This window comes from Colias croceus, chromosome 28, assembly GCF_905220415.1.
Source record: "Colias croceus chromosome 28, ilColCroc2.1".
NCBI lineage: Eukaryota > Metazoa > Arthropoda > Insecta > Lepidoptera > Pieridae > Colias > Colias croceus.
The window spans coordinates 3,620,164-3,764,342 of record NC_059564.1 but is presented as its reverse complement, the minus strand read 5'-3'; the positions used below and the strand labels follow the sequence as shown (position 1 = coordinate 3,764,342).

The following is a 144,179-nucleotide window of genomic DNA, read 5'->3' as shown; positions in this document are numbered from 1 at the left end:
AAGAGATATATCGTAAAAACCATTTCAACCACTATTTTCAAGATGACGGCCGTGAGACAAGGGTGGCGACCCCACAAACTTGGTTTTAGCTTCACACTGAACACTGAAATACACATCAAAAAAATAAAATTGCGTCCTCTAAAAAACGCAAGGTTAGGCTTAAAAAATGTAACATTTCAATGGACTATAAAGAGACAAGTATTTGTATGACGATGTTTATTTATTGATAAGCATACAATGCAATACATACTATAAAAAGATTTAGCTATAATTTGGTGCGCAAATCTATACTAATATTATAAAGCTGAAAAGTTTGTTTGTTTGTTTGTTTGAACGCGCTAATCTCGGGAACTACTGGTTCGATTTGAAAAATTCTTTCGGTTATAGCCTATGATATATAAAAGAGCTAGATACGTTACCCGCTCTCTATTTTGGCAAGAAAAAACTCAGGTAAGTGCCCGAGTTTCACTTAGACACGCACCATTCAGCGTCGTGGCTGGACGTTCTTTTTGTATTTTAATCGGCAGTTGTTATTACGAAGTACATGAGTGAGACATGTATTATGTCTCGTGCGTGAGAGTGAAAGAGAGAACAACTGTATTGGTGATAATGCGTTAGTAAGTAGGTATGTATTAATTACGCTGTTTTTTAGTGCAATGATGTTGGCGTATGCCGCGTCTATTAGTATAATAGGTCATTGGTTATAGCTCTTTTATCGAGGAAGGCTATTGGGTATATATCATCACTGTACGTCTAACAGAAGTGGAGCCACGGGGGTGAAACCGCGCGGAGCAGCTAGTAGATTATAAATCTAGCGGTTCAGCTACTGACAAAAATAATTTAAAATATTATGATGATGTATACAAACAAGTAACAAATCGAGACCACGGATATCATAGTTAATGGAATATAAGGATTGACCCTTTAACTTTTCAAGTCAATAAAATCTTCGTATTTTGTGTCATAGATAGGTACATACGCGTATTTCAACTTAATTTTTTTATAGTAGGTATAAGACATGATGGCTACAATTTCCCATTAAAATGTAGAATGTAGAGCAAACAAACTAATTTTGGATAAGTTGATAGAATTCATAGTGTAGGTACATATTTATTAGTAATGTATTGAATAAATAAATATTATAGTAGTTGTAAGTTGTTATTACGTTACAGACAAACAAGTAGCATGGTTGAATTAATCGAAAAGAAGAAAATTGAAAGATATACACATTACTCTTCAAACATTGAAATTTCAAATATTGCTATAAATATTACCATTGAAACTTCATACATATTTTACAACAATATTATAATTATTGCAATTGCTATTTTCAACTGAAGTTTTCATCTTTCAAACGACGCATCTGAAGTCTAAACGTCTCTCCACATCATCTACAAACCGGCAGCGTCACCAATCCACGTCACCAACTTATTACCCTGTGGTCCAACCGTTTCCTGAACAGACCAGAGACAACATAGAACACTCCCATGCCATAGAGATCGTTAGTGCACCTCCCTTATGCGTAATAATTAAAACAACACCACTTAATGCAATCAATAAAAAACCTATCACCACACATCTACACACCAATCTCACTCTAATCACGTGTACAGAAAGTCGTAATTCCCATGCACAAGAATGAATATAAGTCATTATGAAATACGCACAAATATTTGCATGCCACGTAACATCAGAGTATAGGGTTACCAATGAAACTCGATCGCACCTCACTCCCGAGTCACGCGATGCGAGTTCGCGCGATTAACTCATCACCACTCACCTGTGTTATTGCTTTTGACGTGAGTATTTTTGCGGCGTATTTAATTAATAATGAGGATGTTTTCTTTGTACTCGTCCGCGTGGTTCTTGTATTCTAGTAATTCTAGACTATTTACTGCACTGCACGCAATAGGCGATAGATCTTTTTTTTTTTTTCTTTAGAGCAATGTAATATGATACCGTTTTGTAACTTGGTAAGATATCTTTTTTCAAGGAAGAGGGTTGGACACAGTTACCTACGTGGTGGTGGAAAATTACTTTACCGCCTTGACTAGTTGTATGCCCCTGCGTTGTTTGAATCCAGATAGAATTAGGAACTTATAAATTGTAATGTGTAAGCTCAAATAATAAGGCTAAAAAGTCGTAAAATGATAATATGTTGGGTACAAATCCTAATTAATTAACATATTATTTTAACTTGTTGCTGACTGATATTGTATCATTTGATTGGTATTTTTAATAGAAACATATTTATTTATTTTATTTATTTTACACTTTATTGTACAAATGGGAAACCTTGGGATTTAGTAAGTCAATTGGTCAAATTAGACTTGCAATGTATTTGGCCATTAATTGATCTTTAATTAATGTATTTGGCCCATTAATGAAAGACTACTTTTCCTTTATTCTTTAAAATACACTCTGGATTGAGAACTTTCCATCGTTTTGGAATCGAAGCTTAATGACTTAAAAATATTCAGTACAGCACACCTTCATGAAGCTTCAACTTGCAGCAGCATTAAAATACTTATGAAAACCAATTCAGCTTTTCAAACATTAATAATATTGTTATGGTTAGGTTAGGTTAGTAACAAAATAATTTAAACTCGTAACAACGTACTACGAGTATCGTGTTTCTACTAATATTATATTTTTACATAATTTTAATGAAGAATATCTATTCGAATTTAAAATTGATGAACAATACGTAATAACAATACGTTCATCAATTTCAAATTAAAATAACCGTAATTAATATTCATGTTCCGAAATTGGAAATTTACTTTTCCCGCTATTCCAAACACACAAGCGTAAACACAAACACACATGTTACTCCTAATATTATTTCAATACGTTATTGTTTGAAATCCAATCTAATTTGATCTCCTACGAGTTATCAAAACAGACTTGTAATAGGAAGCGACAGAGGCGTTGATTTGTATACACGGCGCTACGTGACCAGCCTTCTGTGTTAAGTGTACTACCATCGGTTCTCACACGTAATGCGATCGAGATATTTGTAAGTTTGTGAATGAAATCGAGAATATTGTGAGGAAATTACATGATTGAAAATACTGTGAATTTGTGTATTTTGATTGAGCTTCGATGCAATATTGCAATGACTACGCTCAAGCTGTTAAGCAATGTTTGACTTGTTAACTTTAGATTTGATGTTTTATTTTAAATTATATTAACTGTCATATAATTTATTTCTGCAAATTAAAGTAGCTTTTTACAATCCATTCATCCAGACTCTCTATTCTCTATTCTAAATTTCATCTACATAGTTTCGTACGGCGATTTTTGCGTTAAAAGTAAATAGGATGCATTAATCGTCCTTAAATTTTACAATCATTACTAAGGTAGGGTAACTTTAACACTAATGTTCAGTACCTACTTATAATCATAATTATAGAAAAAAAAACAAGTTTAATTCTTTATCACGAAACATTTGTAGTCTTATGTACGATCGTTTTACTTTTCTGTTTTACCATCTTGTGCACTATAACCATTGTATCGAGAACTCATAGTTATAGTCCATAACCCACTCATGCATGCCTTACAAATCGGTTACACGTACTAGGTGTCGAAATATACATAAAATGTACGTATCAAATAACACACGACTAGTGGCATGTCAAAATGTCAAAATCCCATGATCCAGCATGGGAATTAGTTATTAATATGGAAATAAATTAAAATGTAGAGTCTAATAAAATTAATGTCTACACAAATATAAAGCTGACGAGTCTGTTTGTTTGTTTGAACGCGCTAATCTCAGGAACTACTGGTCCGATTTGAAACATTATTTCGTTTATCCAATTAGACTCGATTTTGATCCACTTTAAACGGAGAGATTTAATTCAAACTTTTTACAATTATCAAGGATCGGTGACAATATATAATAATTTCATGAGTTTAAGTGTGTTGTTTCAGATATTTTTAACTTTGGGCTGATTTTTCAATCCTGGTTAATCTGGTTAAAACTTATTCGTTGAATAATGTATAAAACTACCATTTTAAAAAACGTATTCTAATTGCCCGTATTTGATAGTTTACGTGACGTTACGTACATTTTAGTATTATCGTGTAATACTTTATTAGACGGATAAGTTTTAACCAAGCATGAAAAATCGGCCCAAATATTTTTTTTATCTAACAGCTAGTGCCTATTAAAATTTTCTCCAGTTCTGGTCATTTATAGGCGGTTTAATTTTAAATTATTTTTTTTATCTGTATAACTTCTACCATGACGGTGTTTATTACCTCAAATTATAGGGCTTCGCAAAAAGACCTATAAACAAGTAAACAGCCTAGGCGGTCTATCAATCAGGTACGTCAAACGGGAAACCAGTCAAGCGTGAGTTGTGCATCTCAATACTGCGCTTGCGTGTACGCGTATCATGTTACATACCTACACTATGCGATACAAATTGCATATGTATTTATTAAAATAAAATACATAACTTCTATAATTCTTGAAGTGAAACTTCTTTAGGCGCGTTTAGTGTAAAATGACAGGTTCGTCTCATGGCAATACCGTCACGTCATGGCGGATGGCGACGATTTTGCGAGAAGTTTCAATTCTGTTAAACAATTGGATAAAACTAGAAAACCTTTGTATGAATTTTTTCTAATTGCTCTCTTTAAAATACTTATGAGTTATGAAGCATAACATTTACGAGGTCTTAAAATTAGGTTACAAACTATCTATTTGACTGTATCACATAGGTACTATAACAATAATAAATTATTGGCCTTATATATTTCTTCAATATACATATACACACACAAACAATCTTATATACAAACACAAAGCTTCCACTTCAACACACACACGCACACAACATCTAATAATTTCTAACACCACTCACCGTGTGTAAATAATACGGGCCAGGTCATGGACCTCCAACGGAAAGGGGTGGAGCCCCCTATATATAAAAACAACCCATTTGCTTCCTATATACTGTAGTGCTATATAGGACTAGGTTCCTATATATAATGGGCCCTCTTCACAATGGGCAGCGTTGGGCGATAGTGTAGACTGTAGACTATAGAGGACCTAAATGTCGATGATCGGCCGACATTAGCCGACATTACATGTTTATGCAAAATCGCCGTAATGGCGGCCAACATCGACGATCATTTGTTGGGCCAACGCTGCCCATTGTGAAAAGCAGCGAACCATTAGCTTCCTATATACTGTAGTGCTTTAATACCAGGTGTTATATATTTCTTGAGTGGTTGTACACACGCTATGCTTGTGCGATTTGCTTAACATGCAGCTTGATCATGCAACGGACGTTAAACTTACAAAAAGTTTACATCATATTATTCTGTAGGTACAATTCTGTGTAATTTTTGAAAAAAACTTAATCTTTTTTGGTCCCCGAGTCTTAATCTATTTTAGTACCTACTAATTTCATAAAAATCGGTATTGAGATTTGTGATCTACCTATTAGATATCGAATCCAGATTTTAATACAACTGTTTAATTTGAAATAATGCACCAAACTTAGAAATTATTTGACTACTAGAAAACATTGTACTTAGGTATTATTATTGCTTATTGAAATCTCCATATAATAAATCAGACCTAAATCTATCTATGTAGATAGGTCTACATTAACCTCCTGAGACCCAGGATTTTTTTTCTTTCTTTTTTAATAAAAATTAGCTGTATCTGTTCTAATGCAATTATAGATATTCAAAAAAATAGTAAAAAAAATCTTTCGTGGAAAACTTGGATTTTCTTTATGTCATATATTATATATTACAAGGGGTCCCAGTTCCAAGTGTAATGAGTTTATGAAAATGAAGAAAAACTACATGTGTTTTTAGTTATTATATATTTTTAAACTTGAATCTAAATATTTATGATTCTATCCATTGTTCTGTGTCTATTTTTTGTACCTTGGTTCAAAGATAGGTATTTTTAAGGGTGAGAAATAACCAGTTCAAGTATTTTGCACCGGCGCGGCGGTGTATTTATATTGTCACGTCCACCCCTAGGTCTTATTTCTTATCCATCCTCTCGGTCAGCCTCCTCTAATGCTTGCTCCACGTCATGTGCGTCCCCAAGATGGTCTGCCAACAACTGAAGACGACATACATAGTAACGATTCTGTCTGACATGACTCATACTCAGTGAACGAATGGAAGAAGAATCATTTTCTGGTATTTGGGCGGCTTCATCGGTATCATTTGGGGGATTATCTTCATCTCAAACATTTATTTATTCAATTAGACTTCTTCTAAAAGCACTTTTAAATCGTCATAACAGTATTAACATTTACCACCCTTTCGGAAAGCAGTATCTATGGAGAAGAACCGGCAAGAAACTCCATAGGTCTATCATATAGGTCAATATTTGACTCATCCAGGTGTTGGTAGATCTCAGTATCTTATAATCCTTGAAAATTATAATAAAATCTGTAACATAAACTAAAGAATGTCATATAGGTAATACATGGGGCCCTATACCCGGCGCGGCCTAAGATGATCCCTATGACAGTTCGTCTTAGTGATTGCTCGTATGATGGATCTTGTCGATACTTTACTATTTTATAGGCAAAGGCGTGGTTTGCATTCAGCCACCTCGGTAAACATGTTTTTACAAATATTATAAAATGAATTTTTAACGTCTATTATGTAAACGAAACGGTAAGTAAAACGAAAGTTTTCAAAAACATAAAAATACACCTTATCATTTTCTCGTAATTTTTAACCCGTTTAACACAGTGTATATTAATTTATCATGAAAATGGAATCCCCCATTTAATTTTTCTAAAAAACTTATATTATCATAGGTAAGTAAATTAACGCGAACGGTAATTATTAATTAAGTATGCTGCGATCTTCTGTTCCATTCAATAGTGAATGAACTATAGCTTAAGCATGGAAAGAATGTGAACTCGTTTCCATTATCGAAATTTGTTTATCGATACTTTCCGCACTAGTCGATAAATGCCAACGATGTAAGTTTTGAAGGACGTAAACGTAAAGTCAGATTGATATAATTTCTCGTAAATGATAAGAATTGTTATAATTCCAACGGAATATCATTATAATAGGATAAAGCTACGTAAAAATTAATAAATGCCATTTTTAGACGCCTCCAATACGTTTCTAATTTAATGGTGACGCCATTACAAGTTTGTCTCTTGAGAATAACTGTCAGTGTCATAGGGATCATCTTAGGCCGCGCCGGGTATAGTAACCAATGCCAATTTGGCAAGAATTGAGACCAAATGTCTTACCAGTATGACATAAAAGAAAACATTTATATTTTTCACAAGTTTTAGATTTATCTTACAAAATAATTATTGCGGTTGCAGAAATAATATCTATTATCATTAGATATACAAAGATATACTGAAATATACTAATGGTTTCACTAGAAATGTAAGATTACTGACCACGTGTTTGCCGTCGCACAGCCACCGTCAACTTCCAAATGAGAATACTTCAAATCAGTGTCACATAAAAAACCAAAAACCGTTTAGTATAGCGGATGACATACCACTACATCGATTTGAGGTATTATTCTCGCATATACGCAAAAGATGGCGTTGAAATATTTTTTTATTGTTTATGTAATATATATATGACCGTAGCCTCCAGGAGGTTAAAATATATTTCGTGTTTCAGGTGTGAAGAAGAGACAGACAGACAGACACCATTATTATCCTATTACTAATAATATGCATCATATTAAATAGCCCTACTATTTATAAATTAGGATAGGATTATTCATATGGCTTTATCTCGATTCACGGATCAAAGGCGAGCCGGCGACAAACTTTATCAGTTAGTGAAAGTTATGTCCTTCAATTTAATCGTATCATTGCGTATTGTTATGTGCACAGAGTAGTGTTGTACTGTTGTACAGAGATATTTTCGGCTACTTAATACAAAATGAACGTAATGATTAGGTTGTGTCTATTCAGTTCGAGTGAGAAGACATTGTGGCCTTACATATTCTATTGAAAATTTCGTTTTATTAAGTGCTACATCCTCCCTATAAATAGTTATTTTATAGATTGGAGCAAAATACCTTTTTTTCTTTAAATGCTACAAGCTAAAATATCGTATCTACCAATTTAACTTTTAAGCTTTTATTAAAACTTTACATAAATTCACACTCAGTTCCTTATGTTTTTCATTTTATTAACTTTACAAACTTTTTTAAATTTTACATCAATTATAAGGACGCGGATTCATCTAACATAATCTACTTCAAAAGAATAACCTTCGTCATATTGTGATATCATTAACATCTAACCTAATAACAATAAAAAAATATGTAATACCTTATTCCAAGCCGTTACGAAACGCACCAAATATTCTATTTAAAAAAAACCCCACAAATACAGTTCGCTCTGTAAATTTATTATCTGTGGCAAATGAGTAACAGCTGATAATGTTATTAACAAATGAACAGACACCGTGACCTATGTTTGTTGTTGCATAATCTCATTGTTAAGCCATTGTTTTCAGAGCCATTATGCCCTATTTATTTGTTTCATAATAGATTGTTCTATACAAAATTTATAATAACAGTAATTAAAATATGTATCTATACTGTAAAGCTGAACATATTACTAGCTGCGCTTCGCGGTTTCACCCGCGTTGCTCCGTTCCTGTTGGTCTAAGCGTAATGATATATACGTATAAATGTAGTACTTAATAAAAAAGTATAACATTAATCTATAGTTTGTTTTACCATAAAACTTCATCGATAGCTTGTCCGTATCCACATTATCAATCCGTCCAAAAAATGACCAATTACCAATAGTATGCCGCGTATTCGCTCTCCGGAATCCCGCCTCCCGCCGCCCAGGCCGACGTCTAGACAACGTCTAGGTACCGTCCACAAAACGTCGCCAAATATCCCGCGAACGCAATACTTTGCATTCGGACAGAGATAATTAGCTGAGCTAACCGACAGCTCGTCTTTTGTTAGTTTTGGTACGCTATGCGTGCGATAGGGCTGTCGGCGTGTGAATATTCTAGCAAATACAAACTAAAAATAAATTGTTCAAGTAAACTTTTATGGTATTTTTTTTTTCTGATACCACTAAACGGATTTTGATCTACCAGAATAACACTCAGGTATAAGTATTATCATCCATGACGTGTGACAGGAACGTTATAGAAATGCCTGCTTTGCCCGAGTTCTCATCCGCTAATGAAAAATAAATACGAATAAATACGACATTACATAATTTTATTCCTATACAAATGAAAATACTATCTACATTTAACATTACAAATTAAACAATATTCAAAAGGTTTATTTCTTTAATTTTTTCACTTCGCAACAGCAATATTATGGCATGCTATGTTAGACAGTTAGGAAGCTAGATAGACATATTAGCAGCTAATTTTTACCATACTGAAAAACAATTGATTCATTCCCATAAAAATTTCCTTATAACAGTTAGTATGTTATGTATGTATGTTATTTCCGTATAACAGTTAGTTATAAATTTATAATATTCAATCGTAAAATAAAAATGTGTGCGACGTGCGTGTACTAGTGTTCACACAAGAAGTGAAACTTCTTTATGACCTTATTTTTCAAAAAGAAATTTACCATATTCAACTTTACAGAAATACGTCGAATCACGCGTGGTAGGTATAAGAAAAAGATGGCGCGTAACGGAAAAATGTCACGCGTAACGAAAATATGTTACAATAATTTTTTTTCCAAACCCGATAAAGAAGTTTCACTTAAAAAATTCAAAATCCATCTCGTGACAACCTTACCACCGTAGTAACTGCGTTGGCCGGGCGCCAAGGAGCGTAGCCACGCGTAGCTGTAGTACGCAGACGTAACGTCACACCACATTTCGACATACCGCCGTGTTAATATGCGATCATTTGCTTATTGTGTTTAATTAGAGATCGATATATTGGGGTTATAACAGAGACAAATTGATGATGTAAATCTTATAAACTGTAAAAAATGACGAAAAGTTTTTAATTTGAAATAAATTTAATAGTTGCTCATGCGCAATAATTATGACATTTACGCAACTTGTGGATATTTTCTGTTTAACTTTTAGAGCTAGCGCGCAAGAGCAACTTTTGTCTCCGCAACTATTTTGTCTCTCCCATCAACTAGTAAGAAAGTGCGCGCACGTAGCGACGCAACTCTCCATAGAGTTGATGGGAGAGACAAAATAGTTGCGGAAACAAAAGTTGCTCTTGCGCGCTAGCTCTTATGTCAGATAAATGATAATGTGTGAAGTTGTTAAACCTAGCTATCAGTAAGTTTAACAGTAAGTGTCAAACGGGCTCTAAAACCTACTAGATTTTGTTCATATTTGCAATATTTTGTAGTAGTAATTTATAATTTTAAAAATTGAATAGTGTTGTATTATGTTATTTGTATTTTGCAACACTTTACTAAAAGCCTTATGAAATTATAACTAAGGGATATAATAACACCTATGATATATAAAAAAGATAGATACGTTACCCGCTCTCTATTTTGGCAAGAAAAAACTCAGCTAAGTGCCCGAGTTTCACTTAGTCACGCACCATTCAGCGTCGTGGCTGGACGTTCTTTTTATATTTTAATCGGCAGTTGTTATTACGAAGTACATGAGTGAGACATGTATTATGTCTCGTGCGTGAGAGTGAAAGAGAGAACAACTGTATTGGTGATAATGCGTTAGTAAGTAGGTATGTATTAATTACGCTGTTTTTTTAGTGCAATGATGTTGGCGTATGCCGCGTCTACTAGTATAATAGGTCATTGAATAACACCAGAAGTTTTTGTAATAATTATTTATTGTAAGTACAGCTTTATGTAAATGTTACCTTTGTACAACGGCCAAAGTCATTGGAAACAAATTATCGTGCGTACAATTTTATAAAATTATCAAAAAAAAATCAATCTCCATAATAGTTTTGATATTGTAAAGAAATACATAGTCCATTTCAGTCACTGAAACTGTTTTATATACACGTAAAATTGGATAAATATTATTGAGTTCGGTAAATATGTACCTAGTGATGGAATTAGGAGTAGAAACATTTTTTATAGTTGCATTTATGCTAAGGAAATTATTATCATTCTATGCGAAATCTACCTATTGGATTAGAAACAAAGCCGTTTTTCAAAGTTAGTTTTATTTTATGAATTAATGAAAACACCGACCGTGATATGAACTAGCCCTAGCTGGCATTTGCGGACACCAGCTTTCCAAACTGATGTACGACTCTGAAGAACAAGTACACATCTTCTTAGGAGATTGAGGTTGCTTCATCATCTCCAAATTCCTCACATCATACCGATCTGATCTGCGCGTGGACGTCTCTGCGTTTTTAGTCTTTGGTCCGCATATACCACAATCTTGAGATGGTATTGTTCGCACGCTGACTTTTGAGTTTTTCTGGCGCGTTTTTGATATATCTTTCGAAGGGCAACAACAGCACGATTTTATGCGTTCCACTTTTTGTTTATTCTCTTTTTGTGAGCCACACTTTGGGCATGGTTTGATCTTTTGCGTGGAAGGGCAGCATGGTGGACATGGATCGCTCTTCTTGGTCAGGTTAGAGTCTGATTTCTCTTTGCAATTGCATTTCGATTTGTTTTTCGCACATACAGGACATTGTTCAGGTGTGTCTTCTTTTTTATCAATACTCGTTGCTTTTGTTTTATCTTTAGTAGCAGAATCAGGTTTGGTTACATTAGATTTAGATGTACAAGTACATTTATTCTCTGGTTCACTTTTAGGTTGTGGAGGTGCGTTTATGGATGAACAGGTACAAGTCTTTTGCGATTGTTTTTCTTTCTCCTTGTTGCAGCAAGGCTTATTTTCGTTTTGTTGTTGACAGCACGGTTTTGACGTTTCTGGTTTCTTAGTATTTTCTGCACATGAACAAGATGGTTTAGGTTGTATTTCAGAACCACAAGATGAACATCGTTTTGGCTGTTTGTTTTTTGAGCTGCAAATTGGACAAGATTCGTCTTTACTCTTCTCTGGTTCTTTACAACACTCTTTAGATTTGTCTGTATCTTTTTTACAAATACACGATGGAGGCTTTGTCTTCAATTCTGAACCACATTTGGAACAGCTGTTCTCTTGTTTTGTTTTAGATTTATTGCCGCATTTACAGGAAGGTTCTTCTGCTTGTTTTTTATCACTACAAATCTGGCAGCTATTAGAATTTTCTTGAGGACAACATTCGCTTTTTGGCTCTTTACAGCAAGGATCTGGAGTAGCAGTTTTTGCTGAGTTGCAAGAGCATTTATTATTATCTGGTTTTGATTCTTTTGGAGCTTCTTTATTGAGATTTGAAGTTTTATTAGCGCAGGTACAGGACGGTGGTTTTGGTTTTGAACATATAGGACAATTTGATTTAAAGCTATTATCCTTCTCTGTTTTATCACAACAGGACTTAATATTTTTCTCTTTCTTATCATCTGGTGTTTTACAGCACTCTTGACTTTGTTCCTGTTGCTTTACACCACAACATACGGCTGTCGTTGTAATATTTTTATTTAAATTAGATTCTTCTTTATCTTTGCTTTTACAAGTGCAAGAAGACTCATTCGCTTTCACTCGAGAACTACAAATTGGACAATTAAACTTACTTTGCATAGGACAAGTATCATTTTCAGGCTTTTTACAGCAGGATATAACAGGTTCTTTAGCTGAAGAACAACATTTCTGTGTATTATTTGCTAATTTTTTACAACACTGCCCAGCTTTCTCGTTAGCATTATCACTATGACAACCGGATTTGGTAATAGATGCAGTTTTTATACCAACTATTTTATTTTGCCCAATATTCGATTTATTACTTTTACAACTACAAGATGATTGTTTTAGTTGAGGCTTGGAACTATTAGCAGTTTGATTACAACAAGATTTTTGTGAGGGAGCCAATGCACAACATTCTTGTTCAATTTTCGGTTGACTGCAACATTTTTGTTCTAATTCTTTTTTCTTTTGACAGTTACAAGGAGGTTTAGATGGTATCGGAGAAACACGTTTAGAAGCGTCTGATTTATCTTTACTACAACTGCAAGTTTTAGATTTTTGTATACACGTAGATGTAGCAGAAGATACTGTTTGTGGCTGCTTGGTGCAACAAGGAGACGCTTTTATTTTGGATTTGCATAATGGGCAGTATGATATCTCTTTCCTAGAACAACATTGATTAATATCGGTTTGATTACAACAAGATTTTAATGAAGGAGACGATTCAGAACATTCTACTTTAATCTTATCTTTTGAAGGCTTTGGTGTAGTACATGATCCAGTGAACTGACTTTTACTTTTATTATTATCCCGTTCGACATTACCATTACAACATAACTTGGTGGTATTCGGCTTAGAACCGCAGGAAGGACAAAATGCTATTGTTTGTGGCTTTTTATAGAAAGGTATTGAAGACGAAGATGCGATACAACAGTTCTGTTCAGATTTAAATATTTGGAAAGTTATTTGTGATTCTCTTGATAATTCACTCATTGAAAGTACTTTATTGTCAAAATAATACGAGTTATTCGAGCTCCGGCTGAATTCAGGCGTGTCATTACATTGTGACTGAAGACTGCACATTGAATATTTCGATAATTGTTCATCATTTTTATCTATAGGTGGCTGATAGTGCGGAGTAGGTATAGAGGTTGAGAAATACCATGCTTGATGAACATTTCCTGATTGGTGATTACATTTTCTAGTAGATTCTTTAGATTTAGAACTACAAGACGGACAGGAGGGTGTGATTTTGTTGGGACAACATTCAGTTTCAGATGAATAATTGGATATATTATTTGATTCATTAGCTAGTAAACAAGAGCACGAAGATTTTGGAGTTTTGGTGTTCATTTTAGATCTGCACATTGAACAAACAGATGGCATAGCTTTCGGGCTTTCACTTGTTTTGCAGCTACAAGGTGGTTTGAACGAGATAGGTGGGTTATCTTTTTTAGACAATTTGGATGATTGTTTACAAATACATTTATTTTTATTCTGATTTTCTTCTTCCTTTCTACAAGTACACGATGATTCTTGAGGTGATTTAATTTCCCTATTAGAATTTGGAGCCTTACAACAATTGTTTTTATTTAACGTCGAATTAGAAGCTGAAGGAGACATTAATGAAGATTGCTGAGTTAGATTTCCTTTACAACTGCACTGGTTTTCACTACTTATTCTTTTTGGATTAGAAACAGCATGGCAACAATCTTTGGATTTGTCAACTTCTTTTTTGTTGCAACATGGTTTGTCGTTTTTAGTTTCAATTTTATTTTTACTAGAACAGCGGCTACATACATTCGTACTTTGAACAGTAGATTTCGCGCTCTTTTGTAAATTGCAGGAACATGAATCAGATTCAGTCTTTGCAGAAGGAGACACGCTAGTTGGATCGGATTCCAAAAGAATCTTCTTTAGTAGTTCTAAACAGTTATTGGCTAATTCAACTTTTTTGTCCAAATTGGCTTTATTTTTTGGAACAATTTTTATGGTACAGCAACTCTTTGACGCACTTGGATCATTATGATGTGTGCAACATTTGTTTGAAGGTTTTGTATTTATAGAACAAGTTTCGGAAACAGATCTGGTGGCGGGTGATTCGGGTGATTTGCTCTTGCATTGACATTTATCTGATTCCTGGCTTGGCTCTCGCTGTCCCAAATTACTGCATTCAATTTGTTCAGATGATTTGGTTTCCATGCTTCGATTGTCAGTCATATTACAAGACGTATACGAATTTATTGATACATCTGTAGAAAACACTGTTGTGTTGCTTGCCTTTTGTTTTGGTGGTAAAGTTATTTTCAATACTTTTCCTGACGGTGTCGAACTAGTTGAAACTTTCTGCTTAATACTGCTCGTGGCGGGTGATACAGAAGCCTGCTTTTTGGTTTTACGATCATCTAAAATGGCATTAGTACTAGGATTTTTCGATTGAGTAGTTACAGTCACGACTCTTTTTTCTTCTTTAATAGTTCCATCGTCGTTTTGATATCTTTTAACGGTAACAATTTTCTGAAACTTTGTAACATATACTCCTAGATCCTCAGAATCATCCGCAACGGACGTTTTCACATCTTTTTCTTGCAAATTTTTACATGAACATTTAGAACCTACGTTAGACTTTGATTTCTTAAGCGATAATTCATCAATTTTAGATTTAACCTCTTTGCACGCGCCTACCAACTTTTCAACACTATTTGAAGATTTATACTTAGATGTAATAGAAATTACTTCATTAATATGAGAGGATGCTTTCAGCAAATCATCATTCATTTGAGAATATAATGTAGAGTTACTATCTAATTCATTATTTGACGGATTTGTACTGTACGGAGTCGTGCGATTTTGTGTATCACATTCCTTTTTACACGTTTCGCAAATATTTTCACTAGCCTTTCCAATGTTCTGATTAGTCCAAATTTTATCATTTTTGCTTTCACAAGTTGAACAAACTGCGCGCAGGTCTTGTTTGTTTATAGTTGCTGGCTTAATTCCCTCTTTTTGACATTGGTTGCAAACTTGACGATTTGTTTTAACACCAGGATCTGATTTACTGCATTTTAGATCAACCGCTTCTTTCCTACAGTTTGAGCATAAAGAATTCTTCGATGATTTTCCTGAAACGTTTGTAAGGCAAGCTAAGCTATGATTGCATACACATTGTTTTTTCTTTTTCAGATCTTTTTCACATATTGAACATGTATCCTTAGATACATCTTTTTGTTTTTTATTCAAACACTCCTTACATATATTATCTTGGTTTATTTGAGTATTTTTACCGCAGCTACACTCTTCTTTTTGGTTTTTACTGAGGTAAATGTCTTTTAATTTATTAATTTTTTCCCAATCGATTTCTTTACATAAATCTGTCATATTTATTTTTTTTAAACTAGCGCCAACGTCTTCAGTAGCTTTATCAGGGTTTTCACATAAACATACTTTCTCCAACACAAGTTTATTTATGAAAATTTTTTGCTGTTGTTCATTCGCACTAATTTTTTCACAGGAACATTCTTTTTTAATTGAAATTGCCCGTGACGGAGACTGTTTAATATCTCCCATATTCATTGTTTCACAGGAACAAACATTTTGCGGTTGCTTTTGACATTTATTTCCTACAGTTCCTCGTGAGCGTTCATCTTGAATTACAATTTCTGATCGTTGAATATCACAAGAACAATCCTTCTGGGTTGACACATGACGTTGCGTTTTCTTTTTTACAGAGTCATCTTGTTTCATTATTTCAGGTATTTCCGCATTATCTTTCCTTTGCATTTGATCACAGGAGCATACGTTTTGCACTAAGGTGGCTTGTCCCTGACACGGATCTTTCTCTTCTAATTTTTTATTGGGACATTCATCTTGGATTTTAATTTCGGAGCGTTGCTGCTCATTTTCATCTTCAGTTTCTACATCTGGACAGGAACATACTTTTACAATTGGCATTTCCTCTTCTTCTTTTTTTAAGCAAGAGCATTCATTTTGCATTAATATCCTCTTCTGACAGCTAGCACATAATAGCTGAAGAACATCACCTTCTGCATTTTTGAGACAGCTACACTCTTCATCTGTGGCAGTTACAGGCTCTTGCTTTGGTGGAACATCTTCTGGTTTACTGACCTCTTTTTCAGATACCTTCTTTGGTAGAGCAATTTCTTGTTTACTGGCTTCTTTCTTGGGTATTTTCGCTTTCGGTGGCTTATCTTTATCACCCTTTTCACATAAAGGACATACAGTTGGCTTTGGCTCTTTGGGTTTAGCGCATTTTTTACATAAACCACAAATATCGCTTGGTTCAATTTGTGATTTGCATATAGAACAGACTGGAACTTTTTGTTTATCATCACCCCCGGCCTTCTTTATCTTTAGTTCTTTAAAACGCTTTAAGCGAAAGTTGTCCTCTCTCTCCATTTCCTCTAATTCAGACGTGATGTACTTCTCACTTAGTCTTACTCGGGGTATTACCAATTTTGATAATACGTTATACTTCCTGTGGGTGAAAATATTTTATTTAAATTCATATCTACTATTATAATACCCATCCTTCCGTCTTCATCATAATATGTATTATTTTCCGTACATTTTCCAAAGTCAAGCATTGTTTTATTTTTAAGCTGCAACACAAAATACTAAACGAACTCTAAAGCAATGACGGCGGTAAATAAGTAAGGCATATTATATTGCGATTCAATAATTTAACAATTTTATGTACCTATGTTATATTGATTATTTGATAATTTTTACAGTACCTGCTGTGATCGAAAAATTTGATAATTTTATAAATGTACGCCATTTTGCAAATGTATGTAATGCCAACAGAAACAAATTTGAACTTTCAGGAAAAAATTATAATAATTCAAAAGGAACTGAGTCATGGCTGATAATAGCCTGTGAATTAAGATATTCACCATTGATACAAATACTGCCGACAGAAATACAACTCCTTAACCCTGCTAAAACTAATGGAGAAGGTCGGAGACCAGCTTCTGATTTAGTTTTTCGACTACCTATAAAACCTCGCTGATTTTGATTTCTTATCGTGCACAAAGCAACTTGTTTTTCATCGTTAAATGAATCTGATGATGTATCATTATAGTCATCATCATCATCTTCTTCGTTATCATCTAACGAAGTTTCAGTTGGATCACGTTTAATCTTTTTGATAGAAATTGTTTCTTTTTCTTCTGTTATTGTACCGTCGTTGTTCTGTGTTCTTGTTACTTTTGTAATTTTCCGTATTTTCTTCTCGTAATAACCTAAAGAGGCGTTGTCTTGTTCAGGAACAGTTTCGCTATGAGTATGGCTGCCTGTTACAAAGTTTTTACATATGTCACAATAACTTTCCCCCTGTGGGGTTACTTGACTTTCCATTGAATTATTACCATCAGGAACGTCATTTATATCAGAGCATGTATTACATAAATCGAATTCTGATGGTGGCTTAACTTCCTGGAGTTCATCTTGACATGAATCACATGGCATTTGAGATCTTAATTCACTCACATCTTCCGTTTCTTTCTCAGATGCTAATATAGCGGTTGCTGATGGTTCATCACAAATTAAACATCGACCTGAACATGGTGCTTCAAGAATTTCGCTTTTAACTGGCTCAAAAGATTGAACTTCATATCGCTCAATTTTATTTTTAGTCATTTCACAAGTTCTTATGAAATCTTCTACGCTTTCTGTTATTAATCCCTGGTTCTTATAATCTTCAATTATTCCCATAACATGACTTATGTTACATTTAAGTTGACTAAGAACATTTGGTTTAGAATCTTTTTTAGGTACAATTTGTTTTTTAAGTTTCTCAGATGATTTAACAAAATCCTCTATACTGTCGCCAATGAGACCTACATCTTTTGCCTTAATGCTTAAACCGATTGTTTCATCGATTTGTTCTAATAAAGTATTTAATGCTATGTTCCTTTCTTCTGTTTTATGATCATCTTTATTATCTAATTTCCCTTTAAATTGCTTGCAAGCTTTCGAAAAATTGTCTATTTCTTTCGTTTCTAAACCTCCTTTCCTAACTTCCTCTGTAAGTTTATTTAAATCGGTTATGTGTTCTTTTAGATTATTCAGTTTATCAGATTTAGCTTCTTGCTGAGAATATTCTTTTATTTTTCTTTTTAAAATATCACACGAATTTAAAAAGGCTTCCGCACTCGAAGAAAGTAAGCCTTGTTTTTTATATTCTTTAGTTATTTGGACTACGTGATCGATTTGACTACTTAATTCCTCTAATCGAGATCTACCCGCTGCAGTTTTTTCTTCTATTGGGTTTAGTTGAGTATCTAGTTCTTTACAAACTCGTATAACACTTTCAACATTAGGTTCTAAAGGAATTTGGTTTTTTATGTCACTCCCGATTATAACTATTTCGCGTACATGTTCCTTGAATTTATCGAATCTATTTTCAATGTCACGTTTTTCATCTGTGTCCTCGAAAAGTTGCTCAATATTTGTTTTAGCTTTCTCACAAAGTTTTATAAATTCTTCAACATCTATAATATCTATCCCAGTCTGAATAAAGGTCTCCCCTAATGCTATCAATTCGTTGATGTGATTTTTAAGAAACTCCAGTTTCAAATTTACTGTGTCCACTTTTTCTCCATCAGTCAAAGTTCCTGGTGGAACTTCAGATAGCAAAGAAATTTCACTTATATCCGGCTCCTTTAAAATTTCTTTTAATTTTGGTGGAGCTGGTACAACCATAGGTTTAATTTCCTTTTTCTTTTCTATTCTTAAACAACACTCCTTTATCTGGTCGATTTTTTCTTCAATTTGCTCTGGCTGTGCAGCTTTTCCTTTCTTTTTTTCTTTAACTTTTTTCAACCTATGAAATTCTTCTCTATCCATTTCTTCGAGTTCAGAAAGAATATATCCAACAGTCACATTAGTTCTTGGAATGACAATTTTCTTCAATACGTTCAATCTCCTGCCGACAAACATTGATATTTAATTTTGAGCCGTTATTTGTATTCAATTTCATCTTTAAAGCTGCCATTATAATTCACCCTTGACCTTCTTCTAAGGACTTCCATAACGGAGTTCCGTAAGGAGTAAAAACACGATTTTATTTTCTTGGTAATATTTGTGATGGTTTAAAAAGTTAAAATTTGTTTCTAATGTCAGTATCTACTACGTCAATACTTTTTTTTGTTTTTAATACAAGTTTTGAGCTATTCTTTCTAGTAATACAAGTCTTATTGGTTTATTTATATTGATGTATTACTTTTGATTTCTTTAGGAGCAAAAGAAACACTTTCCTTAATTTTATTCTTTTTAGCTTTTGTTTTGGTCAATTCATCGTTTGATCGTGATTTATTTACTGATTTGGACGATACTGATGACTTTTTGTTGGAGACTTCGTTCTCTGAGACTTTCAAATTGAAACTTACGCAAGATTGCGTGTTTCCAGTACGTACATATTGACATTTTGGACAACCAGGCATAGCTGGATGGGAGTTATTTAGAGATATTGATATGTATTCATCACTTGAACTGATAAATTCCATATCTAAATCTGTCGATAATAAAGTAACGGATGACATACAGAATCGCTCCACTGGCTCTGACATTTGCGATACAGGAGTAATAGGCAACGATTTGACTTGTCTTTGAGAAACTTCATTAAAATAGCTTTTGTCATTACTATTTATACTAATAACACCGACAGTTCTTGATCCAGAATATGGATTAGACTTATCAGATGTTTGTGAAGGTTGATTTGTGGTACTGATATTCGTAGATGCCGCCGATTTTCCTCTAACTGGTGTTTTAACTTCTCGTTTAATCTTTATTACTTTCTTCTGTTCTGAAATGGTGCCATCTTCATTTTTAGTTCGAGTTATTTTTATAATTTCCTTTTCTTCAGTTTCAAATGTACCCAACTCGATGTCGGACTGAATTTGACTGTATACTTCAGATGTTCCAGGTTCTTGTATTCTAGTTGATTTAAAAGTATCCTTGGATGGTTCTTTCATAGTAACATCAGTTTGACTAATTGCAGGGCTAATATTAGGCGGTTTATTTAATGGTTCTGCTGCTTCGTCAGCTTTTGCTGTTTGCCGTTGGCGCTCTTCCAGATATTTCATTCTACATTCACAACACAATGTATCAATGTCAATTTCCAATTCAGCATCTTCGAAATCCATTTCATCTGGGTACCGTATTTGCTCTCTTAGTTCTTCTGCTGTACGTAAGAAATCATTTATATTTGTAGCAAGTACACCTTCTTCATTCAGTCCCTTCGTAATTTGCATAATCTCGTTTATCTGAGCTTTCAAATCTTCTAATTTTTGTTCTTGTAGAGCCTTTTCATCTTCTTCAAGAGGAATGTCTTTAATAACATTGCCACAAATGGAACACCTGTTTGTATCATCTTCAACCGGAGGTAGGGGTGTTATTTTTCTTTTCACTTTAGGCTTTTTAGTTTCTTCAATTTTCGGTTTCTCTGTCTTATCCTCTTTCGCAGCGCGTATTTTTCTTTTAATATCGAGAACTTTTTTGAGCCTGAAGAATTCTTCTCTGGCTAGCTCTTCCAATTCATTATTTATATATCCCATCGTTACATTCGTTTTGGGTATGACGATCTTACCCAGCACGTTTTGTTTCCTGCAGACAATGTATTTTGTTCGATATCGGATTCATTAACTGCCGATGACTCTCTTCCAAATAAGGACTGTACGTCTTTTTATTTGCAAAAAACTTCCTCTTGGTTGAATAAACCTATCAGTTGAACTGAGTTGTGACATTGAATAACGAGTGTATATTTTTTGTTTGCAATATAGCCATTCTGACGATGAACTCTTTTGTAAATGTAGTTAATTTTTCAATAACATCGTCTAGTACTTGTGTTTACTTTAAATTGCTCTGATAATCAAATAAAATATGTTGTAAATCTTTTGTTGCTGTTTAAAGAGAAATGTAAACTAAAGTTATAAATCATTAACGTATTGAGTGAACCCGATTAAAATGTCTCTATAGGTACTTCTATAGGATAAATACCTGATAATATATGTATATAAATCTCGTGTCACAATGTTTGTCCTCAATGGACTCCTAAACCACTTAACCGATTATAATAAAATTCGCACACCATGTGCAGTTCGATCCAACTTGAGAGATAGGATAGTTTAAATCTCAAATCCTTTTAGAGAAAGCGGGCGAAGCCGCGGGCGGTAAGCTAGTACCTGATTAAAAAGACAAAGATAATATAATAAAATACTAGATCTGATAGAATTATTTAAAAAAGGTGTAAGATGCATTTACCACATACCAACAAGGACATCATAATATATACTTAGGACAGATTTTTGACTAATGTGAGATATCAAAACAAGTATCTAATGCTGAGGGATTTTTTTAAATGTGAAGTACTAATATTTCGTAAAATGAACCATAATATTATATTTAAAGCTTATTAATAATGCCGACCCGTTCATAGAAGTTAGTGTAAACTTACAATTTATAAGTGTTGTTGTTAATGTTAATCAAATCCCGTCTAATTGTAAAGAGATTACTGCAGCTATAGGATAGGTTTAATACCTAAGTACGAAAATATAAGCCAAGGAATAGCATGAAACTTATGATCACTACGATAAGGTACATTATAAAAATAATACCTAATGTCCAATCCAACGATGACGCAATCACGATAAAAAATGTTAATAACTAAACACCAACACATTGTCTGACAGACAAAAATAATTGGCATGAAATTCACCGCAATGCCCGTAAATGTGTGAAAAATAATATTTAGATAACTTGAGCAAAGGAAACATAATATTATGTAGATAAATCTTAATTTAATTCAGTATTGTCTTCTAAACATACTGTTTATCTGCTCTGTGTCAAAATGTCAAAACATTATATTTATTCTTCATCACATTACGCAAATAATTAGGTTCATTATATTTTATATTATTTAATTAAGGGCCGATTTTTCAATCCTTGGTTAAAATTTATCCGTCCAATAAAGTATTACTTACACGAACATTAAAATGTCACCTGTAAACTGTCAAAAACGGACAATTAGAATACATTTTTGAAATGGTAGTTTAATACGTTATTCGATGAACAAGTTTTAACCAACGATTGAAAAATCAGCCCTTAGTTTATATAATTTTATTTTCATACTTTTACAACACTGTCACTGAATTCCTTATTCCGAACAAGAAATTAATTATTATTCTAGTTTAATTAGAGCAGCCTTGTTTTCACCAAAAAAAAAATATTTCAAGGATCTTCGGGTTAAGGAAAAGCGGAACCTCCTGACAGGAGCATTTTATTTGCTTACTAGGATTGTTCTAATCACAAATTAGTTTAAGACCTAATGTAAAAGAAAGAAAGAAATAATTTTAATTTGCATACTTCGTATACTATGTATTCGAAAATTTTGAATCAAAAACTAATTTATCAATAAAAAACGTAGGTATCACGATCGAATGCAATCAAAGCCATGCACAGAATAGCATTTTCAACAAGCACAGATAAAAAAGTATCCGAGCATAGACAACGTTAAACATAATTTGAATTTGAATAAAAAAATCGTTGCACAGATAAGGTAAAAAGAACTCGTTGGATTCATAAGAAAATAGATTAAAAAAAGAATATCCGTAGATTGATAAGAAATAGACATAAAAAAGAAAATTCGTAGATTTCATTAAAAAAAATGGCCGTCCAGTCCTTAGAGAGACGGAAGGGTGAGTTCATCGGCAGCTTGGCCCATCGGGCATAACTAACTACACTAAACTATGTATAATACAATTAATAACATCTAACGAAGACGGATTTTGGTAGAGCCTTTGATAAAGTAACCTTTTTAAAATAAACTTGTATGTACTGATAGATTTTTCTTTATATTTCAGCCATATAAAACCTACATTTATTTTTGTTTATTTTTTCTATGTGTGTGCCAAATTTAATTGTAATCAGTTCAGATGTATTTACGAGAAAGTGTAACAAACATCTTTACATACATACTGACAAAATTTCGCATTTATAATATTAGTAGGATTAGTAGGATTGAAAACATTATTATGTAAAACATTTTACTCTTTCTTTTGTCTATAAATTCTGATTTTGTTTATGGGTGATGTTGTGTACCAGCAGTACTTAACATGTTTTGTTTCATGTTAAATCATACATTGAAGCTAATGTTAAGAATTGTCTAAGAGCTAGCGCGCAAGAGCAACTTTTGTCTCCGCAACTATTTTGTCTCTCCCATCAACTCTATGGGCTAGTAAGAAAGTGCGCGCACGTAGCGACGCAACTCCCCATAGAGTTGATGGGAGAAACTAAATAGTTGCGGAGACAAAAGTTGCTCTTGCGCGCTAGCTCTAACTATTCACTGAAATAAACAAAACTATTAACTAATCAATATACGTATGAGGTAATGCTTTATTTGCTCACAAATATCCGTCTTCGCAAGATGATAAAATAAAACATTCCAATACGAGATCACAATAATACAAGTGAAATGATAAATGAAACACGCGTCTTACAAAACTTTTCATAAATACGAGAAAACTTTTTAAATATTGCTCACATTTTTAAGTCTGTTGATATACCTATAATTGTAGATGAAAATTAAATACATAGTATCAACCGATATTGACATGAAATTAGCATTTATTTATAAAACTTATGTTTAGCGATTGCATAGGAAGCTGACAATAATAATTCTTCAATATAGAGTTTTCGTACCGATCAGAAACATGATCCGATACCGATGATAATATATAGTTACATATTTTGTAAAATTAAATTGTCATACTGAAATGATTTAAAAGAGCAACTATGGAGTTTCTTGCCGATTCTTCTCCATAGATACTGCTTTCCGAATCGGTGGTAAATGTTAAAAATATGTATTGACGTTTCAAAAGTGCTTCTCGAAGAAGCCTTATTGAATAAATAAATGTTTGAGTTTGAGTTTGATCATAACAACTACTTATGTTCCAGAAGATTTAGATGACGAAGATTACGTTAATCTCATCAAAGAAGATATAGATTTAGAAGTACATATTGATGGAGTAAGAAATGAACAAAAATAAACAGATCTCGTATTAAAATATTCGGTAGCTAATAATTATACACTTCTATTTGAACTTTTGAGGGCTATTTATGGATAGCATAATTCACTAGAATCGCTAGAAATAATTCTGCACATCTCTTGATACAACATCGATACAAGGATGTAACTTATAAATTTTAACATCTACATAATAATATATATTAATTAACAATATAAAAAGATATTATCTTAGATACAAAAGAGATGATAGTTTATAGCATTATTTCCTTATGCTTTTTGTAGATATCCTAAATCAAACAAACGCCAAATTTCTCTATATTATGATGTAGTTGATAGATTGAGACCAGTAGACCAATCTAATAACCATTATCATGAATACTGTCAAAATAATTAGTGCAATTTAATCTTTTCAGAATTTCATTAACAGAGATAAAGAAATCAAAAGTAACTAGATTGATAACAGTAACTGACATAAAAATAAACAAGCAACCAGCCTTCAAAAGTTCAATTCAAAAGTATCAAACTACATTTCCAAACAGCATACAACACGTAATTCCAATCCCATAAACCAACGACACAAAATCGAAAACATCATCCATTGCCTGTTTCCCTACACGTTTAAATAAGAAGTATCAAACAAATTACGCAGTGTATGCAAATTGACAACACCTACTTGGTAGCAGCCTTGTTCGACAGTTCCACCATGATGAAGTTGGATCGTACTGACATCATCATAATGAGTCGCTTAAGCAGTTCCAGCCAGGCTTTCTTCGTCTCCAGTATCGTTTGACCACCCTTTTCTATCCCCAAGTGAACGTATGGTTTCGCTTCCGTCTGTATACGAAATGGTATCGTCATTTTGATGATCTTTTCATTTACTTAATAACCCGGCGATGCTTACTGCTTTACCACAAAAAACTTAAGACAGGGTTTATCTTTAAGCGCGGGTTCTCTTTAATTTGGTTTTGTCGTATTTCACATAGACAACTATTAAAGTGACAGATCCCTGATTTAAAGTTAGATTGTGTTTAAATGTTTTATATTTTAACCAAGAAGCTTATATCTAATACACTGGAGATTGCACTATGACCATTGACTTGTCACAAGAAAATATAACCTTGAATGACGTCAGTGTTGTTTTTTGTCTCTTTCTGTGGGTGACCACACTGGTTTGTATATTCAGGATTTTTCGAAATAGAAAAAACTAAAAATCATGGTCTATAAATAATAACGACATATATTTTTAACAGTATTAATTATATTATAATATTACTGGCCATACTTTATAGGTACATACAATTTCAATTGGTATAGAATGATAGTTTTAAATAACTCTTGGCTACAAAGCCTGGATATGAACCGATATATAGCATTAACATCCTTTGTAAATAGAGGAAAGTTGTGTTTTGCATCAGATGCTGTTTACCAAATTGTAAGCTACTCAGATCTTTCTTTTTAAACGCGTTGCTTCGACGGGTCAATTTCAAGCCAAAATCATCAAAGAAAAACTGTTTATAATAAACGCCTTGCACAACTAAGTTTATTTTTCAAAAGGTATTTTTTTCGGGGTCGTAATCCTCAGTAATTTTACCCTTGATGGGCACGTATATATTTCTTTTTATTTTCCTTTTTGGAAAGCTGAAATACCTAAAACAAAAAATATGAGGTAAGTTAAAAAAGTATAAATTTCAATGTAAAAACGAACAATCTTAGAATTACATATTATGAGTGCAATACCGATGTCGAGTGTTGTTTCATTACTAGTAAAAATCTTGAAAATGGTGTTCTAAATTTCATCATAATATTGTTATTACAATATATTCTCTTCACTATCCATAAAAACTCGTCATCATGGTTACCTTACTTGTTAATTTTGTTTATTGAAAACTTGTTGAAAAATGATAAAGTATTAGGAAAATAACAAATTTAACATGACTGCTTTCTAAAATGATGCAAAATTTTACAATTTTTGCCATTGAAATGATTCTTAACAGATAAATGCAGCAGTATTGAGGAATATTGTAAATAACGTAAATATACACTTGCCTGTGAAATTCTATGCCAGAATTTAGTGTCCAAACACTTCTGCAATTTTTCACAATGCAATACATTATTTATATTCGGAAAATATTTATTAAATACGCAACAATATTAACTTAAATATTCGAAGCGACGCAATTTTTTTGACACTTATGCCATATTGTCAAAGTGAGAGTTGCTACAATTTTATTATGGTAACTACCCATAATCAGGGAGTATCGCTTTTTAATAATTGGTCCGATACTTATTTTATTTAGCAGAAATAATAATTGTCTCATCCAACAATGCTTCTGAATGACGTTGTTGGCAATTTATCAACAAACTCATGTACAAAAACTAACCTTTTGCACAGAATATTACGGCATACATAGTAGCCTTGGGAAAACTTCGTATTAACAGTGGCAATACCAAGTTAGGTGTGAAAGTGATAAAACACAACAATTTTCTTGTTACACGTCAAATGTTCATACCGAAATCTCCAGTGTATAAGATATAAGCTTCTTGATTTTAACCATTAATATTTAATCTTTGTCTATGACAATTCTTTAAGTGCTTCTAGGAGAAGTCTAATGAATAAAATATACATGTTTCATTTTGAATTAGAAACTTCAATGACCATTATATTTTCTCTAAATCTGTATGAAAATTAAGAAATCCTTTTTGCATTACACTCACGAATTTATTTTACTCTTACAATAAATAAGTTGCTGCTTATTAAAATTGGCAACTATGACGTCATAATAATATGGAGTCCGAATCGATAATATTTTTCCTACTAGATGTAACAGTATCTTGCGTACATGCGCAAGCGCATCGCGAATAATCTTCTTTATTTCAGTTTAGTTACAAACTTGTACAATTTAAATTATTATAATAAATATTGATTACCTCCATTATATCGTGAAGAACAACTTTTACACCAGACACAGCCTTCGTAGACGGTATGACTATCACTCCGGCCTGAAGAAATATTATAGAATTAAAAACCATATTAGCTCAGCCGTTTTGTCGTAAGAACACAACGAACAAACTTACACATATATCGAATTTACAAAATGAGAATTGTGCGTGATTCGACAGGATATTTTACAATTATATTTATTATCATGAAAAAATTATTTCTAAATTATTGTCTTTCCTTTTCCGCGATATATTTGGAGTGCACCCACCCATCATGCACTCAATTTGTTAAATAAATTTTTACATGCTAAATCTGAAGTTGACCTACTTATTTAATGTTAATATTGTATCGTTTGTCTCTAATTATTGTACCTTATTTTTAAGTCAGACTTTGTAATAATTGTTATCTTTGTGCGTTTTGGTATGTTCTGTACTGTAAGTCAAAGATGTATAAATGAATGAATAAATAAATAAATATAATAAAAGTTCTCAACGTAAGTAACTAAGTCCATTTAAATATTTCTCTTAAAATTAAATTCCCATGTAGGAATGGAATGTTAAATAATCCTATCTTATTGAACGTTTAATAATAAAATTAAACCAGTGCCGGATTAGCCACGTAGCAAGAGTAGCAAATGCTACGGGCCCCGCGCCTCGGGGGGCCCCGCGGTCTAATACCTGTCTGACCGTAAAAAAATATCAATTTATAATACACGTACCGTAAAAAAATACACGGATCTACCACGATAAACGTTGGTATCAAAATCTACAACAATAATTTAAAATTTTACCACGTTTCTACAATTGAGCGCTGGCTACACCAAAAGTTGTGTTTTACTGCTTGCACTGCGCTACACGCAAGTTGGTAGCACGGCAAAACTAACAGGGGAATCCCCTGATATTGTCATCGAACGAGCTAGTCGTAACAACCCGCTGCCTTATTACGGATCTTGCAGACGATAAGCAACAACCAAAAATTGCACAATAGCTGTTGTCAATCGTCTATTTCATATTACGTATAAGCAGACAACAAGCAGATAATCTGCCGTTAACAGTGCTGCCTCTGTCGAGCAACTGAAAAACTAAAAATGCAGTTGTCGCTAATGTAAAGTCAAAGGTTGCTTTGCAAACGGTATTATCTATGACTTGTGACAGCAACACGACAGCAACAACTTAGCAATTCATCTGTTAAATATGCGACAGGTCTAATACTTGTTGTTGACTTGTTGCTGCTTGTGTTATCGTCACTAAAGTGTATAAAAACGCGAAATTACTCACAAATATAGTGTTTTTTATTGATTGTTAACTAAGATCATCAAATATTTATAAATATAATTAAAATATATTGCGGTAAGTGTGCAAAATGTTTTAGGTTAAAAATTTCGATAAGTTTTCGAACATAAGTGTAGCATTGTACCAATAAGGAAGTATTAAATTTTGTCGTCGCATACATTAATAATATCTTAATTTACGGTTTTATAAACAATGGCAAGAACATGTTTATTAATTAATAAATGTTAGAGGGAGAACTACGAGTGTCTGTGCTTGTTTATAAACATACGTAGTACCAACAGTTGCCACTTGATTGTGAGTGTCGCTGCTTTCCATACAAAATCAAGTGCATCGGTCGAAGAAAGCAGATGTTGTGCGACAGCGACGCAACTGCTTACATAATACGAATTTTTTTGACGTTTTGCGACCAGTCACGAACCTGTCGCGCTGCTGTTGCGCGGTGGTCGTTATCTGCTGATTTTTAGCTAATAAGGCCGCCGATCAAATAAAATAGGATTCTATCGACTATCAAACCTTAGATTACAAAATAAAAGGCAGATGGAGCATGACAATCATCCATCGCTTTTGTCAAAGAAAATACGAAATCAAAAACGAATACGAACCTCCGCCAGTGCTATAGCGATTATAGTGTCATGCAATACGTCAAAAGGGGTTTGCTATTTTAGTAAAAAATATGCTGTCTTGTGATATTAAAACGCTGTAAAATTTGTTCCCGAAAACAAACAAAAAGATAAAACATCGTTTTACAGGTTCTCTGTAGATTATTTGGCTTATTTAATTTTGTATACAAATAATAATTTTACATATACGAATAACGAAGGAATACAAAACTTCAACGTATGCTGCCAGTATTTTGAAAATGAATTTGCCATTTTTATGGGTAAAACGGTAAAATGGTTAAAAGATCTTCGAGGTAGTGCTGTTGGATTTTTCGATCGTGAATGTGATTATTTGTATAGTGCAATAAAGGTCATTATAATGTCATTATAATGTCAATCATTATAAGATAATTTTAATAAGCATAATATTTTTTTTTTGTTACTTTTATATAGCTTAAAAACGTCAGAGTCGTTTTCGTTGTCGTTTTTTAATTCATTTGAACTCCGTGATGGACATGACAATCCATACTATTCCATACTTCCATACTAATATTGTAAATGCGAAAGTAACTCTGTCTGTCTGTCTGTCTGTTACTCAATCACGCCTAAAGTACTGAACCAATTTTCATGAAATTTGGTATGGAGATATTTTGATACCCGAGAAAGGACATAGGCTACTTTTTATCCCGGGAAATTGACGCAATCCCGAAAATCCCACGGGAACGGGAACTAATGCGGATTTTTCTTTGACTACGCGGGCGAAGCCGCGGGCGGAAACCTAGATAAAGTTATTATTATTCAGGAATTATATTTATTTATTATCCAGTAAAGCAGCTGACAATGTGGATGTCGTAAGGTGTCACTGAAAATCAGTGTTAAGGTATTATGCCTCAGGTATCCTGAGTGGCTTCCTTTTTTAGCGCAAGCAACCATACATAAAGGGGTTTGAAACTTTTTGTATGGACGCTGGCATATCGACCCGCCGCTATTTTGATTTTTTTTCAAAATCGCGGCGCACGATTAAAGTGGTATGTATGGAATATGGATAGAGGACACATAGACGAACAAAAAATGTCTTATAACATAGTACCCTAAAGCGTCACATTACCGAGATATTTAGAGGTAAATATTCACTTATGAGTACGACAAACACTAAAAATAGACTTATTACGTGTCTATATTATGCAAGATATTATCTCTAAATAATCACTCCCTGATAGATTATTATTATTACAGGAAGAAAGTAGGTATTCATTACATTACTTACATTTTTATGTAATGTATGTATGTTTTTATGTAATGAATCTACCTACTTTCTTCCAATAAACTGTTATTTACCTCCAAATATCTCGATAATGTGACGCTTTAGGGTACTATGTTATTAGACATTTTTTGTTCGTCTATGTGTCCTCTATCCATACATACCACTTTAATCGTGCGCCGCAATTTTGAAAAAAAATCAAAATGGCGGCGGGTTTGATATGACAGAAAGTTTCAATGCCCTTTATATTTTATATTACCTATTATTCATAATTTACAATGCTATTGTTGTGTGTTTGTGTGTATTGGAATAAATGGTTTCTTCCTTCTTTCTTTCTAAAAATAAAATGTCCCGTGTTCTAGACTAAAAACTACCGCTATCCGCATTCATATATTTTGAAAATAAAAAATAATATAGGTAATCATTGTAATTTTGAAACATTTTTTTATGTAATTTATTTAATTAAAAATTTATCGTTTATGTAACAAAAGAATTTTTACAATATTATAAAAAATTATCATATACAAATATTTATATTAAAATTAAAATTAAACCCTGACAGCTAATTAATGTTGAACGTCACTAACACCACTACCATAATAATTCAGATGATTGCAATGTCACCTCATAAATCAAAATCGGTTCAGCGGTTTATACTGCAGGGCGTGCCAAAGAAATATTATACATAGATACACTCGAAAAACATAACCCTCTTTCTTCCGTAGTCGGGGAAAAATTTGGGAAAATTTTCAATATCTGGTAACATAACACCCACACAGAAGCACCGTGTACGTACAGTTTTATTTAATACCCTTTAACTTGAGAAACTATAGCAAACGAAGGGCCTCTTGACAGAATTTGCTACAGGCCCCGCGCTGGCTTAATCCGGCACTGAATTAAACCATCCAAATTCCAAGACTTAGGTACTCGGATCGGTTGTGAACTGATACAATTTTGTCTTTAAAATGAAAAAATATGAAGAACCAATAATAATTCACTCAGAATAATATATCTTTTATATCATATTTTATAATACAGTATTTCTTTAGTAAAACAGCACTTATATTAATAAAAAAAATATCGCCCCCGGGTGGGCTCGAACCACCAACCTTTCGGTTAACAGCCGAACGCGCTAGCCGATTGCGCCACGGAGGCGTTGTGAAGTCATGCGAAATTATCGATATATTTCTACTGATACTTTTTATCGTATTCACCTCTTAGCAAATGTATTGTTTGATAAGATTATGTCATAAAATCGTTTAAACAAGTGTTACTAATTAAAATGACATCATTTACGTAAATAATAACAATATTCTTGTATAAAATAATTTCATAATTTTATTAAATTAATAGGAGTGATTGTAAAATAGTAAACTGTATTTGAATTTTAAGTATAGTACGAAATAATAATAAGATTAGCACGTCACATGTTATTTCAATAATTAATTACATACATTTTGCATGCATAATTAATATCTAATTATAAGGATGACATGTTATCAATGTATGTATTAAATACTGTTCATATCTATCCTACTAATATTATAAAATATACGAAAGTTTGTATGTTTGTTACTACTTCACGCAAAAACTGCTCAACCAATTTTATCGCGAACGGAAGCTATGCGGGTTGTCCTTTGATTACGCGGCCGCGGGCGAAAAGCTTGTACAATGTACATAGTACATAATATTACGTAAAAGATGAATTGTATGAAATAAAAAAGAAATACTTATTTATTTTTAAATAAATTAACCCTATGCCATACTACGCAATATTAAGTATTTCAATTTAATTTAATTTTAATTAATTTGAATAAATTACCTTTTTAGGAACATCCTCTATCACCATTTGGTTTAGATGCGGGTAGAAATATCGACAACGGGCTAGCAGTATGAACGCATTGCTGAGGTCGTCAGCAAAACCCTTGTACAGACTGCAAAAAATAATTTATTATAAAACTGTACCAAAATATAGAAGAAGCATGTTCGTTTAAAGTAAATCAAATCAAATCAATTATGTTTATTTGGTCGTATGAGGTAGTAGAAGAGAAACTTAATAGTAGTTAACTTAATAGTTATTAAAAACTTTTTGCGATGGCAAATTAGATTTAATCCTTACTTCCTAACTAAGTCAAGAGGGGAAAATATGTTTGTTTGACCATCATTATCTTCACTATGATTTTTGTGTCAAGAGACAGGACTAGATAGCAATACATACGCTCCTTTTTAAATCTAGGCGCCGCTCTATCCATTACCTGTAGCCTGTAGCAAGCATGATCCATTCCATCAGTTTTCTGCGAAGGAACGCCAGGTGAAGACGGTCTCCGATCTACTACACAACATATGGAAGGAACTTACCCATCCAATTCGCCAGCGAGCCGTCTCAGTTCCCTGCCCGAAGCCAGCATGGTCCATTTCATCAGTTTTCTGCCAAGGAACGCCAGGTGGAGACGGTTTCTCATCTGCTGTAGCGCGACTAGAGATGGCATGCAAGGGTAACGCGTCACACCGAAGGTGTTTTCTTCCTCCTCTGTAAGAAATAAATGTTTTACAACCATAAAATTTGTAAAGAGCTAAGTACTAGCTTTCTGCCCGCGGTTTATTAATAATAAATTATACCTATACCACAGAATACATAATAGTAGCTAAACGCTATCTATACTAAGACCTTCCTCTTGTATTACTCTATTTAAAAAGCCCCACAAAAATCGGTAGCGTTATTTTTAGATTCAGATATCGACGGCGGAACGCCACTTGTTTTATACTATGTAGTGATTAGCTGTTCCCCGCGATTATACCCGCATTGCTCCGATCCTATTGGTCTTAGCGTGATAATATAATATTATAAGCTTAGAGCCTTCGTCGATAAATAGACTACCTAAAAGTAAACTGTAAAAGAATTCAAATCGGCTTAGTTGTTCTGGAGATCGCGTTCAAGCAGGCAAATAAACAAACACAGCTTTATAATTTTGCAGATTTCTTTTGGTTTTACTCCCCAATTGTTTTAGCAATAATTTAAGTATTTTTTTTGTATCTGTTTATATTTTGGTCGCTATTAGTTATCTTTAAAACTCAATTTACAATAATTCTCAGTAGTCTTCTAACAATTTTATAAGAAACTATACAGCAAACAGGCATTATTATTTTTTATAAACTGTTTTTTGAAAATAATAATATAATGATTTAACTTACCATCGTCGTCCTTCATTTTGGAAGTTGGTTAAATGCGGTGAAAATATAAATTAATTAATTAATAACTATGTCGGGTGTTGCTTCTAATTTGGCGGTAGAAAAATATATTTTGCAACATTTTTCATGGTTTTTTATGCATTTTTACTATTTAAAATTACTTGGGCAATTTTGTGTGAAACATTTTTTTGACATTTTTGTTTTTCTGATAGAATATTTGTTGACAGCGTGAAGAAATAAAAATAAATGGGAATGTGCAAAGAGTTTATGCAACATAAACTATTAATAATCTGTATAAGTAATATAAAAAAGAATCGCAAAATGTGTTGGTAAGCGCCTTGGTAAGCGCACTGCGCAAAACTCGAGTACGGCTGAACCGATTTTGTTAATTCTTATGGAGAGAATACGTAAACATATATCACGGGCGAAGACGGGGCGGACCGCTAGTCTAATCAATCTGAGAAAGAACATAGGCTACCTTCTATTGCGGTTCTTTATATTTTTTACTAGATGCGCTTCGCGGTTTCACCCGAGTGGCTCCGCTCCTGTTGGTCTTAGCCTGATGAGAAGCCTTCCTTCCTCCATAAATGGGCTATCTAACACCGAAAGAATTTTGCAAATCGGACCAGTAGTTCCTGAGATTAGCGTATTCAAACAAACAAACAAACTCTACAGCTTTATAATATTAGTATACATTTTATAAAGATAGTAAGAGATAAATTACATTTTTATTACGATTTACTTACCATGCAATTATTGCCAAACTATGTGAATGAATTAAAAATGTTTTATCAACACATAAATTAATTTAAAAATTATAAGGAACACATTCTATGACACATAAATGACTTAGTACATAAACCACCCCTAGAACCTAGGTTTACCTAGGACCTACGAGGGTGCAACCCTAATGTACCTAGTTCTTTGATCTATCTCAATGGATGTATGTCAAGCAGACGCCATTTTCTCTAAGACTTTCCAAGACGTTATGAGTACAATTTACGTGTTTTTGATTACGTAATTTGCCATTATATGTTGAGTTTATACTTTTCTATACTAATATTATAAAGAGGAAAGGTTTGTATGTATGTATGGTTTTCACGCATAAACTACTGAACCGATTATAATGAAATTTAGCACACATATAGAGGGTAACTTGGATTAACACATAGGATAGGTTTTAGCCCGGAAATCCTGCGGGAACGGGAACTATGCGGGTTTTCCTTTGAAAACGCGGGCGAAGACGCGGGCGAAAAGCTAGTAGATCAAATAATTTAAACGTTACAAGGTTTATGCGTTCGTGTATAAATATGTAATTTTATATAAAAAATTAAAATGATATTTGAGTGGTTTTATAACTATGTAAATGCTTAAAATAATCTATACTAATATTATAAAGCTGAAGAGTTTGTTTGTTTGTTTGAACGCGCTAATCTTGGGAACTACTGGTCTGATTTGAAAAATTCTTTCGGTGTTAGACAGCCCATTTATCGAGGAAGGCTATAGGTATAGGCTATAATCATCACGCTCAGGCCAACAGGACCGGAGCAATGCGGGTGAAACCGCGGGGAACAGCTAGTCTTTTAATAAACATATACGGTCTATGTAATAAACAAGTTTATCAGCTATTAATCTATATATGTTTTCTGTTTTACAAGCCTAATTTCTAGGACAGCTGGACAAGTTTTAATTACGAATTTTTGCTACTGTTTCTTTCGAATATAATTTACACCATGAAGCGATAATAATATAAACAATTAATGTAATGGAGCTGCAGCGAAGTACACACGTAAAAGAGGTGCTAAAAATCCTTAATTTTTATAACTTTTACTTAAACCAACAAAAATTCTATTAAATGCTTTTATAAGCAGAAACCACGACATAATTTAAAATGAATTAACACTATAAATCAACATCGTTTCACACATAATTTCAAAACCATAACCTAGCCAACAAAAAACTTGAAACCCTATAAAACCACGCACAATACGACCATAGATCCGCCATACAAAATCAACACCCCTTACAAAGAGGGCTCTTACAACCGTACAGTATAAAAAATACTTATAAATGTACTATACATATATAAACCAGTTAGGAAGACCCCCCGCGCTGTCGACTTTATGAACAAATTGTACAGCATGGTTCGGTGATCAGGGGTCTTGTAAACTGGTCTGTGACGTGTCAAACCTTTACAATGCCTATTATTTAGAATAAAGATGCAGGGAAGCTCCTTTCACACCTCCCTCCTTGTGCTGTATTGCTGTAGAGAGTTTATCAGTCGATTTTTAATTAATTGGCGATTATTTTAATTACTATGTGATTCAAATAAGAATTAGATGCGCCATGTTGTGACGTCATAAGCTAGTGAATTATTGGCGATGATAACTTTAATTACTATTATAAGGGCTGATTTTTCAATCGTTGTTTAAAATTTATTCATCGAATAACGTATTAAACATACATTTCAAAAATGTATTCTAATTGTTCGTATCCGTTCGTGTACCTAATAATTTTTTGGACGGATAAATTTTAATCAAGGATTGAAAAATCGGCCCCAACGAAGAATAGAATCGATTCTGCGCCATGTTGTGACGTCATAGGTGTTTTAAATGAAATTATTTAGAAGAAATAGGTTGTACCTATTGCCAGACTATGTCCATACTGAATGTAAAATATATATATATCATAAAAAGACGGTCCTGCCGGTTCAGGGGATTTTCGTTAGAAACTGTGTCACGAAGTTTTATACAGACAGTATAATATATAGATCATAATAATTAAAGGTTATGTTTATTAAATTTATTAGCATAAGTTAGTAGCTCTATAAAATAGTGTTTAAAATCAACGGTGTTAGATAATATGACTATTAACAACTGCCATGTTGTAATTAATAATTTTCTATCCAATCATAAACATTAAACAGTCAAAAAGACGATTAACAAATTGGGGTTAGTTACGTTGAACATCGAATAAACAACGTCCAAAGCATGACATTTTTATGGGATTCAACCTTGATTCAACTGCTTTCCGATAATTAAAGTAATTAAAAATATTAAACCTCAAGTTACACGTCACAATTGTAGTAAAATTATTTACTTGTAAACTGTATTGTTTTGTAATCAGACTAATATATAAATAACTAGCGGTCCGCCCCGGCTTCGCCCGTGGTACATATTCACGTTTTCTCTACATAAGAACCATCCTCGAACTTCAAGGAATATTATAAAAAAAGAATTAACGAAATCGGTTTGGCCGTTCTCAAGTTATGCGCTTACCAACACATTTTGGGATTCATTTTTATATTATAGATATTGTAATACTGTGTATAAACGTCTATAAGTATGGATGTATGGAGGTTTGTCACGCTTTCACGATTTTAACTGTACGGATTTGAATGAAACTTTACAAGACATCTGAATATCACATGAGCTATAGAACTACGTAATAATAAAAAAACAACAATTATATAGGTTATGCATAATGCACATGTAATGTATAAAACTACCTAATTTTGTCCGCGGGTGAAACTGCGCGACACAGCTAGTTAAGATTAAATAAAAAGAACACTCTACAATCCCCTACTCTGTAATGAAATCCACATTCACACCTATCTGTGGCTATTTGAGACCTGTGGGATATAATTAATCCAAAAAGCACCATTCAGAGCGCTTTATAATTAATTGTCGGGAGGAATTTTATGTTTTTTTTTTTTAAGTGAAACTTCTTTATCGGGGTTGGAAAAAAATTTAGTGTAACATTTTTTCGTTACGCGTGACATTTTTCCGTAACGAGTCGCCCGTTACGCATCTTTTTCTTATCCCTACCACGCGTGATTCGACGTATTTCTGTAAAGTCGTTTAATAAATTATTTTTTTGAAAAATAAGGTCATAAGGAAGTTTCACTTCTTACATGTGTACAACTGTACACTAGTACACGCTCACATTTTGCTTTCCCTGTTTTTTGCGTAAAGTATCATTGTTTGGTGTTAGCTTATGAATGTGTGACTGCGTGATATAGATTAGATTAAATAATAATTATTATTAAAATATTTTTCTATTTTTATATTTACGTGAAATCTATACTTACTAATATTATAAAGCTGAAGTTTGTTTGTTTTAACGTGCTCATCTCAGGAACTGCTGGTCCGATTCGAAAAATTATTTCAGTGTTAGATAGCCCATTTATCGAGGAAGGCTATAAGGCTATAATATATCATCACGCTAATACTTACTGGAGTGGAGCACTGCGGGTAAAACCGCAGGGTACAGCTACTATTAAATATGTATGTGTAGGTAATTTATAAATATTGGAAAAAATTTAAGTACAAAGAAACAATTTTATAATTTTAATTAATAAAAATTTGATTAATTCATGTACCTATGTTAAATAGTTTTAATTTGGTAATAATAATAAAAAAATGTAATAAAATATAAATTTGACGTAGTGTTTTCCCCAGAAAACTTAAAAAAATCGATTAGACCCACAAATAAAGACGTGTTTTCACCAGCGAAGTTAAGGGCCGTCGGATCGAGTGCTGTCAAGTGTGCTTGGCACACGCAACGCGTCACTTACTGATGTACTGGATATTTTTTTTTATAATTAATCTTGGGTAACTATGAAAAGACAATTTCTAGAAATTTGAGATAAATAATTGTTTAGAATTGAAACAGACAAAAAATGACGTGTTTAAACTTTAAAGCATTGTTTAAAGCTAGGTGTTCCATATTTAAAAAAACGACGTGTGGCACTCGGGGACTGCCGCGGTAGATAAAGCTATTGCATGCTATGCCTTCAAGCCACACCTCCGCCCGTCGGAGTGGGGAGCGTGAGGTTTTTTCGTTACGGAATTTCTCGATTCGGTCCCCGCGCTCAAGGCCCACGATAGAAGCTATGCAATAGCTTAAAAATCAATACGTCAATTTTCCCGCCACACACACAAAAGTGAGGTTATGTAGGTACCAAAAGTGAGGTTATGTGAAAGTGAAATTGTGGCCCATTCCTAAAAGCTAGGTGAAGTCAGGTAACACAATTAGCCTTTCAATTTCATACCATTAGACTGCCTTAAGGTCTCACCACAAACTGAATTACCTTCCGAAAAGTGTTATTTGGGACGTTTGATCAGGCTTTCAGAGAAATTTTCTCTGTATTGTTTTAAAAGTAATCTCGTAGCAATTATAGGTTTACCTATTCATTTATTTGTTTTAAAAGTTTCGTTATTATATTAGGAGACAGGAATATAATTCTAACCTTAGCAGTGGACTGTGGATTTATTTTACAAAGAGAATATAATATTATTGTTGTTAATAGAACTTACCTACTTCAACAAATTACAGATAGATATATAATATACCGATTACGGACTATCTTTAAAACGATTATAATAATTCGAAAACTTTAATATCGTCTCGTAGTGATCTACTGGCTGGGCCACGCTGTTTCATTAGCAGACGAACCCGCAGGGCAAAAGCAAGTATTTTTAAAGCTTTTGTGTTATTCTGGTACATGCTAAATACTTATACCTACTCACAAACTTTCTCGTATATAATATTAGTAGGTAAGATTAATTAATTTTGATATTTAGTTTTATAGCATTCAAATAGTTAGTTACTTACTTTATAAATAAACATTTTTTTTTAGAAGAATAAACGACCACGAGGCGGGATTTGAATAATAGATAAGGCGAAAGACGCAGGTAAAATTAGATTGTATTAAAATACTTATTCTTATTAGTTATTACCTACCATTTTTGACTAGTTAAAACATCCATAACAAGTCGAACTCTGTAAACAAAATCAAAAACCGAATATAACAGTAAATAGACAATATGGTCGCTGCCACTATTTTTTATCTATGGTTCTGTTGTAAACACAGATAATGCACAATGCACACGTCACGTCACTTAGCGCGTCTCTTCGGCATACATCGATTGAACGGGGTTCTTCCCTAGAATCACATTAATGCACCATGTGGTCTAATTTGACTAGAAAAGTGTGTGCCTAGGCCGCCCCTAGTGAGATCAAAGACGTTCATAGAGTTAGGGAGGTATAGACATGCTTCGTCATAAAAATATCAAAATTTTGTGAAAGCAGAAATGTGTTTATCAATTAAATCTGAAAAGTCTTTGAGGAATTACAAAAATAAGAATGTAATGATAAATGCACTGAAGTTTTGATTTATATATTTAAGTCACTGTAATAAAAGTCACTTTACATGTATTTATTCTGTTAAATTTAAATATAATCGTGTAAATGTAAATTTTAAACAAAGTATCTACTATCTATGATCTTATTCCATGCCAGAATCGATGAAAATTTTCAGTTAAATTATTAGTGACTAAAGACAACTTATTAGTGACTGTGCTAAATTTCATTGTAATCGGTTCAGTAGTTTTTACGTGAAAGAGAAACAAACATCCATACATCCATATTCCATACAAACTTTCGCCTTTATAATATATATTAGATATTAGATTTTAAAATAATCCCAAATAAAATATATTTACAAAGAAACTATAAGATGGATAAGCACGAAGAGCACCGGGCTAATTAATTTCATAACTTCGTACCAATTATATAAAGTATCCTGTACAAAGTATAACTTATTAAAACTTGAGAATCATATCAAACTAGTTTAACTTCAACGTAGCATCTTTCATTAACTAAGCCACAAAGTCTTTTCTTCATAATCTTCATTATTCTGTTATATTTTTGTATGTTTGTTTCCCTTTCTTTTGAAGTGTTAATAAAACATATTATCTAGAGTATTATTGGCGATAGCTAAACAATTACGACTCAATATTACAATACAGTCCAACAAAACTACATAATAATTTATAGGAAACTTTCTACGTTTCAGCTAATAGTGTTTTTTCAGGAGACTATATTGACTATTAAGCTGGAGCGCATAATAAAAATTGTAAGGACTGATTAAATCCAACTTTGTACACTTATAAAAGATACAATAATTGAGTTTATCTTATTATCCCGGAACTACCACGAAACGAAATAGAAAAGAGCATGTTTGTTAGTCTTTTTTATACTGTATTTACTTCATAATTATTATTAAAACTTTGCCAACTAATATTTTCACTTACAAGCATATTTTAATAGACTTCCAAATACTAAAACTAGGGCATTGTGGACCGTCTATTTCTTCCTATATCTATCTTCAACAGGGTCTACGTCCTAGTGAGAGCGTGCGTGCGTCTGTAATAGGTGTTTAGCGTAGCTGCATAATGCGTATCCCAGATTGTCCTAGATGCCCTAGTCTTATTGTTCTACTATACCTAGACTTCTTTAGTTTAGCGTTTTACCTTCTAGATTCATTTCTCTTGTTTAGTGAATTAAATGCGAATAATAAAGTGAATTCCCATGTTCCCTAGTGGGGTAAGGGGCAGATGTATTATACATCTGTTTCACTAATCGATTTTCTTTAGGGACAAGTAGGTGATCAGCCTTCTGTGTCCTAACAGACCAAGACATTTTTTTTTCTTCGTCTCCACCGGGAATCGAATCCAGGATCCCTCAGTGCTACGCTCACGCGACATCCACTGTACCAAGGAGGCGATCAAATGCGAATTATACTGTAGCATAAAAGATGTAGATAGGTTACCACTACATTAAAAAAACGGCACACGAACACACGCTATAGATGTTAAAGTGAGATGGCATGATTCAATTATCGTGAACAAAAAAAAGACAAAATAAAATGTGGTTAATTCGCCAGATTTTGACATGCTACAGTTTACGGAGCGGTATTAACTTAACTACACCTTTTTACTTATAATATCGCTGTATAGTATGAATGTAATTGAGTATTATTATGAATGAAATTGAAATAGATGTTTAGCGTAGCTGCATAATGCGTATCCAGCTTGTCCTAGATACCCTAGTCTTATTTCTATATATGTATAAATGTACGTAGAATATATCAATTAATATTATATACTAGCGGTCCGCCCCGGCTTCGCCCGTGGTACATATTAACGTTTTCTCTACATAAGAACCATCCTCGTACTTCAAGGAATATAATAAAAAAAGAATTATCGAAATCGGTTCAGCCGTTCTCGAGTTATGGAATTACAACGAAAAGTGGCATTGATTTTTATATATTAGATTGTATACCTACGTAGATTTATTTCTTTAGTTTATCGCTTTACCTTCTGTATGTTATTTATACTGTGGTATAATTACTATGAAATATTATTTTATACTCGCTGTGTAGTGTATTTGCACGCCGGCTTCGCCTTTTGTGGCCTTACGGCCTACCAACTCAGAAACCTTCGTGGGCTTAGCACAACACTAAACATTACAAAAAGTCTACATAAAATACTTACAAATCTAAAAAAACTTTTAAAATAAGCACTTTCTAAAATCCTAAAACAGCTACGAATTTACTAATAATATAGCACGAACCTACTTTTAGAAATGGGTCACCAAAGTTGCTTAAAAAATAGTCTACGAAAACTTTATACGAAAAACCCTCCTTAATTGCAAATTTAATAGCACCCTATACAGGATGTGATACATTTTAATTATAACCGCGTCAAAAACATGCTTGAAAAACATTGATGTAAATTAAAAAACATTTTTCCATTTTATTTTGCATATTTCGAATACCATATAAAAGCTTTTTGACGCTTCTATTTTTTATCTGTTGAATCATGTTATTTCCCGCGCTTCCATTGAAGTGTCATTAAAATCGCGCCTTATTGCCGTAAAAATAGAAAAAAAATGCGCCTCTTGTTTAAAAATCAATGGGTAGTTACGTTACTATTTTAGATACGTATCACGTTGGATAGGAATAAAAATTTCCGAGTGATATTTTTAAACGAGAAATCACGTTACAAATTAATTTAATACGTGAACATTTTCACACATCAAAATTTATGTAGAGGGAAGTTTAATTCATAATTAGAGTTAATCCCTCGCACTTCTAGCCCAAAGCAACCAGAGACAAGATTTTTTTCGCATTATACTGCAAAGGCACCCTTCATAAAGGCATGTAAAATAATATGGAAAGCACTCGTAGCGAGAGTACTTGTAATATAAGTCGTTCAAGGCAAGAAAAAAGGCAAGAGAAAATGAATAAAAACATTTCAGCGTGAACCCACAAGATGTAAAATGTTGCCAATGGAAAAATTCTTTTTTTATCGTAGTGCTACGTTTATAAGCGGCAGTATTAAGTGCCTCATTTCAGTCTATATCGAGGCATTCACACTTTTTTGCTGTATAAAAATGTTTGTAGCTTTAATACGGGGATGGCATGCGATGTTTAGCAGTTTTTAACCGATTTAAAAAAAAGGAGGTTAACTAATTCGGCCGGTATTTTTTTTATCATTTCGCTATGCTATTCCTTGAAAAGTAACTTACAGTATCAATACCATTAAAACCTTTGTCGTATAAAATCAATCATTACAAGCTCAAATTAGCTCGTTTGTCAATCGTCCCCCAACTATCATAATGGTCAAGCATTGGCTCGCTAAATTATTCCTTTATTCTTTCTTTACTAAACTATAAAGGTTGTACATAACACTAGTTGTGCAAACTAACTTCAACTCTATATCTAAGTAGATAAGACAATTTTTACCGTAACAATGCAGCCGTGGAATTTAAAATGACCCATTGCAACCCCATGCAATCGAGCATAGACAATGGACAATTATTTTTTTCTAGAGCAAGCGCTGGCCGCCGTCCGAGTATAAATATGCAAAATGGGAATAAAAATTAATGTTTAATTTGTCGCTTGTTATTTTTATATTAAATTAGTGAAACAATTTATGATTTACAAACGATGTTGTATGTACAAATTGATAAATTATACGTTTGGAAAAGTATAAATGTCAATCCATTTTTAGGTTATAATTTTCATTTAAATAAACGAATATAATCTGTCCTTAGAATCTGTCATTACATGTTGGCATTTATTATAAATTCATAATGTTGTACTGAAGCCAATTCTTCGTTCTAGTAATAGGCCTTCTGGTTAATAACAACACAAATTACAAGAATCATATTCAAATTGTACCTTCCTCGAGTTTGAATTTATTATTATTTCATACGTGCACAAGAATACCATGAATTTAATTGATTTTATAAAATAACAATACAAAACTTCAGTTTGGTTAAGTCAGTTACCTATAAATTTAAATAATAAACATAATTCGCTGAAATCTCCTCGCTGAATTAATAAGATTTTAGGCATAAAATATTTTTGCATGCATAATCTTTGGCACTAGACTTTAAACAAACGTTAGGGGTAAACAAATTAATAATTAAAATACCCATTCACCAAGTTTTGCCTATGTAAGGGTACTTTATGATGGTATTCACTGGCCGCAGCTGCTTGCTGAGCTAAAACAACATGATAAATAGCCTAGGGAAATATTATTATGGTCTAGGATCTTTCTAAATTTTTTTTCATCATATAAACTATTCAACTACGTAGAGAAAAGCGTTTTGATATAAAACTAGGCTGTATGAATAAGAGTCCTTTGCCTGAGTCAAATATTTAAAAAGAAAAAAGGCGTGTGACATTCTGTGACCCTGTTCCATAGACACGCATTATTATTTTTTCTTTACCTGCGATTCGAATTCTTTTTTCAAATTTGCGCGGCACGTACATTATGTTGAACATTGTCATTGTTTTGTTTTTGTTAATTTTATAATAAAATCTAGGAAAACAACATCTCTAATATATAAAAATCAATGCCACTTTTCGTTGTAATTCCATAACTCGAGAACGGCTGAACCGATTTCGATAATTCTTTTTTTATTATATTCCTTGAAGTACGAGGATGGTTCTTATGTAGAGAAAACGTTAATATGTACCACGGGCGAAGCCGGGGCGGACCGCTAGTATTGTCATAAAATAAACAGTACTAATAGTATTATTAAACATTTTTATAGTGTGTTTGTATAAATATTCACTTTTACGTTCACTGGAATGTAGCAGAGTATCTTTATTGGCTGGAGCGTGGAACCTAATGGTGGAACAATTTACGAAAACTTGAAGAAGAAATTGTTACAATAATATTATAAGTAAAAAGGTGGTTAAAGGTATGTTTGTGACCATATTATATTATTCTAAAGTAATTAGTTTTCTTTAATTTAATTTGGTAGGTGCCTATAAATAATTAAAAATGTCAATTTCCTATTTATTTTCAAATTCGATCCGATCACATCTTAGTGTCATCTACAAATCTGTATAAGAACTATAAAACTATATTTACCTACCTTATATCGTTAATGCAGCTGAAAAACAGTAATTTTTAGTTGGTATTGGTCACATAACATAATATATATAAAGTTATATGTTCTATGGTATTGGTATTTCCCGTCCGACTAGGGCCCTTCCGGCCTTCTCCTCTCAAGCGACAGCCCAAGCCGAGATTCGAGATCCCCGTCTAGGGACGCCCGCTATCAGGGTGAACTTTCAGTTCACCCACGCGTCCGCGTTAAAATGTAGAAGCCCTTCTGGCTAACATTGAGAGACACCACAAAAAAAAGAAAAATAGTTGGTATATTTTATTTTAAGCATATCTATGTTTTGTTATTAGTAACTTATATAACTACTAGCTTACCGCCCGCGGCTTCGCCCGCTTTCTCTAAAACGATTTGAGATTTGAACTATCCTATCTCTCAAGTTGGATCGAACTGCATATGGTGTGCGAATTTTATTATAATCGGTTAAGTGGTTTAGGAGTCCATTGAGGACAAACATTGTGACACGAGATTTATATAAATTAAGATGAGTTTTTTATACGTAGGTAGTAGAAAAATGTCATTTAACCCGCATTTAAAAACATATTTCTATATCTTATAATATGTGTTATTTTGGTGCAAAAGCTACTCATCTGATATTCTGATCACTGCTATCATGAAAATTGATATTTCTCATAGTTTATTTGCATCCCTCCTGTTTAATATTATAAATGCGAAAGTTTGTGAGGATGGATGAATGTGTATGTATCTATACAAATATTATAAAGAGGAAAGGTTTGATTTTTTGTTTGTTTGTTTGTTTGTATGAATTGAATAGGCTCCGAAACTACTTGGCAGATTTGAAAAATTCTTTCACCATTCGAAAGCTACATTATCCACGAGTAACATAGGCTAGGTTTTATCCCTGAAATCCCACGGGAACGGGAACTATGCGGGTTTTTCTTTGAAAACGCGGGCGAAGCCGCGGGCGGACAGCTAGTCTATAATATGTATGTTAGGTACTCTTTCAAGCTAATACCTACTACTGAACCGATTTAAAGGAAATTTAGCACACATATATGTGTTACTCTCTATAGAGAGTAACTTGGATTAACACGGAGGATAGGTTTTATACCGAAAACACAGGAACGTAAGCTACGATGGCGAAGCCACGATAGATGGGCTATCTAACACCGAAATATTTTTTCAAATCGGACCAGTAGTTCCTGAGATTAGCGTTTTTTTTTTAAATCGCACCCGTCGTTCCTGAAATTACGTTCAAACAACCAAACAATATCTTCCGCTTTATATCTTATATATAAAATTCTCGTGTCACAATGTTAGTCTGCATACTCCTCCGAAACGGCTGGACCGATTCTCATGAAATTTTCTGTGCATATCGGGTAAGTCTGAGAATCGGCCAACATCTATTTTTCATATGTACCACGGGCGAAGCCGGGGCGGACCGCTAGTATATATATATATATATTTATCTTATATATAAAATTCTCGTGTCACAATGTTAGTCTGCATACTCCTCCGAAACGGCTGGACCGATTCTCATGAAATTTTCTGTGCATATCGGGTAAGTCTGAGAATCGGCCAACATATATTTTTCATATGTACCACGGGCGAAGCCGGGGCGGACCGCTAGTATATATATATATTTATAATAGTACCTATAGATTATTACATTGTAAAAACCCCCATTATAAGACGTTATTTCTACTAAAATGGTAGACTTTTTCTATACATCAGAGCTGTCAGCCACTCGGCGAAGTATAGAATGGTAATTAATTAGTTGAAACCGCTTCCAAAGTGGGAAGGAGATAAAATATAGATCAAGTGAGAGGCGGAAGCGAATAAAAAGTCTCTATTTAAATCACATTTAAATAATGACAAATTCGTATATTTTACGATGATTTTACGTTACCAACCGCTCGAGCAGTTGATTTTCTGACAAAGTCAATGATTTTCAGGGGGAGGGAGTTGTCGACCGGCTCTTCAAGTCGTCAAGTCACTTCTTTGTTACTCTTTCACGCAAATACTACTGAACCGATTGCGATGGAATTTAACACACATATACAGGGTAACTTGGATTAACACATAGGATAGGATTTATCCCGGAAATCCCACGGGAACGGGAACAACGCGGGTTTTTCTTTGAAAACGCGGGCGAAGCCGCAGGTGGAAAGCTAGGAATTTGTATATTTCGTATTTCATTGTGTGTACAGAGTTTGTTTCCAGACTGGCTGCGCTCCGCAGTTTCACCCGCGTGGCTCCGGTCCTGTTGGTCTCGTAATGATATAATTTTATGTCACATCATGGAGTAAGGCGACAATTTTGGTAGGTATTTCCAATGTTACCAAAGAAGTTTCACTTCTGACGTGTTCGGCAAATATGATCTTTTTTACATACTTCTTATATATTCTAAGGAGTTTTAAAGTTAAGCATCATCGGTTGTTTACTGCAGGTAAAGTCTTTAAATTCCGTAAAAATAAGTTTGAAATTTCATAATTTACATTATTAAAATACTCATATAATTATTATAGTGTGCCAAACTAGCTGTACCCCGCGGTTTTACCCGCAGTGCTCCGCTCCTGTTGGCACAGTACATATCTGTCAACTGTGCTGTTGGCCTTAGCGTGATGATAGCATATAGCCTTCCTCAATAAATGGGCTATCTAACACCGAAATTACGACCAATAAAGTACCTGAGTTATGCGCATTCAAACAAACAAACTCTTCAGATTTATAATATGAGAATAGATTTTATTTCACACAAGAAATGCAGATAACAAATAATTCGTTTAGACCACACAAAGTATATCAAGTGCCGATATATTAAGCGCTATGTGGGCCGAACTAAATGGAGTATGGAAAAAATTCCCTTTTTCTCGGCAAAGCCGGAAAATGTGGCAATTACGACCATTAATACCCAATTAAATGGAATCGAGGGCTTTTTGATAATTTTCGACAAGCAATACCAAGATCTTTATAGGTTTAAAAGAGTATATTTTAGTTTTTTACTAGTTGCGATAGCCACGACTTTTTGGTAGTGATTTATTGGGTATCTCTGAGTGCTTGATTACCCACACCATATTATGGATAATGGAACTAAATAAAAAATCGGGAAATAAATCCTACTAATATATTGAATGCGAAAGTTGTTGATTTGTGTATGTATGTTTGTTACTCTTTCACGCAAATACTACTGAACCGATTACAATGAAATTTAGCACACATATAGAGGGTAACTTGGATTAACACATAGGATAGGTTTTATCCCGGAAATCCCACGGGAACGGGAACTATGCGGGTTTTTTTTGAAAACGCGTGCGAAGCCGCGGGCAAAGATCTAGTCTCAAATAAGCTTACTTTTAATTTTCAAATGTTAACTTGAAAATGATATGCTTCGTATTGATAATCTTTATAAATGTACCTACTTTGATTATGTTACATGTGATTTTTATGTAAGGTAAGTTTTTATTACAAATTCCCATATATTACTGCTGACGAATATTTAACCTACGTATTATAATAAATAATTTTATTTTTACATTATAATTTTACAAAGAATCGAATAGGTAATACCAATACCAAGATACATCCTTGCACGTTAAAATTTTGACATGTTTTTTGCAAAAAATTACCGAAATTGCGTAATAAGTTGCCTTAGCCGTACACAAATTAGGTAGAAAAACAAATATCCAGTTAAAAAAAATATATTGCAATCCAAAATGGCGGACGTCACCGACATTTGCTAACCTATAAGTGCTTGTAGTGCCTACCCTAGGTAGAGCTTATAACAATAACATTCAATTAACCAAATTACTAACTTACATCTTATTAAATAATTAACTTACTTACATCCTTGCACGTTGAAAAAAAAATGTCGAAATTTCCACATTTTTTAACAAAATTTCTTGTCGAAAGCCAAAATAGTGCGAAAAGTTGCCTTAGCCACAGCCTACGGCTTACACAAATTAGAAAAAAAAAATCCAATTAAAAAAATTTTGCAATCCAAAATGGCGGACGTCACCGACATTTGCTAACCTATAAGTGCTTGTAGGGTAGAGGTCAACGCCCTCACATAGACGCAATTTTTTAAAGGGGTTAGGGGTAAGGCGTCCGTGCAAACAGAGTATTGTCTATGCCTACAATTGTATCCTAGATAAAAGATAGGCCTTTGAAGGCAAATTGCATTTGAAATCTATCCGAGCGTTGTTGAGTACACTCTAATAATTATTATTTGTAAAATAATAATATGGGAACAGGGTGTTAACAAGTTTTACGTTGTTTCTGAGATCCAGTTACATGAACTTTCAAGGGTTTGCATTTTAATATAAAATTTTAATTTAAAATTAATTTGTAGAATTTTAAACATAACGTAGCATTTGACGTGAACGTGATCATCTAGCGAAATTAATAAGTACTTAATGTGTTTGTTTTCTTGTAAGAAAAACTAACACAGAATTAACTATAGGTATGTTATGAAATTTCATAATTTATCTCCATGGGAAAATGTTTAGTGAAGAGCCAAAAGTAAACGATAGCTATAAAGCAAACCTTTCTTTTTAAATATCTCTATATTTAGGGACAATTTTTAGGTATTCATAATCATTGTTCTTTTAGATACAAATCCGAGCATCTCAGTCAGAATTCAGAAATAACATGACCAAAAACTTAAGAAAATATAAAAAAATATTATCAAAAATTCCAGCCTTTGTTTTATTAACTAAAAAGGTTCAAAAATAGTAAAACTTTACAGTACATAAGCAGGATTCAAACTCGCTTTTCCGCACACATTACGAAAAATAAAATAATTATATCAATCAACTTATCGAAATTCATGTAAACCCCCTATCACACCGTAGCGTAACATTTTTAAGAACAACTTAAATCGCTACGCGGAAATGGGGTCGAAATAAAAGGAAGTCGCTACATAAACACAGCTTCGCAAATTGCATTTGAAGGCTCGCTCGCTCCTGCATGCACTTAGCGACACACGCCTTTATGGAGGCTGTGTGTTACACCGTTTGGATAATCTTCGCTTCGTGAGCTAGAAAAAATAAGATTTCAAATACCTAGGTACTAACAAATATCTATAATAATTAGAAACTATTTTTAACAAAAAGAGCTTAACTATGCGCGCTCATATTATTAAGAAAAAAAGTTTAAATCTCTGCATATACTATTAACTACAGCATGTAAAATTTTCGATATTGTGATAAAAATAAACCAATAAAAATAAAAATGAACACGACTAATTTGCAAATACCGCGATAGATACACAATTTTTCTGATTCAAGCTAAAACTATAAAATTAACGTCACCTGCATGATCTTTAAAAAACAAATTACCTAATTCGAAATTATTTAACACAAAATATTGACTCCATAGAACGTTTGTAACGTCCTAAAAACCCTAAAAAGTAAAAGAAAATAATCCTAGACCAAATTATTCGGTGTGACACACGCCCACTTGTGTCTCATAGAAAAATATGCTTTACATTGTAGAACTATATTTACGTTTGCTGTTTTGTTTTAACTTCGCACATATTGACTAGCCATCTAAGCCATCTTGGTAGTCTATCTTTTTCTAATATATATAAATCTCGTGTCACAATGTTTGTCCTCAATGGACTCCTAAACCACATAACCGATTATAATAAAATTCGCACACCATGTGCAGTTCGATCCAACTTGAGAGATAGGATAGGTTTTATCCCGGAAATCCCACGGGAACGGAAACTATGCGGGTTTTTCTGTGAAAACGCGAGCGAAGCCGCGGGCGGAAAGCTAGTATACTAATATGATAAAGTAGAGTTTGTTTGGTTGAACGCGCTTATCTTAGGAACTACGGTTCCGATTTGAAAAATTCTTTCAGTATTAGATAGTCCATTTATCGAGGAAGGCAATAGGCTATTTTATTACATCACGCTAAGATTAATAGCAGCTGAGCAATCCAGGTAAAACCGCGAGGCACAGCTAGTTGTTAATGATATCGAAACCTCAAGAAAATTACAATACGATTCAACTTAGAATAGGATCGATTCCATCTATTTGTGACGTCATAAGGTTTAATTCATGTTTAGAAATAAAGTTTGTAGTTATAGTCAGGTCGTTGTAAAATAAAAAGGAATTGCTAAGTACCTAAATGTTATATTTTCAAATGACATTTGACACTGCCAAGTATCATCAAATGCCGTTCAGGTTTTCGCGTGAAAGATTAACAAACAGACATTCTTACATCATTTCGCGTATAAAATATTAATAGGATAGGATGTGGGATAGGAGTAAGATGATAATTTCTTATATTCTGACACATCTTCAAATCAAATGTCGCTCCTTCATTTACAATTCATCAGTTTTACGAATACATTTTGGATATTATATGATTAGTTTAGTTAGTATTTAAACGATATTGCTGTCTGTCTGTCATTTTAAGATTTTTGTACACGTCATTAAAATTAACTTAAGATTATTTCCAACCGACTTCAAAAAAGGAGGAAGTTGTTTTTAATCGTAACATTGTTCTACACATTCGTTTCGTTCTACATTTTTAATTATCAACATACCTATAAAGTTACCTATAAAGGTTATAGGCTATGTATCATCACGCTAAGACCAACAGGAGCGGAGCAATGCGGGTGAAACCGTGACAGATTTTAAATATACTTAAAAATTATTTTTGTGTACTCAGAGTAGTTACTCGTATTAATTTACCAAAAGAAATTACTTTTATTCTCAAGTTGAAAAAATAATAGGTAGACTCAACATTATTTCTCAAATCGTATATATTCATTACTAGCTGTTCCCCGCGGTTTCACCCGCATTGCTTCGCTCCTGTTGGTCTTAGCGTGATGATACATAGCCTATAACCTTCCTCGATAAATGGGCTATCTAACACCGAAATAATTTTTGAAATCGGACCAGTAGTTTCTGAGATTAGCGCGTTCAAACAAACAAACATAATAAACTCTTCAGCTTTATAATATTAGTATAGATTCATAATATCTAACTGCAACTCTTCAAGAAAACGGGTCAAGACTACCAACATAATCAATTTACAAACGTTTTTTTTTTCCAAGTGAGCCATTGAAATAACTCATACAGCCATTTTATATTTTCTAACACATTTCAATCTGCTTCAATTAACTGCGTCATTAAAATAAACCTCACAATTAAAATAATATACAACCTACTTGCTCGTAATTATACCGCTTTTTTAATCTGTTTAACTATGTATGTGTGAAGTATATACGCATTGCACACATTGACAGGGTTTTAAAGGGAAGCACACTGTTGCTTTATATTACGCACTTTTCAAGAAGTTTGTGTGTTTCCATTGTCGTGGTTCTATTAAGTTGTATTCAATTTAATTTATTTAATTAGTAGGTACCTATATAATTTTTATTTTTCATAAATCCTTGTAATATAGGTACCTAATATTCAAATAGGAAATCCTAAGTATATGAGGTAAGTAAGTACTACATAATACATATTAGTACGTGCTCAGTTTCAAGTCATTAATAAAATCGATCAATTTTGTTCCGTAGTTTTTTTTTGCTTATTTATTGTAATATCAGACAGATGACTACAATATAATAATTATGGGATCATCTGAAGATGAATGTTATCATATTTTATAGTACTGCAAAATATTCACTACATTATCCACAAAAAAATCAAGTATTTCAAATTTAACAACCCTTATTAATTTTGCCATATTGAAATAGACCATAAGCAATATGATTATTTCGAATGTACGTGCATAATAATAATAAATCGTATTTCGTACATGCATATCTACATCTGTGATCTACATATTTTCATGTAATTAAGCCATTTTTAGTTTTTATTCAAATAAATAAACGCAAAACAATAAAAAAAATGTTAATCATTTTCAAAAATTGTACATATTTCTTCATAATATAATGTAATATCTACCTTATAACCTGTCTGTAATTTGAATTTACAATATCCTAAAGCACGTGCGTCACGAGATCCCAAACCGTGCCGTGTTCCAACGCACACGCACACTCGTTCATAACGGAATACGCACAACTCACGCACACTTGAGCACATGTACGCATTTTCCTTATGTGCGGTGGTAAATAGGTTTTCAGTGACGACAAATGGTGGGTTTAAGGCGTAGCACATAGGTGGCAACTTGTGGCGCGACTTTTGTGTTTAGATGTGTTTATTTTAATTATTTACGGCTTATTATGCTCGTGACCGTTCTAGTGAACTACAGTTACCCAATTCTAATTAACAAAAAATATTTCGACAGATTATCAAGTAATTCTGAGGTCTCCATCAACAAATAAATGAACCATAGAGACTTTTATTGATCGCAATTTTAATAATTACAGAGAATATTTTATTTTATTACACAGTTAGGTACCTATATTATGTTGTCATTGTTTTTCATATGATAAAGAAATCAAAATATTAAAAATATTAACTAGCTGCGCTCCGTCGTTTCACCCGCGTGGCTCTGCTTCTGTTAGTTAGCCTGATGATATATAGCACATAGCCTTCCTCAATAAATAGGCTATCGAACACCGAAATAATTATTCAAATCAGACCAGTAGTTCCCGAGATTAGCGCGTTCAAACAAACAAAGGTATTTGAATCTCACTACCACAACTGAAAACGTTGCGCAATGTTGCCAAGCTATCGCTGCGTATACAAACCGTACAGTTTTTGGTTCAACAAATAGGTATTGACTTTTTAATAAACTATTTTTGCTGTGTAGGTACATAAAATGAAACATTTCAACCAGTTTAGTTTTAGATTCCGAGTGGGATTTATTAAAAATGCTCTCCTGTTTGCGAAGCACAAATGAAAAATGGTTTATAAGCGATATTCATTTTGTAATATCTTTTATCGGCTGAGTTTTGTATTCTATATTTTTTAAACTATTTTTTATTTATAATTGCATTCTCATTGATTTATGTATTGCATTTTAATTTATGTTTTAGGTATGGGAAAATACATACAGTAGGTATATTTTTATAAGCTGCTATCTTATCCTACTCCTACTAATATTATAAATGCGAAAGTTTGTGAGGATGTGTATGCGTGTGTCTGTTACTCTTTCACGTAAAAACGACTGAACCGATTACAATGAAATTTAGCACACATATTATAGAGGGTAACTTGGATTAACACATAGGATAGTTTTTATCCCGGAAATCCCACGGGAACGGGAACTATGCGGGTTTTCCTTTGCAAACGCGGGCGGAAATCTAGTATTATAAATGAGAAAGTTAAGTGAGGATGTGTATGCGTGTGTTTGTTCCTCTTTCACGCAAATACAAGGTAGGTACTGAACCGATTACAATGAAATTTAGCACACATATAGAGGGTAACTTGGATTAACACATAGGATAGGTTTTATCCTGGAAATCCCACGGGAACGGGAATTATGCGGGTTTTTCTTGGAAAACGCGGGCGACGCCGTGGGCGGAAAGCTAGTATATAATAATAACAGAGTGGTAAGATGTACCTAGCTGAATTTACTATCGTAATGTATACCAATAATAGAATTGGATTCATTGTTTTTTTATTCTGAAAATTGCATATGCATGTACCTATGTATACACTGTATATATTATAATATGTATACCAAAATAGTATGTTTTCAAATTTTATATGTCTGTTTGTTCCGGCTAATCTCAGGAACGGCTGGACCGATTTCGACGGGACTTTCACTGAAAGATAGCTATTATATAGATGTTATAAAGAGTAACTTTGGCTATTTTCATACCGATATTCCCTCAGGAACATTAGGAAAAAATCATTCACGGGCGCGGATGAAACCGCGGGGCGCTGAATACAGTCACGCAATATTTTTCAACAGATGAAAATCTTGAACACCGAGAAGCAAAGGCACAAAATACAAATATTATCTATCAAACCTATTTTTACCTTATTTTAATTTTACCTTTGTCAGTAAGTAAACGAGCGTAATGATAAGGCACAAAAAATGATTTTCTAATTTCAATTAATTAATTTCTAATTTTAAAAAAGAATCTCAGTTATTATAAAAACATTCTATGTACATTAATTTATTTAACATGATTGAAATGTCTCTTCAATCCCCTACGTATAAATATTTAGTATGTTAGACATGCGTAGTATATAAAAATACTACTTCAGTGATGTTATAGTATTGGTATTTTACTCATGAACGTAAATAACGCCGCGTTTTTCAGACGTCTCACGTCGGTTTTACGAAACGACACAGGTTATAAAAACGCTCTTTTTTAACCACTTATTTTTTCTTTTACTTTTGAGAATCTATTTATTAACTTAAGTATACATTAGGTACTACAAAATTTGTATCAGGAAACGTTAAAAGTTTGAATATTTCACGAAAAAATGGCTACCTAGCTGTAACAAAAAGAAACTATTTCGTGCTAGATTTCGAGACCATTTTATAGTGAACATGCATATAGTTAAAGTAGGTACTTTTTTATTTGTGGATATAGTTAATATTAGAATGTAAGAAAGAGTTCAGAGGTAATAGAACGGTGGATAGTCGGTAGCGTAGCTTACAAAATAAAAGTGTTCAGGGGAAACACCATGTTCGATTCTCGAACCAATGAATGTGAAAGTTCTTCAAATTTGAATTAGTTAGGTACTTAATTTTTTTGCTTGCGCTACTTTAATTTATATTAATTCTGTAAAATCACGATATTTTTAATTGGAATACGCGCCTGCTAAGGCGTAGATAAATAAATTATTCCATGGTAAGTATGTACTAAGTACCTACCTATCTAACTCAACTTTTTTTCTCCTTAAGAATAGCCCATTGGCGGTAAATATAATAAACGTCACTGTCAAATATCAATACAGCCTAGTCCACAAACAGCCTATATGTCACGCATTGAGTGGAAACGCGTGAAAATTCACACCCTAGCCTCGTATCACGTTTTTTTTTAATTACTACCCCACGGTTCTATTGTTGTAGTACCCTAGGGGAGTCTAGCTTTAGGGATGCCACTGGTAGATTAGAAAAAATAATTGACAGGTTGAGTAATTAAAAAAAAATTTTTTACATTTTTTTTGTCTAGAAAACCGTAAATTTTATTCATTTAATACTTATTATTGTGATTGGAAGTAATAGTATTGAATCATAAGTCTGTTATTATAATCATCAAAATATTAATTTTGCACAGAATTTATACAGAGTTACTGAGTTCATTTTAAAATTATTACGTCCTAAGATAACTGACATTGAGAATTTAAACTATTATAATAATTATTACACATCGTTACTTTAAAAAAAAATGATATGTAAGTAGGTAGTTAAGAAATAGATCGTGTACTGACCTGACACCTATTACCTATACTTTTATAGGGTTCCTTTGATCAGGTGGGATGGAAATGAATATACAATAAAAACTTTGAACACATAATATAAATATTAAATTCGTTCACTCCTCTATAAATACATTAATAAGTATATTTTATTTTTCGTATTCAATTACGATTTACTGATTATATTTCATTCTAAATAATAGAAAATATACTCATGTGCCAACCCTGATCTATCGAACTAAGGATGGGGGTCTATCAAAGGGCAACCTAGTACCTTCGTAATACAGAAATACTTGGTTACACGCTTCAACTGCACCTACATTTATTCATAGACTACGCCTTATTTTTTTAATAATTTCATGGCAACGACTTCACATCACGTAGGGAAGTTCAAAGCGTATGGAAATTACTAGTTTTTGACGCAGCAGTTTAATTAAGAACTTGCAATAATTAAAACGTAAAAGCCCAATTTTTATTGGGTCATAGCAGGTGATGTAGGCAATTTAAAAATTTGACACTATTAGAAGACCTACTTGAACCTTATTCGTACTCTTTGAAACTTTTGAATGTAACTTTTACTGTTGTATTATCTGTGCTGTAGATATTCGGCAATAATTAGCCCTCAATCTAAGGCCTTAATGTTGAGCTCAGGTCCCGAGACTGTTCCAGGATTTGTGAACCAACCTGGTTTTTGACCTATGTCCTATACAGTAAGTATCAATAATAATTATTATTTGTTTGTTTTGTAAGTCGTGCGATTTTTGAAGATCGGCCTTTTGAAGAGGCCTTTTCACTTATATCATTGGAAGTGAGTATCATAATAATTGTGATGATGAATAATTGTGTGAGTATCATAATAATTATTCATGAATAATTACACCTAATTGGCCATTAACCCTACAGTAGTCGCGTGGTCTACACGTGTAATCCAGTGAATTGTACATCCTGATACAGAAATTATACCTACCATTAAAATCGCTGTTTAGTTTATATTCAATGTGCATTATGAATAATGAACACTTGACTACACAGATTAGAAATTTATTATACCTATTATCGTATATAATCGTATTATATTATATTCTATACATGCAAACATATAATTATTTTTTTTTTCTAAATTAATTGTTTAATTAACCGATAGCAGAGAGAGACACTTTAGACTTAAGCGTTTTGTTGTCTGGTGGGGCCCTGAAAACCAGCGCTATGCTGACCACATCGGCATAGCATATGCTGAGCGGCCTTACCCTTTAGGTCGCCAGTCGCCACACAAATTATATTAGTTTTAATTTTTATGTTTGTTTTATTTTAAGAGTGTATTTTGATTTTGTTTTTTGTTTCTTTGTTTGTGTTGGTGGTGGTAATTTGGTGTGCCTAATAAAATTTATTTTATTCTATTCTTATTCTTATTCTATTACTAACGGTTTGCCCCGGCTTCGCCCATGGTACATTTTTACGATTAATTCTCTCCATAAGAACCTCATACTCTAAGGAATAAAAAAAGAATTGATCAAATCGGTTCCGAATCAAAGCTGTTCTCGAGTTATGCGCGTTATACCATTGCGATTCATGTTTATATTACAGAGAGAATAGAAGATGTAAATCACAGAGAAAATTATATATGTTAAATATAATATTATGATTGTATTGCAATACCTGCATAAGGTTGCTAATAATATGTAAAAATGTATTGGTATGCAATAAATTATTTGAATTTTAATTTGAATTTAGGATATAAATGTCGCAGGCCAATTGTATGCCATAGATATAAATAGGTAAGTATACGTAGTATATATCTGTCAACTGTGTAAGTATCTTCTTGGTAAGTTTATTATGTCGGTGAGACCGGTGAGACGACACATTGAGAGGATTGGTCAAGAATAATTAATGTTCTTGACCAATCCTCTCAATGCGTTCCATAACATTTATATTTTTTTACATCGTAGCATTTTAAAGCACTTAATATTATATCCTATAATTTAAATATTTCAAATAACCAGACCACAGAACAGTAAGAACATAATAGAAGTGCTATAATGTCATAATTAGTATGAAAACCAGTGTCGCCAAACCCACACATTTAAACCGATAGTTATACAGTACACTACAAGTAAACTATGCCTTTGATTGGACAGCTTAATTTGAGTAAAAACTGACTTAGGTTATAAATTCAGCATTTCAATATGTACCCTAACGAACCAAGTTACGGTTTATTTTAGTATAACATCCCTAGGTATATTAGCTGTTTTGTTTCTCTTTGCTCAGAAATTCCAAATTCGAAAACATTCAGCTATTCCACAACAGAGGGCGTTGGTTTTCAATACATATAACTTTGAACCTCTACACATAAAGATAAGATTGAAATTTGTGTCACTCTAAATTAATGACATTAACTTGACATTAACCTGATGCTATGCTCTAAGGGATGTCAGCCTTGTTATCGATAATTCACAAATAAATATATTTTTGTGCATTTTTTTTCTTTCTATTATATGAGTATAGGATAATGTGTCACATTTTGGAGTATGTTTATTACTACTAAGTACGTCTTTTCATATTATTATATTTAAATAAAAAACGGAATAGAATAGTATAAATCTATATTTACAAAACAAACAGAAAATATGCATTATTTTAAATCTTGGAACTGCCGTAGGTTTGATGTATCGGTGGCCTTTGTTAGACTGCTTATTGCTGTTCGGCATCCAGTTAACTCGTCACGTTGCATTTATTATCCATTTCTCTTTTAAATTAGGCTCTTTCGAATCTATAAAGAAAAAGGGGCAAATGAAAGCTAAGGAAAAATAGAATAAAATTTAATATTTATAATGTTTGTCTTTTCTAAAGTATCGATACTGTCGATATGCGCCACATGCATCACTAATCCGACATTCGTTTGTTTATTGCAATAATATTCCAGAAAGTCTTGTTTGCTGTTCAATCTATATTAGTACTTATTTCTTATTGCTTAAGGTTCATTTTGACTTAATATTTTTATAATTTTTTGACAAATTACGACAAGCGAAGTTGTAACATAAAATATATTTAAAATAAATTAAAATAAGACTTACCGATGGTATGAAATGCCTCGATTGCTGATATTATTTCGTCTGCTATCATTTTTCCACTCTAATACCGAACAACACGCTCTAAATAATGAATAAATATGGAAATAAGGTTTGACAGCTGACAACCGACTCGAATATTTTTCTGCGCACAACTGAGAGCGAGTTAGGTGATCTTACCTTACTAGTGACACGTGGGCCACGCCCACATCGCACTTCTATTATGTTCTTACTGTTCTGTGAACCAGACTTTTATAATATCTTTTTCCCACAGATCTAGCAGTAGTTTTTTCTATAGACTCATAAGTTTTACGTTATTTTTTATCTGTCAATCAAAATTTCAATGTCAATGTCACTATTTGGCGTTTGTCATTTTTACAAAATCCGAAATCGTGTCGTGTGCTTAATTCGAGTTAAATTGGACGCATATCTTTAAAATTAATTAAAGTAAGTACATAGTATAGCGATTATTTAGAAATTTGGACCTTTTGAACCTTTGTTCATAATAAAAATTGTATAAAATAAGGTTATTGCCTAGTAAGTTAGTACCGCTACTGTTACATACTAGGTTAGCAATACAAAGCTACTTTTTGTTTTTTTTACACAATCTAATCATGCATTTATTCAGACCGGCATATTCTGAGTATGAAATGTCGTTTAACGCTAAATGCTAAACTAATTTTGATATGCTGCTTTGTTTATTTAAATAATAAATAAACTCTGCTGATAAAACAACTACAATTAATATCATACATTTTTTACTACAAAATGAAGGTAAAGTAAAAAAAATAGTTACCAAACTATCTATACATATAATAAATCTGTAGAAGGGTCAATTCTGTACATTGAAAATATTGAAAAAATAAATAGCAGGGGGTGTTACTGGATCGATACCAAACCCAAATATGTGATTAAAAAAATTTTTGTCTGTCTGTCTGTATGTGAAGGCATCACGTGAAAACTAGCGGTTCGATTTCGATGAAACTTGGTATTATTATACCTTATTATCCTGGGCGTAAAATAGGATACTTTTTATCCTGGAAAAATACGTAGAAAAAAATTAATCTTAATTTTTCAGTTTTATCCATAGACGTTGTTCCGTAGAACCGCGAACACACGTTGCGTATTATTATAGGCCTAGCCGTATTTGGGAATTGGGTCCAATAGATATTTATAAGATGTTATTGACAGAGGTACTCAAAATGGAGAAATAACCATCCACGCGAAGACCGACATCCGCGCGGACGGAGTCGCGGGCGGAAGCTAGTACATAATATAAAACTTATAAATAGATATATACAATTTAAGTAAAGCTTTGCAATGTTATAAATGTACTTAGTACTTACATTATACATAATATATACTTATGTTATATACTTATATTACACTACATACATCTCAAAGAATCTATAAATCAACTATCTATATGGAAAACTGTCATAGATTGGCCGTACTTGTGTTGTATGTATGGAAATCTTCCTGTTTACACACTTGTGTGTTGTGCACATTTCGCTGAAGATCATCACATGATCAAATGTATAAAATTACCATTCCATATACGCCTTACAGTCAAACATTCATTTTTAAATGTATATTTCTCTTAACTAAACATGCATACAACAAATTTACTTATAACTAGTATATCCATGGGCTTTCTGGGATAAAATATATCCTGTGCCCTTCCTCAGGTTTCAAACTATCTCCCTACCAAATTTGAGATAAATCCATTTTGTACTTTTTCAGTTTAGCCCTGACATACATACAGACAACAATAATTCTAAAAACTATATTTTTGGCTTCGGTATCTATTGTAGATCGTGCCCTATTGAGTATTTATTTCAAATATATATATATAATATAAATATAATCAATGCACAGTTTTGACTTTCCTACGATTTTGTTATAAATGTATAGATGATGACATAATGTAGTGTAATTTATGTTTTACTTGTGGTTCATGAGTTGCTCATTAACACTTACCATTAAACCATACTTTGTTGTCTGTAAAAGATGCAAGGACACTTTACTGAAATAAATGTATGTAGAATACTAGCTTTCCACCCGCAGCTTCGCCCGCGCAGTCGCAAATAACCCGCATAGTTCCCGTTCCCGTGGGATTTCCAGGATAAAACCGGAGTTTTCCGGAGTAAAAAGTAGCCCATGTCCTTTCCCGGGTATCAAAATATCTCTATACCAAATTTCATGCAAATTGGTTCAGTAGTTAAGGCGTGATTGAGTAACAGACAGACAGACAGAGTTACTTTCGCATTTATAATATTAGTATGGTTAATACAGGTTGTGAGAGCATGAACATTGTATGTAATCACTACATAGTATAAAACAAAGTCGCTTTCTCTGTGCCTATGTCCCTTTGTATGCTATGCAACAGATTTTTATGTGGTTATTTTTAAAATATAGAGTGATTTAAGAGGAAGGTTTTAGTATATAATTTATTAGGTTTTAGAGAAAGCGGGTGAAGCCACGGGCGGAATGCTAGTTAACATATAATAAAACATTTGGTTAGTGCAACTGTTGTTGTTTGAAAAATAGCGAATATTAATATTTTCAGTTATTTTTTTCTAGAAATAACATACATTATAAAGATTTTAACCATAATTTTGATACCATTTTCACAGATGTCTGGCCGTGAAGGTGGCAAGAAGAAACCGTTGAAAGCACCAAAGAAATCATCAAAAGAGATGGACGATGATGACTTGGCGCTAAAGCAGAAATTGAAGGAACAACAAAAGGCATTACAGGTATATTATCATTGTTAATAAAGCTGAAAAGTTTATTTGTTTGAACATGCTAATCTCAGGAACCGGAACAGGAAGGTCCGATTTGAAAAATTCTTTTAGTGTTAGATAGCCCATTTATCGAGGAAGGTTGGCTTAGAGCAGAGCACTGCGGGTAAAACCGCGGGGAACAGCTAGTTGTTACTAAACTAACAAGTTTGTTTATTTGATAGGGCTAATATGAATAATTCTGCCACCTGCCGTGGTGGACTGTAATTAATTCATATAATATTATGTAGTTGCATAGTACTTTTTGTGTGAGGTATGAGGATTTCAAAATACATAGGTAGTTCAAAATTTATTTTTGTTGGTCAGTTAGCAGACAGAGAAAATTCTCTGATAAATAATCTACACACTTTTGGTTGAAAAATTATTATTATAACTCTAGTAATACATATATTTTTCACATTTCTCTGTGTTCTTAAAGTAAGGAAGTAAGCTTTTTACTCAGAAACTAGACAAATGAAAGAAACTCAATCACAATAGTATTTTTAAAACATTTTTTTTTTTATTTAATAAATATGTTGTTTTTTCAGGAAGCAAAAGCAAAGGCTACACAGAAAGGTCCTCTCACTCAAGGCGGTATAAAGAAATCGGGCAAAAAGTGACAATCAATCAAAATTAAATATTATAATCTTTAGGTTTAATTGTTTTTAAGTTCTTTTGGCTCCATGAGCGATAAGCATTTTTTCCATTCTATAAAAAATATTGTCTATGGTGTAACTAAATATGTCCAACACGGCACTGCCATAGTTTTGGCTATATTGTATAATATGTAATCCGAATGGGTGTACAATAGTCCATTAAAATAATTTATATACCTACTTGCATTTTATTATTAAATAAAAAGTTGTGAAAATGTATTGTTTTGTTTTTTTCCTGTCTAACCACAAGACTAACCCTTATATTTTCTTATATTTTAATTATGACTACGCATAACCAAGTCCATAACCTTTTACGATTTGCGAAAATTATTTTTTATTATTCTTTTGTATTTGTTATGCATAATTTTTATTATTTATTTATAATAAGGTACCTTGCAGCTAGTGATACAATCTTTGATATTAATTGTTAGAAAGATACGCCAATTAAATTGTACCTACTTGACCTATCATTACTGCAATCATATACCTACATGTGTGAACAAGGACCCAAATAATTTTATAAATTGAAATAAAAACGTTATGCATAAATGCACACAATATTCAGTCCAGCATTTAAATCGTCGTAATTCAATATTTATTTTAGTTTTAAGCATTTAACTTTGAAGATGGCAATTATTAAGTGGCAACTGCATCAGCCATCACTCCATCAGCTTATCATCAGCTGTAGTCGATGAAGAAAAATAAATATTGTCTATGTCTATGAATATTTCCCTCCAAAATATGAAGGCTAATGAATTTTAATGTCGTCGGAGATATTAATTATTATAACATTAACTTATTAATAATAAGATTAGCGATTAAATGATAAAAATTAAAATTGAATACTTAATTATTAATGATTGAGGTAAGAATTTATTCATATTGTAATCGTAGTGTATTATAATTTATACTTGTATAAGTATCAAAATTAAATGTCTACATTTATTCTAATTCACAAAATTAAAATCAACAGATTTTCAGACTTATTAGTGAAGCATAAATTTCTTGAAATGAATCCTTCAGCAAAATATGAAAAATTTCCTATCGTCCAACAAGCAACATATTTAAATGATTTCAACAATTTTCTTAATCGTTTTAAAAATGAAAATGCAGATTTTAATAATGATTTGTCGGCTCAAAATGGTACAATGGACAACCAATCACATTCTAATACTAATTTATCACAAAGCAGTGAAAATGCAGCGCATATTTATATTAATAACTACGAATTGCCCATACGCTATGAAGATACAAGTACAGTCAAAGACGAACCTTCACTAAAAACTTTGCTCGAAAAAAATTACGAAACTTTAAGTAAAGTAAAGCGTAGCATGTCATTAGATGATATAAAAGAGGAGAACGCAGAGGATATTATTAGGATAAGTTCTGGCGATGATGAAACAGACTTTTTAGAAACAATATCGTTAGATAGCGATAGGTTAAGTTACCATTCGTCTGATTTCGAATTTATTGACGAAGATGAAGCTAAAACTTGTGGTCTGTATTCACAAAATAAAAACATAAACGAGTATAAACTTCGGCCAATTAATAAAAACCATGTAATTCCACAAGGAAATGATTATTTGGAATTATTTCAAGGACGTTACACTCCGTATCCGAGAACGGATATGGAAAATAAATGTACAAAATCGAGATTTCCTATGCATGTCGGGTGTAATGGGATCGGTTTTAATATGTACGGTATGCCACAGAACGTCTCTGATGAACGTAAGTTTAATATTTTTACGTGTCTATTACTAAATCTTATGATTAATGCGTAAAAACAGCCTTATTATTTTTCTTGTTACACAAGAAATTGGAGTTTTCAAAGTGGCCGGGTTCGATTCCCGCATTATGAATAAGTTTTGTTTTATTATGTAGATAAGTAAGTACTGCAGTCACTTTAATATTCGCTTCGTAGGTATGTCTAGTTTGTCTTTCCTTTATGTACTGATCTAAGTCTAACTAAATGTTCATTGTAATCATTAAAATATAAACTTAGGTATCCAGATTGCACTTAAAAATACCAGCCTTGCTTTGCTATTTCACAATATATTTAGGAATTTGAAAACATGGCTTTTGGACAGTTAAAGGACAGACATTATTATATTATATGCCATGAGTAATTAAATATAGTATACTAGTGGTCCGCCCCGGCTTCGCCCGTAGTACATATTTCGCAATAAAAGGTAGAGTGTCCTTTCTCGGCTATCAAAATATCTCCATACCAAATTTCATGCAAATTGGTTCAGTAGTTTAGGCGTGATTGAGTAACAGACAGACAGAGTTACTTTCGCATTTATAATATTAGTATGGAAGTATGGATTCCAATAAAGAACCTACAATTTGAATATCTTTTTAACTTGTTTTATTTATTTCAGTAAGAAATGAAGCAGCTGAAAACGCTAAGAAAATTCGTCAAATGTACCCAGCAGAAAACATGCAAAAAAGACGTCGACCGCGACGCTATTATAGATAAAGTCCATTACTTGCTCTGTGATAAAGTCATTCAAAATAAATATATTTATAAGCTAAATTGTTTTATTTTTGTCTCCATGATGATCAGAATTCAAAGTATGAATAAATAAATACGTGGTCACTTTTCATTTGTATTATTATGTAATTTAATCACAGACTATCTACCAAAAAACAGTTTTTTAATCTCAGGACTGATTTTTTCCAAAGTCCAAATTTTAACTAATCCTAGTACTTATTATAAACACGACAGTGTAAGTGAATGCATTCTAATAAATTTTCTAGTAATAAAAATAAATAAATGTTCCTTGTTAGTTAAAATTAAACTCTTTCTCGTAAAAACTGCTGATCTGATCTGAATGTTTGGTACAGAGTTATAGCCTAGTCTGAATATTTACTACTTTTTACTTTTTACCGGGATATTTACGACTAGTATCCATTAAAATTATGCATTTCGTGCATAAAGCTTTTACAAAGTGACAAAATAAAACCACAGATAATAGAAAAAAACTTTTATTTCCGAATTTGTAGATATTTACAACAATAAACAGTCCACGATTGTATAACTAAATAAAAAATATAAATGTGTGTACTTCGTAACTTAACATAATTTATATACGTTTTATTTAAAATATACTATTTTGATATGGGTATATTTTTTATACCAAAAATTATCTCTATTTTATATTATACTATGAAAACAGTTGAAGTCAATATCATATTTGTAAAGGCAAATACATAAGTATTGTTAAAAATACGATATCGTATGAGTTTCATGGCAGTAAATTCTAATATTTTTAACAAACAATTTATGCCTCTAAAACAATTGAAAATGCTTTATGTAAGCACAGATTAAACAAAAACTTAAGACACATCTTAAATTTATCAAAAACGTTTTAATTTTTAGTTATGAATATATTTTGAAGGGAAAAAATAAAGATGTCTAAGTTTTTATAGATTTATATATTATGTTGCATGCAATGAGCGGCGTAGCCTCAGAAAAAACTTATTTTTATATAAAATGAATTAAAACTGCGTCATTTTATTACTCTTGTATACAATTTTCAACGAGTAACATTTATGCAATTCTTATGTTAATGAAGGAATAACTTTTCCATTAAACCATAAAATTAAAAGAACTTGTCTTTAAAATGATTTTTATGAAACCTTTGAAAGGTTTTATTTTTAATATTACGTATAAGGTTATTTTTTCAATTTATACATAAAATTAACCTAAGCTTTATGTGTCTGATTGAGATTAGTAGAAACCAAACTACATATTATTTTATATTAGATATTTTTATAGGTTTTTATAAGTGTATATATGTATTACACTAAACTTGAATTTCCTATTTTGTAGTTTTTTCTATAGTCAAGAGATTTTTTGTGTGAAAATTTACTAAAAATCTAAATAATTTTATTTATATAAAAAAAAATTGCATGAATGTCAAGTGTTATGTACTCATAATATGCACCTTATTTCTATTTATAGTTTTTTTTAATACTTAAAATAATTTTCTATATATAAACGTGGACTGCGACATTCGTAACGGATTTGCAGGAATCGATGGTGTTTTTAGACTTATTACAATTGGTATTCTTTTAAAATTTGTTATATTTTTTCATTTGTTAAAGTTATTGATAGTGAATAATATTCTAATCGACTTTTATTATTAAAATGACCCCAAAATCTTAATATTAATGTAATAAAAAATCAATAAAAAATTTAATAACAGATAATTTATGAATTCATAACTTTTAAAACACACAAAAATATTCTGCAGATTTTAAGTATTAGAGAATATTGCCATAAAGAAATATCAACTTATCAAAATACTATTTTTGATGCAATAAATTACGTTTCTATATTGAAGATCTACAAAATCATTTCCCCATACATTTACACCATACCTTTTATAGACAAAAACTTCTATTTTCACATACAAAATCTGTTAAAATAATATAAAAAAAAATCAAATATTTTGATACAATTCCTGCAAGTCCGTTAAGAAAACAACTTAATAATAATTTCTAATATTTTGTTCAAGCTTTCGACTTCCTTTTTGTCGGCGATCGCGGCGGTGGCGGTTCAGTCTTCTTGCTCTGAAAAATATAATAAAAATTCATATAAATAAACATATCTTAATATATATAAATCTCGTGTCACAATGTTTGTCCTCAATGGACTCCTAAACCACTTTACCGATTATAATAAAATTCGCACATCATGTGCAGTTCTATCCAACTTGAGAGATAGGATAGTTTAAATCTCAAATCGTTTTAGAGAAAGCGGGCGAAGCCGCGGGCGGTAAGCTAGTATCTATATAAATAACTCAAAGGTGACTGACATAGTGATCTATCAACGCACAGCCCAAACCACTGGACGTATCGGGCTGAAATTTGGCATTCAGGTAGATGTTAGGACGTAGGCATCCGCTAAGAAAGGATTTCCCGAAATTCTTGCGGGAACGGGGAAAAACGGGGATGCACGTACAAAGTCGTGGGCGGAAGCTAGTTATTAATAATTTTAGATTATTTTCTTTAATACATAAATAATAACATAATATTAGTAAGCTATAATGAGTTAAATTTAAATATCAATCTGCACAAATATTACAAAGACGATAATCTTTTAATCTACTGAATTAAAAAATAAAAAATTCCGAGCAGGGTATTTTTTATTTGAAAACAAATTTTAATATGAAATTGGGGCAAGCGAGACAAAAAATACCAATAAAACATTGGTAAAGACATAACTACGGATGTTTAAATCAAATCCTACTCAATATTATAAATGCGAAAGTTTGTGAGGATGGATGTATGTGTATGTATGTTTGTTACTCTTTCACGCAAATACTACTGAACCGATTACAATGAAATTTAGCATACAAATAGAGAACAGAAAATCTTGATTTATAAGTGGAATAACTAACAAGATTATCTTTTATATATTATCAGCTATCTTTTAAAATCTGTATAAAATTGAGCAATATCTAGTTAAAACTTACCTCTCTCGTCCTCTTCGCTCTCGGCTCATCTTCTTTAGGGCTATCTTTATCTTTTTCTTTATCCGAATCTTTATCTTTATTCACCTTGTCTTCCGCATTTGGACTCTGCTCCTTTTTACTTTCCGTGCTTAGTTTACGCTTTTCAGCCCTATCTTTCCTATCCGTGCTATCTTTTGCTTTATCTTTGCTTTGCGTACTATCTTTCTTTTCACCGTTATCTTTCTTCTCTTTGCCGTTCGGTTTATCTTTACTGTCTTTAGATTTGTCCGCGCTTTCTTTCGGCTTGTCTTTTTCCTTCTTATCTTTCGCGTCTTCTTTGTCTGAATCTTTTGATTTATCTTTTACTTTGTCTGTGCTTTCTGCTTCTTTTGTAGATTCTTTCGCAGAATCTTCTTTAGATTCTTCTTCTTTACTATTTAAATCTTCATCAACTTCCATTTCTGCGTCATTTGTTTTTTCTGTGTCATTATTTAATTCGTCATTCTTATTATCTTCTGTGTCTTTCTCTGATTCTTCTGTGTCTTCTGTCTTTTCTGTGCTTTCTTCTACATCGTCTGTGTTATTTGATTCTTTCTCTGTGTCATTTGTCTTTTCACTGTCTGCGTTTTGTGTGTCTGAATCTTTTTCTTTATCTTTTTCGTTTTCCGATTTGTCTGTTTCTTCTTCGTTGTCTTCTTTGTCGTTTTGTTGCTTTTTAGAGTTCTGCCGTTTGAGCGGCGGTTTGGATGGTGTTGTGTTTGCGTTCTTCTTGTTTCTTCCTATAAATATAATAAGTTTTACGATTATATAAACAATGATTACTAGTATATAGACGTACAGAATATACATACAGTACAAATATGGATAAAAATTAATAAAATGTAGGTTCCTTGAATGAAATGTAGTCTAAAATCTAACATATCAAAAGTACACAAAAAGGGACTGACGATTATAATAAAATTTTGAAGAATTCCTGACCTATTGCATATATACAACTTTAATAAAAATCGGTCAAGCCGTTTCAAATACGTTTAGTCATCTCTGTTATACAAAAAAATTTAATATAGTTCTTCTATCGTAGTACATCGCGAGCGAATCCGCGGCAATACTTATGTATGAATTAAATAATATACCTGCTTGTGGTTTTTTCTTCTGCCCCTCAACGCTAGCTTCCACTTCATTTGCTGAATCCACAGCCGACTTCATTGTGTGCGGTGATGGTTGTGACATTTCTGTTAACAAAATTATATTAACTGTATTTTTTCACTGACCGGTTGGCTTGGTTGGTACTGGCCCTGCCTTCCAAGTTAGAGGTTGTGGGTTCGATTCCCACCCAGGGCAAATATTTGTGTGATGAACATAGATATTTGCTCTGTGTCTGGGTGCTAATCCATACTAATATTATAAATGCGAAAGTAACTCTGTCTGTTACTCAATCACGCCTAAACTACTGAACCGATTGCATGAAATTTGGTATGGAGATATTTTGATACCCGAGAAAGTACATAGGCTACCTTTTATTGCGAAATATGTACCACGGGCGAAGCCGGGGCGGACCTCTAGTTATCTATATAAGTCTTTATTTAAAATTATATATGTATGTTTATCAGCCATCTGGTTTCCATAACAAGCGAAAGCTCAGTATGGGATCAGATCGTGCCGTGTGTGAAAATTGTCCTGAAATATTTATTTTTAGTTATGTATAACATGATAAAAATATGAAATTCGTATTGAAATAGGAATATGGATATTCATTTATTTTATTTATGTATTATTTCTTTTAATTCAATTATCTACACCCAAACATACAGATGAAAACATAAATTTACTAACATGGGCTTTCAATTTTTTTAATAATATTTTTAGTTTAGTTCAGCAATTTGTCCTTAAATTAACTATTAACTATCATTCGCATGATTCACATGACTTCGTTCGCATAATCTATACTAATATTATAAAGATGAAGAGTTTGTTTGAACGCGCTAATCTCAGGAACTACTGGTCCGATTTGAAAAATTATTTCTGTGTTAGATAGCCCATTTATCGAGGAAGGCTATAGGCTATATTATATCATCACGCTAAGACCAACAGGAGCGGAGCAATGCGAGTGAAACCGCGGGAAACAACTAGTTTAAAATAAAGAAGAAGAAAGAAGCAAAAATATTATATACAAGTTATGCCGCGCCGTTTCATCCGCGGACGAACCCGCTTCTAATATCAAGTATAACTCATTTGTTATTATGATGTGATATCTATATTCTTGTAAGGTTTCATCTAAATCGGATCAGCAGTTTTTTCATGAAGGAGTAACAAACAATAAACATACAAACTTTCGCATTTATAATATTATATTAGTAGTATAATAATAATAATAAATAAAAACGGGACTGGGGCGGTTGCGCTATTGCATGCTATGCCTTCAAGCCACACCTCCGCCCGTCCCCGTGGGGAGCGTGAGGTTTTTTCGTTACGGAATTTCTGGATTCCCCGCGCTCGAGGCCCGCGATAGAAGCTATGCAATAGCTTAATAACTTACCAATAGGTTCATGCACCAGCTCCAACAGTTCATCGGCTGACAATTTACTCGTGGCCTTTTTGAATTGCATCACGCGTTCAGAGAAATACTCCCAGAACGATAGACCCTCGGGCGTTGTGAATAATTGCTGGAAGAGGAAAAATATGGATAAATACAATGTTTAATTTAATTTCTTATATATTATGTAATATGACTTGAATTTATTCACGCTATTCACACATTATTCACGCTACACCGTGGTCCGTGTACTATGTATAAAGTACTATTTAAGGGTTGGTATTTGTATTTTAATGTAGACTTAGTGAGCCTCGGAAATAAAAACTTACGGGCAGACTGAAAATCAGCGCTGTTCAGGTGTTAAAGCCCGACAGCATGGCTGAGTCTGACCCGATTGCCATGTAAATTCTCTACTTAATTTTTTTAAGTAATGTAAGTAGTTTTTAAGTGTGTGTAACTTAATGTGGCAATAAATATTTTTTCTTCTTTCTTCTTACTATATACCTGTACTATATAATATAATGTTGTTTCCTTTTAAATAGTGAAAGTGATTCAAGAGTATGGTTTATTTATATATTCAGTGCAAGTATCTTGTTATAGGTATCTTGTGTTTATTGTAATTTTGTGGAGTCAAATATATTTCTTTCATTCTTTCTAAATAAATTAAGAACCAACATACATACCCGCATATTATTATATATTATAGTGTCCGCCAGTTTCCGTATTCTGTGCGCGCGTTTCTCTCATAGAAAGCAAGCCAGTTATTTTTGCGACATCCCTCATCCCTTGACCCCTCTCAACTTTTTTATTCTCATAATATATCCCTAAGGGCTGATTTTTCAATCCTTGGTTAAAACTTATACGTCGAATAATGTATAAAACTACCATTTTAAAAACGTATTCTAATTGCCCGTATTTGACAGTTTACGTGACATTTTAGTATTATCGTGTAATAATTTATTGGACGGATAAGTTTTAACCAAGCATTGAAAAATCGGCCTTTAATAAAACAAACAAACATACACACCCGCATATTATTATATATAGTGTCCGCCAGTTTCCGTATCCTGTGCGCGTGTTTGCTGAACACGAGCGCAGCGCTCTCACTGAGGTCCCAAGATGGCGTGTTCCCAACGTATGCGCGCATTCGTTTTATTGTCTCCAGACATGAGGGATGTTTGAGCAGCATTAGCGGTTTCACTTCTAGCTCTGTGGAAGAAATATGTATTCTAAGAAATAACACGCGAGGCCGGGTTAAATATTAATTTGAATCTAATAAGAATGTACTGCGATTCTACACAGCTACCTAATTGATGTAGGTAGTTGATGACAAAACGCAGCAAGTCAACGACTATTAGCAAAGTGAAGGTAGTTGGGTCGAACGTCGTATAAACAACGTCCGAGCCCCTAGGCACGATTCGTACGAATGCGCCACGAGACAAAGGAAAGCGGCTTTTTATAGTATTCGACAGCTAAGCATGTTCAGACTTGAAATAATGACAACTATGTTGACAACTATTCATCCACAAAAATATTAAATCAAAAGTTACGTCTAACAGTATATAAAAAAAGTGAAATCCTATGTCCCCTAGTGGGGTAAGGGGCAGATGCATTATACATCTGTTTCACTGATCGATTTTCTTTAGGAACAAGTAGGTGATCAGCCTTCTGTGTCCTGCCAGACAGAGACATTTTTTTTCTTCGTCTCCACCGGGAATCGAACCCAGCACCACTCGGTGCTACGCTAGCGCGTCAAGGAAAGAAATATATAATAATAAGTATATTATATACGGTTTTACACGCGTAATTGAATTTATCTTTTTAATACACACATTCCTGCGGTAATATGAGAAAAAAAATAGCCTAAGTTACGGCTTATAACATCAGCTATCTGTCGGTGAAGGTCCAGCGGTGCCAGAGTTTAGCCAGCACAAACAGACAAAAATGGTAAAAATTTCTATTTTGGTATATGTACCGTGTATACATCCATACGCATTTACTAAAAAACGGTTATTTTAATATTAAAACTGTGCCCCGTGCATTCACTCGCGGGCAAAATATTACAATAGCCATGTGTTATTCTGACTTATATACTTATATTCTTAAACGTTTGTTACTCTTTCACTCAAACACTACTGAACCGATTACAATGAAATTTGGTATGTATGTAGCTGAAGACCCAGAATAAGACATAGGCTACAGGAACGGGAACTATGTGGGTTCTTTGAAAACGCGAGCGAAGCCGCGGGCGAAAATCTAGTTCTTAAATATTAGAACATTGTCTCAATTGCAGTTAATGCTATAAATTAATTATTATAAATACATATACATACCCATCAATTCATCCAACAACTTCAAACACAGCTCCGTATCTGCCTTCTCCAAGCAAAGACAGGTTTTTATCTTAGCGTCTAATTCAATTAGTTTCATCTCCGTCTTCAAGAACTGCACACGAGATTTCTTCTCCTCTGCAAATTAAAAATAAGTTATTATTTTTCAACAATACATTTTTTTTTGAAATTAAACTTCGTCAGGCGCGTTGAGAGTAAAATTTCAAGGTCGCGTCATGCCAATACCGTCACGTCATGGAGTAAGGCGACGATTTTGGTATCTTTGAATATTGTCAGAGAAGTTTCACACGCTTTTTTTTAATAATAAACGTTTGGACGGTTTACAAACGCGATTTATTCATTTACTAGCTTTCCGCCCGCGGCTTCGCCCGCGCAGTCAAAGAAATACCCGCATAGTTCCCGTTCCCGTGGGATTTCCGGGATTGCGTCATTTTCCCGGGATAAAAAGTATCCTATGTCCTTTCTCGGGTATCAAAATATCTCCGTACCAAATTAATTAATGAAAATTGGTTCAGTAGTTAGGGGCCATCCATAAAGTACGTCACACGTAAAGAGGGGGGGAGGGGGTCGACAAAGTGTGACATGGTGTGACAAGGGGTGGGAGGGGTCCTAAGTTTCGTGACATCACATTTCAAAATCTAGAGGTACTAATCGCGTAATTTGAAATATAAATTAAACTAAAAAAATATGTCCAACTCTATCTTTAGAGTTTAGGGCAATACGGTTTAAATTGTTTTGTTGACAATTTATATTTGTTCATTAGTTTATTTTTTTGTTATTGTTTCAAATATTTGATATTATGTTGATTTCATAAAAAAAAACTAAATTCGGAACTGCTGTTTTAATTTAAAAAAATTTCGATGTTATATTGCAAAACATGTGACGTCACACTAGGGAGGGGGGGGTCTTAGAAATGTGACCACCTGTGACAAGGACGGGGGGGTGCTCAAAACTCATGAAATTAGTGTGACGTACTTTATGGATGGCCCCTTAAGGCGTGATTGAGTAACAGACAGACAGACACAGTTACTTTCTATACATATATGTCAAATGTATTTTATTTCCAAACTTATAATACGCGCATAAAATTTATTCGATATAAGATAAAAACTTACTAAAATGTCATGGAGTAAAAAAACGTGAGTAATCAAAATCAGTCCATCCATTTTCAAGAATTACCCTTATAAAAAAAATTTAAAGAAGATTTATCAATAAATTTGTATTAATAAAAATAATACCTGTTTCTCTGTCCTTATCCAGCATGGCCTTTTCCTCGTCAGTTAAACTGAGATCCATGTTCAGTTGTGCTACCACCGATTGAGCTGTTATGTGTCCTCTTTCTGTAAATAATATCATTTTTTATATTAGTACTAGCTGTGCTACGCGGTTTTACCCGCATTGCTCCGCTCCTGTTGGGCTTAGCGTGATGATATATAGCCTTCCTCGATCTAACACCGAAAATTTTTTTCAAATCGGACCAGTAGTTCCTGAAATTAGCGCGTTCAAACAAACAAACTCTTCAGCTTAATAATATTAGTATAGATTGTTATTTAAAAATTTACATTAAAGAATAATGAACAATTCTTCTAGTGTCAGTAGTATAAATCGGTAAAGTAGTTTCTGAGATTTAGGGCCGATTTTTCAATCCTTGGTTAAAATTTATCCGTCCAATAAAGTATTACACGGACATATTAAAATGTCACCTGTAAACTGTCAAATACGTAAAATTAGAATACATGTTTGAAATGGTAGTTTAATACGTTATTCGATGAATAAGTTTTAACCAAGGATTGAAAAATTAGCCCTAAATGATAGATAATATGTTCAAAAGAAACAAACCACCTTTATAACATGTGACATCAGTATAGATATAAAAAATCATTTTTATATGTACAAAAGTAAATAACCTATACTTTTAAAATTTTTACAGATATTTATTTATAAACATATAGTACATAGTATAAAACAAAGTCGCTTTCTCTGTCCCTATGTCCCTTTGTACGCTTAAATCTTTAAAACTACGCAACGGATTTTGATGCGGATTTTTTTAATAGATAGAGTGATTCAAGAGGAAGGTTTTAGTATATAATTTTTTAGGTTTTAACTTTTAGACAAAGCGGGCGAAGCCGCGGGCGGTAAGCTAGTATATAAATAAAATACACACCCAATTGCGTTTTAAGCGTCAACGCATTACTAGCAGCCTGTTTATCCCACTGTAGTCTAGCGGCTTCGTTCTTAAACGTTGTCGGTCTGGATTGGAACAGCTTTATGCCCACATATTGCCCGGACGGTAGGTACGCTATGAGAATGTTCTCTTTGTCTGGTTCGTCTGGAATGTGAAATACATAAATATTAAGTATATTACATATAGATAAGGAATAAAAATAATTATAAATATTAAGGTTAATTTTATATTTTAATTAATCAAACATTGGATCAGCCATATAAATAAAAAAAAACGGATTGCACTCCGGGAGTGCCGGCAGAAGTGAAAACGCGCGTAGTAGATAGGGGATAGCTGTCTACTCTCCATCCGTCTAACGCTTTTTCGATCAGGTCACGTGTCCTGACACGAGTTTAAGATTTTATACCCATTACTAAAAAAGTGCTCAACGCCGCTAAAGAAGTTTTCACTTCAAAAACGAATTTAATTCCTACTACCATATGCAGTGTACCTAATGCAATTAATAACTAAACTAGATTTCCGCCTGCGGCTTCACCCGCGTTTTCAAAGAAAAACCTAGTTCCCGTTCCCGTGGGATTTCCGGGATGAAACCTATCCTATGTGTTAATCCAAGTTACCCTCTATATGTGTGCTAAATTTCATTGTAATCGGTTCAGTGGTATTTGCGCGAAAGAGTAACAAACACACACACACACACACACACACATATCCTCACAAACTTTCGTATTTTTTTTTTTTTTTTTTTTTTTTTTTTTTTTTTATTGGTCTACAAAACTGGTTACAAAAATGTTTCTGATTTATTCTATTAATTATGTACTTTCATGCAGTTGATTTATAACCTTCTGGATGTAGACACAGCATGCAAATTTACAAATTTTAATTGGATACCTTATCTATGTAACAATAATTATGATAACTATGTATTTATTTGATTAAATTTAATAATTTATTCCTAATTGAGACCAGAGAACCACTAAATATATCTATTTCTGATCGGATACTATTTGCATAGGTGCACATTCGAAACAGAGGTGCATGTTGACCAAGATTAGTTTTACTTAAAGGTGGCAGAAAACATAATCTGTTATGTAAACGAGTAGTGATACGCGGAATTGAGAGACAAATGCGCTCCAAGACATCAGGACAATCTGCTTCCCCATGTAGAACCTTATAAAGAAATAATATATCCGCTACTTTCCTGCGTGTATGTAAACCACTCAAGTTAAAGTACGACAGACGCTGGTCATAGGAAGTTAAAACCCTACATTTATGGTCTGAGTAACTAAGATGGTACAAAAAACGTTTCTGGACTCTTTCAATTCTATCGGAATGGACTTGGTAACTAGGGCTCCAGACAGCTGAACAATACTCTAGTATTCCACGAACGAGGGTGCTATAAATTAAAATGGTAAGTTGAGGTTGTTTCAGGAATCTCATTTGTCTCGTGACGAAGCCCGATAATTGTGAAGCTTTTTTGACAATATGATCGTAATGGATTCTAAAACTTAAAGAACTATCCATGATAACGCCTAGGTCACGGATAAAGCTCACTTCCGTGAGTGGTAAATTATTGATTTGGTAAGTAACAGGTGTTCGAATTTTCTTTCTAGAAAATGTTATGTGATAGCATTTATTAATATTTAAGCACATGTGATTATTTGTACACCATTTTTGTATATTATTAAGATCTGATTGAAGTATGTTAACATCTGTTTTATCCTTAATCGTTCTATAAACTTTTAAATCATCAGCGTACATTCTATAGTTGGATTGTATTACACGCGGGAGGTCGTTAACAAAGATTAAAAAGAAGAGAGGACCGAGATGGGAGCCCTGCGGTATTCCCGATGGAATAGTATAGGGGGTGGATTTAAAACCTCGGATTGAGACAAGCTGGGAGCGGTTGCGTAAATATGACTCGCACCATCTTAATAAGGATCCGTGTATCCCCATATTTGAGAGCTTATGTAATAGAAGATCATGATTTACTAAGTCGAACGCCTTTCTGAAATCGGTGTACACAGCATGCACCTCGAGATTCTTATCAAGAGCTTCAGCTATATCAGATACATAACCTACAAGATTTGTGTTTGTTGATTTACGGGGCAGAAACCCGTGTTGGTTTTGATCAATTTTACATTTAATGTGGGCCAAAAGTTTAGTATTTACTATGTCTTCTAGAACTTTTCCAGGTGTACTTAGAATCGAGATAGGTCGGTATTGGGCAATTTCGTTTAATGAGCCTGCTTTGTGAATCGGAGTTAAGTGTGCGAGTTTCCAAGTAGATGGGAAGAAGCTTAATTTTAATGATTCGTTAAAGATTAGAGTAAGTGGTATGTATAGGCCTTTGGCACAATTTTTATAGAATATTGGTGGTATTGCATCGGGTCCTGGGCCTTTATTGGCATCTAAGAGTTTTAAGCGATTTAACACTTCTTTTTCAGATATTACCAACGTGCTAAAAGGGGCGACACCACTGTCTGTATCTGCATCATGCATATTTATGGAAAAAGACGTTGAATTCGATGAATAAGAATATACTGATTGAAAAAAATCTGAGAAAGCATTACATATTTCTTGACCACCTTTAACAACCGTATTATTAAAAACCATTTCATGTGGTAAATTTGTGCAGTTGCTCATTTTATCCTTAAAGAATTTCCAAAAATGCTTAGGACGATGACGTAAATGATCAGCCGCGTGATTTTTAAATTCTGAGTAGCAGTGGTCTAGCATGTCCTTACATCGCCTTCGAAGCAAATCAAACTGGAGCTTGTCTCTGAGATTCCCATATTTTAGGTATTTTGAATGAAACTTAGCTTTTTCTTTAAGAGATTTTATTAAGGGGCGACTAAACCATGTTGGATATTTTTCATTGCGTAGTTTGCGTACTGGAGTATTACTTTTAATAATATTTAATACAATATCATAGAAAGTTGTGACCATTTCGTCAACGTTGGAGGCGTTTATCCATTGGGAAGTCCAGTCAACTTGTTCCAGTTCGAAATTTATGACTTCATAATTGCACTTATAGAAATCATATAAAACAATGTCGCTATTTGGTTTCAAATGACGTTGAGAAGGATTTTCTATAATAATTTTAAGAGCGGGATGATGCGCATCGATCGAAACTAAAGGTAAATCAGCGTTATAGACGTTGACATGCGACGGCTCGCTGGCTAAAACTAAATCGAGAATACGGTCATTTGAATTCGCGACAGCATTGCATTGTTGTAAATTGTTAAATGCAAGGGAATCGAGGAAATATGTACTGAGTGAACTACAATTGGAAGACGTTGTTAGGTAGTTTAAATCACGATCGCGTTGCCAAACTAATTCCCATAGATTAAAATCACCTATCAGAAAAGTGGAAGAGCGCTGAGAGTTCACGTCATTATGTATGATTTGAGTAGTATTATTTAAAAATGTTTCGAGGTACGACGAGTTAACAGGTGAAGGTATGTAAACAGCGCATATGTGTATTAAAAAGCTATTATTAATTTTTAATGAAAGCCAAAGGTCTTCGCATGCTGATTCCCAATTGAAATTTCTTATAACACGAAAACGGTTATTTACTGCAACTAAGACACCACCTCCATCTCGTTTATGCTCACTAGAAGAAGTTGACGATCTATCTCGTCTGAAAACATTATAACGTTGGTCAAAAAGTTCATGGTCAAATACACCACTGTTAAGCCACGTTTCGGTTAAAATTATTACATCGTAGTTATTTAACAATATAGACTTATAAAATTCTTCGGTTTTGGTTCTGAGGCCTCGTACATTTTGGTAATAACATTTGAGAGTGAATTTTAAAATAAATACAGTTAAAAGAAAATATTTATAAATATTAAGTTGTTGCTAAAGTTTACAAGGTTTTCAGAAAATCTAAATTTTTTACCCACTTTGCTTCTGATTTGATATCCTTACGAATAAAAATGCGGGCATTCCTTATCCAAATGAAGTCGTATTTCTTTTCTTTAGCAGCAAGTCTAGTGGCAGCGTGAAGTTGTTTATTGGCAGGGCTGAGATGCTCCGAGATGAATATTGGTGACTTAGCACCAGCAAGGCCAATAAGAGATGTGTTTAATTTCTCTCCGTTTTGGCGGTTAAAGGTTTTTATGGCGGCTAGGAAATCATCTCGGGTACGTTGGTTGTTCATTTTCAGTATAATATTGCGTGGGCGTTTTGATTCAGAATCTAGCTTAGCCACTCTGTGGAAACCCGCGATGTAAGTGTCTTTTAGATCATATTTAACTGTGCTTGCTATTTTGTTTATAATGTTAAGAAGATTTTCATTTCGTTGTTCAGGGACACATTGAATTTCCAAATTGTTGTCTCTACTGGATTGTTCTAGCTGAGCCATTTTTGTATTTAATAAATTTAATTCAGACCTGAGAAATGAGTTCTCGTCAAGAATTTTCGAAAGAGAACTTTCAGTGTGTTCATTTATTTTTATTTGGTCGTCGTGTGCGTCTGATAAAAATTTTATTGATTTTATGGCTTCATCCAATTCTTCTCGTATTAAAGAAAATTGAGAGCCAAGATCCTTTAAGTCTTGTTGGACTTTGATAAGCGTGGAGTTATATTTATTAAGACATTTTTCTTGATTTTCGAATTTTGAATTCATTTCATCACGGAGCTTGCGAATTTCTAATATCACCGTGTCATTGTCTGAGGTCGTCGGCACGGAGCTTACTGGCGTTGTCATCAAATCTCTAGGAACCTTGCCGTGAACGGGGGTATTGGAGTTGTCTCCCACCTTGGGTCTGGAAGCCACGCAGACAGGGCACACCCATTTTGAACGTACACCAGTTGTTTCATTAAACTTGACACAATCCTGATGATATAGGTGATGGCAGTTTCCATTGGTGCATTTAATTCTTTTTTGGGTTACTAAAATATTCACATTACACGCTGAGCAGGCCACCATCATGTAAATTTAAGTTGAAAAATAAAAGTAATAAAAAAAAAAAAAACAAAAGTCAAAGTAGCACAGTAATAAATGCTCCAATACTTCGGTGTTTTACCGATTTTTGTAAAAAAGCACACTAATAAATGCTCCCGGTTGATAATATTATGTTCTCAACTTGTGGGTATTCGAGAAAAGTCAGTAACATTCAACACAATTTGTAGCTTAAGTTTGTGTTTACCACTGTGAATTATTAAAACTTTTTAGATAGTGATACACTGAAGGTAAGTCCTTTGTGATGAACACGGATTTAACACAATATTTACACTTATTACTTTTTAAATTAATTATGTTCGACGGAGCGTTTCTCAATACGTATTGACACAAGAAAGGTACCCGACTCTGTTGTATTTATAATATTAGTAGGATAATATACATAAGGAATAAAAATAATTATAAATATTAAGATTAATTTTATATTTTATCTGTTAAATTATTAGTAGAATATTATTTTATATTGGGCTGATTGTTCATGTTCAATCCTGTTATGCATCAAATATTTTGAAGACTATGTGGAATATTTTCAAACAAGCTGTGCCCCGCGGTTTCACCCGCATTGCGCCGCTCTTATTAGTCTTAGTATGATGATATATAGCCTATAAACTTCCTCGATAAATGGGAAATCTAACACCGAAAGAATTTTTCAAATCGGACCAGTAGTTCCTGAGATTAGCGCGTTCAAACAAACAAACTCTTCAGCTTTATAATATTAAGTAAAGATAAATCAGACATTGCCATTTTCAAGATTATTATTAAAAATACGAATTTAATTAATAAGGCAATGCAATATACTAAATGGTTTGCTGGCTTTTAATCTTAATTATTATTAGGACTTTTAAAAAAATATTACCTTTTATTCTTTGCATTTAATAACTCCCAAAAAAAAAACAATAAAACACAAAATCTCGCAAACATTTATTTAGAACACTTCATTTTAATATAAAGAGCATTCTCTTTAGGATACATTTTTAATATTTTAGCTATAGTTTCATTTTCTTCTTCCGTATGTTCATGCACAAATGGATTCTCTTTAAGATACTTAGTGTAGAACACATTAAAACCCATATCACCTAATTGTGTAGACATTGCAATAAATTTAGATTTACCATTACTATCATCCTGTTTTTTATTTAATAAATCGACCATATCATCAAGTATAGGTATTTTATTATCTGTATTTTTATTTATATTTAAATTTTCAAAACTTTTCACGTCTAGATTTTTATAAGTTTTCAGTGAAACAATGGAATTTGTTGATATTTCACGGGATAAACATTTTACACTGGATTTGCTCGATTCTTGCGTGTTTTGTATGAAATCTGATGCGAATTCATCATTTAGTACGTTAAGTGAATTAAAAATTAAACCGTCAAATGTGTTTTCTGCTTTTCTAGTTTTTTTAGTTTTAGAATCAACTTCGTTATTTAATTTATTTAAATTATCAGTTTGACTAAAATTTGTATCATATGGGTTAGCCCAATTTTCATTATCATTGTAATTAAATATATTATCATATAGTGTTATATTATTCAAATTAGCAGATAAATTATTATCTATATTATTTATATAAGAACTAGGTTCTTTTATATTAGGTTTTATAGACAAATTTTTCACAGGAGGAACGAATTTTTTCTTCGGTTTATTGTTTTTTGTGGCCTTTTTAGTTGTTTCTTGATTAGCTCTTGGTGTTATTTTATTTGTAGAAGATACGGAACCATCTTGTGTATTTCCTTGAGAAGTGCTAGGAAATGGTATAGCTGTAATTATTTTTAAAATATTTAAATTATAAGTTAATTCGAATGCTAATTATTAATTACTAGCTTTCCACCCGCGGCATCGCCCGCGCAGTCAAAGAAAAACCCGCATAGTTCCCGTTCCCGTGGGATTTCCGGGATAAAACCTATCCTATGTCCTTTCCCGGGTATCAAAATATCTCTATACAAAATTTCATGCAAATTGGTTCAGTAGTAAAGGCGTGATTGAGTAACAGACAGACAGACAGAGTTACTTTCGCATTTATAATATTAGTACGGATTATAATATTATATTTAATTGCAAAATTCTATTAATGTGCGTCATTAATATTACAACTATAATATAACATGTTGTTATTATGTATGTACTTTCGAAAAATTATGCAAAAAAATAAGTACAACGTATTTTTTTCCTCAATCACTAAAATATATTTGTAATTTATTTAAATAATGTAAGATTACGTTTATTGAACAAAAAATTAAAGTTTTAAAAGTCGTAAAATGAGTAAAAAGTGCATGTTTTTGAAGTTACCTTCGGGAAAAATACCGGGTTCGATATTTTCGAACAAATTGAAACTAAGAGCAAATTCATCAACTTCCGTGTTAAATACATCCGCCATTAGCGTATCTTGAAATAAATTATTATTAATTAATTTATTACATATAATTTCTTATAGTAAATATTTAATTTGTTTCAGCTTCAGTTTTTCATTGCTCAAATAATTACATCATTTCGCGGCAAAGGTTTTTTAAATTTCGAATGCTTTTCTTTTTTTTTCTGTGAAGGACAAGGCATAGATAATTTTTTTTTTTTATTACAAAATATTTTGTGTTTTAATTTCATACAGGAAAATCTAAAATATATTTTCTGTATTTTAATTGTTATGATTAATTTAAATATATGTTCATTTTATTTTATTCATTTAGAATATATTATATAGTGCAAAAATGCTTACCTGGTGTGAATGGCTCCTTGAGGTCTTCTAATTCAGACTGCAAAAAAAAATATCAATTTGGTTACTATTATATCGTGTTTATTTATTTAAAAGGTATGAAGGAGAAAATTTGAAAATTTCATGACAATTTTGACACACGGCGCGATCTGATCCCATACTAAGCTTTCGCTTGTGTTATGGAATCCAGATAGCTGATAAACATACATATTATGTATAAATTTAAAATTATACTTATATAGATAATTAACACGCAGACAGAGCAAACATCGACGTTCAACACACAAATTTGCCCCGGGTGGGAATTCAACCCACAACCTCTGGCTTTGAAGGCAGGGTCACTACCAACTAAGCCAACTGGTCAGTCAAAAGATTTACTGACATTGTTTTGTCCAATAAAGTATTATAAATACCTGTGTCACATTATTAAAATGCTTGATAATCTTCTCGGCCTTGTCTCTGGTATCTTTGTCAACGCCGGGTGAAGTCCCACGACGTTTTTTAGGCGCAGGCGACGGTAGTGTTGTATTTTCTTCTGTATGTTCGTCCATATAGCTGGAATTTGAGATGTAATTATTATACATATTAATATGAAATAATGTAGTAATTTTGTATAATATTTTTGTTTGTGCTTAATCTATACTAATATTATAAAGCTGAAGAGTTTGTTTGTTTGTTTGAACGCGCTAATCTCGGGAACTACTGGTCCGATTTAAAAGATTATTTCGGTGTTAGAAAGCTCATTTATCGATGAAGGTTATAGGCTATATATCATCACGCTACGACCAACAGGAGTGGAGCCACGGGGGTGAAACCGCGCGGAGAAGCTAGTATCATATAAAATCCGTTGTGTATTTAAAAGATTTAAGCATACAAAGGGACATAGGGACAGAGAAAGCGACTTTGTTTTATACTATGTAGTGATTGCAATAATGAACAAATTAAGAAATGTATAAATGTTACTTTTCATTTATGATTAAATCAATAACATGAAATTTTATGTTTAAAAGTTATGAAATAATATGAAGGAATGGACAATTTACTACAATTTCATTTATCTATACTAATATTATAAAGCTGAAGTGTTTGTTTGTTTATTTGAACGCGCTAATCTCAAGAACTACTGGTCCAATTTGAAAAATTCTTTCAGTGTTGGATAGCCCATTTATCGAGGAAGGCTATAGGCTATATATCATCACGCTAAGACCAACAGGAGCGGGGCCACGCGGGTGAAACCGCGGAACGCAGCTAGATGTGATATAAAACACTAATAATTATTATTATTAAAAAAAATAATAGAATAAATGTTAGTCACAATCGCAAACACGTTGGAACTCGACAAACGCATTTCGGCGGTGACTAATTTTATATATGGATCGCACTTTCACAATGAATATTTCTCACTATACATTGTTTCCCGTACAATCCAATGTTATATATAAAAAAAACTGAAATTTAACAAGTTGTGGTTTTGCCTCTTGATCTAATATTTGCATTATTATGGCACACTACCTTTCACCCGCGTCTTCAAAGTAAAACCCGCATAGTTCCCGTTCCCGTGAGATTTCCGGGATAAAACCTATCCTATGTGTTAATCCAAGTTACCCTCTATATGTGTGCTAAATTTCATTATAATCGTTTCAGTAGTTTATGTGTGAAAACCATACATACATACAAATTACAAAACTTTCATCTTTTTAATATTAACTAGCTTACCACCCGCGGCTTCGCCCGCTTTCTCTAAAACGATTTAAGATTTAAACTATCCTATCTCTCAAGTTAGATCGAACTGCACATGGTGTGCAAATTTTATTATAATTGGTTAAGTGGTTTAGGATTCCATTGAGGACAAACATTGTGACACAAGATTTATATATATTAAGATATAGATAATACTTGATAATATTTCACACCATTTTACAACTGCCAATTGCCATTAACAATACAAACAAAAATTATTTTGAAGTGAAACTTCTTTAGGCGCATTGAGAGCAAGGTTTCAAGTCGCGTCATGGCAATACTGTCACGTCACGGAGTAATGCAATTTGGTATCTTTAAATCTTGCCAAAGAAGTTTCACTTCTGACACGTGTGCTCAGCGCACACGCTCCTTTTTTGTACTCACCGCTTAGGCCTAATCTTTCTCCCACTCCTGCTGACCAACTCCTCTTCCTTTTCCTTATTGTCCTTCTCCTTTTCATCGCCATCTTCCTTCTTGCCTTTCCCGCGGGGAGTTTTAGGCGCGGCCTTTGGTGTATCTTTTGCTGGCGTTTTGGAGACGGATTTCTTGCCTTTCGCCTGTGTAAATTAAATTTTTCTTAAATTTTACGTTTGTATTGCATGCGTGCATATTTAAAAAAAATACTGTGGTTCAAAAGTAAATTTAAATGTTGCAGGCAATTATTTGATGGAATAAGATTCAAGTGGTTATGGAAACGAAGTAATTTAAAATACTTTGGTCACTTGGCACAGCTAGTTACAGTATAAATATAGACTACTAGCTGTCCCGGAAAACATTGTTCTTCTCATCATCATTTAGGGGTATGGAAAATAGGGTTAGCCGATTCTCAGACCTACCCGATATGCACATAAAATTTCATGAGAATCGGTCCAGTCGTTTAGGAGGAGTATGGTAACTAACATTGTGACAGGGGAATTTTATATACATATAGACTATAGGGACAGATATATTCATCTATACGTAGCTAACAAATATAAAGTTATTCCTATTTTACTAAGCAATAATGTAGCTTACTGCAGATGGTATAATTTATCAAATTTGCTTTAATAGTTTCTAAACTTATTTAGTTGAAATAAATACTAAAAAAACCTTTATATAATTATTTGCATACTAGCTTTCCGCCCACGGCTTCGCCCGCATTTTCAAAGAAAAACCCGCATAGTTCCCGTTCCCGTGGGATTTATTTATTTAGCATTTATAATATTAGTAGGAATAAATAGGCAATAAATAGGTGAAATTAATAAACAAGAAATAACTCACTTTAGCTTCATCTATAACCAGGCCGCCTGTTTCATCTGAATCTTCAATGCCAGTATCATTTTGTGTTGTATTCGCTGCAGACTGTAAAATAAAGAAATTATTACAAACTAGCTGCGCTCCGCGGTTTCACCCGCGTGGCTCCGCTACTGTTGGTCTTAGCGTGCTGATATATAGCCTATAGCCTTCCTCGATAAATGGGCTATCTAACACCAAAATAATTTTTCATATTGGACCAGTAGTTACTGAGATTAGCGCGTTCAAACAAACAAACTCTTCAGCTTTATAATATTAGTATAGATAAGGGCAATACATTTAATCGTCAAATGTATGTTTCCTCGACAAATGCTATACATACATCATTGTTAGCATTTTGGCTATAAACTGTTTAATGTATGGATTTCATTATGAGCACGTAATATCTAGATATTGTGCACAGGGCTTAATAAAATCCAAATTATCCACATGTGACATGTTAAATCACTACATAGTATAAAACAAAGTCGCTTTCTCTGTCCGTGTCCCTTTGTATGCTTAAATCTTTAAAACTACGCAACGGATTTTGATGCAATTTTTTTTAATAGATAGTGTGATTTAAGAGGAAGCTTTTAGTATATAATTTATTAGGTTTTAGACCAAGCGGGCGAAGCCGCGGGCGGTAAACTAGTAAATTATAATATGGTGTATTTATTTAACATGTCACATGTGGGACACCCGATTGGAAAGAAATTCCTTTAGTTTTGAAACAAGTATTATACAAGGTATAATTAAATAAATCTATACTAATATTATAAAGCTGAAAAGTTTGTTTGTTTGTTTGAACTTTGAATGCGCTAATCTCGGGAACTACTGGTCCGATTTAAAAAATTCTTATAGTTTTAGATAGCCCATTTATCGAGGAAGGCTATATATCATTACGCTAAGACCAACAGGAGCAGAGAAATGTGGGCGAAACCGCGGGGAACAGCTAGTTAACAATATGAAGGAGTGCTAGCCTAGCCCCTTAGTCACCGTACAGCGCGATGAACTTCGTTTCTATAAACCAAATAGAATTACCTCATCAGCTATAGTGTCATCTGCGGCAGTGGTGTCTGCGGTGGAGTCGTCGACTTCGTTTGCCGTATCGTTGGCTGTATCATTTGCTGCGTCTTCAGAAGGCTGAAATTATTAATCAATTTCATCACTATATAGTATAAAACAAAGTCGCTTTTTCTGTCCCTATGTCCCTTTGTATGCTTAAATCTTTAAAACTACGCAACGGATTTTGATGCGGTTTTTAATAGATAGAGTGATTCAAGAGGAAGGTTTTAGTATATAATTTATTAGGTTTTTAAACTAGTCTTATATAAAATTCTAATGTCACATTGTTGCAATTCAACTGTTTGACCGATTTATTTACAATTTTTAAGTGTTTCAGTAGAAAAGTGTCAGCTATGAGTTTATTATACAGCTTTTTCGTTTACAGTAAGTTATAATAGGCAGATATTTAGCGATTACTGAAATATCTTTTAAAATAGAATATCATAATGAAATCAATAGATGTTCAAGTGATTTCAACCGCAACTTTTTATATATTTCACAGGTCCTTTGGTTCAACTTAAGCAAATTTAATATTTAAGTAATAGCTTTAAATACATAAATTCTTTCTTAAACTCAATAACATCTCATACCTCTGTAACGACACCAATAACTTGCTCCAACGGCACATTATTAGCGAAGTCGTATTCAATCTGTTTCACGCCGTCGTTGAAGTCGCGACGTTTCACCGTTTTGGTTAGAAACTTTTCCTTGTTCTCGGCATAGTCGAATATCATGTTCGGTGGTAGGTTTGCACTGTAATATACAGTGAGAGTTAATTTTTGAACTAATCTTGTAATATAAATGTTTATGTAAATTTTGTGGATAATTTATATATTACAAATACTGGATTATAGTTTTTTATTATGATACATGAGGACTAGTCTAAAAGATCCTTTTATGCAGTGCTAAATTAGTGTATTACATTTATTTCACTAGTTTTTGTTTTATATAATAAAGTAGGAGAAATACACTGTCGCTGTGTATGATACAGTTTCATTTCACATTTAGTTAGTGGTATATAATTTAGAATATTCATACAGACTAATGACTTAATACAATATTAGGTTTTAGGGACCAAACTTGTTAGCTCTACTTCATGGTAACCACTGTACCATGACAGTTTTCTGTTATTATTATAAGAAAAATTTAAATAAGATATTTTTTCATCAATTATTTCATAAGAAAACTTAAAAAGTGAACTTACGTTTCTCCAGTCCCATAGAAATATACAAAATACTTCTTTCCATTCAGTTTTTGCACCTGAAATAATAGTATTGTGTAAAAATTTATTCAAAGAAATAAGAAAGGTTACAAATTTAAGTTCCTTACTCTTGCATGTTGGTAGATTTAGATGTATATAGCTAAAATACAGTTCATTTTATACAGATAATCAGATAAGCATTATTGTGTCTATGTGTATGTAACCTTAAAAAGTATAAATGATTGCAAATACTCATTTTAGTACCCATTATCTCAAATTGAAAATACTAATAAGAAATTAAAAAAAAATTAACAATCGGAATGTTAGAATATGTAGTGATTGAATCTCCAAATATATGAAACAATGCCAAATGCATAATGCGATCATTATCGAGACTAGACTCTCAGAAGCGTTCCCAATATGTCTTCCCGCCCAAAGATACGTATCATAACATTAGAATATTGTTTTCAGCTTTTACACAACAACTATACGGTGCAAATAATACTCACTCTTGCCGGCCATGCTGGATATCCTTTTACTTTTGCAAATATAAAGTCGCCCGATTTATATTCCCTTACTTTCTTTCCCATCTTCATAAGTTGACGCTAATCAAAATATGTATTGTTGAATTTTGACCAAACACCGCTGTTTGGGCACACTGCAATAGCACCAAAATATGTATTTACTTGGAAAATTTCAAACAAATCACTTTTTACATCTAAAGTTTTATAAATATTGTCCGAATACAAAAAGACGCTAAGATATGAAAATAACCTACAATTCTTACCGCGGTAACGAAATGACGGAAAGAAAAGATAAACATGGCGTGCCGTAGAGTTACCATTTCTCAAAATATTGACATTTAAGTTTTTATCCATATGTAATCTGTGATGTGATCAATATCCACATAACCACTTAAAATTAAATGAAATTAAAATTAAAATAATATCAATTTGCATACAACGTTAATAATAAAATATTTATTAAATTCAATATATTATTATGGTTGTTACAATTTTTAAAGGAAATTATTTTCAAAAAAAAAGAAATTTAATGTTATTATAGCGGAACAAATATGAAATTTATTGATGTAATGACAATAACAGTTTAGAAAATTACAATATTAACGGTTTTCTTTTATTTATTTTTATAACAAAAAATTAATCAATTAAAATATGATCAATGAAAATTGAAAGGTGTTGTAAATTTGTGACATCGCAACCCAGTTACTATGAACGTTCGTGTCAGTCGGTTGCTTTGGGCGAGCGTTTTCGCGTAAACTAATTGATTTCATCTAATTAAATTATAGTGAATCATTGTGATACCGATGCATTTGTGATGTGAGCCATGTTAATTAATTCTGTGTTAACATTGATCGTAGTGACTTCAAAATAGGGGGTGTAACACAAAACAAAAATGGCTTCGGGAGATACTGATCACATAGAAATTATGGATAGTTCAGTGACGAAAAAGGCGGATATCGGCACAGGGCCGTCAGGCTCGGAGGACGATGGTATGTTTTACATATAAATACAATGAATATCGATCAAACTAAATCACGCTCGATCCTTTCGAATGTCCAAGTATGATGTACGACCCACTTACACGGCCCTATTTTCATGAAATTTATTTCCTTACAGATCGCGACAGGCTTTCCATTGCTGAAAAAAATGTTCCGTACGATGTAAGTAACGTATTATTATGAGTTATATGTATTTTCATTCACATTCGTTGTTACTAGAGAAAGTGCCAAGGCAGTGGTACATTAGCATTCAAAATTATTTAACAGAGACAATGCAACGATGATGTGAATCGTCATGGTACGATAATACGCGTGTATTGTTATTTCTTTTATTTCATACCTTAATGATGCCAGTTTCCAAGGTATATTCAGTATGTACAGTTTATTCTGTGTTGTTTTTATTGATGTACAGTTAGTTATTTTGTTTCTGAAAACCTAAAGCCTTTTGTTAAATGACTGTGAATATTTTCATTATATTAACAATTAAAAAACATAGGTACTAAGTTAAGCTACATGTTGTAAAACATTAAAATGACTACCATTTGGTTTGTAGGCTACAAAGTACCTATGTGATAAATTGCATATTTTGTTCATTATTCTCTTTATATTAATTTAGTTACATCTATTGCTTCTATTAGGTATTTTAGCATATCAATACTATGAATGTCACACTGAGTTAATTAAAAAATTAATCTACACGATTGGAATTCTAAAATATCTGATACAAGATTCTTTAAAGTGGAATGATAATTGCTTACATAATATATCACCTGCCTAAGTCAAACTTATTCAAACATTTATTTTATTTCTACAAAATAACTAGGTATAAAAAGCAAATAACATTTATTGTTCTTTTTTTAATTTTTAATTTTTATTACCAGTTTATGTTGAGGACAATAAGTTCATCTTTCTTTTATCTTTCTTACTAGCTGTACCCTGCGGTTTCACCGGTGTTGCTCTGCTCCTGTTGGTCTTAGCATAATGAAATATAGCCTTCCTCAATAAATGGGCTATCTAACACTGAAAGGATTTTTCAAATCTGACCAGTAGTTCCTGAGATTAGAACGTTCAAACAAACTTCAGCTTTATAATATTAGTATAGTTTATTAAAGTAAATACATAAGGAAGCTATTAGTATAGCTTTTGTTATGTTTTCTTTCCATAAATATACAAAATGGTTGATGTACGGATATCAATTGTGATTAAAAGATTAAATACAGAAAGCCTTGACTTCTTAACCTCAATAAGTGTGAAGAATGTATATTTCTTCAATAGCAATTCATTTTGACGTTTGGTTGAATTTTAATAGTTTTTTTTAGCTTTACAAAGTAACATAGGCAATTTTTGAATTAATCTTCCTCGATAAATGGGCTATCCAACACCGAAAGAATTTTTCAAATCAGACCAGTTGTTCCTGAGATTAGCGCGTTCAAACAAACAAACTCTTCAGCTTTATAATATTAGTATAGATAATATTATTAATTCTAGAATAGCCTAGAATCACAATAAAACCTGGAACCTCACAGAAAAGATGGTATAAACCACTATTATAATATACTATACCTAAGAGGCAATCAACAAAATTAAATAAGAAAATAAATATTTAAACACAGAATCCACATAGCACTCATTATATAAAAACTTGTTTCACACAAAATTAAAATTGTAATCTCGCCAGTAATGTTAAAATCTTGATAATTTTTTGTCATCTTTGGACTTTATACTGTTGTTTTGCAAACTGTTTATTTTAAATAGTTTGTACATTTTCTTATCCTAATATTATTATAAACGCGAAAGTTTGTAAGTATGAGTGGATGGTTACTCTGGCACATAAAAACTACTTGACTGATTTGGATGAAACTTTACAGGAATGTAGTTAATAGTTATGTACATCAGAATAACACAAGAACTATAGAAATACTTGATTTTGCACGTAGTTTCATGCGCGAGTGAAACCGCGCGACACAGCTTGTATTATATAGTTTTTGAATGATGCAAAAAGTTTGCTTGATTGGCAAATTCTTCATTTTGTATTATGTTGTAGTTTCTAACTGATAATGGCCTTCATCATAGAATTTATATTGTAAGTATTGTTAAGACTTCCTGAGTTTTAATCCCCGGGGATGTTTATTGATAATAATGTGTCTTTGTGTGATAAAACATGAATGGCATCTAAACTACTAATGTTATAATGATGATGAAAATTGAACAATAAAATAAGGGATAGAACATTTGCAGTAGGTAATGTTGTCACATTAGCCTATTCCCTTCCACTGCTGGATGTAGGCCTCTCCCAGATCTTGTCACTTTCTCTTTTTTTGGCCATCCACCCAATGCAGTAATCTTAGATACTAATATTATAAAGCTGAAGAGTTTGTTTGTTTGAACGCGCTAATCTCGGAAACTACTGGTCCGATTTGAAAAATTCTTTCCGTGGTAGATAGCCTATTTATCGAGGAAGGCTATAGGCTATATATTATCACGCTAAGACCAACAGGAGCGGAGCAATGCTGGTGAAACCGCGGGGAACAGCTAGTGTAACTATATATTTTATGGATCTGACAATGATCACCTATATTTCAATTAGTCAAAACTGTAAAGTATAAAAAAATGTCTTGTAACTAATGTTGGTCATTAGCTCTCTGAATAATCTTGTACTAGACCTAAATAAAAAATAATCTTATTTATTTATTTTATTTTAAACACTTTATTGTGCTGCCAACATTACAGTAGTATAGGTACAATAAAAACTTAAACTAGGACAAACAACACAGAAGGCGGCCTTATTACTCACTAGTAAACTCTTCCAGGCAACCAACAGATTGTGCGTAAACATTAATTACTACCTTCTTCTTATCACATGCTTTGAAAAGAAACTACCAAAATAGACGTGCATTTGCATTATGCCAACAAGAATCGGGTGCATACTAATTATTAATACATGTATGACACATATGCATTGAAGGAAAATGCTATTTAACCAGATTATATAACATTTAAGAAGGCCTCTAGATAATTCGACCTTTACAATAATTTACCTTCGCAACTAAATACATGGTGCGCTATTTTTAACCGACTTCAAAAAAAAGGAGGAGGTTATCAATTCGGCCGGTATATTTTTTTTTTTTATGTATGTACACCGATTACTCCGAGGTTTCTGAACCGATTTACGTGATTCTTTTTTTGTTCGATGCGGGATGGTGTCGAATTGGTCCCATAAAAATTTTATTCGGATAGGCCCAGTAGTTTTTATTTTATGAGCATTTTTGTCTGTAGGTATTTGTAAATTTTGCAAGTGCAAGTTTGAAGTCGGTTGTTTTTAACGCAGTTATCACTTGTGTCGTACATAGCAACACGTTCATGTACATTTAATGAAGCGAAATTAAATTGTGACACACGGACTCGTAAATTTTATTATATTTTATTGTTCTCGACAATGGTAATGTCAATGTGTGAATGGAGGCCTTGTTTGGTAATTGTAAAGGTACAAGTCCGAGACGGGCCGCAGACCGCAAACTGCAACAGCAAACTGCAAGCGACACCACTTGTTTCTATGAACATCTATGAATCGCTGTGCGTTGCGTCTGCAGGCAGCAGTGTCGCCGCGCTTAGAATCAATTTCATAGATGTTCATAGAAACAAGTGGTGTCGCTTGCAGTTTGCTGTTGCAGTTTGCGGTCTGCGGCCCGTCTCGGACTTGTACCTTTAGGGTGCTCTTTTCTACCAATAGTGTTCGAGGATGTGTAGCGGGGAATATCGTGCGAGCGATATTGTATCGTGATGGGACCAGTACTTTCTAAGATTAGTGCGTTCAAACAAACATACAAACTGTTCAGCTTTATTAATATAGTTTAAGAATTAATTTTAAGTGCATATAACTATATGAAGTTGTGCAGATAATCAAGGTCGATAATATTAAGAATATTATAAGCACAAGATGTCGAAATTATTTCTTAGAATCCTGTCTTTATTTTGTATACAACTGAAAACCCTCATTTCATCAAACATTACAATATAATGTATCATACTTGTAACATGACTAACCTGTCCTGTAAAAAACTTACATGGCATGGATTTAATGGTAAAGGCTCAGTTATGCCCGCAACGTTGCGTAGGAGTCGATAAAACGTTTTTCCCGTAATTTGTAACATTTTTCATTTATGCTGCGCTCCAGAAACTCATAGAAGTAGTCTTCCTTGATAAATGCTTATACTATATATATGATAATGTATACTATATAATCAATAGTGTATAGGTAAATACTATGTAGGTACGGCGTAAGTAAAAACGCGGAGCACAGCTAGTTTCAAATAGTTATTTCCTTTTATATGAGATAGAAACAACTACATATTATTATATTATGCAGAAATTACCTGTTTGTCTAATTTTAAAATTAATTTCTAAATGATCTTGTTCGATTTCTTTCGCCTATGAATATTTGCTTATTTAGATATACTGGTTCTATTAAATTAAAGAAATTTAATGAACAAGAATGAAATCGTTTATTAGCATTTGTAGATAATTATGACTTGAAATTAGATATAGATTCTTAATTAGTATTTATATGTAAAATTTTAAGTGATGTTGTATATAAAAATTAATAGTCTTTTTTATACTTCATCTGTGATATCACATCTCCTAATTCCTACTAATATTATAAACGGAAGCTGTATGGATGTATGTTTGTTACTCTTTCACGCGAAGGTCACTGAACGGTTATTGATGATACTTAGCGGTGATGTAGCTTATCTAATACCAGAATAACACATGCGAATAGAAATAATATTTGTTCATATGATCACTAGCTGCTCCGCGCTGTTTCACCCCCGTGGCTCCACTCCTGTTGGTCGTAGCGTGATGATATATAGCCTATAACCTTCCTCGATAAATGAGCTATCTAACACCGAAAGAATTTTTCAAATCGGACCACTGACCAGTAGTTCCCGAGATTAGCGCGTTCAAACAAACAAACAAACTCTTCAGCTTTATAACATTAGTATAGATTTGTTTGTTCAATTACTACGACAAATTACATTATCTCAAGTCATAGTACATTATTTATATTCCTGTTATTCACTGGATGTTTTTCGCTACGAATATGGGAATGGGAATGGGAACTATAGGCATTTCCGTAATATAGCAGCATGGGCGGCAACGTTTGCCAAATATCAGTTTCGCACAAACTTATACATCTCCATAACTATATTATGTCGCAGACAAATTGTAAAAGACGTCAATTTACAAAAAAATGGCTTTAGTAATATGACGAGGCATATTGTATAATATGCTAAGAATTGGTAATCGGATATTTTTGGTTTTATGGCATTCAAATGCTTTATAAATATAAATTTATAAAGAATAGAAAAAATAGTTATTATTAGTTTGAAAAAAGTAGTAGGTTCATTGTATTTATAGCACCACAGAAATAGGGCTCCGTCTGATTGCAGTCGGCTCTTGGTGAACGATTTGAAAAAATAAATTAACAGCATAACATAACAGTTATTATTAAAAAAAAAAACAGTCTTTGGGGAGGTCTATGTCCAGCAATGGAAGTCGTATGGCTGAAGCTCGATTTACATCAGACGAGCGAATGCTCATTCTACCCTCAGTATATCAAATACTTCTACTGTAAACAGGCGTAGAGCATTCTTTCGCTTTTTCTTGAGAAGAACGAACGATCGAGCAAAAAACAGACATTTCTAAAGTATAACTGACGCCGTTTGTAAACGATGAAATTATACAATTTGTCTGCGACATATAAATGAAAATATCTATACGTATAGACTATAGCCTATAGAGACACTGGCTTTCTTCCAGCCAAAACCATAAATGGTTAAGTCTGAGAAACGGTGACTCACCATCATTATTTGTGAAGTACAACGACCTTCTCATGTTTATCGTATAGATACGGTGTATTTACATCAAACGAGCGAATGCTCATTCTAACCCTTTACCCTACTAGGTATGTCAAATTCAAGTGTATACAGTAGTGTAAACAGATGCAGAGCATTCTTTCGTTGTTCTTAGTGCGTTCGAAAAGATTGTATGCAATGTTCTAATACTGAACAACATTGAATACGAGTTTTCGTTTACACTAAAATATCGCGAAAGAATGCGCCTGCTCTAGCTCTATGTTCGTTTGATGTAAACGCACCGTTTGATGAATTTACGAAGTGCAATCATATGTGCTTAGGTGTTATGCCTACGTCATAGTGTTAGCTTTGTTTTGATAGGATTTTATTAGCTTCATCTGTATGTTTGTAAAGGACTCCATTAGATTATGACACACTTTAAACAGACAGATTTAATTCGAATTATACGTAAACTTTACAAGGATCATAGATGATCACAATAATTTCATCAGTTTTTAACTTTATAATAATTTATCCTATCCTTTCTGCAAATAAAATCTTAGGAAAGTCAAAACTGTACATTGAATTTTTTTTAAAAGCTTGAGACCTGAGGAAGGACATAGGATAGGTTTTATCCCGGAAATCCCACGGGAACGGGAACTATGCGGGTTTATCTTTGACAACGCGGTCGATGCCGCTGCAGCTGGCGGAAAGCTAGTTTGTTAATAACTCAAATGTTTCTCACGTGAGTTGCAATGCACGTGTCGCGATGAAACATACCTACATACGATAAATCTGTGTTGTAACTTGTAATATGAAAACAATGATCTATGTATCATCGAGATATGTGTAAGGAATGCTCTGTAAATCATTTGATGAATGTAGTAAAAATGATGAATCTATATTATATACTAATATTATAAAAGCTGAAGAGTTTGTTTCTTTGTTTGAACGCGCTAATCTCGGGAACTACTGGTCCGATTTGAAAAATTCTTTCGGTGTTAGATAGCCCATTTATCGAGGAAGGTTATAGGCTATATAATATCATCACGCTACGACCAACAGGGGTGGAGCCACGGGGGTGAAACCGCGCGGAGCAGCTAGTTAGAAATAAAAATTCGAAGTTAATTACGACTCTCAATAGGTATTTCCTTACAATTTACAATTTCAACACTTCGGATATTCAATTACTTTAGCTTTACAGTAATAGGTTATGTTGTCTAATAATATTAGACATTGTAGCAAATCTAATCTTGAGTCTTTAATTGAAGTGTACTCTACTTTGCATACTGTTATGTACTTATGCAAGTAGGTATATTGTATGTACAAGACAACCAATAGGTACCTAACAACCGCAGGTACATAGTTGTAAATATCTGTATACTGTACTGAAGGAATCCAAACCATTATATATATTCTACGTAGTGAACAGAATAATTAATATGTTATTTAAATTAAGGGCTGATTTTTCAATCCTTGGTTAAAACTTATTCATCGAATAACGTATTAAACTACCATTTCAAATTGTCCGTATTTGACAGTTTACACGTGACATTTTAAAATGTTCGTGTAATACTTTATTGGACGGATAAATTTTAACCAAGGATTGAAAAATCGGCCCTAAGGGCCGATTTTTCAATGCCCAGATAAACAGCTAGATAGACTTTATTCTTCAGTTAACAAAATATTCAATTTTTCAATAGACGAATAGGACTTATCTATCGAATAACTACGTTATTTGAGGAATAAATCTATCTGCTGCTCCAACGGCCAGATAGCGTGCTATTCGACGATTAGACGTTTGAGTTGACAACTGACGCGTCAAATTTGGGATATTTTCGTATGTAATAACATAGAGCGTAGAATTTTTACAATAAAGCCTCTTTCTATAAAATAATTATCAATTAAAATCATATTGAAATTGATGTTTTTGATAGTACCTACTGATGATCATGCCATTGAAAATTTGCCGGACGCTGCCTTTATGTCGTTTCCATCGTAAAATATATAAATTTTAACACAAATTTAATCAAAACTCTTTACTCGAATCAAAACAATAATCAACAATCATAGAACACAAGATAAACTTAAAATGCACTCCTGACGTGAGTCATAATGACGGTTGTTGACATATTGCAAGTTGACTCTATCCCGCTCTAACCTAATTTAATATGTTTGTTTCGCCACTCCAAGAGCAGAGCTGCCAATATGGAAATATTTGGTCAGATAGTTATTCATCAAATAAATCACGATTGAAAAATAGGCGAGCCGTTATGAGTTAGATAAGCAATTGAATAAATCTATTCGAGGGGTAGTTATTAGACTGTTTATCTGGGCATTGAAAAATCGGCCCTAAGTCAAATATATTCTAGATCGATTAGACATTTCATTTCACTGTTAGATAGTCCGTCTATCGAAGAAGGCAGGCTATATATCACCATGCAAAGACCAATAGGAACGGAGCAATGCGAGTAAAACCGCAGGGCACTGCAAGTAGATAAATATTATTATACGATACAAACCACAAGAATATCAATTAGGTAGGCGATAATCCCCACACGTTATGTCATAGATATGGATTACATAACTTTGTAGTAAATATGTTGTATATTGAGATATATAATACTAGCTGTGCCCCGAGGTTTTACCCGCAGTGCTCCGCTCCTGTTAGTCTTAGCGTGATGATATAAAACCTCGATAAATTGGCTATCTAACATAGAAAGAATTTTTCAAATTGGACCAGCAGTTCCTGTGGTTAGCACGTTCAAACAAAAAAACAAACTTTTCAGCTTTATAATATTAAGTATAGATGTATCGATTAATTATTATCGGGTTGTATCTAAACTGTTATATCTTTTTTGTTTGTAAGGATTTAACTCGAAACTTCTGAACAATTTATTGTATTGCATATTTCAATGTGGTTTTACTTGATTTTGCGGTTGTTTTTATCACACATAATATTAGCGTATGTAGGTACATAAATGTATGTGTTAGTCATACAATTAATATAATTCATTTCGTAATACGTGATGCTGACTAATTGTTTATATTATTAGGCAGGGAGATGGATTAATTTTAGAAATAAACGACGATTTTTTTACACTAAAAAATATTATCTTTTCGACTGTAGATATATCTACGACTAGCGGTCCGCCCCGGCTTCACCCGTAGTACATATTTCGCAATAAAAGGTAGCCTATGTTATTTCTCAGGGTCTAAAGATTGTCTGTGCTAAATTTCATCAAAATCGATCCAGTAGTTTATGAGCCTATTCATTACAATCAAACAAACAAACAAAGTTTTCCTCTTTATAATATTAGTGTAGATATCCATTTGTAAAATATGCCTATATTATTTCAACGTAGCGTAGAAAATAGTTCTGTGGTAGAAACCAACCCAGTCCATATTAAAAGTTATTAAAGTTGTGTCACGCTAAAAATGATGGATGTTTGAAATTTTGCATTTTTCATTGCAAAATTTCCATTTGGTTGCGTTCTGAAACGTATTTGAGTAAATAAGTAAGTAACTAGAGTCTGCTTTGCTCGCGGGGTAGGCTTGAGTATAAACTAAAAACTAGCCTATGTGTGCTGATACCGATTCATCTACACTAATATTATAAAGAGGTAAACTTTGTTTGTTTGTTGGTATGTTTGTGTGTTTGATTGTAATGAATAGGCTCATAAACTACTGGACCGATTTTAAAAATTCTTTCACCATTCGAAAGCTACATTATCCACGAGTAATATAGGCTAGGTTTTATCCCGAAAATCCCACGGGAACGGGAACTATGCGGGTTTTTCTTTGAAAACGCGGGCGAAGCCGTAGGTGGAAAGCTAGTAGTAAATAGATTCGTATCTATTTACTTTGTTGTAATGTATGTCTTTACAAATTTTATACGGATCCGATCAGCTGGTTTTATAGGAAAGAGTAACAAACGCAGGCGAAACTGCGGGCAACAGCTAGTTATGTAAAATGTAGGTAAATGACCCTCTTAATAACATCTTTCCTGAATCTTTACGAATTACTTATGTAGTCGATTAAGAAATTGATATTAATGTTTAAAAGTTTAATTTTTTATTAACGAATGGTAAACAGTGTTTACTAAACACTATATTAAATTATCTTAACTTGCATCATGTGGGTATGTATTAAAAACAAAATTAAACTACACTATGTGTGCAGATTTTAAAGAAAATTAAATAAAAAAAAAATATATGCAATTCGTATCTCATTATTATATAATGTAATTAAACTCATTTAGAAAGTATGTCTTCTTGTTTTGTACTCAGTTAATGTTAAAAACCTCGGCTTTGATTACAAAAAATGATAAAAATATTTTGCATAAAAACCTCATATACAATTTTTAACTTTTAATTTAAATAAAATACTTTACTTGAACAACGATTCTTATGTGGTGTAATTATAGTAAGTGTTAATCTATACTAATATAAAGCTGAAGAGTTTGTTTGTTTGTTTGTGTGTATGTTTGTTTGTTTGTTTGTTTGTTTGAACGCGCTAATCTCGGGAACTACTGGTCCGATTTGAAAAATTCTTTCGCTGTTATATAGCCCATTTATAGGGGTGGAGCCACGGGTGTGAAACCGCGCGGAGCAGCTAGTAATTAATAAATAGGAATAATAAATGATTTAAGAAATGTTTGTAATTTGTATGTTATAATATACTAGCTTTCCGCCCGCGGCTTCGCCCGCGTTTTCATACAAAAATCCGCATAGTTCCCACATAAAGAATAAATAATTTGTAATTAAATAAATAAAATGAACGGAAAAAGGACTGTTTTACAATGAATGTTTAATTAATTAAGATAATGGTACTATGTATTCAATTTTGTTTTTTCTGGTGTATAAAATATGATGATGTTGATGATGATAAATATTTATTATGAACAAATATTTCTCTCCACAGCCGGCGGTCGGCCCGATGGGTGCGATCAGCAAAGTGCACAAGTCGGACCGAAAGATCGGCCACCGTCGGGTCGGCGAGGGCGGCGAGATCACGTACAAGAAGATACAGTCGTCGCAGATCATGGGCTCGATACAGCTGGGTGAGTGGGGGGAGGGGGGGAGCTATAAAAGTAGGGAAGGGGGGGTTATGAATATAGAGACAAACTTGAAAGATGACTGGGGAGGAGGAGCTATCCATACAATAGAATGGGTAAGCTATTAGCAAAGAGTTATGCTGGTTGCAGAGCTTGACCGACCGTCAGTGCGTACCGTCGGTCCTGACGATACGCATCAACAATTGTATGACTATGACACTAAACTTAAAAAAAAAAAAAAAAAAATGCGCATGACAATACGCGTGCGTATGGTCGGTCTAGCTATGAACGGTTTTATGAATTTCCATAGTGTATGACAAGCGCGACCGATGTACGCACTGATGGTCGGTCAAGCTCTGCAACCAGCCTAAGGGTGCTTTACAACCAATCATGTGCGAGGGTGTGAAGCGAGGAATGTGTTTGTAAATAACCAATAGTATAGCTTCAAGCGATAAACGCTTCAAACTAAATGAAGCGATCTGATTGGTTATTTACAAACACATTTTTCGGTACACATCCTCGAACTTGATTGGTGGAAAAGCATGCTATATAGCCAATGACCTATTATACTAGTAGACGCGGCATACGCCAACATCATTGCACTAAAAAACAGCGTAATTAATACATACCTACTTACTAACGCATTATCACCAATACAGTTGTTCTCTCTTTCACTCTCACGCACGAGACATAAAACATGTCTCACTCATGTACTTCGTAATAACAACTGCCGATTAAAATACAAAAAGAACGTCCAGCCACGACGCTGAATGGTGCGTGACTAAGTGAAACTCGGGCACTTACCTGAGTTTTTTCTTGCCAAAATAGGAGCGGGTAACGTATCTAGCTCTTTTATATATCATAGTATATAGCTACTTTTTAATACAAGTGCGTTATCCACACTACTGCTATTAGTTCAACGATGTCTACTATTACTTATACTACTACTGCTTCAACTACTACTGAGATAGTAGTAGCAGTCTTCCATCATACCTACGGTAAAGAGCAAGCAATGATGGTTTGTGAGGATGTATTATGAATCTGACTCTTTCTTCTTCTAGTAAAGACTATACTGAAACTGATAGTTGAACTTTGGCAATGTTGTAGCTTAATCATATATGTAAGAACCATAATCACAGCTCATATAAAAGGTTTTTTTTTTAATATTATGCTTATTTATAATATGTAAGTAGTGTTAATTTATTTAACGAGAACAGTCCAATTTGAATTGTAGATAATTCTGAGAAATCTATCAGTAGACACTAGACAGAACATTAATATTCATAATTTTTTTTAAAGTCTGAATAATTGTCTTATGTGAGAATAGTCAATAATTTACTTATCTAATTGATTAGAACCAGTTTTAAATATTTTGAGCTATCAATTTATTCTAGTAATACACCAGAATTTCATTATTTAAAACCATAAAATCCTAGACAAATTTACGTTATTATAATACTAAGTATTCATAGACTTTATTCAATCAAACCCCATAGGATTTTGCTAATTTAAAAGTCTATTGCTATTACTATAAATGTAGTCTAGACTAGACCGAATTTTAAGGGTGGTATTCCTTGGCAAAGGTTAAATATTGCAGAATATTGGGTTACAAAACTATGCCAATGTTATTGCCTTATCGCTCACGTTTGTGTTGGCGTGTAGTGTGTAGTGACACCTCGCTCTGAATCGGGCAAGCGAAATGTTTTCGCTACAGACAATGACTATTATACTAGTAGACGCGGCATACGCCAACATCATTGCACTAAAAAACAGCGTAATTAATACATACCTACTTACTAACGCATTATCACCAATACAGTTGTTCTCTCTTTCACTCTCACGCACGAGACATAATACATGTCTCACTCATGTACTTCGTAATAACAACTGCCGATTAAAATACAAAAAGAACGTCCAGCCACGACGCTGAATGGTGCGTGACTAAATGAAACTCGGGCACTTACCTGAGTTTTTTCTTGCCAAAATAGAGAGCGGGTAACGTATCTAGCTTTTTTATATATCATAGGCTACAGAGCATAATATATTCAACTTTACGACAACATTCATCGGGGCCATACCGGCCAGTTGAGTAGACTGGTCAAGGATTCTCCTTTTTTCGATGGAGGAATTCCACCTTCCTTACTACATAGGTGGATTGTTTAAATAATAATTGGTTCGAAATTTCTCATATTAAGTAATTTTTTCTAGAGCTCATTATTATTTGAATTATTGAATAAAATGGTAGACGAAAAATAGGCCATTTATTTTTCAAAAAAAACAAATAGGGGATGAAATATGTTTTCCGCATATGCAACCGCAGGAAACAGCTTCAATTAACATCACGTCTCTCGAATATTACTAATATTTATTTGTTTATTTATAAACTTAACTGTTTAATACATATAGCTGTGCCCCGCGGTTTCATCCGCAGTGCTCCGCTCTTTTTGGTGATGGTATACATAGCCTATAATAACCTTTCTCGATAAATGGGCTATCTAACACCGGAAGAATTTTTCAAATCTGACAACGAGTTCCTGAGATTAGCGCGTTCAAATAAACAAACAAACTCTTGTGCTTTATAATATTAGTGACTACTTATAGATATAAAAAAAACAGATTACCTACCTATCCCGGCGTACCTTTCGCTCCTATAAAAACTACGGCGTGTGATGAACGATAACATTTTATTACGCCCCCCGGTTTACGCAAAGCAGTCTGTTTTGTAAACATGCACGGTTTATTTCTGAACGATGGAAGGCCGGAGATCAAGGTATATATGTTTAGTGGGATAAAATTTTATCTTAGAACTAGCGCGCAAGAGCAACTTTTGTCTCCGCAACTATTTTGTCTCCCATCAACTATGGGGAGTTGCGTCGCTACGTGCGCGCACTTTCTTACTAGCCCATAGAGTTGATGGGAGAGACAAAATAGTTGCGGAAACAAAAGTTGCTCTTGCGCGCTAGCTCTTATATTTTTTAAGGCACACAGTATTGTAGGGTCGGACAGTAGGCGAAGGATCGTTAAATAGACGTGCGACTCAAATAAGATTAGGATCGTATCTGCGCCATTTCGTGAAGTCATAGGTGTTAATACAAACGAATTATTTAATCTAAGTTAATTAATAATGTTTCTATTTGAATGTTATGTGAAAACACGTGAAAGTAAGGCAAAATAAAGTTAATTTTTTATCGCGGTGACTTAACTAATTCTCATGAGAATTTCCTTTGACCATGCTGGTGAAGCTAGTTAGTAGTAGATCAAAACTACATAACTTCGCATATTATAAATTAAAATGAATTGCCAAATGCCAAATTACTAAGCTTAAAACTCGAGACAGGCTCGACCAATACGTTTTTTTTTTCACATTTTTGTTACGAAATAAGGATGGTTCTTATAGAGAGAAAAAAGTGGTAATAAGGCAGAACAACGTCTGCCGTTCAGCTTATATTATACATATAGAATATAAAAACATATTCGTATATAATTTAGAGAATAGTACCAAAACAATAGGATTTCCCAGCCTAACCGTTCGACCCGTTGACCATACATTTCACAAATAAAACTCTCGTCTTTTAATTAACGAATTGTGTTGAACAAGGACTGTTATATTTATGTTGACCGTTAATGGCCTGTGCAATAACGAGCGCATCTGGGTCACACAGGTTGTATAGAATGGTTTGGTAACGTAGTGTGTAGGAGTATAGAATTAGGATATATGCCTACTTCCTTCCTTTTGGCTATATTTTTTATGCGTATACCAAACAAAGCAATAATTAAAAAGCCATCAGTTAATTCTTTCACCAAATGCCAAAAAAAGCTTAATACATAGATATATTGTAAACGGGTACCTACTTCAGTACCAAAAAAACATGGCTAAAAAACTTCGTGACAAGACTTTCAATTAAAAAAAAATGTATACTTACAGTACTTATATTGTATAGTATTCGGTACTTTCATTTCATTCATTCAGAACTATGATAACAAAGAATAATAAGTTACAATAATACAAAAGTTACAGTAATACAGTAGATTATTTCCTTGTTTTAATTGAATAGGTTCCGAAGCTACTTCAACAATTATTTTAGTTAGAATTTATAATGCTTAACAAACACCCTCGAATATCATAGACTATATTCTACTAGCTTACCGCCCTCGGCTTCGCCCGCTTTGTCTAAAACCTAATAAATTATATACTAAAACCTTCCTCGTGAATCACTCTATCTATTAAAAAAAACCGCATCAAAATCCGTTGCGTAGTTTTAAAGATTTAAGCATACAAAGGGACATAAGGACAGAGAAAGCGACGTAGTTTTATACTATGTAGTGATTTAGAACTGTCTACCAGCAGGGTGTTAATAAAATACAGGTCATTAAAAGGAAATATAAAATCCTTGTTTTATTGATAAAATACAAAGCCAAGATGCAGCTGATTTTGTTCAATGAGTGTCCTCGTTCAGACTTACCGTTAATGTCGAAATCAATTATTGTTTGAATGTACCGTTAGCAAAAGTACTAACTAAAAAAAACTACTAACATTTTTTTTTTTTAATTTTAATGCAATAAAAAATCTGCATAGAAAAAAAGCGTGTGTGCCGAGCACACGTGTCAGAAGTGAAACTTGTTTGGCAAAATTCAAAGATACCGAAATCGTCGCCCTACTCCATGACGCGACGGTATTGCCATGACGCGATCTTGAAATTTTACTCTCAACGCGCCTAAAGAAGTTTCACTTCAAAAAAAAATCTGGATGGAAAAATAATGCGAAGCGTAATTATTTTTGGTAGATTTTTAATGCAATAAAAATATTGGAAAGCAACATTTATAGGTACATATTATATCTCACGTAAATTATCTATGGTCGAATGCAAATTGTATCATCGTCATATTTTGCATAATATATGACGAAATAGAAAGTTGTGACATTCTTTAGTTTGTGCAAGTAGGTAAATGGTTTACCGTTTATGTATTAAAATAATTGCAATATAAATCAATCTTTAATATGAGAGAGGAATCTATTATCAATGAAAATGTATTGATACCTACATCTTATAAATTATAATAGTAAGAGCCTATACTAATATTATAAAGATCTATACTAATATTATAAAGATCTATACTAATATTATAAAGCTGAAAAGTTTGTTTGTTTTAACGCGCTAATCTCGGGAACTACTGGTCCGATTTGAAAAATTATTTCGGTGTTAGATAGCTCATTTATCGAGGAAGGATATAGGCTATATATCATCACGCTACGACCAACAGGAGTGGAAACACGGGGGTGAAACCGCGCGGAGTAGCTAGTAAATATTATATTAGCGGTTATAAATTTAGAATTTGACCGTAAATCATTAAATTGTACACCCATCACATTTTAATGTACTAATCGTGAATATATAATTCATTTACTCGCCTGACTGTACACTGTACAGTCATAAAGTTGACGTTTAAGTTGTAAACGAACGTCATTTAATGGTTGCGCCCGCGTTCTTTGAACTTTGTATAGATTAAACTAATGTGCCCTCTTCACAATGGGCAGCGTTGGCCCAACAAATGATGGTCGTTGTTTGCCTCCATTACACCAGATATGTCATAATATGTAGTCTCCAATTATTATTCTTACTTGCTTTCTATCCCCATACCAAAATTCAAATAGGTCGGATCAGCTGTTTTTGCGTGAAAGTGTAGTAAACATCTAATATACAATTAATTTCACTATATAAATTAACATATATATTAACATATAGATTTTAATTGTAATTTCACCCATATAAAGTGTTGTTTACCGTTCACGAGGAAGGTTTAAATCAAATCAAATCAAATCAAATTTGTTTATTTGCACGTATATATGGTCATAGTCATACAAAGGTGTTAAGTATATTTATACCTGATAGCTAGCCTATGGTATATACTATATAACCTATGGTACTTGCAATTGACCTCTCACTTGTACATAATAATTACGCTGTCCTACAAAAATATCAATTTCATAACAAACGACGCATGTGAATTGTGTGAATCATTAGCGATAACTACAGTGTGGGTGTTAATCATTGTTTGTCGTTTTGCATAAACAATTTAGACCAGCCCTCGTACTATGATGTCCGCAGCAGTATTACTTCCAGTGTGGGAACGTGACAGCGCTATAGAAGTCACCTAGCGCCGTCTCGTTCCCACACTCGTAATAATCTATACTTATAGTATAAAGATGAGGAGTTTGTTTGATCTCGCTAATTTCAGGAACTACTGATCCGATTTGTAAAATTATTTCGGTGTTAGATAGCCCTTCTATCGAGGAAGGCTTATAGGCTATATATCGTCACGCTAAGATCAGCAGGAGCGGAGCACTGCGGGGCACAGCAAGTACTATAAAGTATCGTGGTACCGGGGCAGCATCGAGTTGTAGCTTTTTACGACTGTTGTTCGAGTGATGAGGTTTTAATTTGACAGTGTTGGTACAATTTGTTGTACTGTACCGTGTACGGTATGCAATTTGAAGTTTACAAACATTAATCAAATTCTCTTGTATTTGTTTGCTACGATGCAATGAAGTTCTTGCTTTCTACGATGACTTAAGTAAAGAATATCAAGAGGTTTATGATGATTAATATGATGGTACTGGTAGTCGAAATTTTTTATGCATATTTGTGTTAATTAATCTCAGAGAGACAATGCTAATACGGAATGAGATATTGTAGAGAAATATGATCGAAACTAGCTTTTGCCAGCGGCTTCGCCTGCGTTTTTCAAAGAAAAACCTGCATAGTTCCCGTTCCTGTGGGATTTCCGGGATAAAAAGTAGCATATGTTTTATTCTGGGTCTTCAGTTCCCTACATACCAAATTTCATTGCAAATGATGATCAAAATTAAGCTGATTTCCTCTGCAAAGTGATGAATCATACATTCGGTAAATCTGTATTGTAATACGGAAACAATGCTATATGTATCATCTCAATACATCGAGGGATTATGTATATTATTATATATTATTGTGAATTTGTAATCTGTGTATTGGTAAATTGAAATGTATGTGACAATATTAATGTAATTTAAATATAATATTGTATTGCAATACCTGCATAAGGTTTCTAATATGTAAAATGTATTAGTATGCAATAAATTATTTGATTGATTGATTGATTAACCCTTTAAAATTCGTACGAGAAGATGCTGCGTATTAAAATTTAGATTTGAGTTCCATATAATCAAAAATGGCAAGCAGTACTTGGAAATGGACTATAGCAGTTCAATATAAATAATATATAATAATTGAGTCTGTTTTCAAAATAATTCTACAATCAATAGGAGATAGCAATAGGCAACTGCCTACAGCTAATTACGTAAAAATAGAAATAAAATCAAATTAAAATACTTAAGTAAAAATTGGTGGAAAATCTCAGGAAGATTATATATTATAGGTATTTAGGTCTTAATACGCTTAACTAAAATGGTGTCAAGTGAAGGTTTCTGGCTCTTTCGGTGCTAATGTTGGTTTGACGGTTCGCATGTAAGCAATATATTGGAAGAGTGGGGTTTGGTTTCTGATGAAGACAAATATAGTAGGTATTTATCGTAAAGGGTAGGTACCTAAGGTTATTAATATAAATAAGTAGACGCAATTGTTCCTGAGAAAAGAACAAAACATAATAGATTACATTTTAAAATATAAAGAATGCTTGAAGGCGTTTTTGAATTAAGATGTTCCTAATTTATCAACCATATTATAATATCTGCAATACTTAACTTATTTAACAATTTATAAGTTGCCCATTTTCATTTAATAAGGCTCAAAGCAGCTGTATAATTTAACTATACTAAAATAATCCCAAGCAATACTCTCCCAAGTTTGCAACTACCTCTCTAGCTCAATACCTCTCAAATCTATTCAAACTTTTTGTACAATTAAGTAAGAAACATTCAAACGCGAACAAAAACAAGCCAACTATAAGCGTCGTATCGCGGAAACGTCGCTGAGGTTAATCTATCCAATTCAATGTCAAAAGCCAACGAACGTGTAATGTATGTACGTTTATTTAATACAGAATACTAACTGCGCCCCGCGGTTTCGTAGGTTCTTAGCGTGATGATATATAGCCTATAGCCTTCCTCGATAAATGGGCTGTCCAACATCGAAAGAATTTTTCAAATCGGACCAGTAGTTCTTGAGATTAGCGCGTTCAATCAAACAAACACTTCGGTTTTATAATATCAGTAAAGATTTGATTTTGAATTTTATTTTAATGAAAACAAAGTAGATAATAGTTTGACAGAGAAATGCGCTCCGCCATGTATGTATTACAGATATGTTCTTTAACAAAAATAATTCTATAATATGTTTTATTTAGGCCTACCCCCAAGAAACAATACGATAAACATCTTCTACTTTCAGGTATCCAACACGCAATAGGTGGCCTCGCTTCCAAGCCGGAACGAGATCTGCTGATGCAGGACTTTATGACGGTGGAGACGACGAACTTCCCCAGCGAGGGGTCGAACCACACGCCCGCGCACCACTACTCCGAGTTCAAGTTTAAGACGTACGCGCCGATCGCGTTTCGATATTTTCGAGATCTGTTCGGAATACAGCCGGACGATTTTTTGGTGAGTGGCTGATGTTGGTAGATATTTTGGTACAGGCTGAAGCAGTTTGGCCAATAAGACAATAGAACAAATCACTTTAAAAGCAGAAAAAGATCTGATGGCGTTTACAAACTCTGTTTGGTATACAGTCGGACGATTTTTTGGGGAGTTGATGGTGTTGGCAGATATTTTAGTGTAGGATGAAGCAGTTTTGCCCAAAAGCTATATGTGACCTGATTTCTAATCCAGAAAGGGACCAGTTTGCGTACAGCCGAACACAAAACACACTGCATCAGTTTTTCCTAGAACGCTATAGATGGTCTGGCCGATAAGCCCGAGAAAGATCTGCTCGCGTTTAGATATTTCGGCGATCTGTTTGGTTTCCAGCCCAATGACTTCTTGGTGGGTTAATATATTGGTGGATATTTTGATGTGGATAGCAGTTTTGTCGCTAATTTTGTTAAGCAGTTTTGTAGCTAACAGTGCTTTTGGTACATTACGTAGTATGAAAATATATAAATTTGTGGGTGGAAGCTCTTCATATATCAGAGTCATTAGGTTAAATGAGTATAAGCAGGTATGTATTATGTTCGTGGAAAAATTTACGAAAATATAGAAATCATTTCGAAAACGACAAAGAAATAAGCTCTTTGAACCGTGATTCAATACTGTGTCGACATAAGTAGCGGGAATTATAATCATCTAAAAGATATTTTTATTTCTCCGATACAGATTGACCTATATACAGTTACCTGCCCACGTACCATGATGTCTTAAAGCAGTATTGTTTCCAGTGTGGAAAAGTGACAGCGCTATATGTATATGTCGTCTAGCGCCATCACTCTCCCACATTGGAAGTAATACTGCTTTAAGGCGAGGATTTCCGATTATTGCCCTTTTTTAGATTAATTTTAAACAATGAAATATTCATTATTTTCGACTGGAAAAAATATATTTTACACAAAAAGATTTATTTGAAGGCAGAGTGTCGTCGGTAACACGATATCAATTACTTTGTACGATCAAAAAAAATCGGGAAGTCAACCCGTTTTGCGCTGTTATTTTCAATTTTATAGGTGTGTTTAATAACATAGACATTTTGAAAATGCATATTTAGGTAGGTATTACTATTACGGAGGGCAAAGTGTCATAAAATATTGAAGAATGAATATAGTTTAAATCACATAAAAAAATAAACCAAGACACGCGCGAAATCGAGGCCGCTTGGGCCTTCAAATGCCCGCGAGGCTTTGTTGAGGTAAGACCTGTGTCGAGTCGTGCGCTCACCGACTCCCGCCGCCGTGCATTTTTGTTAAAAAATTAAAAATGAATAAACGACAAAAGAGGGACAGTATAGATAATAACAGTAGAGGTACTCGTGTGTATACAGGGTTATTATTGGACCTCCCGCCATATTTGAATCAGTTGTTCAGACCATGAAACTGAACACCTTTTACAAAGAAACATGCATGAGTCGAAATGAGAAAAAATCCTCCCATAGAAAACTACTCGATCATATTGTGGTCGGTTTTGTATTGGAAGTCTGATTTTTTTTTACTTTTCAATGTTTCTTTGGAAAAATTGTTCAGTTTCATGGTCTGATCTGAACAACTGATTTAAATTTGGCAGGAGGTCCTAAAACCACCCTGTATATCTACTTGTGGGGTGAAATAATTATAATGGAATATTTAATTCGTAGGTTGTCAGATGAGGGTAGAAAGTCTACACAGTGTGGACTTAATTTCAGCCAGTCCAGGGTGATCAAAATGTCCAGCCGGTGCTGCGAACTCGACAACTAAATATTGAAGAATTTTAAAAGATGAACTTAGATATAACAATAACGTTCTATGATCATCGGCCAACATAAAGGATTTCCAATGAAAACCCAGCTACATTGCCATTATTGTCATAAGTGTTTATATACAATAAAATACTCAAGAGTATTTTATTGTATTTTAGTTGCATTGCATTGCAGAATTATTTAACTGACACTCTGTTACTGACAACTGACATGTAAAGTAGACAATACTTAATTAATTTATGTTTTGATAAAACATGCCTAATTTAAGAATTTGTGTTTAATTTAACTTGCGTTGTTTTTGAAAAAGTGGCCAAGAGCATGTCGGGCACGACCATTCCGTAGTCATTGCATATCACGGACCTGCGAACTGCACTGTTTGCTATTAATCTTTAGCTTAAAAACCTACCTGCGCCTTGTTTGTTTATGTTTAAAAAAATAAAAATTATAAAATTAAAATAACCCTTATTTCATTTTTGTATCCTATAAATAATATGTATTCGTATTTAATAAATATATTCGAATTTAATAAATATGAAAGCCACTGATATTACTGAATATTTTATACTGTGGCGGGCGGCGGGGTCACGCAAGTTCATCTTAGACGCGCGCGCGCGAGATATATTTCGCGCGTTCTGGGACAACAAAAATGCCTAATACTCCGGAAAATCCTAGCCTTAAGATGGTAACTAGGAAAAAATCGATAATGCGAAATGGCTCGACAAAGAGAAGTATACAAACGTAAAATGGCACTATCGGAATAAAGAGAGCATTAGGTCATTCGTACTGACCCTAATACGGTAATAGGGTTGTCCAAAATCAGTTTTTTGCGTGGGAATTAATTTGGTATCGTTGATAGGATATGTTTGTCATTGTATCTTATCAATATCGTAATATTAATTCAAACCACTTGATTGCACTGCTTCCGCTTTGTAAAAATGCTTGTTTCGTCAATTCTTAGATCAATATTATATATACGTACAGTTACTTACATATTTTGTAAAATTAAATTGTAATACTGAAATGATTTAAAAGAGCAACTAAGTATGGAGTTTCTTGCCGATTCTTCTCCATAGATACTGCTTTCCGAATCGGTGGTAAATGTTAAAAATATGTATTGACGTTTCAAAAGTGCTTCTCGAAGAAGTCTAATTGAATAAATAAATGTTTGAGTTTGAGTTTGAGTTTGAACATTTTCATGAGTTCAATATTAATAAGTATATCTCAGTTTGAATTAACATATTCGTTTTCGTACAACAATTTGTCTTTAGTTTTACTTTGTATTGTTAACTCTTGATGGAACAAACATTAACGAAACGATGATGTTTCGAAGCACCTTAAGCGCTTATTTTATAAATTTAATAATAGTAAGTAGTAACTATTGAAGTGTTTAAGTTTATTTTATAGTCGTAGAATTATTGTAAATGGGACAGCCCTAAGCTATATCTACGTTGTATAGTATAGTAAACGATACAACGATAACTAATTCTGTGCGTTTTGATAGCGCGGTTGCATAACATACAAACGAATATATAAATAAACAAACACACGATGCAAATAGTTTTTCTTTATTTTTGGTGTATCTTGTTGTCTATGTTTTTACATTTTTAATAAGGCTACGCTCACATTAGAGCTAGCGCGCAAGAGCAACTTTTGTCTCGGCAACTATTTAGTCTCTCCCATCAATTCTATGGGGAGTTGCGTCGCTACGTGCGCGCACTTTCATACTAGCCCATAGGTGGGAGAGACAAAATAGTTGCGGAGACAAAAGTTGCTCTTGCGCGCTAGCTCTTATAAAATTTTCACATGGAAATGATGTTTCAGCGCGGTAGAAACCTATTTCACTCTCTAGCCTTTTAACTCCAGACTATCACAAAATCCTATACGATCACTCTGTTACAGTTGCTACGTGAAAGAATGACACACAAACAATAAAAATTACGTTCACTTTCTAACTAGAGTTCGTTCGTTTCATTATTTTAGGTCTTTAATATTATTTAATTTATAATTATAATTTTCGACCAAATTATACTATACTAGCTTTGCCGCGCGGTTTCACCCGCGTGGCTCCGCTCCTGTTGGTCTTAGCGTGATAATATATAGCCTATTTTACTCATGGATAATGTAGCTTTCGAATGGTGAAAGAATTTTTAAAATCGGTCCAGTAGTTATGTAATGAATAGTACAATCAAACAAACAAAGTTTTCCTCATCATAATATTAGTGTAGATTTGGTCTTAACTGCAAATCTCTTATCGTCACTTTAATAATAGGGACATTTTTCTGTGTCAGAAATGTTATCATTGACTCAGCGGTTTATCTCTAAAGGATTAGATTAATGGTTATGCGTGGGCCGTGAGAAAAACAGATTTAAATTGCGGTTTCATACTTTTAAGGAAGGTGGATGATGGACGTGAAATAATCATTATCACTACATAGTATAAAACAAAGTCGCTTTCTCTGTCCCTATGTCCCTTTGTATGCTTAAATCTTTAAAACTACGCAACGGATTTTGATCCGGTTTTTTTTTTTGATAGATTGAGTGATTCAAGAGGAAGGTTTTAGTATATAATTTATTAGGTTTTAGACAAAGCGGGCGAAGCCGCGGGCGGTAGATTAACACATAGGATAGGTTTTAACCCGGAAATCCCATATGCACGGGAACTATGCGGGTTTTTATTTGTAAACGCGGGCGGAAATCTAGTCATCACTGCATCGTTTAAAACAAAGTCGCTTTCTCTGTCCCTATGTCCCTAATCCCTATGTCCCTTTGTATGCTTAAATCTTTCAAACTACGCAACGGATTTTTATGCGGTTTTTTTTATTACATAGAGTGATTCAAGAGGAAGGTTTTAGTATATAATTTCTTAGGTTTTAGACAAAGCGGGCGAAGCCGCGGGCGGTAAGCTAGTTTAATATGTTTAACACGAATCGTGTAAATGATTACAGCTCTCGATAAATAAGCAAACGTAGCACATAATCTAAAGATAATGTTCGACACACAACTATTTGGGAGGAGATTAAATGGTTCTCGGAAGAGCCGGGGAAAATATTTGTTTTACTCGCTTTGTGTAAATAACGCTATAGCTGATTATTGCGTCAAGGTCTTGATAGGAGTGATTTGATGAACATTTGGACCAATTAGATTGAGATATTTAGATTTTTTGTAAGTTATTTTGATGGGGATTGCATCTTGTTGCTATAAAAGAATATTTAACTTTATATAGCTCTCATCTCGTAATTTCTTTGTACTCTCGTAGAAATCATCTGTAGAAATTGTATACTCATCATGTATTGGTAGTTGGTACCTGTTTTTTTTAATTTAACTGTTAGAAATAAATAAAACTTTCGGCTTTAACATTTGGGCATATTTGGTTAAATATCATTACCACTAAGCTACTAAATTACGTTGATATGACGATGTCCATGATGAAAACAGTCTTTAAGAGATTGCATCAGTTATTTCATGAAAATTCACCAAATACATAAAATAATCATTAAAAGGAAGCATGATTCTGTAGAGTTTTCAATTTTTAATCTTCTTTTGAAAGTACCTGCGAAAAATGTATTATTTATTGGTATAAAACATCATCATCCACCACTGTACACTTCACCCTCAACTTCCTTCCGCGTACGGTGAAACTTTGGAACGATTTGCCATCCTGCGGTGTTCCCGAACAACTACGACATTGGGGCCTTCAAGAAAAGAGCTTACTTGTCCATAAAAGGCCGGCAAAGCCAGATTTACTAATGTAGAATTAAAATAGCACATGACATTATTAATATTTTTCTTTATTTATTATTTTCTTTATTTCTCTCCAGATGTCAATGTGCAGCGCGCCCCTACGCGAGCTGAGCAACCCCGGCGCATCGGGTAGTATATTCTATTTGACGAACGACGACGAGTTCATCATAAAAACGGTACAGCACAAGGAGGGGGAGTTTCTGCAGAAACTACTGCCAGGATACTACTTGAATTTGGATCAGGTCAGTTTTTGTATATTTTTTAAAGCAGTAAAGAATAGTTTTTTATAGTATCTAAACGAATATTGTAAAGTGTGTGTGTTTATGTAATTGTAATGTTTGATCAATTAAACTACTGAACCGATTTCAATAATTCTACTATTATTTCTTTTTGAGAATATGTTTAGAAATTAAATTTTCCGTTAAAATTAAAGATGAAAAGAAAATTATTATGTTATAATCTTGTTAACCTATAGCTCTATAGGGCTAGCAATAAATAATTATTTTTTCATATATACAGAACCCACGAACTCTCCTACCGAAGTTCTTCGGTCTATACTGCTACCAATGCAACAGTAAGAACGTGCGATTGGTGGCGATGAACAATCTGCTGCCGTCGTCCGTGAAACTGCACCAGAAGTACGATTTGAAGGGATCCACTTATAAGCGGAAGGTAGGTTTTTGAGGGTAGATTTAATTTATTTATTTATATGATTTTTGCTGTTTTTAGAATGGGTATTTGGTTGGTTTATCAATGGATTGCTAATGGTTTAATGTATTTTTTTTTTACTAATAAGAGGGAAGTATGTTTCGGGGGTAGATGTTAAAAATTCAAGATAATTTTTTTCAAGAATTGCCCCTTTTCACCGTGAATTAATATTGCTTAAAATAAACTTTATAATTTTACTGTCTTTCATCATCATCATTATCAGCCTTGGTCTGTCCACTGCTGGACATAGGCCTCAGTCATGGCACGCCATTGAGCCCGGTCATTCGCTTTATTAAAAGATTTTTTATCTATTTAAAACTTCTTCCAAAATATAGAGGTTTTTAGTTTACTATTAACTAAGCGCTGTGGCCAAAGGAAATTTTCATGGGCTCAAATTCTAACATTTATTTGTTCAACAATACTTCTTTTATTTCCAAAAGAAGTTTTCACTTTTGATTTTTGAGTAATCAATACTTTGACTACTAAATAAGGTTCTAAACCATATTTAAAAAAAAAACTTAAATGGCCTGATGACGTTCATAATATATTTATATATTCGACTGACCGGTTGGCTTGGTTGTTAGTGGCCCTGCCTTCCAAGCCAGGGGATGTGGGTTCGATTCCCACCCGGGTCAAATATTTGTGTTATGAACGTTAAATTATGAAAATATTTGTGTTATGTTTGCTCTGTGTCTGGTCGTTAATCATCTATACATGTATAAGTATTTATATAAAATTATATATGTATGTTTATCAGCTATCTGGTTTCCAAAACACAAGCAAAAGCTTAGTATGGGATCAGATCGTGCCGTGTGTGAAAATTGTCCTGAAATATTTATTTATTTATTCTTTATATTTAATTTATTATCAGGCGAGCAAAACAGAGAGACAGAAGAATTCACCAACATACAAAGACTTGGATTTCATGGAGCACCACACTGAAGGCATTTTCCTTGAAGCCGATACGTATACAGCGCTTATTAAGACTATGCAACGGGACTGCCGCGTTTTGGAGAGTTTTAAGGTAAATATAAATATATGTATAAATATAGATGATATTAGAGTGTGTTTGTTTTTTTAATAGGTGGAAGAAAGTGGCTATTGTAGCAAGTAAGAGATAGACAAAGTAAATAAAGTGTTATTGGTTAAATAATTAGCGAAAAAATTTACCGTTACATTGAAAATTACTATGACGATGTGTTTAATTTTAAAAGTAAGTGGAACTAATGAACTGAATGCGTTTTAATTTGAAATCTCCTGGTCAAAAATGCAGTTCAACCAGTAATCACTACCTTTGTATGCTTATGCGGTTTTTGATGCGTTATTAAAATAGAGAGTCGGGTACTCGGGTATATAATTTGTTAAGTTTTAGACAAAATGGGTACATCTAGCTAGTAAATAATAATTATATAAAAGTAACTAGCTTACCGACCGCGGCTTCGCCCGCTTTCTCTAAAACGATTTGAAATTTAAACTATCCTATCTCTCAAGTTGGATTGAACTGCACATGGTGTGCGAATTTTATTATAATCGGTTTAGTGGTTTAGGAGTCCATTGAGGACAAACATTGTGACACGAGATTTATATATATTAAAAGATAATACATAACATTTCTCAAGTATAACCCCTTAAAATTTTTCAGATAATGGACTATTCCCTCCTAGTCGGCATACACAATCTGGACGAGGCACAACGCGAAAAAACTGAAGCTAGAAAAAGAACGGACTCCGGGCAAAGTGACGACGAGGGGGATGGTGAGAGGAGAGGACTTAATAGGACTCGGTAAGAGATAGTAAGAGATAAGAGGAGATAGAGTCAGTATGGAATAGGAAGAGAAGAGATAGTTAGAGATAAGAGGAGATAGAGTCAGTATGGGATAGGAAGAGATAAGAAAAGTTGTCAGCAACAGTGATAGAAAAGTAGTTAGAAAGAGAGAGTCGATAAGAGATAGTAGCCAGTTAGAGGGAATTTATTTTATTTATTTATTTCGTCGACCAACATTTGTTTACAGTGTTTCTTAAAATATAAATATTACATGTGAAAAAATAAGGAATCGGTAAGAGACGATAATATATAAGAGAAATAGTCAGTAAAAGCGAGTCAGTAAGAGATAAGAGAAATATTCAGAAATTGGAAATATTAAGTAAATAATTATATTGTTATGTATTTATTAAACAAAATCAATTAATATTATGTTGTAAAGAAGCGCAAGTGCCCACACTAAGAAGCCTTTTGATAGACTTGAGGGAAAGCATCGGCTTTAATATCTGCAGAGAAATATTACGCCAGATATTATTATCAAATGGGTTTGTTTTCACACAGAACAAAAACCAATGTTCTGTACTCGTAGAAAGCATGGCGACATAGATTTTTCGTTTAATGTTTAATTTAGTAAAATACACCTTATAAAATACACCTTATTCGCAGTGTTTAGAAAAAGAAAATGACAGTCCCAAAAATATAATATTTCAGATCGGATCAAACTAAAGAAGATTTCAAGGCCCAAGTGAAACGGACACAGTACGATTTTTTTTTATATATGCATATTTTGTTTTTGTCTGTCTGTTTGTCTCTAACGAGTGATGTCCCGTTCCGTTCTAACGTGTTTGTTTCGCATGTTTGTGTACTAATTAGACATTTTAACCAATTGATAATTACTATAATTTTATAGTAAGATATTGAATCTATAGCTATGAAAATCGTATCATAATTGATATATTTTTTTTCATGAACTTATGACTAGATAAATTAGTACTAAGTCAGTTTTTGTAAATATTAGTATGTTGAAAATTAATCCTTTATTTTTCTTCCAACTTGTTCTTGTATAATATTAGTCATTCGAAATTAAACCCTATTTCAGTATATATTAGTCTAATGTCCTTTTTCGATAATCAGTTTTTGTAAATATAAGCAAGTTGAAAATAAATCCTATTTTAATTTTCTCTTAATGAAACTTCACATAGTAAAATTAGTTCCAAGTTATTCTTGTAAATATTAGACATTGGAAAATGAACCCTATTACAGTATGCATTAGAGTCCTTTTTTTCTTAAACTAACAAGCATGGTAACAAACTACACTGTACTGTCTCTTAACCTATTAATATAACAGTTGCATTGTAAACTAAACTAAACCTAATTGGCCTTGTATTTAGATCATTACTTCTCTGTATTAATTATTATTAAACTGAAGTCTAGAAATTTCATAATTTCTAAACATGTTGATTTCATACGTTACGTTTTAATATTTATGTGAAAATTAATTAATATTAGCTGCGCTCCGCGGTTTCATCCGCGTGGCTCCGTTCCTGTTGGTTTTAACGTGATGATATATAGCCTATAGCCTTCCTCGATTAATGGGCTATCTAACACCGAAATAATTTTTCAAATCGGACCAGTAGTTTCTGAGATTAGCGCGTTTAAACAAACTTTGCAGCTTTATAATATTAGTATAGAACTATAGAAGTTAATTCTCTCGCTTATGGGATCTAATGTGCTTGTGACTGTGTGGTGGTACGGTGCATGTAATATGCATTTTGTGGGAATTAATTCTTTATTTTTCAATATTTAAACTTCTATTAGATAGAGTAACGTATGTACAGAATTTCATTCTTCAAAATTGTAACTTTATTTGTTTCCAAAATTCCCTTGTTTTTAAAAGTTATTAGTAAATTTAGTAAATTAGATATGTATTTTTCCATTTTTTTAATAACTACTATATCTTACCCAATCTAATCAAGTCAAAACTCACATAAATATATAAAAAATTACATTTTTTGACATTTTTTCCATCACCCCACACTATTTACTCACTTGACATTATTTCACATACTTTGATATCTCATTAACTGATATTATCCCATACACTTTGACATTATCTCACACACTTTGACATTATCTCACACACTTTGACATTATCTCACACGTTTTGACTTTTTGACATTAATTCCCTATTTTTTAACACCAGGTCGATAAACCGCCAACGGCTGGTAGCACATTCTACGGCTATGGAGAGCATTCAGGCGGAAAGCGAACCGATTGACGAGGAAGAGGATGTGCCGTGAGTATTTTTTATGTCAAATAAATATGTAAAAGAATGAAGAAGTATGTATATGGCAAGAGGAAAATTATGTCAACTTAGAAATTTTAATAGGAAAAATTTTGACCTATATCTTTTATATGTATGTAAGTGAAAAAAAGTAGTGTGTTAGTTACATCACTCAAGAACGGTAAAACGGATTTTTATGATGTTTACTGTGCCGATTTTCAGTACACATACTGTATTAGGATAACAACTGATTATAATTGAAAAACTATAAAAAATAAATACAAAAAAAATATATAAATAACACGTCATTACTAGCGGTCCGCCCCGGCTTCGCCCGTGGTACATTTTTACGTTTTCTCTCCATAAGAACCACCCTCTTACTTCAAGGAATATTATAAAAAAAGAATTAACGGTATCGGTTCAGCCGTTCTCGAGTTATGCGTTTACCAACACATTTTGCGATTCTTTTTTATATTGTCATTTTATTTGAAGGTTAAGTTAAACAGTACAAATAGACTGTACAAAAATAAAAATCGGCCATTTTCTTTATTTCATCATTTTTTTATTTCTTACTAGCTTCCGCCCACGACTTTGTACGTGCATCCCCGTTTTTCCCGGTTCCCGCAAGAATTTCGGGAAATCCTTAGCGGATGCCTACGTCCTAACATCTACCTGCATGCCAAATTTCAGCCCGATACGTCCAGTGGTTTGGGCTGTGCGTTGATAGATCACTATATCAGTCACCTTTGAGTTTTATTATATAGAAGATTAATATTATAATTTATTTAAAACAGGCCCGGCGGTATCCCAGCACGAAACGCGCGCGGCGAACGATTACTACTTTTCCTTGGTATTATCGACATTTTACAGTCTTACCGACTTCGCAAAAAGTTGGAGCACACGTGGAAGAGCATGATACATGATGGGGTGAGTTTCTATTTATTTATTTATTCGTGATTTTTTGTTAAAATACTGTTTACTAGGTTTCCGCCCGCGGCTTCGCCCGCATTTTCAAAACAAAAACCTGCTTATCTCCGGTTCCCGTGGGATTTCAGGGATAAAACCTAGCCTATGTGTTAAACCATGTTACCCTCTTTATGTGTGCTAAATTTCATTGTAATCGGTTCAATAGTATTTGCGTGAAAGAGTAACAAACACACACACATCCTCAAAAACTTTCGCATTTATAATATTAATAGGATATTATTACGTATTTCTTTACTAATCATTACTTTTATGTATTCCAGGACACGGTATCCGTACATCGACCTAGTTTTTACGCGCAACGTTTCCTAGATTTCATGGGCAAAACTGTGTTTAAGAAAATACCTTCGTGTAAGTATCAGTTTTTTTGTAAAATTGTAATTTTTTATACGTAAACTAACCCCCAAAAATAATCTTCTCTTTCTAATCTCTTCTTAAGTCTATTAACTCTATTAGGTAATAAGCTAAAGTGGTTAAGTATATAGATATAATATTTATATGGAATATGGTAAATAATAAGGTTGCGAATTGTATTAAATGCCCTCTTAAAGTTTAAGCCCTCAGGATATAGTATTCCGTTAATAAAAAATGTAGTAATTTTGCAGCTTATCGTTAAAATAATAACGCTTTTAGTTTAACAAATCATTTTATTAATAATTAAAGAATATAATCGAGCCTATAAGCATGCTATCTCGCTCGCACAATGCCTCTCTTTCCCACTTGTAATTATTATGTGATTTTAACTGACAGATAAAATAAACAGGACATATCCGAAAGTTATGAAATTGAGTATTGTTATTAAAAAAAAACAATTGAAGTTACTTTTGAAGTGTGGAAAAGAGATGGCATTATGTGTGAGCGAGATAGCGTAAAACAAAATTCTATTCTTTATATTTTCGTCATACTAATCCGTGAAATGATAAGTAAGCAAAATTACTTAACTATTTGTAGTTAGATTATAATTTAAAAATTGTGTAATAATGTGTCTACTTATATGGAAGTCGAAGATTTTAATTTTTTTGAAGGTAGTTTTGCTATTGTACAATATTTATTTGATTCGTTTAACTGCATTGTATGCAATATTAATTTGACAAATTTAACTTTAGAGAAATAGAAATATAACAGTGGACACTCGGGTTCGTCTATAATTTTTTGGTCGAGCCTTTAAAATTTATAATTTCAATTTAAAAACAGTAAACAAATGCACAAAATAAGTATTCCTTCAACATACACAATGAAATGTTGCCCATAAATAAATAGGAATTCATACTATAAGATAATAAAAAGAAATTCAAAACTACCTTCATTTAATTAAAATATTTAAACATATTATATACCACTAAAAACTTTAGACAGGGTTAAACTTAACAGGGTTTAACTTTAAGCGCGGGGTTCTCTTTAATCTGGTTTTGTCGTATTTCACATAGACAACTATTAAAGTGACAGATCCCTGGTTTAAAGTTAGACTGTGTTTAAATTGTTTTGTGTTACGACCAATATCTTTTCAATGATAAATTGAAATGTTCATACAGATCATACCGCTGGTAATGTGTGTTATATGTTACGCTTTTTATGTCTTTATTTTATGTATTAAGGTATTTATAAGGAGAAAAATGGCTCCATTTTATTACGTTTATACGCAAGTTATTAAAAAAATAAAAAGACATGTGGCACTCGGGGACTGCCGCGGTAAAGCTATTGCATGCTATGCCTTCAAGCCACACCTCCGCCCGTCGGAGTGTTGAGCGTGAGGTTTTTTTCGTTACGGAATTTCTCGATTCGGTCCCCGCGCTCAAGGCCCGCGATAGAAGCTATGCAATAGCTTAAAAAATGGAGCCATTAAAACCCTATATAAAATTGCAAATGTATCTAACCCAACCGAAAAAAAAGAACCGATCCGCAAAACTATAACCCGACTAAATTGTTGATCAGTGGACCTACCGGAGATCAAGGGGAACCATCGCAAATTCAGAACGTTGGTGACCAGCTACATAGGTACATACATATAGGCTATTGTGTGTTTGTAGCGTGGGTGGGGTGTTGGTGCGTTGGGAAATATGTTAAAAGGATATACAGTACAAAAAAAACTGTAGGCTATCTAACACCGAAAGAATTTTTCAAATCGGCTCAGTAGTTCCCGATATAGGCGCGTTCAAACAAACAAACTCTTCAGCTTTATAATAGCACAGATTAGGTCCGATATTTGTCGAATTACAAGGTACTCTTGCGTAAAAACATCAGGACTTTAGGGGGATCTCTAGACAGCACCAGACACATTCGATACTTCGACAAGGCCCTGCAAAACGATTGTCGGAATACCGCGGGTCTACTGTAATAAATGGATAGGTAATAATAATAAAAAAATTCAATTAGCTAGCTTTCGGGGAAGCTTAGCTATAAGAACAGCTTTCGGGGAAGGGTGAATCAGGTGATTGAACCAATGCCAGCGTGCACTGTAAACTTCGTAATAAAAAAAATAATCCGTATAAAAAAAAAATAATGAATACTGCTAATGTATTCAGGGTGAAGAAGGGATAAATACTTACTTGTGGTGCCGCATATATTCTGATGTGTATTTTTTTATGTGTTTCGTACAAAATATTGTGTACTAGATTTGAGCCCGCGGATTCGCCCGCTTTTTCAAAGGAAAACCCGCATACTTCCCGTTCCCGTGCTATTTCCGGGAAAAAAACCTATCCTATGTGTTAATCCAAGTTACCCTCTATATGTGTGCTAATTTTCACTGTAATCGGTTCAGTAGAATTTGACACATCCTCACAAACTTTCGCAGTTATAATATTAGTAGGATAGGATTGAAAAACAGTTTAAACTATAACATAATAATAATAAATAAGTATGATAATATAAATTAAATATATGGCTTCTAATAATTACAGGAGTGTTTATCCAATGCAATACACCAACACCCCAACTCATTTTTAGGCAATATGCTGATTATAATTTTGTCACATTTGATTTTTTGTTAGTTTTTTTTTTATTTACAACATTAATTTCTGTGATCGTTCACAATGTTCGGCATGTAATATATTGTTTTGCTAGTTTTTTTTTCTTTTCTATTTTTTCTAAATTGCATGACATTAAACATGAAGGTCATGCACCACGCCCCGAAAACGGATAATTTTAGTGTCATGTGAAAATAATTTTGTTTTTTTTTCTCACCCTAATCACAAATACTGTCCGAAATCGGATCCTGGCGCGCATCTGTGGAGGTTTGAGTAAGTCCGGGTTTTTTGAAAGAGCATGATATGAAGTGACGTCCGATTTTTTTTTATGTTAATGTGTTGGTTTTTCGTCAAAATTGTTATAATGGATTATTGGCGGGTTTTTAGATTAGAAAAAAAAACACGCGCCAAATTTTATTATTTGTAAGGTGGGAAATTGTCCGGGTGGTTGTTAAAATTGTTTACGTTATTTTTTTGTGTATTTGACAAAATTTTTGATACTCAAATTTGCCTAACAACAGAGTCATAACAGATATTAACATTTTATGTTGTTTTTTCGAATTCATTCATTGATTTTGTAGTTTTTATTTTTTTATTGTTGTTTTTTTCAAAACGTTACGCTGTTTAGTTATGTTGATTACAAAAATCATGAAATAGAAAAGGAATTTGCACCCGTATTAGGACATAGAAATTAGATATGTCTTTGTGAACGGTTAGGTTATATTTTTAGTTCAAGAACAAGATCATTATAACAATTTAATATTAATAATTCATATATTTATTATTAATTTATTTTAAATGTAGCTAGATTCGAGTTGGTAGTTAGATTATATATTTTCTTCTACTATTGCTATTTATTGGAATCTATTTTTAATCTGTCTCGTTTTCTGAATTATCTGTGGCCATGTTTTGTCTCTTCGAATTGGCATGACTTTCTTCTTATTCCTAAATTATTTTTCTTTCCTTTATTGCCTCTGGTTTCTGAACTGTTATTAATAATTTCGCCTTTTCTGATTCAAAGGTATATTTATAGGAAGAAAATTTTAATAAAACTTTGAAAATGTGGAAATGTAGTGCTTTGTGAAAATTTTATTTACGCGACTTTTTTTTAAATTATTTCAGCTTTGATTTACACGCCTTTTTAAAAAGTGCTTCTGATCATCATTTTTTTATAACGTTGTTGTTTTAGTTTTGCTACTGAAAAGTAATTTAATTATGTGTGAATAATTTTGTTTAACAAAAAGTAAATAATCCTTTTTACTTGTGTTAAACTAATTACTATCTTTGAATGCCCATACATTCGTAAAGGGCTCATTCTATTAAATAGATCAAAATTAAATTCAGTTTTTTCTGCTTTTTTGTCATAAAATCTTTGCCGAACACGATTTTGCAAGTTTACAAACAATTGCCGCTTATTTTTTTTAACCGACACGCCATTTTTTTGAATTTTTTTTTCGTATTTCTTGTAAAAATTCGATTTTTCATATGTTATTGTACATTTACAGCACTGAAACACTCGCCGTCTAAGCGAAAGAGCATCGCGAAGCCGTCTAGACCGCAAGAAGAAATCGATACACCCGGTAAGTTTGGATTTTTTAATATAAGTACATATTATTATGGGTAAAGTGTATTTTTATATCGCGCGATTTTGATACTTATTTGTGAGTGATAGAGATGAGTTTCGGTTGGTGGGATTTTTAATTGAAGTCGTTTGTGAAAACGGTGATACCTATAGGGTAGTAATAGGGGACATTTTGTTTTTGACATCGTAAAATTTAACAAATAGATAAAAGAAGGTTAAATATTAAAATTATAATGTTTTTATCAGTATACAGAGAGAAAAAAAAGAAAGATATTTTATTTTGATAAAAAAAAAACTGTTTTGTGCTTAACCAGCGGGTAGCCTGAAAATAAGATTTATTACCGTCGTATATAATGTCGGTTTTTTTTTTACAAAAAAAATCATTGTTTTAACAGGTATGATAGCTAGTCTACCAATTAGGTCGCCTAATATGAATAAAAAACTACGTATGTCTTTGCGTACGCAAACGGTCACGATAAATCAATATAGTGAGTTGATTGTTTATTAGTTTCTGTGTTTGCATCGTGTTAACGATTTTTAGGCCTGATTAGGAATCGTTTTAATATGTGTTTTTGTTCCGTGGTGGAAATTCGTGTTTAACAAAAAAAAAATGTTGCTAAATTTTTATGTTGGAGGCGAATAGTTGAGAAAAAAGATGTGAAAATTTTTAGTTTAATTTAAATTTTTATTAATTTGAATTAATAAAATAAACTCGAAATAAAGAGAAAATCTAATATAATTATCTTTTTAGATAATATATTTAATGAGCGTGACTAAATTTGAAATTGGAGTTGGTGTTTCTTTTACTTTACTTACATATGGAATGGCTAACAGACCGGAAAACAGATTTTTATTTTTTATTTTGTCTTTATTTTTAACTAAGTTTTATCCGTTTATTTTCTGCATGTCGTATCATATTATCTAAATGCATGAACGAATTATTAACCAATTTTATAAAAATACACTTTATATCTAGTAGAGTATTAACATTTTTTGTTTATTAACGTAGTAGACATCCCAATCCTAAATCCGTGTGAATGCAATATGTTTTGTTTCTCTAAGTAATTATTTATTGCTATTATATACATTTCAGTTTATTTTGTCCCCTCCCCCCATCCCTATTGGTGTGTGTGTTTTGCGTATTATTTATTTATTTTACACAAATAAATAAGGTACCTTCTAGGGAAGCGCGTTCCATCTTAGGCCACATCTCAGCTTAACATCAGGCAAGATTGTGGTCAAGCGCTTTCCTATTCCCAATAAAAAAAATATAAAAAAAAAATCCGTCGCGATGTTTCAATGTGTGTGTGTGCTAACTACGAAGCGGCTGTGTCCAGTGTATGCGGGTGGTGTGAAATAAACTGAAATGTATCAATATGTACCGTTTAGAGCGACGACTAATGCTGCGTTTTGTACGCAGGACGGATATACATCGGGCGTACTATAACGGACTATAATCCGGACTTGTTGAGACAAGCCAAGTCGCCTAGATCCTCTGTACGATCTAGTCTAAGCGACTTCACGGACACGACTATTTCGACTTGGAACCAAAGACACCAACAACCGACGGAGTATCCGTCAGTGCTATCTGATAGATTGAAAATCATGGATAGAGATAGGATTCAATTTCCCAGACGGATAGACTTCGATACGTCGAATTTGACGTCGCGAGAGCCCGGACCGTCTTACGATACACATTTATATAGAACGTCAGTGCACGATAGAATGGAGTCCCTATCTGATCAACTGACGAAAGTCCTAAGTACGGGAGCGGGTAGTACACACATAAACGGCAGTTTAGCAGATAGCGGTATACAGACGGACAACACGAGCACCAGCGTACCCCAAATATACGTAGCGGACGCTCAAACAACGCCCGTCATCAAAATACTCAAAGACGCAGCTGTGGATACGAGAAATGACAATAATCTCCAAGACATACCGTTCATAGATGAAGAGGAATTGGAGAAACCGTGGAAGCGCAGGTCGAACATTCTAGAGAAACACAAGAGCACATCGAACATTCCAGAACGTATAGACGAAGTTAGTTCGCAGGAACAATCGAACGAACGGCTATCTATGAGCTTTAATAGATCCAAATCGCCGACTTTCGTCGAGAAATTCAAGAAATTCTTCATGGATATTGGTCTGGTTAAGTCTGAGAGTTCTCCAAATACAAGAGAAACGCACGATTCCAGTACATTGCCTAAGAATCTGAATTCTAGTTATCGAACGCGTAGTGCGACACCAACTAATATAGAAACAAGGGAAGCGTCCACACTACCAAAAGACATGAGATTCCGTAAAGTGCGTTCTACACAAACGGTTTATATTAAACCAGAAACAGATATGTCAAGAGAACACGTATCCGTAGTTAAATTGAACGGAGACGAACATATAAAAGATTCGGAGTCAGAGAGGTGTTTAAAAGAGGTCGTATACGTGAGGAGTTTGGAAAAAGCGGCGATATATTCGGGCAACGATAGCGGTAGTACGATTATAGTAGTGCCGCCAGCTGATTGAAGTTTAGAACAAAAAATAGGTGGATAATCTGTGGATGCATGAATGCATTTAGTCTTTGTTGAATTTGTGAGTTGTGACGTCACATAGTACATTGTATACAGGGTATAACTTGGTTCATTTTTCTTATCACAATATACAGAATGGTTCAACAATTTGATTACCGTTCGACTCTGTGTATACAGGGTGTTTCAATTTTATTTTGTTGTTTACCTGTATAATGTACTATTGTTACGTGTGTCGTATAGAATATAGTTTGACGGATATGACGGTATGTTGCAAATTGTTTCGTGGCGTTCTTTTCTAAGTAAACTAGCAGGTCCTAGTTACAGTTTCTGTTTTAATTACGATTTTATTAAGTGGGAAAATATTATGGAATTGATATTTTGTGAGTGTAAATAAACATTGTTTTTTATACTAGTCGATTTTACGAACAAATATAGGAGATAAAAATGCTTATTCATTCCTGTGTAAATGAAAAGAAGCGTGTGTGCCGAGCACATGTGTCAGAAGTGAAACTTCTTTGCTAAGATTCAAAGATACCAAAATCGTCGCCTTACTCCATGACGTATTATCATGACGCGAACGTACAACGTGCGAACGAACGCATAACGTACGGTATTGTCATGACGCGACCTTGAAATTTTACTCTCAACGCGCTTGAAGAAGTTTCACTTCAAAGAAATGATGTAGTTGAAAAGTTTACGTGAATAGTGTATTTGGATGCAGTAGCCATGATACAAATAGTTTCTATATAATAAAAGTCGACCAGTATAGAAAACAAGGTTTAATTAAATCAACTAAGGGCTGATTTTTCAATCCTTGGTTAAAACTTATTCGTCGAATAATGTATAAAACTACCATTTTAAAAACGTATTCTAATCGCCCGTATTTGACAGTTTACGTGACATTTTAATATTATCGTGTAATACTTTATTGGACGGATAAGATTTATCCAAGCATTGAAATATCGGCTCTAAGAACAATGTAAAGATGGCGTATGATAATCAGATTCGTAAATAAAAGCTAAGTAATTAATTTATTAATAAAACGCCAAAGTAGTTAATTGGAATTGGTTGATAAATGACATTGAAAAACCTTATTTATTGAAGGACCTATGTGATCGGTAATATAAAAAAAAATATTAGAAAATATACTATACAATTTTGTTTTTTAAAAATAATAATGTATGCATTATTTATATTGAGATAAAGAATTAAGAAACCCAGTGATATATGCCTATCTTAATGCTACTTAAAATTTAAATTGACATTTATTAAAAAAAAACATCCTGTTTGTATATTTTCATTGATAATTTATTAAATTACTTTCTTGGTAACACAATTTTTGAAGCTTGACAAGCTTGCATGAACAAACAGTTTGTGCAAACTTAATGACTGTAGAGACAATAAAAATCAACTTATAATACTATTATTAGTATGTTGTCTTCTTATATCTTGACATACATGTATATCTTCCTTACTCTGCTTTAAAAATATACGTATTTTACCCAAAATGATATTTATATGGCAATACACACAAAAATTATGAGATTATTTATAATCATAATCTATTATTATAATATACGGTCTTAGTAAATTAGTCCAGTTTATGACGTCATCGACGCCATTTTATTTTTTTTAAATCATGTCAAATTGTGACGTCATCAGTGTGACATAAAAAAATGTAGTTTTGTATATAACGTGTCTTTCACCAAGAATTTAATCGTAATTTATATTTTTCCCTAGGTCAGTACATTTATTTTTATTTTATGTAGATAGAGGTCATGCATTTTGTACTAAATAATTAATTTTTATATATTCTTCGTTTAGTGTATACAATTTCCCTTTATTACTGTGAATAATAGATTATTAAAGTAATATTTAAATAAATTATTTTGTTCACTGCTATATCCGCCATTTTGGATTTTACGTCACAATCTATTATAGTTTTTTTATTTTTTATTAGGCGTTACAATTTTATGTTCTTTGTTCAAATTTTTAAAATTAATCGAATAAACTCACAAACATTATATTATATTTACATAGGTGTATTAAATATTGATATTAAATGTTGTACTGAAGTAATATTTCCTTAGTGATTGTAAAGGTGTTTCATACGCTTTATTATGTTAGGCTATAATAAAGGTCGGTATGATATGTGTAGGTAAGTTTTGAGATATGTGTCGTCTGGTGAAGCCATTATTATAAGTAAAAATATAGATAGGTTATTACGGGATTGGCACGGCATGGCTAATTAGCTATGTTACTTCAGTTGTCTCTTTCGCTCACGATAGTTGAATGCCACCTCACTTTGACGTGTAATCGTGTGTGAATTAAGCGCCTTATTCACGGTCCATCCCCGCTGTACGTCCCGCCAAGGTCATACACGATGCACGACGCAAAACGACAGTGAATAGTATTGACGTACGTCAAAAATAACATAAAAATAATAATTATTGACGTACGTCAATACTATTCATTGTCGTTTTGCGTCGTGCATCGTGTATGACCTTGGCGGGACGTACAGCCAAATGGACCGTGAATAAGGCGCTTTAGTTTGTCGTGTTTCAAGATCGAACGTTGTGTTGATAACCTATCTACACATTTTTACTTATAATGTAACTGGCCTTTAGATTTGAAATGACAATTAAATATATATGATGGGTCGTCTTAACAATGTGCAGCGTTGGCCCAATAAATGATCGTCGAAGTTTGCCGCTATTACGGCGATTATGAATAAACATCTACAATGACGGTCGATCATAGACAAGGCTCTACACTATCGTGGTTGCCTCTACTCGCCCAACGTTGCCCATTGTGAAGAGGGCCCATGATGTAATAAATGTTTTTGCTTACGGATTGACGGTTTTTGACGTATTTTGTGATGAAATGTAACCCGTCCGTAAAATAACGAATGGTATTTATTATTTATATAAAATATATTTGGAAAGTGTTAAAATCTATACAAATAGTAAGTAAGTATCTATACAATAGTAACTATATGCTGTTCCTAATTTCATCACATTTTCTTACAAGTTAAACCTTTCCTTGTAATTTCTAAAGGCCTAATACTTGTGTAGAAATATATATGCTATCTCTTTCTATTTGTATGTGAATGAGCGAGATAAAACATAGTATATTTTTATGTACCTAGTTTGTTTAAAATGTTGTAATTTATTGAATGTGTAAGATGAATGTGAATTAAATAATATATTATGAGATTTTTGATATTGTTGTTTTATTTATATTTTTTCAAATAATAATTTTTAATCATCAATTGGCAAAAATGAAATATAGTTTTTGAGAAAGATGCTTAAAAAGGGTTCTCTAATCTAGAGGTAAGACCATAGATACGTGTTATATTTAAGTATCTTCAAAAATTTTCTGCATGTTATTTAAATTTTAAAGTAAAATACACAATAATCCACTATATTGGTTATCGAGAGTGTAAAAATTTCAACAACACATAACCAAACGTTATTGTGATAATATTTAAAAATTATGTAAAGGTCAGAAATTTCTGAATAATGTGAGAATAAGAAATTAACCAAGAAAATATTTTCAACCGTCAAAATAGGTACTGTCAGTTTTACCATACAAATGATTTAGTGCTGATTTACACAGGGTCAGTAACTGACTACAAATTCGAGGCAAATCAGTGCTGACCCGAAAAAAAACCCTGTGTAAACAGATTTGAAGTCAGTACAGAGGCTTGAAGCCTATGTAAACATTTAAAGTCCGCCGAAATTCGGCGCCGCGACTGACTTGTCTACTGTCTATTTTATTAAACGTATTTCACGCTTACATTTGGATAGCAGCAAGCTCAAGTGGAACGAACGCAAAAGCAGGTGAGGTTTACAATATAATAGTGTTTTATATCGACTGTAAAAAAACCTCGAGAATGAGAGAATTTATCGAGTTTAACATATTTTATATATTTATGTATTTTACTTGGTTTATAATATTCAGAGTAAGAATCGTGTAGATAAAGCATCTGACTTTATCGGTGAATTTAGACCAAACGAACATAGAGCTAGAGCATTCTTTCGTGATCCTTTAGTGTAAACGAAAACTCGTATTCAATGTTGTTCAGTATTAGAACATTGCATAGAATCTTTTCGAACGCACTAAGAACAACGAAATAATGCTCCAGGCCTGTTTACACTAAAATAATTTGATATAGTGGGGTTAGAATGATCATTCGCTCGTTTGATCTAAATGCACCGTAAAGATTGGTTCAGTATTTTTCATGATTAATAGACCAAGATTATAATGAGCATTGATTTAGGAATGACCCGAATTAAAAAAAAATGATTCTAAAGAAATATGCAATATTAAAAAAGGGAACAACCCTTTCTGTAAATTGTGGATAGTATTTTAAATCAGATAGAAGTGAAAATTGAGTTTATTAAACATAGGAAAATGAATATAGAAAACAATAACTATAATACAATAATGTTTAGGTTATATTTATTGTTATTGTAAGCTTGAAAGAAAACATTTTGTTGCCAAAATGCTTCTGGCGCCCAAACACACGCTATGTAAAATCGCTTACTATTACAGCTTAGTTTGTTATAATATAGGTATTTATAACTTATTGACTTAATAATGTACAACTCGACCAAGATAAGTTTGCACCTCACGTCGATTACGTCACACTGACGCTTACGTACGGTCTGCAAAAAAGGATTTGCTATGACTTAGTCGAGTTGTATAATTATAAGATAATATTTAAGATAACCCTATGATGGTTTGTTATTGATATAAATTAAGACGTAAGATTTCAAAATGTAAACTTATCGTTGGTATTCTCTCTTTCCATGCTGCTATCGACCTATCGGATCTTTTAACTATTGGTATACTTTATTTACACCTAACCCTAAATCTGCATGTTATGTCTATTTGTTTTATTCTAATCTATCACTAACATCTAAAACGCACCAATAATAAATGCGATATGTTGACGGTCAAGCTCAATACACAAAAAACAAATACAAACACGCCATTTTGGATATTTAACTCCGTTGCCAAATCTATACGCTTCCATTCGTTCGACGAATTTTTGTTACTCCGCTTTGTTTCTTCCGCCAAATCTTGTTTATAATGTATTATTTGTACAATGTATTATATAATTTGTTTAATAAATATGTTTACAAATGTCTCGAGCGTTTCTTTCGCCTGTAGTGTCGTTAACTGACGTCACAGCGCAAATTACGCCGACGTCAGTGACGTCACCAGTGTCGACGTCCGCTAGAGTAAGCCAGGCGGCTACGAAAACAACTCTGTCCACTCCAGACCCGGACGTGGCTTTCCCAGCGGTCCTCAAGGGCTCGCAGAAGCAAAGAGTCCCTCCCCCCGTCCCGCCACGTGGCTCTCCCAAAGCTAAACGGGGTGGCCACTCGCAATCTACACTCGATAAAGGTGATTACAGTAATATAGATATTACAGTTAATGAAGTCCCACTTCATATAAATGATAGTGATGATGATTTTCGTTTGTATGGGCATGATTATAACTTTAAAGATATTGCATGCCATGTACCGCCCGTTTCTGATTCTTTAAACATGTCCAAAGTAGATACTAATTTGAGTTACGTAGAAGACGGAGAGAGCACGCTTAGGACACCTAGAGGTTTGTTTGCGCAATCGAATATGATGGCTAAGTTTGATATGCATGACGCGATGCAACACCACATGGAGTCGGGTGATTATGATGATAAGTCATTCACGGACTCTAGTAGTGACGATATTATCATTGAGGAGATGAAAGACATTGTATTTGAAAAGGTTGCACCCAAAGACAAACAAAATAAAGGTCCGTACCAGTTTCTGAAAACTGTTGGGAGCAAAGCTGTTGATAAGTTTTCTAAGAAAGCACCAGTTAATTCGTCAAGTCAAGAAGACAATGAGGAAATGGAAGAGAATGTATCAAAGATGAAAAAATCACCGCGAATCGATAAGGATTTAAATGAAGGCGGTTCAGTAAAATCAGATAAACCAAAGAGCTTAATGTCTGGTCTATCAAAGAAATTCACTTTCACTCAATCGAAGAAAGAGAAACAGAAGATCAAGCCAAAAATAGAAATTAAAACGTACGACGAAGAGCACGGCAGAGGGAAATTTTCGAAAGACGAAGCACTATGTCAAACGAAAGCGAAGACGCAAATAGACAAATTCCAAAAGAGCATAATGAAATCTTATTCAGAATCAGAGTCGAGTTCTATGTCGTCTTTACATGTAACTGAGACTGTGCGTAAACCAGTAGCACACGAGAATATAAGACAAAAGAAGGAGATCTTCGAAAAGAAAGTAGTAAGCAGGCCGGGTGTGAAAAGGCCTGCACCTAAACCGCCTGTTCAAGCACCTAAGCCACCTGTTCCTAAAAAACAAGCGCCAACAGTGAACGACAAAATGAAAAAGTTCTCAGTTACAGTTGTACCAGAGCCAAAACTACCTCCTAAAACATTTGGTGGTATAAAGCGAAGCAGTTTTAGAAGACTATCCGATAAAAATAAGAGGATACTCAGAATGCGGAAAGAGTTCGAAGTTGTGCTGTGAACGACGTCTAGAAGTTAATTGGCTCAAATCAAAATGCATGTGAAGATTTCGTAGTTATAGATGTATGCTTTGGCACGATTAAAGCTATTACTGTTATGTAGTTATTTTATTTCTTAGCTGTTCGTAGTCCGTTCGGTCTTACCTTACCCTTGACAAACTTTACAGTAGTACTATTATGTGTATCACGAATTATCTAAATCTCTGTGTATAACTTCGTAACTACTATGTTTGAATTGCATGTTCACAGTAGTTCCTTAGTTTTTATACAGCAAACACCTTGAATATTTTGATCATATTAAGTTAATAGTTATAGGTGTTATTAGTTGTTGTTATTGCACCATACCCTCTTACTTTCAATGATTATTTTTAAATGTTTAGTGTTTTTCTATACTTTTTAATACGTAGAACTCATCTAGCTACCTAATCTCACAAACGGGATAATTATATGCGTATTACGATATATTTTTTTTTGTAATGTTTTTTTCGAAGACACTATCCCAACGATACCATTTTGCACGTAAATGTTCAAGCTGTTTGCCAGAACCAAATACACTTTATAATTACTTATCTAGATCGGACATTTGCCAAATTATGATTCCAAACATGTTGTCACACATGACGCCTTATTTTACCCTAGCAATTGTTATATTCAATTAAATAACAAGTCTTCCAAGCGATAGAAATGCACATGTCCGGTCTACTTAGCAAATTTTTCAATCGTCACGCGTGATTGCTATTGAAAAATGAGCTCTATTCCCATAACAAGTAGGCTAGTCGTAACGCTAGTTGTGTGCCAGTGGGGGGGGTGTCGTGTTGTTCGACGCCGCCGCCGCCGTTCGAGGAAGCGCCGCCGAGAACGAGCAGAACGAACTCTTCGTCAACTACATCGTCAAGTGCGTCAGGTCGGCGGCGCGGGGCGTCGAGCGCGGCGAGCGTTATGACGACGTCGTCGGCTTCGTCGCTCGCGTTGACGCCCGCGGCGCTCAGTAGCGCGAGGAGCAATGAGGCTAGGTGAGTAAGGGAATTTGGGCGTATGGGTAGTAGTGATAAGGTTCCTATTACCTTGGCGCGTCGAAAGCGGCGTACATACCAGTACACTCAATGCAAAAACGATAAAAATAAATTAATGAAAAAAATCTCATCAATAGCATTGATCGAATCCACCAGTCCAATTTTATAGCTCAACGGAAGTAAAATGCAAAATGAATTTTATTCTAACAGTAATAAAACTCATTTGAGTGTGTATTCAACTACTCTATTATTTTACCATAACTCAAAAAAAACATGCAAAATTGAACTTTATTGTAACAGTAAAAAAACACATTTCAGTGTATACTCCACAAGTATTCACTTTTTCTAAACTTAACAAAACAAAAATGCAAAAATGGACTTTATTATAACAACAATAAAACACATTTCAGCGTGTGCTGGACCCCACCAGCGTCGGTAGAAGGCTCCACGCCAACATGGACGGAGGGGACGCCGAGTTTCACTGAATCGAGTAGCAGTGAACAAGGTGGGTATTAAAATAATGTGATTTTATTACAAACTAGCGGTCCGCCCCGGCTTCGCCCGTGGTACATATCACTTTTTCTCTACATAAGAACCAGCCTCGAACTTCAAGGAATATTATAAAAAAAGAATTAACGAAATCGGTTTAGCCGTTCTCAAGTTATGCGCTTACCAACACATTTTGGGATTCATTTTTATATATAAAGATATTGCGTGGTTTGAAAGAAATCGCAATCCATACTAATATTATAAATGCGAAAGTAACTCTGTCTGTCTGTCTGTCTGTTACTCAATCACGCCTTAACTACTGAACCAATTTGCATGAAATTTGGTACAGAGATATTTTGATACCCGAGAAAAGACATAGGCTACTTTTTACCCCGGGACATAGGATAGGTTTTATCCCGGCAATCCCACGGGAACGGGAACTATGCGGGTTTTTCTTTAACTGCGCGGGCGAAGCTGCGGGTGGAAAGCTAGTAAATAATAAATTATATAGGTACTAAACCTATATAATTTATTAGGTTTTCGACAAAGCGGGCGAAGCCGCGGGCGGTAAGCTAGTTATAAATAAATTAGAGATAAAGAATAGAAGCAGGCAGTATCGTTCATATACAAATTAAAAACAAATTGTTAGTTTTAAAGCTCTCAGTTCCTCTCCATTAATTTAATGATTGCTAATCGCAATTACAATAAATAATGATATAATAATGTCAGAAAAGCGAAGAACATCCATCCAACAGAAACAAAAGTTGTTTATTTTTTGTGATTTTTTTATTATTTACACGATTTCTTTTTTAAAGATAATTCTCCGAGAACAAGATGCAAAAGTTGTTACTTTTTTATAAAACTTTTTAATAAAAGTATTCTAACTTAATTTGTGTGGTAAATAGTTGTAAATCCTTAAAAAATCACAAAAAATAACAAAAAACAACAAAAAATACTATTTTTCGTCGTCAGGCTACCCGATAACGCCAGCCCGCGACGGCCGCCGCTCCCCGCGGCCGGCGCCACCGCCCCGCGCTACGCCCATCAACTGCCTCACTACTGAAGTGGTAAGATTTAGGGAATTTAACGGGTTTAAAGCCGGTTTTGTAGGTTTTTAAGTGGGGTTTGTGTTTGATTTTGGTATTGTGAAAATTTGAGAATTTGACGGGTTTCAAACTGGTTAATTTTTTAGGAAAAGTAATTTATTTCGGCAATTTTTTTTTTTTGTTTTAACGGGTTTAAAACTGGTTCTTTTTATACATGTGGTCCAAGCAAGTTTCGATGTTATCTAAGATCGGTATTAAATATTAATATACATACTGATTACTGATCCTAATTATCGCACATTACGAGGGTCGATGATTGAATTTTGAAATTTTGATCGCGTGGTTTAATTTTTTAATTATATCACTTCAAAAATTCAAACAGGTGATTTGAATTCTACCACTTAAATTCAGAAGAAGTATATATTATGTATTTCTGTTTTAAATCCGTTAAATAAAATCGACGACATACAATATGCCATTGAGAAAAGTTATATTACCTAGGAAATAAATAACTATAGCTAAAAGTAGTATAGAAGTGTGTGACACACTGATTTTGATGAGTCGTTTTACAAAAAACTTATAGATTTATATGTACTAGTTTTTAACTTTTACTCTATGTTATTATTAGACTGGCAACACTACACTATTATACTCTATGATATAATTAATAAAATTCAACAGATAATAAATAAAATTAAAATATTTAGTATATTATCACGAATGTTGCTTACATAAAAAATCTAATTGATTTAATAAACTAACATAGTAATATTTGTTATCTGTTTAGTAAAAGGTAAAGATAAAAAGTGATTTTGTAAAACGACTCTTATCACAACTAGATAGAATCCAATTCGGCCTAAAGCTGCTCAACTTTCACTGGATTACAATTGCTTGCTTTGGAGGTATTTGACTAATAAAATAATGTAAAGTTAAGTATACACGATTTGGCCTAAAAATTAAATATTATATTATTATTAAAAATAAATAAAAATGGTATTTTTAGGTTATATCGTTTTTACTTAACTATTCACAAATCACCTGCACAATGATACATGTTAAAGCTGGTATTATATTCATGTTTATTTTTCAAATTTTCATTGTCAAACTATTATTGACATTATTTTCATTGAAATAAAATTCAAAATCAAATTATTAATACTTATTTCGGGGAGCATCGAAGCGTCACTCGCGAAAGCTAGCGTGCTGCGCTTTTTTGAATGTTATTTTAATGAGAACAAAGTCGATAATAGTTTGACAATAAAAAATGAGCTGCGCCAGCCCTAACCTTCTTCCTTGCATTTTTATTGTTTATTATATGAAATTCTATGAATACCAGCTCTAACCTACCGCTTTATTAACAAACCATAATAACGCTGTATTCCTTTTGGACGCTGCTTCTCCCGGTGGGTTTGGATAGTTGCAATTAAAACAAAAAGTCGACTACGACTATAAGTGATGACGCACGGTTTTGCTTTTTACAAACATAAAGCTTTTACTCGATACAATATCGTTTGTAACACAAATAACAGTGCTTCCATTCATAGGAATGCAATTTGTTACAGATAACGTAAATTATTTTTAGTCTGTGCAATGGTTTGACGTTTCGCGCTATTTTTGACGTTGACATTTGACAAGTGGTGTTTTGACAGCCGCGTGCTGTGTGTTACCTGCCTTTAATGTTTAATCGGAAAGGAGTTTTTAGTTCTTAATTTATCATGTTAGAGTTTAATTGCTTTTTATCGTATGTAATGATAGTTCAGTAATTTGCAAGTATTATGTTATAATATGTCAGTGCTCTTGTCACAAATCTGGCATTTATTTAGTACTTTTATCACGCGTGCGGAATTATGGGGGGTTCCATATTTGAAGAGACTGTGCATGTTAATTTTTTAATAGTTATAATAGATTTTTTTATTTCTTTTGACATGTGGTATCACTTTAATCTCCTAAAAATACGTTCCCTGTTAACAAGAAGCTTATATCTAATACACTGGAGATTGCACTATGAACGTTGACTTGTCACGGGAAGGTATGACCTTGAATGACGCCTGGTTGTTTTTTGTCCCTTTCACACCTAACTTGGCAAGTTGGTGTGAAAGGGATGAAGGAACAACCAGGCGTCATTCAAGGTCATACCTTCCCGTGACAAGTCAACGTTCATAGTGCAATCTCCAGTGTATTAGATATAAGCTTCTTGACTGTTAATATTCAATTTAAATCCATCGACTAACTCTTGCATTTGTTGAGAACAAAATTGAACCAAAACACTTTCAAAATTCAAATAAAATATGGAACCTTCAGAAATCGAGTCGATATTGTCTAATTTTTTTCAGCACATGGTTTTAGCAGTTTTTAGCAAAAATAAATTACATAGTTATTTTATGTCTATTCTTGTTGTAATTCAAAAAGTATTAATCTGGGCACGTACCATGGCATGTTTCTGTTTGACAATTAAAGACATTTTTATGTTGTGTGACAGGGACGGGATGCGTATTCTGTATGTCTGTCTCTTTCTATTGGTCCTTCAAAATAGAACTGCAGATGATTTTCTTTAATCTCCATTCAATAAAAATATATATTTGACTGTACTAATGTCCAATTAAAAAGTAATAAGTTGTAGATAGGTTGCCAACACAACAAACGTCACACTACGCACACATGATTATATGTCAAAGTGAGATAGTACGATTCAACTCGTAAGTGAGAAAGAGATGGAAGCAAATGCTTGCTAATTAGCCACATGTTAGTGGATACATTCCTAGAACGATAATATAACCTATCTACTTTTGTTTCCGAACCTCAAAAGGAAAAGTTTGTTGTTGGATACATAGAATTAAAATTCTTACAACGTATAAATGTCTTTATTTGAATAAAACATGTCATAGCACACGCCCATTTTTAGCAATAATTGTTGTAAACTTGTATAATATTAAAAGTTCATTTTGCATAGTACAAATTTGATGTATTTAGATAATTGTATGTACTATTTAAACTAAGAGAGCGTTAGTGAACATATCCTTAACGTAGGCTTTGATTTCGTTTTAAATGCTAGATGGTTTTGGCGTTTTCTTTATGTAGGGAATTTGAATGCCTCTGTGTGGTAATGTCTTGATAGAAAACAATTACTAAGGATTGTTTTTCTAAAACAAATTCTCAAGCAATTTATTCCACGGACATTTCCTATTTCTGTAATTTGCATATGGGGAATATTTTTATTTTTTAGTGAGAATTTAATAAACTTGCAACTAGGTCCTGTTCTTGATTATTTTTATATATGGATGGTTACTGTTTCGCGTTTTACAGTTATTACATGTCAGAATTTAAGATGAGTCAGTAAAATAAAAATATCCGTTTTCAAATAAGCGCTATGGTATGTCTGATTTTGTCCTTTGATATATGGAAAAGTACCGTTTGATTTCTTAAGCGTTCTTACAGACGAACGACAAGTTGTGAACTGCAGAGGCTACTTCAGCCGTTGCCACCTGTCGACGACAGTTGTCGAAGCGTCGGTGGCAGCAGTCAATACGTCGAAGCAGTCTCAGCCGTTCACAATTTGCCGTTCGTCTGTTAGAACTCTAATACATTTTATTGGGGTCAAAGTCCAATTTTAAGCAGCAGAAATCTAGTTGTTACTAGCGCCCTCTTGACATTATGTATCGATGTTGCCAATATAAAAAAGTTACTGTTGATAGCTTAGTGTTTACAGTCGATAAATCATAAAGGTTGTTTGTGAACAGTGGCGTGCCTAGGGTGTAAGGACTGGGCAAGCCCAAAGTTTTCAAAGTTTTTGCTGGGTACCCTTTTCTTGAATTAGAAACCTTCCTAAGGTACTTATACTGTGTAATTACCGAATCAAATCTTCTAAATATTCACGCGCGCCCACTAACAGTTGAGTCAAACGTTTATCATTAAAATCGATAAATTATATTAAACTGTATGACATTATATTATTAATAAAATTGAACAGATCATTTATATTCTAATAATTCAAAACGGCGATCTTCTGAAGGAAAGATTTTATAACATCGGAATCGGAAGAAAGTAGGTGATTGTTTTAGAATTCAATTACCTAACAACTTTCAATTATTGATAATTCAATAAGGCGTTCTTGGCCTTGTGTATTTCTTAAATACGTACCTATGAATTCGATTTAACGATGAGAAAGCACGCTCCGTGGAAGAACTACCTTATACCTACTAGCAGAAATCATAACTACCAAGTACCAAATGTGCAAGTTTCAACAGCTGGGGCTTCTAAGCAATTCTTATTCATGAAGTCGATTAATTCGTAAACATATTTTAATTAAAATTTCGTATATGTGACTAACTGTTTGGGTAATGCACAAATCGGGAGTTGGTTTTTATGAAGAAATTAATTGATGTTTTTCAGTAAAGTTTAATGAGTTTACCTTTCCCCCGCTGAGCACAAAGCAAACCATCACAATTTACAACACAATCTGCTGTCGCGACACTCATTTTATCACAAAATTCGAAAAACATAACCTAAATTACACCGATATAATCACCCGCTCAAACAAACTATACTTATTAACAATAATATTCACGACGTTCGTTCGCGCAATCGTAACTATCTTCACACTGTTAAAGCCGGGCATTATTCTCCATACTGATTGCTATAGAATTCTATAGCTAGGTATGTAGCTACTTAGACGAAATTTCATACGTTAGAAGAGATGAGCGCAAAGCCCGGTAAAAGCCCACGCGTGCAAGCGAGACAACTACATGTTATAATCCATCCAATTTAGATTGTAACGTCAAAATAAAAGGTACGACCTTATTCTGATAGGAAAAAGGATGAAATTAAAATGTTTACTCGAATTCGTCATTGTTTTATGCTAGGCGTATTATATATTATATTGTAGGTGAGTTTTCATTGAATTTCGGAGCAAATTATGAATGGCTCATTGCGCGCGAATATTCAAACGTGAATTTGGTTATTTTCCTATCTCGTAGCGAATTTCTAAGGCAAGCCGGGCTTTTCGGCTTGTATGAACGTACCGCCACTGTTTGTGAAGCAATTTAGCGTTTGATATAATGTGTAATCGGCTTTCGTGCGTGTGTTTAAAGACCAATATAGTCTTCTATTTTTAGAATCCGCTGTGACTGCGTGTGACATGGCAGTAGGACAAACAAAATTCATAAAACTTGATATTAACTTATAATTATTTGTCTTATCTCTTGATTGGACTATATTTAATTGAAAGGAACGTACATCTTTTTTCTTAAATATGACAATACAGAATCTAACGTCGTATTACTAAGCAATGGTTCTTCCGACATTTTCGCTGTCAAAGTGACGCAACCCAACGTTGACATGTGTCATTGTATTTTGTAGGATAACAAAAGTTTTCTATATCAATTTATTCAACATAACATACCCAGACAGTTGAGAATATTCAAATATTTTTGTATTTAGCAAATTTTCAAAGTTTTTTTTTTATTACCATTCTAACCATTTATCGTATCATGGTTGATTTACGAAGTTTTTTTGGTTATGAAAGAATTATATGCCCCAGAGTTGCCCCCCACTAGTTCATGCCTGTCACATGCCTGTTACCCTTACAATAATTATTGCCACATCTATATTAATATTTTACGAATAATATTTCCGCCAAGATTTTTTGTGAGTGCAACATTTATCGTTGTTATTATGTATAGCAATTGTATAAAACTGTTGTTGTTATTTAATTAAGATTTAAACGTAATAAAGCATTTGAAATACAATATAGTCATTTTCGCATGTTCTATAACCTATAAATAAAACAAATAGTTGGTTGCCATGGTTACCCACCTAATTTTGACATGTGAATGTTCTATCAAATATTTCGGCATATTGTATTATAACTTGGTACAACTGCGCATGATCAAAATGCAATTAATATATTTAGATGCTTTAAATTGCATGAAATAATAATATATAAAAGAACACTAATTAAAAATTCGCTCATTAAAATAACTTTATTCTTTTCGCTTCCATGTCATTTAAAGGTAAGAATTTCCAATTTTTTTTTTACTTTTTTTTGTTTTAACATGTTTGGTTTTTATTACTAAATTATTTCAGTGAAAAATACTGTTACAGGTCGAAATTGCACATTTGACATCCGAGACAACGCATATTTCTATATCGAGCTACGAAGTGCATCAAGTTGAAGAGAAATTTAGTTAATATTTTAATTATAATGTGTTTAACCTATTTAATCTGCTTATAAGTTATATTCGGGCTCAAGGTTTCCCGCCGAAATATATTAGAATATATTCATACGTCATGACGCTATCAATACTTAAATATCAAATGATGGTAAATTAGAGCTAGCGCGCAAGAGCAACTTTTGTCTCCGCAACTATTTTGTCTCTCCCATCAACTCTATGGGCTAGTAAGAAAGTGCGCGCACGTAGCGACGCAACTCCCCATAGAGTTGATGGGAGAGACAAAATAGTTGCGGAGACAAAAGTTGCTCTTGCGCGCTAGCTCTTGGCCAAATCAGCAACTGTACTCGATATTTATTAATTTATATATTAAGTGTAAAGTGTCATTAAAAAATCAAAATATTTTGAAAGCTTTTTTCTATATTATGGCAGACATTGCAAAACATCAAAACTAGGTTTTCTTTTATGGCAACTACGATATTAAAACTAATAATTGACAGTAGCTGAATTATAATTTTATTTAAGTTTAACAGTAGTTTATTATGAAATTCTCATAATAGATCTGAAAGATATCTCTGAAAATGAGTAAAAAAATTCTCTGAAAACATAAGAAGCTATGTTTTAATTTTACAAGTTTTAACTGTCTCTATTTATCTGTGATTTTTTTACTTTACTGTATTTCTATATTGTGTGTCTCTCATATTAATTGAATAATAAAAATAATGTATATGTACATATTAATAAAAAAAATGCATATACAGTGAGTTCCATGAAATATGTGTGGCGAGGATAATATATTATTTTCTTATATTATACTAAAATCTGTATACAATTTTATGTTTAAAAAATAATACAAAAAATAAAAGTCACGATTTTATTTGACACTAGCCTATTTCATTAATTAAAGATAATTCTTTATTTCAAGCATTTGGATTTTTTTGTGTAATAACACAAACATACATACATAAACTTCAAGTCATAATTTTTATGCTGTCGTATTAAAATATGTATACATACATACGTAAATAAAGATATTTTACTGGAGGATTTAAAAATACTGGTGTTTAGATATCTCGAAAAAAACTTACTGAATGTTTATCGTTTAACTTATTTATAAGTCAAAAAAAATCGAATAATAATGTTTGACTAGATGTTTTTTAGTTTAAAAGGTATCACCTTGGGTATCACGGATTTTAA

General features: G+C 33.1%; 5 protein-coding genes and 1 non-coding gene across 24 annotated transcripts; 3 read left to right on the top strand and 3 right to left on the bottom strand.

Moving 5' to 3' along the window:
* Window positions 1–11,051: 11,051 nt before the first annotated feature.
* On the bottom strand, window positions 11,052–33,970 carry LOC123703946. The gene is made up of 8 exons (XM_045652158.1): window positions 33,832–33,970; window positions 32,998–33,169; window positions 32,462–32,573; window positions 27,475–27,546; window positions 25,220–25,380; window positions 17,373–19,446; window positions 17,250–17,254; window positions 11,052–16,995 (listed from the first exon to the last, which is right to left on the bottom strand). The coding sequence occupies exons 1-8, from the start codon at window positions 33,845–33,847 to the stop codon at window positions 11,154–11,156; spliced, it is 8,454 nt and encodes a 2,817-aa protein (XP_045508114.1). The 5' UTR covers window positions 33,848–33,970; the 3' UTR covers window positions 11,052–11,153.
* Trnan-guu lies at window positions 31,721–31,794 on the bottom strand. The gene has a single exon. It is a non-coding gene; the product is annotated as a tRNA-Asn (tRNA).
* A 25,814-nt stretch (window positions 33,971–59,784) lies between the features above and the next one.
* Window positions 59,785–63,089, top strand: LOC123704039 (translation machinery-associated protein 7 homolog). Its single transcript, XM_045652293.1, has 3 exons — window positions 59,785–59,878; window positions 62,068–62,190; window positions 62,763–63,089. Exons 2-3 carry the CDS (start codon window positions 62,068–62,070, stop codon window positions 62,832–62,834), a joined length of 195 nt encoding a protein of 64 aa, XP_045508249.1. The 5' UTR covers window positions 59,785–59,878; the 3' UTR covers window positions 62,835–63,089.
* Window positions 63,090–64,018: 929 nt separating this feature from the next.
* Window positions 64,019–65,349, top strand: LOC123703945. The gene is made up of 2 exons (XM_045652157.1): window positions 64,019–64,598; window positions 65,252–65,349. Exons 1-2 carry the CDS (start codon window positions 64,019–64,021, stop codon window positions 65,347–65,349), a joined length of 678 nt encoding a protein of 225 aa, XP_045508113.1.
* Window positions 65,350–66,812: 1,463 nt separating this feature from the next.
* On the bottom strand, window positions 66,813–89,199 carry LOC123704031 (PC4 and SFRS1-interacting protein-like). Of its 2 annotated transcripts, XM_045652281.1 has the most exons (17): window positions 89,146–89,199; window positions 88,868–89,016; window positions 88,362–88,417; window positions 87,748–87,910; window positions 87,134–87,235; window positions 86,081–86,161; window positions 85,205–85,377; window positions 83,494–83,635; window positions 83,084–83,120; window positions 75,381–75,545; window positions 74,455–74,556; window positions 73,199–73,333; window positions 71,893–72,074; window positions 70,869–70,995; window positions 69,466–69,564; window positions 68,354–69,111; window positions 66,813–67,448 (listed from the first exon to the last, which is right to left on the bottom strand). In XM_045652281.1, exons 2-17 carry the CDS (start codon window positions 88,952–88,954, stop codon window positions 67,389–67,391), a joined length of 2,469 nt encoding a protein of 822 aa, XP_045508237.1. In that variant the 5' UTR covers window positions 88,955–89,016; window positions 89,146–89,199; the 3' UTR covers window positions 66,813–67,388. The 2 variants fall into 2 exon arrangements, with proteins under 2 accessions (XP_045508237.1, XP_045508236.1); XM_045652280.1 differs by lacking the exon at window positions 89,146–89,199 and having other exon boundaries at window positions 88,868–89,139.
* A 401-nt stretch (window positions 89,200–89,600) lies between these two features.
* On the top strand, window positions 89,601–143,871 carry LOC123703928 (phosphatidylinositol 4-phosphate 5-kinase type-1 alpha). Of its 18 annotated transcripts, none has more exons than XM_045652131.1 (21): window positions 89,601–89,871; window positions 89,999–90,042; window positions 100,656–100,794; window positions 109,176–109,387; window positions 114,986–115,150; window positions 115,428–115,580; window positions 116,488–116,640; window positions 117,259–117,398; window positions 118,089–118,136; window positions 119,581–119,673; window positions 120,456–120,588; window positions 120,909–120,996; window positions 122,578–122,640; window positions 123,876–123,881; window positions 125,114–125,188; window positions 131,531–131,560; window positions 132,897–133,133; window positions 135,067–135,280; window positions 135,691–135,785; window positions 136,742–136,836; window positions 142,915–143,871. In XM_045652131.1, exons 1-21 carry the CDS (start codon window positions 89,775–89,777, stop codon window positions 142,999–143,001), a joined length of 2,367 nt encoding a protein of 788 aa, XP_045508087.1. In that variant the 5' UTR covers window positions 89,601–89,774; the 3' UTR covers window positions 143,002–143,871. The 18 variants fall into 18 exon arrangements, with proteins under 18 accessions (XP_045508087.1, XP_045508086.1, XP_045508091.1 ...); XM_045652130.1 differs by having other exon boundaries at window positions 131,528–131,560; XM_045652135.1 differs by lacking the exon at window positions 142,915–143,871 and adding an exon at window positions 138,233–138,711 and having other exon boundaries at window positions 131,528–131,560.
* Window positions 143,872–144,179: the final 308 nt, after the last annotated feature.

Excerpts from the sequence above, each read along its gene's own strand:
- LOC123704039 (XM_045652293.1), top strand. The coding sequence starts at position 62,068 with ATGTCTGGCCGTGAAGGTGGCAAGAAGAAACCGTTGAAAGCACCAAAG. Across the intron at positions 62,191-62,762 it reads AACAACAAAAGGCATTACAG|GAAGCAAAAGCAAAGGCTAC; the intron begins GTATATTATCAT and ends TTGTTTTTTCAG.
- LOC123703945 (XM_045652157.1), top strand. The coding sequence starts at position 64,019 with ATGGACAACCAATCACATTCTAATACTAATTTATCACAAAGCAGTGAA. Across the intron at positions 64,599-65,251 it reads ACAGAACGTCTCTGATGAAC|TAAGAAATGAAGCAGCTGAA; the intron begins GTAAGTTTAATA and ends TATTTATTTCAG.
- LOC123703946 (XM_045652158.1), bottom strand. Across the intron at positions 27,547-32,461 it reads TAGAGGATGTTCCTAAAAAG|GCCGGAGTGATAGTCATACC; the intron begins GTAATTTATTCA and ends ATATTTCTTCAG. Across the intron at positions 19,447-25,219 it reads TCGAACAAGGCTGCTACCAA|GAGATTGAACGTATTGAAGA; the intron begins GTAGGTGTTGTC and ends GTTTGTCGGCAG.
- LOC123703928 (XM_045652120.1), top strand. The coding sequence starts at position 89,775 with ATGGCTTCGGGAGATACTGATCACATAGAAATTATGGATAGTTCAGTG. Across the intron at positions 115,151-115,427 it reads ACTACTTGAATTTGGATCAG|AACCCACGAACTCTCCTACC; the intron begins GTCAGTTTTTGT and ends TCATATATACAG. Across the intron at positions 120,997-122,577 it reads GTTTAAGAAAATACCTTCGT|TGGACCTACCGGAGATCAAG; the intron begins GTAAGTATCAGT and ends ATTGTTGATCAG.
- LOC123704031 (XM_045652281.1), bottom strand. The coding sequence starts at position 88,954 with ATGAAGATGGGAAAGAAAGTAAGGGAATATAAATCGGGCGACTTTATA. Across the intron at positions 75,546-83,083 it reads CAAGGAGCCATTCACACCAG|ACGAACCAGACAAAGAGAAC; the intron begins GTAAGCATTTTT and ends TTCACATTCCAG. Across the intron at positions 69,565-70,868 it reads GCTGGTGCATGAACCTATTG|AAATGTCACAACCATCACCG; the intron begins GTAAGTTATTAA and ends TTTTGTTAACAG.